This window comes from Zonotrichia leucophrys, chromosome 24, assembly GCF_028769735.1.
Source record: "Zonotrichia leucophrys gambelii isolate GWCS_2022_RI chromosome 24, RI_Zleu_2.0, whole genome shotgun sequence".
In the NCBI taxonomy this organism is placed as follows: Eukaryota; Metazoa; Chordata; class Aves; order Passeriformes; family Passerellidae; genus Zonotrichia; species Zonotrichia leucophrys.
Genome location: NC_088193.1, coordinates 3,601,063 through 3,745,241, shown reverse-complemented (window position 1 = coordinate 3,745,241; position 144,179 = coordinate 3,601,063). Strand labels below are relative to the sequence as shown.

At 42.6% G+C, this 144,179-nt stretch overlaps 1 protein-coding gene across 1 annotated transcript; it reads left to right on the top strand.

Annotated features, from left to right (window-relative positions):
* The first annotated feature begins 44,091 nt into the window (after positions 1–44,091).
* On the top strand, positions 44,092–130,650 carry CLMP (CXADR like membrane protein). Its single transcript, XM_064732112.1, is given in 9 exon segments — positions 44,092–44,172; positions 44,889–45,198; positions 45,200–45,243; positions 115,275–115,432; positions 117,048–117,249; positions 119,803–119,970; positions 120,853–120,975; positions 124,735–124,876; positions 130,034–130,650. Coding segments are annotated over 8 exon segments (1,227 nt in total). The 5' UTR covers positions 44,092–44,172; positions 44,889–45,097; the 3' UTR covers positions 130,323–130,650.
* The last annotated feature ends 13,529 nt before the right edge of the window (positions 130,651–144,179 follow it).

Genomic DNA, 144,179 nt, shown 5'->3' with positions numbered 1-144,179 from the left:
ATATTATATTATATTACATTATATTATATAACATTATATTATATTTATTATATAACATTATATTATATTATCATAAAATAATAAATTAGCCTTCTAAGAACACGGACTCAGATTCACCATTCCCCCCTGCCCTGAAAATCCCACAGCCACCAGCAGCACGCCCATCCCAAAAACCTCGCTCAGGTTGTTCTCTTTGATGTCAATGCAGAAAATTTGCTTAATTAACTTTTTGCTGTGAGTTTGTCTCCTCAGGAGCGCGGCCAGCATGAAGCCCATCACAGCATCCAGTACCAATAACAAACACAGCACAGCTCCATCTCTTGGTGTCTCACTGAGGAAATTCCTGGCCTGGAATTTAAAACATTTAAAAGCTTAAAAAAGCCCAGAACAGGCAGGGGGTGTGGAGCATTTCTCGCTCTCTTCTGCAGGCAAAACAATCAGACCGCGAGAAACCACCCTGAAATTCCACATTTTAATCAGAGTTTTGGGTTATTTCTGCCCAGACTTGAGTAAAAAATGGTGCTGAGGAGCCAGAATTTATCAGGAAAACGCAGCAATTATTCAAGCACAGCCCTCACTCCTTGCTCTGCTGTCCCCATCCCTCTTGCTTTGATGCTCTACAAAAAGCAAATCTGACCCTTGGCACAGCCAAGCCCTTCGTGCATCACCTGAGCTCAGAAAAACATCCTGGGAGGAGCTGTCAATGCAGAGCTTGAAACACCCCCAGGATGGCAGAGTTACACAGGATTCCCACGGGAGGCGACAAACACAGCACCAGCACCAAAAAAATCACATTTCTTGTGCTCCCAGCCAGCGGGAAATCGGCCATCAGGCTCCCACCTGCCTGTTTTCAGGTCTAAATCTCTTCCCTTGGAAAAAAGGAAATAAAATTTGCCCTGTTTTGCCTCCCCCAGGCTCTAATCTGTGTTCTGCAAAGCAGGGAGTCAACACAAAGGCAACCCAGGGCTCCTGAGAAAGGAATTTGGCCTCACAGACTCATGTGGATGTTGATAAGCTGCAAAAGAAAAACGGTTTCACAAGCAGGATTAAAAATGCCCCAAACCTCAAACATTTAACCGAGCCCACCTAGACATGGGATTAAGTCTGTCTGCACAACAGGTTTGTATTTATTCCCCTCAAATATTGAGTTCTCTGCTAAGACTCAGCTCTTAAAACCCAAATATGTGGGTTTTAACAACGGAAAAAACAATAATGGTGAAAAAATCAGTCAAAGCTGCCTTATCACTACACAACCAGAGTATTCTTTATTTTCTGAGCAGAATCAGCACTAAATTGTCTCCAAATGCTGCAGTTTCAGCCCTTCAAGGCAGGATCCCATAAAGGCAGAAACCAAACTGGGATCAGAATTTAGGAGCAGCCCCTGGCCGGGCTGGAGAATTCCCAATTTTCCCATTGCTTTGCTCTCCACACATCATTTTTAGGGCCGCACGTTCATTTCTGTCCTGGAGCAAGCAGGGAACGCAGCTGGGAGCTCAGCCCTGCAAGAACAACTCCAAAATTATAAATTATACATGATCCTAAATTCCAGCCAGCCAGGAACTGCTGCTGGGGTTCACTCCACAATTCGAGGGAAAAACCAAAATAAATAAAAAGGTCTCATTCTTCACTTGTGATTCTTCAGGGAGATCTGGCACAAAGTGAAATTTGTCCCTCTGGTTCCAGCTGCAAAGAGAGCTCTGGGGATTTTGGAAGGAGTTTTGAATGAGTTAGAGATCAAATTTCAGAGGTTTGATGTGATGTGGTTTATTTTCCTTATTTTTTATATAGGTAAAACAAGTGAGTTTGGTTTACATCTTCACTATATGGTTTAGAAGGTCACAGGTCTCCTAGTTATAAAATTTTTTAAAGGATTTATTGATTAATAAAATATTGTCAACAAGGTATGGTTTTGACTTCATTCTTAAATATTTCATTTTTAAAATATTTCATTTTTAAATATTTCATTTTTAAATATGAAAATATGTATTAAAATATGAAAATATGTAATATGTAATATGAAAATATGAAAATATGTATGAAAATATGTATTTAAATATGAAAAATATGTATTTTAGGACTTACAGTGTAAGGTTTTTTTTAGCTAGTCATATTATGACACACAAACTTATAGCACTGCCTTTTAAACTTCTTGTTTATTTTTGTAACTACTTCTATTTTTTTTATATCTTAAACTCTAAAACTCTAAATTTTCTTCTACTTGTCATATTTCCGCTTTAAATTATAAATTTACATTCTCGCTTTTAACGCTTAAGTTTAGAAATCTTTTCTAAGATCTCAAATTAAATGTTGTGTTTAAGCTTTACCTTATAGACCCAAAATTCTGAGAATTCCCTTTATTTCAGATTCCTATAGAAAGCAGAGGGATTTATCTCCCCTCCCACCACCCATAAATTGGAATTTGAGGATTGGAGCAGGGAAAAAGGAAACTCAAGAAGAAATTGAGCAGATTCTGGTGGTTGGGATGGGGATCCAAGAGATTTTAAATTATTTAAGAAGTCATTGGGCATCAACTCAATCCCCTTGGGCAGAATTCTGAATTCTCGGGCAGAATCCTCTGAAAAGGATTTTTTCTCTTCCATAATTCTATGGAATTCTATTCAGTAACACTCAGATTTTTAGGTGAATGACCTCATCCCTGCTGGGGATGGGTGGAAAATGCAATTCCAGTGTCCAGGAGAGTCTGGCTGTGCTCTCACACAAAAAAATGGATTTATCTCCTCTCCTGGGAATCCACATTGCACCCACACCCTGCTCATAGAAAATGTCACCCCAAAAACTTTATTGTCTGCTGGCCCCTATTGTACAAGTTAAACTGCCCAAACAGCTGCACAGAAAAATAAAAAGCTGCTTCAGCTGCTCACAAGGTTGAATTCACAATCTGTCAGCTCATAATTGCTGCACAAACATAAAAGGAGTTCCTCAGAAATGGGATTTTTTCCTGAGACCCAGTGCTTCTATTAAAAATCCAGCTCTCAAGCTTTGTTCCCATTTCCTTCTGTATTTTATTTTTTTGCCACGGGACCAAATTTAGTTTCAGATAAATCAGAAGTCAAATTTGTCTGCGAGTGCTGAAAATGAGAAATTAAAGCACAATTAGGCTGTGGAGAACTTGACCACACAAACATTGATTTTCCCCCTGAACCATTTCCGTGCAGCATTCTTGGTTTAGATGGTTTGGATTATTGGTTGGTTTAGATAGTTTAGATTTTTGTTTTAACATTTTCCACAGAAGAACTGAACATTCCTCAGGTTGTGGAGGTCAGGACAGATTTGAAGGAAACTTTGAACAGATTTCTATTTTCTACAGTTCAAAACTCTTTTCAGAAACATTCAGAATTTCTCCAGTGAACCATTCCACCCTGCTCTGAACCCATTTTTACTGCAGGCTGCCCACTTAAAACAAGGAAAATAAAATCACAGATGGGTAATTGGAAGCAAAAAGGGATTTTTTTTTTCTCAGACCCAGTGCTTCTATTAAAAATCCAGCTCTCAAGCTTTGTTCCCATTTCCTTCTGTATTTTTTTTTTTGCCACGGGACCAAATTGAGTTTCAGATAAATCAGAGGACAAAATTTGTCTCAGTACCTGCGAGTGCTGAAAATGAGAAATTAAAGCACAATTAGGCTGTGGAGAACTTGACCACACAAACATTGATTTTCCCCCTGAACCATTTCCGTGCAGCATTCTTGGTTTAGATGGTTTGGATTATTGGTTTAACATTTTCCACAGAAAAACTGAACATTCCTCAGGTTGTGGAGGTCAGGACAGATTTGAAGGAAACTTTGAACAGATTTCTATTTTCTCCAGTTCAAAACTCTTTGTAGAAACATTCAGAATTTCTCCAGTGAACCATTCCACCCTGCTCTGACCAAATCAAATATTTTTCCTCAATATGCCTCTGAAAAGGATTTTTTTCTCTCCCTATGAATAGTAGCACTCTGATTTTTAGGTGAATTAGGTGCATTGTTGAGGAACCTCTTCACTCTCCCATTTCCTGAGAAACTGGGCTCAGCATTGAAGATCAAGCCTGGTTTATAATCAGGGCCTTCCAAGATTTCCAGCAATAAAAAGAATTGCAAAAAACACACCTGAGGAAAAAGGGCCCCATCTCCCTTTTGAGTTTGAGCTGTTTGGATTTATCCAAGAGGATGACAAAAATCTGCTCTCCAATTTTCAATCTCACCTCAGCATTTGGCAGCTCTAGGTCTGCACTTCCAACCCTTCATCCTCAAATTTTACTTTTTTCCTTTCAAAATCCTCAAATTGTACCTTTTTTTTTTTTTTTTTTTTTTTTTTTTTTTTGGTGAGAAAAACTAGAGCTTTGTGCCAAGTTCTGCACCAATAAAAGCCTGGTGAAACTCCAGATTTAACCTTGGTGCACAAAAAGTTGATTCTGCTTAGTTGTGCTTTGGGGAGGGAAAATAAATCCCAGCTCAGGGCAGAATTAGGAGCTGCCCTCTTGAGCCAGAATTCAAGTTATTTTTCAGAGTAATGGCTTGAGGAAAAAGGGCCCCATCTCCCTTTTGAGCTGTCTGGATTTATCCAAGAGGATGACAAAAATCTGCTCTCTAATTTTCAATCACACCTCAGCATTTGGCAGCTTTAGGTCTGCACCTACAACCCTTCATCCTCAAATTTTACATTTTTCCCTTCATCCTCAAATTTTACCTTTTTTGTGTGAGAAAAGGCAGAGTTTTGTGCACCAATAAAAGCCTGGTGAAACTCCAGATTTAACCTGGGTGCACAAAAAGTTGATTCTGCTTAGCTGTGCATTAAGGAGAGAAAATAAATCCCAGCTCAGGGCAGAATTAGGAGCTGCCCTCTTGAGCCAGAATTCAAGTTATTTTTCAGAGTAATGGCTTGAGGAAAAAGGGCCCCATCTCCCTTTTGAGCTGTTTGGATTTATCCAAGAGGATGACAAAAATCTGCTCTCTAATTTTCAATCACACCTCAGCCTTTGGCAGCTCTAGGTCTGCACTTTCAACCCTTCATCCTCAAATTTTACATTTTTTGGTCAGAAAAGGCTGAACTTTGTGCCAAGTTCTGCCCCAATAAAAACCTGGTGAAACTCCAGATTTAACCTGGGTGCACAAAAAGTTGATTCTGCTTAGCTGTGCATTAAGGAGAGAAAATAAATCCCAGCTCAGGGCAGAATTAGGAGCTGCCCTCTTGAGCCAGAATTCAAGTTATTTTTCAGTGTAATGGCTTGAGGAAAAAGGGCCCCATCTCCCTTTTGAGCTGTTTGGATTTATCCAAGATGATGACAAAAATCTGCTCACTAATTTTCAATCTCACCTCAGCCTTTGGCAGCTCTAGGCCTCCAACCCTTCATCCTCAAATTTTACCCTTTTTTGGTCAGAAAAGGCTGAACTTCGTGCCAAGTTCTGCACCAATAAAAGCCTGGTGAAACTCCAGATTTAACCTGGGTGCACAAAAAGTTGATTCTGCTTAGTTGTGCATTGGGGAGGGAAAATAAATCCCAGCTCAGGGCAGAATTAGGAGCTGCCCTCTTGAGCCAGAATTCAAGTTATTTTTCAGAGTAATGGCTTGAGGAAAAAGGGCCCCATCTCCCTTTTGAGCTGTTTGGATTTATCCAAGATGATGACAAAAATCTGCTCTCTAATTTTCAATCACACCTCAGCATTTGGAGATTTAGATCTGCACTTACAACCATTCATCCTCAAATTTTACCTTTTTCCCTTCATCCTCAAATTTTACCTTTTTTTGTGTGAGAAAAGGCAGAGTTTTGTGCACCAATAAAAGCCTGGTGAGGCTCCAGATTTAACCTTGGTGCACAAAAAGTTTGTTCTGCTTAGCTGTGCATTGGGGAGGGAAAATAAATCCCAGCTCAGGGCAGAATTAGGAGCTGCCCTCTTGAACCAGAATTCAAGTTATTTTTCAGAGTAATGGCCAAAATTGAGGACTTTTGCTCTAAAGTCAGGCAGAGAAAAGAATCACAACATCTCCACCGTGTCCCTGTGGTCATTGCCACCAAGGCCAGGAAAAGCAGAAATCTGAAATTCTTCAATTCCATCAGAGCCAGGCAGGCAGCAGCAAACAATAAATACCAGAGATGGAAAAGTTCACCAGGCCTCAAGGCTTCTTCTTCTTCTTCTTCTTCTTTCGAGGGCTGGGGTGTTAAATAATAAATGTGAGATTAATCCAGCTCTCCATCAGCAGGGCAGGCCCTGGGGGAGAGCTCAGGGATGGAGGCTGATTTTATTGGAGCCATTTATTTGGAATATTCCCAGCGTCTGCTCCGCCCCACACGGATAAACACAGCACCCAAATTTCCCTCTCTGGTTTCCCCCCTCTTCCCAGCACTCCCACAAACAAAACCTTGGTTCAAAAAAAAAAAAAAAAAAAAAAAGATTTTTTGCGGCAGCAAAGAGAACAAAGGGAGTGGAAAACCAGCAGGGTGTCAAGGGTGCTGCTCCTGCTAAGCAGCAAAATTTCTCTTCAAAATGAGATGAGAAAATTCCAGTGTGAGAGGGGGGATTGCGTGGGGCATTTGGGGAGAGCAGCTCTTGGTTTGGGGTTTTTTTTAACTTTTTCTGCCACATTTTTGCCTAAAGTCCCCTTGAGCACCACCCAAGGCTGCTTTACCCCATCTCCCCTCCAAGCACATCCCAAACCCCCCTGCAGGATTAGCAAACAGAGATATTCCCATTATCAAGCACAGAAATTCCCATTATCAAACACAGAAATTCCCATTATCAAACTCAGATATTCCTATTATCAAACACAGAAATTCCCATTATCAAACACAGATATTCCCATTATTAAGCAGAGATATTGCCATTATCAATCACAGATATTCCCATTATCCAAAATAGATATTCCCATTATCAAACACAGAAATTCCCATCATCGAACACAGATATTCCCATTATCAAACACAGAAATTCCCATTATCCAACACAGAAATTCCCATTATCAAACACAGAAATTCCCATTATCCAACACAGATATTCCCATTATCAAACACAAAAATTCCCATTATCAAACACAGAAATTCCCATTATTAAACACAGAAATTCCCATTATCAAACACAGAAATTCCCATTATCAAACACAGAAATTCCCATTATCCAAAATAGATATTCCCATTATCAAACACAGATATTCCCATTATCAAACACAAAAAATTCCCTTTATCAAACCCAGAAATTCCCATTATCACACACAAAAATACCCATTAGCAAACCCAGAAATTCCCATTATCCAACACAGAAATTCCCATTATCGAACAGAGATATTGCCATTATCAAACACAGAAATTCCCATTATCAAACACAGATATTCCCACTATTAAACACAGATATTCCCATTATCACACACAAAAAAATCCCATTATCAAACACAAAAATCCCCATTATTAAACGCAGAAATTCCCATTATCAAACACAGAAATTCCCATTAAAATGCTCCCTATTCCAGCCAGATCTGCTGCTGCCCTGGGAAGGCTCCGGGGGAGGAATCCTTTTTGGGTTTAACCGAAGTGACTTTGTGTGTGTCACCTGGGGAGCCCTGCCAGAGGCACAGATGGAGCTCAGCTGAGTTCCTGCTGCCTCCTTTAACTCCTGACCATCAAATTTTATTTTCTTGCAATTCATTGCAGAGCTGTGTCCAGCCAAGGACTAAAATAGAGTTAATAGACCACTGTTTCTTTTTTATTATCCCTTTGGAAAGGAAAATCTCAGCCCAAAACCCCAAAAATCAAAGTTCCTTTGCCGTGGCTTCCTCCCATTGCTGCAGGGAGAATGAAGGATTGATAAAATGATAAAAAGCTGAACAAATAAATGTGATTTTAGTCCTGGAAGGCAAACCCGCCCCAATTCCTCAGGTATTCAAGGTACAGGCACTAAATTGTGTGGCTGGAACAAAAATTCTGTTTTATCCAAGGGAGAAACCTCCCTGTCCTCTCTCTTCCGTCTCCCCACAGGATTATTGCACATTCTGATTATTCCAGTGGGCTCCAACCACCCTGCTTCCATCAGGAAAGGGAAATTCCTCGTTCCACAGGAATTGAACAGTTCCTTGTTTCAGTAAATCCAGGATTTGCTGGCACCTGGAGCAGCCGCCAGTCCCACTCAGGAGCATCAGTGAGGTGTAAATCAGCTGAAATCCAGGATGGGAATTTCCTTCCTGACCCTCATTTCCTCATGGATTGGCTTTCCCTCTTTTCCCTCTTTTCCCTCATTTCCCTCATTTCTCTCATTTCCCACATTTCCTTCTGGATTGGTTTTCCCTCATTTTCCTCATTTCCATCATTTCCTCGTGGATTGGTTTTCCCTCATTTCCCTCATTTCCTCATGGATTGGCTTTCCCTCATTTCCTTTTGGATTGGCTTTTCCTCATTTCCCTCATTTCCCTCATTTCCCTCATTTCCTTTTGGATTGGTTTTCCCTCATTTTCCTCATTTCCTCATGGATTGGCTTTCCCTCATTTCCCTCATTTCCCTCATTTCCCTCATTTCCTTTTGGATTGGTTTTCCCTCATTTCCCTCATTTCCTCGTGGATTGGTTTTCCCTCATTTCCCTCATTTCCCTCATTTCCTCATGGATTGGCTTTCCCTCATTTCCCTCATTTCCCTCATTTCCTTTTGGATTGGTTTTCCCTCATTTCCCTCATTTCCCTAATTTCCTCATGGATTGGCTTTCCCTCATTTCCCTCATTTCCTTCATTTCCTTTTGGATTGGCTTTCCCTCATTTCCCTCATTTCCCTCATTTCCCTCATTTCCCTCATTTCCTCATGGATTGGCTTTCCCTCATTTCCCTCATTTCCCTCATTTCCCTCATTTCCTGCTGGATTGGTTTTCCTTCATTTCCCTCATTTCCTTCTGGATTGGCTTTCCCTCATTTCCCTCATTTCCCTCATTTCCTCGTGGATTGGCTTTCCCTCATTTCCCTCATTTCCCTCATTTCCTTCATTTCCTCGTGGATTGGTTCTCCCTCAGTTCCCTCATTTCCTCGTGGATTGGCTTTCCCTCATTTCTCTAATTTCCAACATTTCCTCATGGATTGGTTTTCCCTCATTTCCCTCATTTCCTCGTGGATTGGTTTTCCCTCACTTCCCTCATTTCCCTCATTTCCTTTTGGATTGGTTTTCCCTCATTTCCCTCATTTCCCTCATTTCCCTCATTTCCTCGTGGATTGGTTTTCCCTCATTTCCCTCATTTCCCTCATTTCCTCGTGGATTGGCTTTTCCTTGCACACACAGAGGCAAAAAATATTGTCCCTCTTGCAAACATCCAAAATTATTCTTCAAACAAACCTTTAAACCTGATAACTGACAAAAAAAAAAAACCAACGAGAAGGGCACGCCAGGCTTAGCTGTGTCAAGCCAAAGGAATCCTTTCCTTAACACAACACACCTGGCACAAATAATCCAGTGCAGCAGCAAATTCGCTTCTTGTGGAGATAAAGATTGGATTACTTCAGTGGGAGGCAGAGAAAACTCGATGTTTAATCTGAGGATTGTGCTAATCCAATGCAAGAGAAAAGCCCTCACATGGCAGAATTGAGGGAGAAAAGCACTTGCCTGTCTCAATAAAAAAACTGGAGAAACCTGGCAGGAAAAATTCCCTTCAGTTCCTCCAGGATGAAGTGCAGGATTTGAATTTTAAGCTTTCCAGTACAAGAGATTTCCATGCAAATTCTTTATTCTGTTGTCTAGATCCAGGCTAGCTGAGGTGGGATTATTTATTCGTTGTTCAGCCAATGGAAAGTGTTAATGTTGCACAGGTTCCTGGGGTAACAGCATTTCAGTCTGTTGAGCAGCAAAATAAAATATTCACAGCAATTAGTCTGTGAGGAATTATCAGCAAAATAAAATATTCACAGCAATCACTCTGGATGTATCAGCAAAGCAAAATATTCTCAGCAATCATTCTGGGAGGATTTACCAGCAAAATAAAATATTCACAGCAATCAATCTGGATCTATCAGCAAAATAAAATATTCACAGCAATCAATCTGGATCTATCACAAAATAAAATATTCGCAGCAATCAATCTGTGAGGATTTATCACAAAGTAAAATATTCATAGCAATCACTCTGGAGGATCTACCAGAAAAATAAGATATCACAGCAATCAATCTGGGAAGATCTATCAGCAAAATAAAATATTCACAGCAATCAATCTGGATCTATCAGCAAAATAAAATATTCACAGCAATCAATCTGGATCTATCAGCAAAATAAAATATTCACAGCAATCACTCTGGGAAGATTTATCAGCAAAATAAGATATTCACAGCAAACAATCTGGGAGGATCTATCAGCAAAATAAAACATTTACAGCAATCACTCTGTGAGGATCTATCTATCAGCAAAATAAAATATTCACAGCAATCACTCTGGGGAGGTCTACCAGAAAAGTAAAATATTCACAGCAAACAATCTGGGATGAACTCTCAGCAAAGTGAAATATTCACAGCAATCAGTCTGGGATGATCTATCAGCAAAATAAAATATTCACAGTAATCAATCTGTGGGGATCTATCAGCAAAGTAAAATATTCACAGCAATCACTCTGGGAAGATTTATCAGCAAAATAAGATATTCACAGCAAACAATCTGGGAGGATCTACCAGCGAAATAAAATATTCACAGCAATCAATCTGGATCTATCACAAAGTAAAATATTCACAGCAATCACTCTGGATCTATCAACAAAATAAAATATTCACAGCAATCAATCTGTGAGGATCTATCACAAAGTAAAATATTCACAGCAATCACTCTGGGAGGATCTACCAGAAAAATAAGATATCACAGCAATCAATCTGGGAAGATCTATCAGCAAAATAAAATATTCACAGCAATCACTCTGGGAGGATTTACCAGCAAAATAAAATATTCACAGCAATCAATCTGGATCTATCACAAAGTAAAATATTCACAGCAATCACTCTGGGAAGATTTATCAGCAAAATAAGATATTCACAGCAAACAATCTGGGAGGATCTACCAGCAAAATAAAATATTCACAGCAATCACTCTGGATGTATCAGCAAAGCAAAATATTCTCAGCAATCATTCTGGGAGGATTTACCAGCAAAATAAAATATTCACAGCAATCAATCTGGATCTATCAGCAAAATAAAATATTCACAGCAATCAATCTGTGAGGATCTATCACAAAGTAAAATATTCATAGCAATCACTCTGGGAGGATCTACCAGAAAAATAAGATATCACAGCAATCAATCTGGGAAGATCTATCAGCAAAATAAAATATTCACAGCAATCACTCTGGGAAGATTTATCAGCAAAATAAGATATTCACAGCAAACAATCTGGGAGGATCTATCAGCAAAATAAAACATTTTCAGCAATCACTCTGTGAGGATCTATCTATCCGCAAAATAAAATATTCACAGCAATCACTCTGGGGAGGTCTACCAGAAAAGTAAAATATTCACAGCAAACAATCTGGGATGAACTCTCAGCAAAGTGAAATATTCACAGCAATCAGTCTGGGATGATCTATCAGCAAAATAAAATATTCACAGTAATCAATCTGTGGGGATCTATCAGCAAAATAAAATATTCACAGCAATCAATCTGTGAGGATCTATCACAAAGTAAAATATTCACAGCAATCAATCTGTGAGGATCTATCACAAAGTAAAATATTCACAGCAATCAATCTGGATCTATCAGCAAAATAAAATATTCACAGCAATCAATCTGTGAGGATCTATCACAAAGTAAAATATTCACAGCAATCACTCTGGGAAGATTTATCAGCAAAATAAGATATTCACAGCAAACAATCTGGGAGGATCTACCAGCAAAATAAAATATTCACAGCAATCAATCTGGATCTATCACAAAGTAAAACATTCACGGCAATCAATCTGTGAGGATCTATCAGCAAAGTAAAATATTCACAGCAATCAATCTGGATCTATCAGCAAAATAAAATATTCACAGCAATCAATCTGTGAGGATCTATCAGCAAAATAAAATATTCACAGCAATCAATCTGTGAGGATCTGTCAGCAAAATAAAATATTCACAGTAATCAATCTGTGGGGATCTATCAGCAAAATAAAATATTCACAGCAATCACTCTGGGAAGGTTTATCAGCAAACAGCCTCAGGGGGGAAGAAAGATGTGGTGGCATTTGCCAATATTCCCCTTCAGTGTGACAAATTCAAAAATACACCCTAAACCAGGACACCACAGAGGCCTTGCCACAAGTTTTTATTTACCCCCTGCTTTCTGTTGTGTTTTTTGGCTGCATTGCCACGATTTTGTGCACACTCAGGTCACACTGATCTCTCCCCAAGGCCATTTTCTGGGTGAAATTCTCCAAAGAACGGGAGTGTGAGCTGTCTGTAGGGACAGAGTTGAAACCTCTCTTGTGGGTCCCCCTGATGGGGAGAACCCCAAAAAGTTCTGCGCCAGGAATGAGAGACAGGTGGGATTTTTGGTTTTTTGGCCTTCAGGTTGTTTAATTTTCTCTTATTGAAGTTCAGCACTCTGCCTACATCTCAGACAGTGTAAAAAGAGAAGGCACCAAAAGCCACCAGACACACAGGCTCAAGGTGTTTTAAAGCTATTTTGTCCAATTAACTCTTAAAACGTACTTTATTTCTACCAATAACTAATTATTTGTCTGTCAACACAACCTCTTTCTAACCAATCACTCTGTGCCCCAACAGTGCAGAAAATGGAGCAGATGAAGAGCAAGAAGGAGATCAGACAATGCTCAAAATCCTTCATTTTGTCTCCTCACCACCTCTGTGGAAACCCAGAGCACACAGGGAATATTTCTGTGTCTGCTCTGGGGTGCCCTGACCCCCAGGGGAACTCTGACCCTCATCCATGCAGAAAGTTTCCTAAAGACTTCAAGATAAACTGGAATCCACAAAAGTGTGAAATAGATTATACACAGCAATGTAGGTGCGTCACTGGGTGAGAAATTGAGGATTTGGGATTTTTAGTGTGTTGTGGATGGCAGCGAGATGGAGGGCACAGGGTTTGTCCTGGGTTTTTCTTCTTCCTTTTTCTTGGGTTTGGGTGGCATTTTGTAATTGGGCAGGAAAGTCCACATTGGGATCAGTTATTGGGTTAAAAGAGGAAATAATCCAGGTATCAGCTCTTAATTGGATGGTTTAGTCTTGAAAGACTTTGGAACAAGAGATTGTTGCCATTTTGTGCCTTGCTGCAGAACTCAGAGAAGTGAGACATTTATACTGATAAGAAATAATAAACACCTGAGTCTGAACATGAATTACTGTCTCAAATGCCTTCAATCCAGACCTGACTCATTCTCCCATTTGAGGGTTTGGGATTTTTAGTGTGTTGTGAATGGAGGGCACAGGGTTTGTCCTGGGTTTCTTCTTCTTGGGTTTGGTGGCATTTTGTAATTGGGCAGGAAATCCACACTGGGGGCTCTTGGGGATCAGTTATTGGGTTAAAAGGGTGTCATTTCTTAATTGGATGGTTTAATCTTAAAAGACCTTGTACCAAGAGATTGTTGCCATTTTGTGCCTTGCTCTAGAACTCATGGTTGTGAGGCTGTTTCACTGATAAGAAATAATAAACACCTGAGTCTGAACATGAATTACTGTCTCAAATGCCTTCAATCCAGACCTGACTCATTCTCCCAGTTTGAGGGTTTGGGATTTTTAGTGTGTTGTGGATGGGAGCAAGATGGAGGGCACAGGGTTTGTCCTGGGTTTCTTCTTCATGATTCTTCTTGGGTTTGGTGGCATTTTGTAATTGGGTGGAAAGTCTGCGCTGGGGGCTCTGTGGGATCAGTTATTGGGTTATTATAAGGGGAAATAATCCAGGTGTCAGTTCTTAATTGAATAGTTTAGTCTAAAAAAGATCTTGTTAGTCTTAAAAGACCTTGGAACAAGAGATTGCTGCCATTTTGTGCCTCGTTAATGAAAAGCTGCAGAACTCATGGTTGTGAGACTGTTTCACTGATGAGAAATAATAAATAAATACCTGAGTGTGAACATGAGCTACTGTCCCAAGTGCCTTCAGTCCAGACCCAGAGAAACCAACATTCCCCAGCCTGGCTCATTCTCCCAATTTAGGGTTTGGGATTTTTAGTGTGTTGTGGATGGAAGCAAAATGGAGGGCACAGGGTTTGTCCTGGGTTTCTTCTTCGTGCTTCTTCATCCTCCTTCTTCTCCATGGATTTGGGTGGCATTTTGTAATTGGGCAGAAAAGTCAGTTCCTAATTGGATGGTTTATTCTTAAAAGACATTGGAACAAGAGATTGTTGCTATTTTGTGCCTTGCTGTGGAACTCATGGCTGTGAGGCTGTTTCACTGATAAGAAATAATAAATAAATACCTGAGTGTGAACATGAGCTACTGTCCCAAGTGCCTTCAGTCCAGACCCAGAGAAACCAACAATTCCCCAGCCTGACTCATTCTCCCAGTTTGAGGGTTTGGGATTTTTAGTGCGTTGTGGATGGCAGCGAGATGGAGGGCACAGGGTTTGTCCTGGGGTTCTTCTCCATGGGTTTGGTGGCATTTTGTAATTGGGCAGAAAGTCCACATTGGGATCAGTTATTGGATCAGATATGGGAAATAATCCAGGTGTCAGTTCTTAATTGGTCTCTTAAAAGACCTTGGAACAAGAGATTGTTGCCATTTTGTGCCTTGTTGCAGAACTCATGGTTGTGAGATTGTTTCACTGATAAGAAATAATAAACACCTGAGTCTGAACATGAAATATCATCTCAAGTGCTTTCAATCCAGACCCAGAGAAACCAACATTCCCCAGCCTGACTCATTCTCCCAGTTGAGGGTTTGGGATTTTTAGTGCGTTGTGGATGGGAGCGAGATGGAGGGCACAGGGTTTGTCCTGGGTTTCTTCTTCTTCCTTCTTCTCCATGACTTTGGGTGGCATTTTGTAATTGGGCAGAAAATCCACACCGGGAGCTCTGTGGGATCAGTTCTTGGGTTAAAAGGGAAAATAATCCAGGTGTCAGCTCTTAACTGCATAGTTTAGTCTTAAAAGATCTTATAACAAGAGATTGTTGCCATTTTGTGCCTTGTTAATTAAAGCTGCCAAACTCGTTGTTGTGAGGCTGTTTCACTGGTAAGAAATGACAAACGCCTGAGTGTGAACGTGAGCTACTGTCCCAAGCGCCTTTAATCCAGACCCAGAGAAATGGATACGCCTCCATACTTATTGAAGTTTACCATATATTGAAGTTGGAGGGGAGACGACCCACCTTGCGTTGGTCAGCCATCGACTCCAATTTATTAATCAATCAATCACCTTTTATAACAGTTTTAATCAAGTTCATGCATATTGCAAAATCTGAGCTCACAATAGGTCAGAGATTACACACCAACTCCTCCTTATGTTTCCAATACCAAGATTTGGGTTCTCAAAATTATTCTTGCTTTCCCAAAACAGCCAAAGATAGAACATCCACTTGTTATGAGAAAGCTGCCTGAGAACTCTGATGTGCAAGGCTCTCAAGGCCTTCATGTTTGCCACTTTTACCTGTAGTTAAAAATAACCTGAGAACCTCTGCTGTTCACAGAAGCAGGCTGTGAGAACCTGCTCCTCACAGCTGCCTTCTAGGCCATCCCTGAAAAAATCTCCAACACATACTAAAACCCCAAACTCCAAGTTGTTCACCCTGTGACAAACTCCATCTATTTCCCACACTCACAGATCCCAATTCATCCCAAAGCCACGGCAGCTCTCCCCATGGATGAAGGTTCAAAGCAGAGCTCTCCTGGGGCACAGGACACCTCAGGACAGGCAGAGCAATATCCCCTGTGCCCTGGCTTCCAACAGGGCAGAATCACCCTGAGATTTCTGCCATAATTCCCTTTTTCACCATCCTTCCTTCGGGATTTGGGAGATCCAGAGCAGCCTCCTGGCTGATGGGAATTTGGGTGGCAAGAAGCATAAAGACGTGTCTGCTGCAATCAGAGAGTGTTCAGCCATTCTCCAGAGAGCAGAAGGAAAATCAGGATGAGGTTGGGAGCCCTGAGGGGGCAGAATTGTGGCTTGCTTTGACTGCTAAAGGTTGTGGCAGCAGCAGGTCTGCCAGCCTGCAACAATCCCAATTATTTCCAGTGCTGTGGCAAATTGTGGCCCTTCCAAGGAAGGATCCGTGCCAAACCATCTTTTCATAGCTACGGGGGATGCAGCAAATGTGGAAGGATGAAATTCTTGTTGCTGGTGTTACCCAGACTTGTGTTTCTGCTGCAGCTGTGCCCTGCTAGGCTCTGTTACATAAGCACAGCCAGTGCTTTGCCAGAGGCTGAATTTCTCTTTTTATAGAAAAAAAAAAAAGTTGAATTTCCCTTTTTATAGAAAAAAAAAAGCAGGCAGATGCACTCGCCAGGCTGAGCAGGGGGGAAATGAAGCTCTATCACATCAGAGTAGGGAGAATCTGCTTTACCTTGACAATTTTCTGTCACAGGCTCCAGCCCTTCCAGCCTCCTTCAGCAGATCTGAGTTTATTTATCTGAACTGGAAAAGGGAATGAGCTTTGCTTCATTTTGCTCTGAAAAGAAACTGGGAGCAGGAGAGAAGCTTTGAATAAAAATAATCCATGGGGCCCGACCCAGCCACTGAAAAATAAGGAGGAATTTTGAGGCAGATGATGTTAAATGTGGATTCAAACAGATCTTGTCCCCCAAAACATTTTGTAGAAGCATCTTAATTTTCAATCAGGTTCTGAAAGCAGGGTGGTGTTGATGTCTTATGAAGGCTGGCCTAGAACAGAGGATGGACAGAGTTACAGAATAAAGCAGGGATTTATTAAAAGGATCTCCTCAATGGATGCACCTTGGGCAGCACAAGAGCCCAGCCAGGGCTGCACCAAAGATGAACCAAAATGGTCCCAAAATGAACCCAAAATGGTCCCAAAATGAACCCAAGATGACCCAAAATGGCCCCAAAATGCACGAGCGCTCCCGGGGTCTCTCCCTGGGATCAGTTCTGCTCCATTTGCACCTTGCAGTTCATTGTCCCATTCCAGCTTTAGCCCCTGCAGTCCCACCCTGCTTGTTTTTCTCTCTCCAGCCCACGGGGTTTGTGCTCCCGGGCTGAGATTTGGATCATTTGTCCTTGGTGCCCAGCTGGAGCAGGAATTGTTTTGTCTCCCTGCTCTGTGCACAGAGCTCACCATCCCCTGATGTGAACCCAGACCCACACACTAAAGCAGCACAGAATGTGAAAAATAGAAAAGCTCCAACCTGAGGTATCACTGTGACACCTGGCAGCTCAGGGTGGGGAATTCTGTGTCCCCCTGGGAAAGTCCTGGTGGGGATCTCTGGCTCAGGCCCAGCTTTAATTTTAACATTTTGGGGTGCAGATTTCAGCTCTTCCCCCATTTTTCATTCACACCCACGGCAGCTCCTCATCACCACCTTCCAGCTCAAATTTGCTTTTCTCTCATGCTCACACCCTTCCCCGCCACCAACACCAACCATCAGGACCTTGTTCCTCCACACCACAAACGCATCTCACGCTCACCCAGAGCCATGAAGAAGAAATCCAACATAAATAATCCATCCTCAGACTTTCCGGGGTCCATTTAAAAGTCTTTATTCACTTGTTAACCCAGCCTGGCCTTGCTTAACTTCCACTTCCAGATAAAAATCATGACCTAGAAAAAAATTTTTGCTGTGGGAAGCAGCAACGTTGGTAATTGAAGTGCAGGGGAAGGAAAGATAAAAGCGCTGGGGAAAGGCATTAAGTTCCTTTGGAGGCCTGGGGAGGAGCATATTTCAGCTTTAATGTGGGATGACATGTGCAGACTTAATAACGAGATGTTCGATCATGATCCGGCTCCCTGCATCCTCTCCCCTGAATTCCAGGCCCTGGTCAGAAACACTTCTGCTTTCTCTTTAGGGGCACTGGGTTTGTTTGCCAGGACATTTTGGGTTTTTTAATCTCTGTTCATCCCGTGCAGCAATTCCGTTATCTCCTGGATCAGCTCCTGCAAAGAAATCAGCTGTAATTCCTGCCCTTTCCTCCCTGGCCCTTGTGAAAAATGTGCATTTTGTGATTGTTTTTTTGCAAATATTCAAATTATTATTATATGTGCATTATGTCAGAAAGTGATGCTGTGTTAATTTTCTTAAGTAGTGTGTTAAATATAGTTTTAGGTTATAACAAAATGTTAAAATAGAAACTATGCTATGTAAGATACTTTTTTTTAAAGAAAGGACTTGCACTGAGACAGCAGCCACAGGACACCTCAATCTTTCAGAGAAAGAGAATTTATTGCTCCATTATCAGAAGAAATTAATTTCTTCCTGCCTTGCTCAGCCATGAGGAGCTGTCAGGATTCAGAGGAAGAAGCTGGCACTGCCCAGACAGAATCCTGTTTTTCAATGGAATTTATGCATCATGGATGAGGTGTATGAATATGCAACAGGCTGTTGCTTTTAAGGGTTAATCCTCTGTTAACGTGGGTCCTTTTTTGGGCTTATTTTGCCCAGAAAGAGACACCCGGCCTGTCCACAACTCTTTGTTTTTATTGTCTCGTGTTGTCCTAATCCAAACTGTCCAAAATTATTATTACTCCAATTATATTACTATTTTTATAACCATTTTATTACTATTAAACTTTTAAAATTTTAAAGACAAGTGATTGGCGTTTTTCACAGCCCTTCCCAGACTTTTTCCTTCAAACCCTTCCGAGATTTTTTGCTTGCCAGGGTGTGTTGGGCAGGACTGGAAAAGTTACCTGCTACATTTCAGAGCTCATTATGAGAGAATTGAACCACTCCAGGAAAACCTCACATTTCCTTGGTGTCTTCCCTTTTATTTCCTTGGTGTCTTTCAGTGACCGCGCTCACAGGGGTCTGAGGATGAGGGGAGAGAGGAGGATCTGACTCCATGTTTCAGAAGGCTGATTTATTATTTTATGATATATATTACATTAAAACTATACTAAAAGAATAGAAGAAAGGATTTCATCAGAAGGCTGGCTAAGAATAGAATAATAAAGAATGATAACAAAGGTTTGTGGCCCGGACAGAGTCTGGACAGCTCACTCTGATTGGCCATTAATTAGAAAACAACCACATGAGACCAATCCCAGATGCACCTGTTGCATTCCACAGCAGCAGATAACCATTGTTTGCATTTTGTTCCTCCCAGCTTCTCAGGAGGAAAAATCCTAAGGAAAGGATTTTCCATAAAATGCGTTTGTGACATCTTTCCTGTCATTTCCTTGGTGCCTTTGCTTGCTTTTCTCCGGAGCTTTCAGAAGCAGCCCGATGGAAACAGCGTTAAAGCCAAGAGTCTGTTGCGTGTAAGAAAAAAATAAAAGTTTAGAATTCCCTGTAACATCCATGAGATATAAAATTAAAATTAAAATTAAAAATACTTGTATGGGTGGTGAATGTTTTCGTTATTTGGGGTTAGGGTGAGCTGTAAGCTCCGCTTTGCAGGAGGTGCAGAGGTTCCAGCTCGGCTGGGGCTCCACCTGCTGGGACCCGGGACAGCCTCGGGCTGTGGACGAGAATGAAAAATACACAATGAAAAATGATTGTATTTTTGAGAGCAATGAGGGATTTGTCTTTCCGAACAAGCTGTGGGGCTGCTGGGGGATAAAAGCAGCACTGGGAGAGAAAAAAAAACAATGGGAAGGATCCCACTGAGTGATGAATGGAAAAAGAGATTTGCCTTTACAAATAAACTTTAGGTTTGCTGATAAATGAAATTGGACATTGAAAGGTGAAAGAAACAATGGGGAAACCCCCTAAATTCCATAATGATTAAAAATTAAAAGGGAGGGTTGTACATTAGAGGGGAATCTCTGGGATCAGATGTTCTGGGGAGTCTGAACCTCTCAAGTACCTCAGAAATGGGGAAAAACCCCTAAATTCCATAAGAAATAAAAATTAAAAGGGAGGGTTATACATTAGAGGGGAATCTTTGGGATCAGGGAGTCTGAAGCTCTCAAGTGCCTCAGAAATGGGGAAAGAGAGAAGGGAAATGGTGCTGGAAATTGGGATTAAAAGGAGGCTGAGTCCTCCAAAAATTGGAGAGACCCCAGGGGATGCCCCATGGCCTCTGCCTTGATTGGAATAAAGTTCCAGGACTGCTCTGTCTCCTTTTTGGACACCAACCTCTGGTGTTTGTGGATTGATTTCCCTGACAATTTTCACAAGGATGAAGAAATATATATTCATTCTTGTTATATTTATTTTTTTTAACAAGCGCACAGAAAAATCAAATTATTTCATTTTTCAAAGGCATCTCATCAATCGTGGGGAGTGGAAGCTTTTCAGGCCAGACCCAGTTGTTGGGAATATCAAGGAGCTCCTTCTCCATGCCTTGTTTTTTGTACATTTTTGAACTAAGTTGATTAAAGTAGTTAAAAAGCGCTTTGAAATCTTCAGCACAGCCCCAACACCCAGAGTGTGTGTGATTAAAATTTCCAACTAACGAGCTGCGCTTGGCGCTGCTTTCCTTTGATATGGATTTGCTGGAATCGCCCAGAAACTCCTTTGAAAAATGCGAATTAAAATCGACCAAATAACCCTTGTCTGGCTACAGCAGAAAGAAGAGTAAAAAAAAATAATTGTTAATGAGAAAATTGTTGTAAGGTGAGGCTGAAAAATGGGAATTAAAGGGTTGGGAGCATCCCCTGCTCGCTGGATTTCAGCTCTTCCTCCCTTCTGAGCCCACGAGGTGGCGCCGTTACTAAAAGAATAAAAACAAGAATTAATTATTTCATAATCCATTAACAACTCCCGAGTTTGGAGAAGTTGGGAGCTGGGTTTTCACCTAAAAAAACAGCTTTAAATTCCAATTTTTCCTTTAAACCGATGCTGAGAAAGAAAGAAAAAGTTGGATTAAAAAGAAATAAAAAGTCAGAAAAAAAATTTTATGCATTGAATAAAGCACTGATTAAAATAATAAAAAATAAATAAAAGCATTGAATAAAAATATTAAGAAGAAATAAAAAATATAAATGAGAAAATTAAAATTATGAAAGAAAAATAAAAATAAAGATTTTAATGAAATAAAAATAATAAAAGAGAAAGAAAGAAAGAAAGAAAGAAAGAAAGAAAGAAAGAAAGAAAAAAGAAAGAAAGAAAGAAAGAAAGAAAGAAAGAAAGAAAGAAAGAAAGAAAGAAAGAAAGAAAGAAGAATATTATAAAGAAATAAAAAATAGAAATGTAGAAAAAAAATATAAAATTATACAAGAAAAATAAAAAGTAAATATTTTCCTGAAATAAAAATGAAAATAAATAAAAGTAAAGAAAAAATATTATTAAAAAAAATTAGAAATGATAAAAAATTAAAAATATAAATTTATAAAAATATTTTAATTAAAAATAAAAATAAAGAAAAAGAAAGAAATGAATAAAAATGTTACGAAGAAATAAAAATAATAAATGAGAGAAAATTAAAATGATAAAATTATGAAAGAAAACTAAAAAATAAATCTTTTTAATGAAATAAAAGTAAAAATAAAGAAAGAAAAATATTATCAAGAAAGAACAATTATAAATGAGAAAAAATTAAAATTAGAAATTTATTATTAAAATTATTATATTATATTATATTATATTATATTATATTATATTATATTATATTATATTATATTATATTATATTATATTATATTATATTATATTATATATAGAATATATATAATATAGAATATATTATTATATATTACATATAATATATATTATTATATATTATTATTAAAGTTATTATTATATAATTATTATTTAAAATATTATTATTAAGAAAAATAAAAAATAACTATTTAATGAAAAATAAAAATAAAGCAAAATAAATAAATAAATAAATAAATAATAAAGAAATAAAAATTATGAAAGAGGAAAAAAAATTAAAATTATAAAATGATAAAGAAAGGAAAAGTCTATTCAGCATTTGCAGAGCAGAGCAGGGAGCTCATTCCCACAGCAAAGCCACCAACACGGGCGCCCCCATCAGCTCCATTGCTTGTGACATCCCCTCAATATTTCATGCTGGAACAGCCCCTGCCTTCATCTTCCCAGCCCTCGCTCCCATCCTCACGTTTTTACCCATTTCCATCCCCAAATGATAAAAATTCTCCCGTTTTTTCTGCTCAAGTGCTGAGGAATGTTGAGTTTCCATTCAGCGAAATAATCCTGATTTTCCCCTCTCCCAGGAGCGGTTTGGCGATGTCAGTGCTCACACAACATTTCCTGCAGGGTCTAATGAAAATTAAATTGTCCCCACCACAGATGAACAGAGAAGGAGGGAATTGAAAAGCCTGATTTAAGTACATTGAATTAACACGTCCTAATTCCTGAAATTCCAACCGTGGTGATGCCACCCTGGAATTCCGCTCATCCTCACAACCTTCAGCTGACACAAAGCTGAGACCAAAGTTAAAATCAGTCCTGGCCTTCAGCTCGTTCTTCTGAGCTCAAGGGACAAGTGCTGCTCATTTGGGTGATTTATCCATCAATATTGCAATGACAGGAAGAGAGAATTTATCCTTAATTAACAAAATTAATCATAAAAATAAATAAAAATTAAATAAAAATTAAATAAATAAAAATTAAATATAAATAAATAAATATTAAATATAAATAAATTAAATATAAATAAATAAATAAAAATTAAAATAAGTAAAAAAATTAAATAAAAATAACAAGGAATTGTTTTTTATAATAGTAATAAATTAAATTAAACTGTTTAAATTTATATTTAAAATCATAATAACAATAAATTAAAATAATAAATTATAATAATGAAGATAAGTTAAAAATAATGAATAATATAATAATAAATTAAATTGATAATAAAGTAATAATGAAATAAATAAAAACTAAAAAAATAAATAACAATAGTAAATTAAAATAATAATAAATTATAATAATAATAAATTAAAATAATAATGAATTAAAATAATTACATAAATAAAAATTAAAATTAAAATAAATTAAAAATAAAATAATAATAAATAATATAAATAAAATTAAGAATAAATAAAAATAATAATGAAATAAATAGACAAAAATCGTAGTAACTAGAATTAATTATAATAAATAATGTATTAAATTAATAAAAAATAAAATAATATTAGAATAAAATAGTAATGAAATTACAATGATTAATAAATAATATAAATTGTTTATAAAATAAATAATGAGTGGTCTTGTTTTATTTCAACTCCACTGGATATTCCCAGCCAGGCTGAAGAATCCCAAGGGTTTCCTGCAGAGCATGAAAGCTGCAGGAGCCCTGAGCTTGTGCTGTTAAAGATCACCCTGCCCTTCTCCAGGCCGGCTGTAATCGATGTGACAGAGGAGAAGCTGAAACAAGGTGACATTTTCTACCTCACTGTGCAAAACACCAGCCAGGAGTGGGTTTGCATTCCCAAAGCACCACGAGCACCTTCCCAGCCCCGGGGAAACATCTCCAGAGCTAACCCAGAACATCCCCAGAGCTCCTCCTAGAATATTCCCAGAACACCCCCAGAACTTTCCCAGAAATCCCCCCAGAACTCTCCCAGAACATCCCCAGAGCTCCCCCTAGAATATCCCCAGAAATCCCCTCAGAACATCCCCAGAACATCCCCAGAACATCCCCAGAACATCCCCAGAACATCCCCAGAACTCCTCCCAGAACATCCCCAGAACTCCCCCAGAACACCCCCAAAACACCCCCAGATCATCCTCAGACCTCCCCCAGAACATCCCCAGAACATCCCCAAAACTCCCCCAGAACTCCCCCAGAACATCCCCAGAAATCCCCTCAGAACATCCCCAAAACTCCCCCAGAACATCCCCAGAACATCCCCAGAACATCCCCAGAACTCCCCCCAGAGGTGTTCCCCAGAAATCCCCTCAGAACATCCCCAAAGCTCCCCCTGAACATCCCCAGAACATCCCCAGAACTCTCCCCAGAACATCCCCAGAAATCCCCTCAGAACACCCCCAGAACATCCCCAAAACTCCCCCAGAACTCTCCCCAGAACATCACCCGAAATCCCCCAGAACTCCCCCCAGGACATCCCCAGAACATCACCTGAACTCCCCCAGAACTCCCCCCAGGACATCCCCAGAACATCCCCAGAACTCCCCTAGAACATTCCCAGAAATCCCCTGAGAACTCCCCTCAAAACATCCCCAGAACCCCCCCCAGAACTCTCCCAGAACATCCCCAGAACATCCCCAGAAATCCCCTCAGAACATCCCCAGATCATCCCCAGAACATCCCCAAAACTCCCCCAGAACATCCCCAGAACATCCCCAGAACTCCCCTCAGAACATCCCCAGAAATCCCCTCAGAACGTCCCCAGAACTCCCCCAGAACTCCCCCAGAACATCCCCAGTGCTCCCCCTAGAATATCCCCAGAGCTCCCCCAGAACACCCCCAGGTCATCCCAGAACACCCCAGAACTCCCCCAGAACTCCCCAGAACATTCCCAGAACATCCCAGAAATCCTCAGAACATCCCCAGAGCTCCCCTCAGAACATCCCCAGAGCATCCCCAGAACTCCCCCCAGAGGTGTTCCCCAGAAATCCCCCCAGAACATCCCCAAAACTCCCCCTGAACATCCCCAGAACTCCCCCCAGAACATCCCCAGATCATCCCAGAAATCTTCTCAGAACATCCCCAGAACTTCCCCAGAATATCCCCAGGAATCCCCTCAGAACATCCCCAAAACATCCCCAGAACATCCCAGAGCTCCTCCCAGAACTTCCCCAGAACATCCCAAAACTCCCCCAGAACTTCCCCAGAACATCCCCAGAACATCCCCAGAACACCCCCAGAACATCCCCAGAGCTCCCCCAGCTGCTGGGGCCCACTCAGGGATGGCAGAGCCCTGCAAAGCTGCAGGCTGAGGTTCCCTCCACAGCAATGACAAAATCAGGCCCAAATCCTGCTCAGGTTTTCCCCATCCATGCCAAATTCCTGTTTTCAACCACTAAAATCTTCCCTCACCTCATGCCCTTCCCCTGACAGCCGGGCAGGCTGTGGCCATCTCCTCATTTCTCCTCCCCATCATTTTCCAGCAGCTTTTCCCTGAGCTCCTGGGGAAAGGAGTCCCCAGACAGGCCAAAAAATGTCTGGCTACACCTTCTCCCAAAAATTCCCTTTCCTTTCCAAGAGAGGGCCATCCCATCTCCCAAAATTCCCTGTCCTTTCCAAAGGACATCCCTTCTCCCAATATTCCCTGTCCTTTCCAAGAGAGGGCCATCCCATCTCCCAAAATTCCCTGTCCTTTCCAAAGGCCATCCCTTCTCCCAATATTCCCTGTCCTTTCTCCTCAGCAGAATGAGTAAATCCCAAGACCCAGCTGGATAAAGCAGCTTGGAGTTCTGTTCTCATGCCAGACTGAGGGCAATGAAATAAAACAGGAGAAGACTTTTCCCTTTGGTCAGAATTGGGGGATTGAGTTGTAAAAACTGGGAGCTCTAATTAACACAAGGAGCAGAATCTAACAATGTTCACAGAATCACAGGATCAGAGAATCACAAGATCACAGGATCAGAGAATCACAGAATCAGAGAATTACAAGATCACAGGATCAGAGAATAACAGGATCAGAGAATCACAGAATTAGACAATTACAGGATCAGAGAATCACAGAATCACGGGATCAGAGAATCACAAGATCACAGGATCAGAGAATCACAGAATCAGAGAATTACACTATCACGGAACCATAGGATGAGAGGATCGGAGAATAACAGGACCACAGAATCAGAGAATCGTAGAATCAAAGGATCACAGAATCACAGGATCGCAGAATTACAGGATCAATCAGAGAATCACAGAATCACAGGATCAATCACAGAATCACAGAATTGCAGGATCAGAGAATCACAGAATTACAGGATCACAGAATCACAGAATTACAGGATCACAGAATCACAGAATCACAGAATCACAGAATCACAGAATCACAGAATCACAGAATCACAGAATCACAGAATCAAAGAATCAGAGAATCACAGAATCACAGGATCAATCACAGAATCACAGAATCAGAGCATCACAGAATCACAGGATCAATCACAGAATCACAAAATTGCAGGATCAGAGAATCACAGAATCACAGAATCACAGAATTACAGGATCACAGAATCACAGAATCACAGAATCACAGAATCACAGAATCACAGAATCACAGAATTACAGGATCAGAGAATCACAGAATCACAGGATCAATCACAGAATCACAGAATCACAGGATCACAGAATTACAGAATCAGAGAATCACAGAATCACAGGATCAATCACAGAATCACAAAATTGCAGGATCAGAGGATCACAGAATTACAGAATCACAGAAACACAGAATTACAGGATCACAGAATCACAGAATCACAGAATCAAAGAATCAGAGAATCAAAGAATCAGAGAATCACAGAATCACAGGATCAATCACAGAATCACAGAATTGCAGGATCAGAGGATCACAGAATCACAGAATCACAGAATCACAGAATCAAAGAATCAGAGAATCAGAGGATCAGAGGATCACAGCATCACAGAACGAACTAGCTCAGAAGAGATCTTGGAGATCACCAAGCCAAAGCCATTTTCAGGTGTTACAGCACTGAGCTGATGCTGCTCTAATGGGTGGTTTCCATCCAATTCTCAAATCCATGATGTGCTCATCAGAATTTCTGGAAGATAAACGAATTTTCTCCCTTTTATCTTTCACCAGATGAACTCAGCTCCTTCAGAGCTGTGACTGTTCTTGCACTTCTCCTCCATCTGACCCTGAAACTTATAAAAATTAACATCCAGGAACCACGATTGCAACAGAGGAAACAGCAATGCTGACACTCAGTTAGGGGCACGAATCCCAGCGGAGCACAAGCTGTGAATTATTCACCAAGCCACATTTTCCTCTCCTTTTTGTGGCCAGGCTCTGAAAAAGGATGCGGCAAATGGTCTGTAACAATCTCCATATCTGGCTGGAACGCTTTTTCCTTTTTAACAGGCTTTTAGTTCTGTTCAGTGGAGTGAGGAGCTTTATTCAGACACCAAGGGACAGCTCCCAAAAAGTCCAAATGTCCCACAGAGAAAGCAAATTTTTAATGTGCACATCCAGCTTTAAATTCATGTTCAGCAGAGGGAGGAGCTTTATTCAGACACCAAGGGACAGCTCCCAAAAAAAAGCAGCTTTGAGTTCTGTTCTCATCCCCATTTATGAGGGCAATTAAATAAAATGGGAGAAGATTGTTCCAAGTCCAGAATCCACAACATGGAGAAACCGAAATTTTGAGAAATTGCAAATTCTTAAAGGACATTCAGCATCCAAATTCATGTTCACAAAAAGAACTATTAAATGAAAAAATGAAAGATTGTTCCAGTCAGAAGTCCACCAACATGGAGAAACACAAATTTTGAGGTGCACATCCAGCTTTAAATTCATGCTCAGTAGAAGGAGAAGCTTTATTCAGACACCAAGGGACAGCTCCCAAAAAAAAGCAGCTTTGAGTTCTGTTCTCATGCCCGTTTATGAGGGCAATGAAATAAAATGGGAGAGGATTGTTCCAAGTCCAGAAATACCACCAAGCATGGAGAAACCCAAATTTTGAGATGCACATCCAGCTTTAAATTCATGTTCACTAGAGGGAGGAGCTTTATTCAGACACCAAGGGACAGCTCCCAGAAAAAGCAGCTTTGAGTTCTGTTCTCATGCCCATTTATGAGGGAAATGAAATGAAATGAAAAGAATATTGAATGAATAAAATAAATGGGTCGAAATTTTTACCCGGGTTTCCAGAAGGCCCACCAAATGGGGAGAGAAACTTGAAATGATGCAATTGTTTAAATTCATTTTCTGGGCAAGCTTGATTAGAACCAGGGCAGAGCACCCAAATGCAGCTATTCCATCCTGGGCAACTTAATAAAATGGGAGAGATGTTCCAGTCCAAATACACAAGCATGGAGTAATTTCCAATATTTTGAGAGCTAAAAATTCAATTTAAATTCAGTTCAATACAGGGAAGGCCAGACCCAAGGGCCCCTTTCAAAAAGCACTTTTCAAGTTCCTTGTCATCATGACATTTTATGGAAAATACTTCAATTGAATTTTTCCTCCTGAGAAGCTGAAAGCCTCAGGAACAAAATGAAACAATGGTTATCTGCTGCTGTGGAATGCAACAGTGCATCTGGATTGGTCCATGTGGTTGTTTCTAATTAATGGCCAATCACAGTCAGCTGGCTCGGACTCTGTTCCAGTCACAAACCTTTGTTATCTATTCCTTCTTTTTCTATTCTTAGCCAGCCTTCTGATGAAACCTTCTCTTCTATGCTTTTAGTATAGTTTTAATGTAATATATATCACAAAATAATAAATCAGCCTTCTGAAACATGGAGTCAGATCCTCGTCTTTCCCTCATCCTCAGACCCCTGTGAACACGGTCACAATCCTGTGTCCCTCTGTCCCAGAAAATGAGTTTCTGGTGAGTTTTCTGTGCCAGAAAATGAACTTTGGTGAGTTTTCTGTCCCCAAAAATGAACTTTGCTGAGTTTTCTCCCCGTTCCCCTCTCCCCGTGAGGGCTGGGAGGCAGCAGCAGGGCAAGGCTCCATCTGCACACTCTGCAGCGCCAGCTCCCGCCCAGCATCCCCCTGCTCGCACACAGCAGGGCACAACTTCCTACAATTTATCTCCCCAGGAGCTTTTCTGCTTCATCATCTCCCAGACATGTTATTTTGTCTTCAGCTCCAAAGGGACACACCATGTTCTAGGGAAAGATATTTGCATTTTGAAAGCATTTCCATTAACTGGCTTTTCCTCTTTTTTTTTTTTTTTATATTTATTTTTTTTTCCCTTTGCTTTTTTGAAGGTCACATAAATAATTCAGAGCTACATGCTGCAAGAACATGCAAAGCTCAACTTTGGACATGGACTGGAGCTAAAGGAGAGATTTCCATGAGCAGAGGATCACAGCTCATCTGAGAGCTGCTGCACTCAGCATGGGAAGCTGTGAAAAATGCCAATCACTTGGTTTTGAAAATTTTAAAAGTTTAATAGTAATAAAATGGTTATAAAAATAGCGATATAATTAAAGTAATAATCATTTGGGCAATTTGGATTAGGACAATATGAGACAATAAAAACAAAGAGTTATGGACAGTCCAGGTGGGAGATAAAAAATGAAGCTATGAATAGAGCAGATCAAAATAATTTGGTTTATCTTTTATTCCCCCACCTCTATTGAGTGAAAATTGTTTGGTTTTTTGTCCAATCTCTTAAGGCCGTGTACAGAAATTAGCTGTAAACTCTGCTGGTTATTAAACAAAGCTGCTTCCTCAAAAAAATCATTACACAGGAGCCCTCCAAAAAAATCAATACACAGGAGTTCTCCAAAGATATCGATACACAGGAGTGCTCCAAAAAATAAAATACACAGGAGCCCTCCAAAAAAATATCAATACACAGGAGTTGTCCTTCATCTGGAGCCAGAAAAATTCCAGGTTGAATTTACACACTCCTTGTAGGAATTTACACACTCCTAGCAGGAATTGACACACTCCTTGCAAGAATTTACACACTCCTTGCAAGAATTGACACGCTACTTGCAGGAATTTACACACTTCTTGCAAGAATTTACACACTCCTCACAGGAATTTACACACTCCTTGTAGGAATTTACACACTCCTTGCAAGTGACTGCCTGAAAGCAGCTGATGGGGAGATTCCCCTGGGACTGGGGCTCCCATTTTTGGGATTTTCAGGCAACCCCAACAAGGGAAGAGATGAGAATTTTGACTCCACGTTTCAGAAGGCTGATTTATTATTTTATTATGTATATTGTATTAAAAAGGCTCTACCAAAACTACGCTGAAAGAATACAAGAAAGGATTTCATCAGAATGCCAGCAAAGAAAGGAATCAATAATAAAATCTTGTGACTGCTCACAGCCTTGACACAGCTGGGCTGTGATTGGCCATTAATTAGAAACAATCACATGAGCCCAATCCCAGATGCACCTGTTGCATTCCACAGCAGCAGATAATCAGTGTTTACATTTTGTTCCTGAGGCCTTTCAGCTTCTCAGGAGGAAAAGCCTAGGAAAAGGATTTTGATAAAATAAAATTCACACCCCAAACTCTTCAGCCACAGCACAGTCACTCAGTCCATGGTTCAGCACAGCCTCAAGCCCTAAAAGGCTCCATCTCACCCCAGCCACGCTTTGCAGCTTGATTAATTCCCTGAAACTCATTGCCATGACAAAAGACACGAGCGCTGCCCAGGCCAGAGCCGTCGGGTTTCTGTTGGGAGCAGGAAATGAGTCACTGAAGCCGGGATCCGCTTTGCTGCAGCATCTGTTCCTGGCGTGGGGGCAGAGCGGCGGCTCCGAGCATCGTCTCACGCTCGGGATACACGGGCTGGATGCGGCCAACACGGCAGGTGCAGCTGGTACCCCGAGGGCTGAGCCAAGGGCTGCTGCTGAGCCGCTTGCTCCGCTGCCAGCACAAGGAAAATCCGGCTCCGCTGCCAGCAGAATGGAGATCCTGCTCCTGGAGAAGGAAAATCCCTGCTCCTGCCAAAGGCAGAGTGTTCTGAGTGAAAGGAATGGGATGAGGATGAAGAAAAGGAGATTATTTCATGCACAACCTCCCTTTCCACCCCTCCACACCCCAGCCCTGTGGGGTGTGAATTTATTTTTCTAGAGGAAACTCCCTTAGAGGGGGTTCCCCTTGGAGAGCAATGAGGGATTTGTCTTTCCAAACAAGCTGTGGGAGATAAAACCAGCACTGGGAGAGAAAAGAAACAATGGGAAGGATTCCACTGATGGATGAATGGAAAAAGAGATTTGCTTTTACAAATAAACTTTAGGTTTGCTGATAAATGAAATTGGACATTGAAAGGTGAAAGAAACAATGGGGGAAAACCCTAAATTCCGTAAGAATTAAAAATTAAAAGGGAGGGTTGTACATTAGAGGGGAATCTTTTGCATCAGATGTTCTGGGGAGTCTGAACCTCTCAAGTGCCTCAGAAATGGGGAAAGAGAGAAGGGAAATGTGGCTGGAAATTGGGATAAAAAGGAGGCTGAGTCCTCCAAAAATTGGGGAGACCCCAGGGGATGCCCCATGGCCTCTGCCTTGATTGGAATAAAGTTCCAGGACTGCTCTGTCTCCTTTTTGGACACCAACCTCTGGTGTTTGTGGATTGATTTTCCTGACATGAACGACTGTGCTGCAGTGTACAAAGCACATTTCTCCCCCACGCTGAACCATTTCCATTCCTGACCTCTCTGTCCTTTCCCCTCCCCTCCACCTTTTAAAAATATTTTGCATTTTAAGTCGCCGGCGACAAAAATGTTTGCGTTTGGAGCTTTTCCAGGTTGGAGCCTTCACGTCCCTGTCAGCAGAAGCCTCTGAGTTAAGAGAAAGAAATTTGCAAAAATCTGACACCTGCCACTTTCCATTGAGCTTTGGGTGGAAAATGTCCCTGGCCTCTTCCATTTTTAACGTCAGAGCCAGCCTGGCGGAAAAGATTACCTCAGGTAAAGTCATTGGGAGCAGGAGCTGCTGCCAAAGCCCTCCCTGCACGCAGCTCCTCCTTCTGCAGGGATGATCCTCCACCCTGGGGAGCTGCACCCACAGCCAGGGCCTCTGCTCTCAGGGGGGATTTGGGAGCACAGGGACCAATTTTCATGGGATTCTCCTCACCAGGAATGGGGCAGGGTGTCCTCTTTGAAATCCTTCACAAGAAAAACCAGCCAATTTCGGGAGAGAGAACAGAAGGGGATTTCTGCTCTTGGGGGTTATTTGGAAGCCCAGGAATCCTGGCAGGATTCTCCTGGGCAGGAATGGGGCAGGGTCTTTTTGAAACTCCTTCACAAGATAAAACAGCCTATTTCAGGATCTGGATGAGAACAGAATAGGATTTCTGGTCTCAGCGGGTAACTGGGAGCCCAGGACCCAATCCTGACAGGATTCTCCTCCCCAGGAATGGGGCAGTGTGTCCTCTTTGAAATTCCTTCACAAAAAAACCCAGCCCATTTCAGGAGCTGGAAGGGAACAGAACAGGATTTCTTCCCCTCCTGGTGTATTTGTGTGGCCAGAACCCAATCCTGATGGGATTCTTCTCACCAGGAATGAGGCAGAGTGTCTTTGAAATTCCTCCACAAGAAAAACCAGCGAATTTCAGGATCTGGAAGAGAACAGAACAGGATTTCTGCTCTCAGGGGGTATTTGGGAGCACAGGAACCAATTTTGATGGGATTCTCCTCACCAGGAATGGGGCAGGGTGTCCTCTTTGAAATCCTTCACAAGAAAAACCAGCCAATTTCAGGAGAGAGAACAGAAGGGGATTTCTGCTCTTGGGGGTTATTTGGAAGCCCAGGAATCCTGGCGGGATTCTCCTGGGCAGGAATGGGGCAGGGTCTTTTTGAAATTCCTTCACAAACAAAAACAACCAGTTTCAGGAGCTGGAAGGGAACAGAACAGGATTTCTTCCCCTCCTGGTGTATTTGTGTGGCCAGAACCCAATCCTGATGGGATTCTCCTCACCAGGAATGAGGCAGAGTGTCTTTGAAATTCCTCCACAACAAAACCAGCGAATTTCAGGATCTGGAAGAGAACAGAATAGGATTTCTGCTCTCAGGGGGTATTTGGGAGCAGAGCACCCAATTTTGATGGGATTCTCCTCGTTAGGAATGGGGCAGAGTGTCCTCTTTGAAATCCTTCACAAGAAAAACCAGCCAATTTCGGGAGAGAGAACAGAAGAGGATTTCTGCTCTCCTGGTGTGTTTGTGAGCCCAGGAATGAATCATGGTGGGATTCTCCTCACCAGGAATGGGGCAGGGTGTTTTTAAAATTCCTTCACAAAAAAAAACAACCAGTTTCAGGAGTTGGATGAGAACAGAATAGGATTTCTGCTCTCAGTTGGTGTTTGTGAGGCCAGAACCCAATCCTGATGGGTTTCTCCTCACTAGGAACAAGACAGAATGTCTTTGAAACTCCTCCACAAGATAAAACAGCCTATTTCAGGATCTGGATGAGAACAGAACAGGATTTCTGCTCTCAGGGGGTATTTGGGAGCACAGGACCCAATTTTGATGGGATTCTCCTCGTTAGGAATGGGGCAGTGTGTCCTCTTTGAAATTCCTTCAGAAGGAAAAACATCTCATTTCTGGAGCTGGAAGAGAACAGAAGAGGATTTGTGCTCTCCTGGTGTATTTGGGAGTGCAGGACCCAATCCTGATGGGATTCTCCTGGGCAGAAACGGGGCAGGGTGTTTTTGAAATTCCTTCACAAAAAAAAACAACCAGTTTCAGGAGCTGGAGGAGAACAGAATAGGATTTTTGCTCTCAGTTGGTGTTTGTGAGGCCAGAACCCAATCCTGATGGGATTCTTCTCACCAGGAATGGGGCAGAGTGTCTTTGAAATTCCTCCACAAGATAAAACAGCCTATTTCAGGATCTGGATGAGAACAGAACAGGATTTCTGGTCTCAGCGGGTAACTGGGAGCCCAGGACCCAATCCTGACAGGATTCTCCTCCCCAGGAATGGGGCAGTGTGTCCTCTTTGAAATCCTTCACAAGAAAAACCAGCCAATTTCAGGAGAGAGAACAGAAGGGGATTTCTGCTCTTGGGGGTTATTTGGAAGCCCAGGAATCCTGGGGGGATTCTCCTGGGCAGGAATGGGGCAGTGTTTTCTTTGAAATTCCTTCACAAAAAAACCCAGCCCATTTCAGGAGCTGGAAGGGAACAGAACAGGATTTCTTCCCCTCCTGGTGTATTTGTGTGGCCAGAACCCAATCCTGATGGGATTCTTCTCACCAGGAATGGGGCAGGGTGTTTTTGAAATTCCTTCACAAGAAAAAGCAGCCCACTTCAGGATCTGGATGAGAACAGAACAGGATTTCTGCTTTCAGGGGGTATTTGGGAGCCCAGGACCCAATCCTGATGGGATTCTCCTGTGCCCTCTGCAATTCCTTCAGAAGAAAAACCAGCTCATGTCAGGAGCTGGAAGAGAACAGAAGAGGATTTGTGCTCTCCTGGCGAGCCCAGGAATGAATCCTGACAGGATTCTCCTCCCAGGAATGGAGCAGTGTCCTCTTTGAAGTCTTTCGGATGAAAAACCAGCTCATGTCAGGAGCTGGAAAAGAGTAGAACAGGATTTCTGCTCTCAGGGGATATTTGGGAGGCGAGAACCCAATCCTGATGGGTTTCTCCTCACTAGGAATGGGCAGGGTGTCTTTGAAATTCCTTCACAAAAAAAAAAAAAAAAAAAAACCCAGCCCATTTTAGGATCTGGAAGAGAACAGAAGAGGATTTCTGCTCTCAGTGGGTATTTGTGAGGCCAGAACCCAACCCCGATGGGATTCTGCTGGGCAGAAATGGGGCAGAGTGTCTTTGAAATTCCTTCAGAATTAAAACCAGTTCATTTCAGTAGTTAGAAGAGAACAGAAGAGGATTTCTGCTCTCAGTTGGTGTTTGTGAGGCCAGAACCCAATCCTGATGGGATTCTCCTCACCAGGAATGGGCAGAGTGTCTTTGAAATCCTTCTCAAGAAAAACCAGCTCATGTCAGGATCTGGATGAGAACAGAAGAGGATTTCTTCCTCTCCTGGTGTATTTGTGAGGCCAGCACTCAATCCTGGTGGGATTCTCCTCTCCAGGGATGGGGCAGGCTCTGTGGCCTCCCTGAAATTCCCTCCCAATAAAAACCATCTCATTTCAGGAGCTGGAAGAGATGCCAATGCAGGAACCTCCACTTCACAGGCATTTAACAGCTCTCAAATGCCCTTTGTAGTCTTCAAGGGGAGAATCTCCTTAGGAAAAAGTTTGGTTTGATCCCAAATCTGTAGGATTGAGTATTTTAGCCCTCCCCAGCCTGGGGTCCAGTAATAATTAATGAACATCCTCCTGCTCTTCTACATATCAGCACTTCCAGAGCTGTTTCTGATGCTCAACCTGGGGAGGAAAAAAAGCATCTAAGAATCTATCAGAGCTTCCTAGAGCCGTAAAATGATTTGGTATATTCCACATTTGTATAGAGGCTGCTCAGGTTCAGGTTTAAATCCATTTGGATTAGAAGTGAATCCCATGGAAACCCTTGGATTCCACCTCAGGTCCCTGGAGAGACCAAGATCTCCATCCCAGCAGAGACTGGAGACCTGGCAGGACAGAATTCCTCCTCAGGAAGGAGCTCCAGAACCATCAGGGCTGTGCCACCAAGCTACAAGGAAAACAGGTAATTCCAAATTAAAATAATGCTGCCTTGGAGGGGATGCATTTCTGATCAGGGCTCAGCCCAAAGCCTGAAGGATGCCTAAATCTTACTAGGCAACAAGCAGGTCACTCAGACATGGAAACCTGGAAGAAACAAGGAATTCCTGAAGGAAACTCAGTAACAGAATAGCTGAAAAATGATTCCCTTGTTATCTGTACAAGATAGAGGAGTTGTGGCACGACTAGAGCAAGATTTTACCAGGTAGCACAGTAAATACAGCTCATCTAATTAGTACTGGACTAATTGCATTTAAAAAAACCTTGATACTTCTGGAAAAAACAGGATTTCAGTTCTGCCACTCAGACATGGAAACCTGGAAGGAGCAAGGAATTCCTGAAGGAAACTCAGTAACAGAATAGCTGAAAAATGGTTCCCTCATTATCTGTACAAGACAGAAGAGTGGTGGAATGACTAGAGCAAGATGTTACCAGGTAGCACAGTAAATACAGCTCATCTAATTAGTACTGGGCTAATTGCTTTAAAAAAACTTTGATCCTTCTGAAAAATATCAGATTTCAGTTCTGCCAGAGCTCCCATTCCTGCCAGCACATGGAGAATCCATCTCTGCTGTCGCAGACATCTTTTATGAAAAATCCTTTTTTTGGGATTTTTCCTCCTGAGAAGCTGGGAGGCCTCAGGAACAAAATGTAAACAATGGTTATCTGCTGCTGTGGAATGCAACAGGTGCATCTGGGATTGGTCTCATGTGGTTGTTTCTAATTAATGGCCAATCACAGCCCAGCTGGCTCGGACAGAGAGTTCGAGCCACAAGCCTTTGTTATCATTCTTTCTTTTTCTATTCTTAGCCAGCCTTCTGATGAAATCCTTTCTTCTATTCTTTAGTATAGTTTTAATGTAATTTATATCATAAAATAATAAATCAGCTTTCTGAAGCATGGAGTCAGCTCCTCGTCTCTTCCCTCACCCTGGGACCCCTGTGAGCGCCACCATCACTCTGCTGCCTTCCCTGCATGGGCTCTTTGGGTGTTCCTGCATTCCTGCTCCCCCAGGACTCTCCAGCCCGGACTGAGCTCCTGGCAGGGCTGGACTCTCTGGCTCAGGCAGGAGGAGCCCATGGAGAGGGTTCAGGGCAGGCTCACACAGCCCCCTCTCAGCTTAATGGATTCCTTTAGCACAACACAAATTGCCTTTTTTAATCCAGCCCTCAGAACCGCGCTCCAAGTGCCACTTGGAGCTGAATATTATAACTTGAATGCTCCAAAATAGAAGGAAATAAAAGCAAAAGAGATGTCATTCTTTCCTCTTTAATGCCAAGAGATACTGATGCTCTTTATTTATTGATGGAGCGCTCTCACTCCAGCCTAGCAATCTCAACATCCTCATGAATATTTCTGTGCACAGGGGAAGGAGATCCTTCTGCTTCTTGCCTTTCTGCTGGGACCATGAGAAAAAAAATTGGTTTTCCTTTGAGATGCTGGGCTATTGTCATTTGGCTGCCAGGAACAGGAGCAAACTCTGAGGCAGCACTCTTGCTTATTGCTCGTATCTGGTTGTCTCTCGGTTATCTTGGTTATCTGCTCCGGTTACTGGTTATCTTGTTGTGTTATCTTGGTATTGCCTGGCTATCTTGGTTATCTTGCTTATCTGCTCTGGTTATCGTGGTTATCTTGGTTATCTGCTCTGGTTATCTTGGTTGTCTTGCTTATCTGCTCTGGTTATCTTGGTTATCTGCTCTGGTTATCTTGGTTATCTTGGTTATCTGCTCTGGTTATCTTGGTTATCTTGGTTATCTGCTCTGGTTGTCTTGGTTATCTTGGTTATCTGCTCTGGTTGTCTTGGTTATCTGCTCTGGTTATCTTGGTTATCTTGGTTATCTGCTCTGTTTGTCTTGGTTATCTGCTCTGGTTATCTTGGTTGTCTGCTCTGGTTATCTTGGTTATCTTGGTTGTCTGCTCTGGTTATCTTGGTTATCTTGGTTATCTTGCTTATCTGCTCTGGTTATCTTGGTTATCTGCTCTGGTTATCTTGGTTATCTGCTCTGGTTATCTTGGTTATCTTGGTTGTCTGCTCTGCCCAAACTCCTTGTAATCCACAGAAATCCAGGCAACCAGTAGCCAGGAAGATCTTGGAGAAATATTCATTTAATAATTAATCATTCCCGGCACGGCAGGGGCTGTTCCAAACCCTTGAACCAGCAATGGTGACAGGAGGAGGAGAGGAACAGAACAGGAAATTCCTGAGGGTGATTTATCAGCCCCATGTGAAGGAAAAAAGGGGAATGGGATTGCCTCATGAATGGCACTGGATGGGTCAGTCCAGTTAAATTAAATATTAATTTAAATAATTATTGAATAATGATTCATTCCCAAGTCAAGGGAGGAAAAAGCAGCTCCTGCTGCCTGGCCTGAGCAGCTATCCAAATATTCCCAATATTCCAAATATTCCCATTGTTCCCTGTGGTATTTTATGGGTCTCTCATGGCAGGAAGGAAAGATGAATCTGACTCCATGTTCTCAGAAGGCTAATTTATTATTTTATGATATTATATCAAAGAATACTATACTAAACTATACTAAATAATACAGAAAGGATGCAGACAGAAGGCTAAAAAATAATAATGAAAAATTTGTGGCTCTCTCCTCAGAATCTGACACAGCTTGACAGTGATTTGTCATTAAGTAAAAGCAATTTACATGAAACCAATCAAACAGTGACCAGTTGGTAAACAATCTCCAAACACATTCCAAAGCAGCAAAACACAGGAGAAGCAAATGAGAGAATTATTGTTTTCATTTTTCTCTGCAGCTTCTCAGCTTCCCAGGAGAAGAAGTTCTGGCAAAGGGATTTTTCAGAAAATATGACAGCGACAATCCCCATTATTCCCACTCCTGCCTCTTCCACGCTGCCCCAATGCCCAAACAATTTGCTCAGAGAAGAACAGGGGAGCGTGAGGGAGGGGGTGAGACATTTCCTGCTGTGTTCCTGCCTTTTTATTCCACTGCTCCAGCTCTTTGAGGGCTGAATTTCACCCACTCCAAACACAGACAGGGAAACCTCTAAATTGTACTAAACTATACAAAAGAATAGAGAAAGGATGCAGAGAGAAGGCTAAAATATAATAATGAAAAATCTGTGACTCTCTCAGAGTTCCACACAGCTTTGCAGGGATTGGTCATTAAGTTAAAACAATTCACATGAAACCAATCAAACAATGACCAGTTGATAAACAATGTCCAAACACATTCCAAAGCAGCAAAACACAGGAGAAGCAAATGAGATAATTATTGTTTTAATTTTTCTCTGAGGCTTCTCAGCTTCCCAGGAGAAGAAGTTCTGGCAAAGGATTTTTCAGAAAATATGACAGCGACAATCCCCATTATTCCCACTCCTGCCCCAATGCCCAAACAATTTGCTCAGAGAAGAACAGGGGAGCGTGAGGGGGGAGGTGAGACATTTCCTGCTGTGTTCCTGCCTTTTTATTCCACTGCTCCAGCTCTTTGAGGGCTGAATTTCATCCACTCCAAACACAGACAGGGAAACCTCCACGAGCAGAGCTCGTTCAAGATTTCTCCTCTCCCGTGTCCTCTGGGTTTAAATGGCTCTGATTGGTGCACCTGGGGCTGTCAGGAGAGGTTCAGGGAATGAAATGCTAATTTATATAATTATTAGTTGTGGGATCTCAGGATCTGAGTCCTGAGATGCCGAGCCACCGAGACCACCCTTGGGGGGCCCGGGAGTCCTGGAATGTTCCAGAAGTGTCTGGTGGCTGGACTTTGACCCTACACGGGAGACGACACCTGTATGAGGGTTTCACCGGGGTGAATGGTGAAGGGATTGGTTAATTAGAGAGTGAGACACAGGGTTTAGGATTTCTGTACAGGGGGGTTTAGAGAAGTAAGATGGAGGAATTGGGGCGTGTCCTGTCCTTCTTCTTCTTCTTCTTCTCCTCCATCTTCTGTGGTGATGGTGGCACTTTTGGATTGGTCATTACTGAAAGTGCACCGAGTAATAAGAATAAATGGTATTGGGGAAAAATGATAAATATTGTACACGTAACAATGGGTATAAAGATAGGTGGCTTTACGGAGGGCGGACACAGTGTGCTCATGGCTGGCTGCTGAGCAGAGCTCTGTCAGGCTGAAAGAACATCTTTTAGATAAACAATTAATAAACATAAAAACCGAAAGAAGAACTGAAGCCTCTTCTCGTCCTTCGATACGCGGGCTGCCCCAAGGCCACTCCGGGCCTTTCCAGGCCCTTCAAACAGCTGAGAAAAACCCGACAATTAGTGAGCGGGAAAGTTCCCAGGTGTCCTTCAGTCAGTGTCACCAGGGCAGTGACCATGCCGGAGTCCTGATGGGAGCTGAGGGAGCAGCTCTGGGAGCCCTCACTGCTGGCACTTCACATTAAATTAGTAATACCCGTTAAATGGTGATCTTAGCTGGCATTATTTAAACATAACCTCGCAGGACATTGGCCTGGAGCAGCTGCAGCACGGAGCTGGGGGATGATGCAGCTCAGCTATGCATGAGTGTGCAGCAGCTCCTCCGCACGTGGGGCTGGGGCAGGAGCTCCAGCAGCTTCCCAAGGAAAAGTGAAAATCAGGATTTTGTAATGGATAAAGTCATTTTTTAATGGATTTGGAGTTTTATTTGCATTTGGAGTTTTATTTGCATTACCCCCAGACGAAGGAAGGAATGATGAATCTGACTCCATGTTCTCAGAAGGCTAATTTATTATTATATTATATTATATTATATTATATTATATTATATTATATTAAGAATACTAAACTATACTAAAGGATACAGAAAGGATACAGACAGAAGGCTGAAAAGATAATAATGAAAACCCGAGACTCTGGAAAGGGTCCTGACACAGCTGGGCTGTAATTGGCCAAAGAGTGAAAACAATTGACATGAAACCAATGGAACAATCACCTGTGGATAAACAATCTCCAAACACATCCCAGCTATGCAGGAGTGTGCACCACTGCTGTGGCCAGGCCCTGCAGGAGCTCCAGCAGCTTCTCAAGCATATGGACACCCAAACTCATTAAACCAGGCTGAAAATCAGGATTTTGTAATGAATAAAGTATTTTTTTGACATATTTGATATTGTATTTACATTGCCCCCAGACAGAGGAAGGAATGATGAATCTGACTCCATGTTCTCAGAAGGCTAATTTATTATTTTATGATGTTATATTAAGAATACTAAACTATACTAAAGAATACAGAAAGAATACTTACAGAATGTTAAGAAGATAATAATGAAAACTTGTGAATCTTTCCAGAGTCCTGATGCAGCTTGGCTGTGATTGGCCAAAGAGTGAAAACAATTCACATGAAACCAATGAAACAATCTCCTGTTGGATAAAGAATGTCCAAACACATCCCGGCTATGCCTGAGTGTGCAGCAGCTCCTCTGCACGCGGGGCTGGGGCAGGAGCTCCAGCAGCTTCTCAAGCATATGGACACCTAAACTCATTAAAACCAGGCTGAAAATGAGGATTTTGTAATTGATAAAGTCATTTTTAACAGATTTGATATTGTGTTTACATTGCCCCCAGACGAAGGAAGGAATGATGAATCTGACTCCATGTTCTCAGAAGGCTAATTTATTATTTTATTATATTATATTATATTAAGAATACTAAACTATACTAAAGGATACAGAAAGGATACAGACAGAAGGCTGAAAAGATAATAATGAAAACCTGAGACCCTGGAAAGAGTCCTGACACAGCTTGGCTGTAATTGGCCAAAGAGTGAAAACAATTGACATGAAACCAATGGAACAATCACCTGTGGATAAAGAATGTCCAAACACATCCCGGCTATGCCTGAGTGTGCACCACTGCTGTGGCCAGGCCCTGCAGGAGCTCCAGCAGCTTCTCAAGCATATGGACACCCAAACTCATTAAACCAGGCTGAAAATCAGGATTTTGTAATGAATGAAGTAATTTTTAACAGATTTGATATTGTATTTACATTGCCCCCAGACAAAGGAAGGAATGATGAATCTGACTCCATGTTCTCAGAAGGCTAATTTATTATTTTATTATGTTATATTAAGAATACTAAACTATACTAAAGAATACAGAAAGAATACTTACAGAATGTTAAGAAGATAATCATGAAAACTTGTGAATCTTTCCAGAGTCCTGATGCAGCTTGGCTGTGATTGGCCAAAGAGTGAAAACAATTGACATGAAACCAATGAAACAATCTCCTGTTGGGTAAAGAATGTCCAAACACATCCCGGCTATGCCTGAGTGTGCAGCAGCTCCTCTGCACGCGGGGCTGGGGCAGGAGCTCCAGCAGCTTCTCAAGCATATGGACACCTAAACTCATTAAAACCAGGCTGAAAATGAGGATTTTGTAATTGATAAAGTCATTTTTAACAGATTTGATATTGTGTTTACATTGCCCCCAGACGAAGGAAGGAATGATGAATCTGACTCCATGTTTTCAGAAGGCTAATTTATTATTTTGTGATACTATATTATATTAAAGAATGCTATACTACATTGAAGAATACAGAAAGAATACTTACAGACTATATTATATTAAAGATATACTAATCTATACTAGAGGATACAGAAAGGAGACTTATAGAATGTTAAAAGGATAATAATGAAAACTCGTGACTCTTTCCAGAATCCTGACTCAACTTGTCACTGATTGACCAAAGAGTCAAAACAATTCACACTAGAAACCAATAAACCAATCTCCAAACACATTCACATGAACACAACACAGGAGAAGCAAATGAGATAAAAATTGTTTTCCTTTTTCTCTGAGGCTTCTCAGCTTCCCAGGAGAAAAATCCTGGGTGAAGGGATTTTTTCTGAAAATGTAAATGTGGCAATTTGAGGCTTTCCATTTGAAGGCACCTTCCTTAAATATCAAGAATCTGAGATTAGGCACTCAAAAATCTCAGGTATTTTAGGGAATCTTAAAATAAATAGAAGGAATATGGAAGGAAATAGAAGGAAAATGGAAGGAAATAGAAGGAAACTGGAAGGAAATAGAAGGAATGGAGAAGGAAATAGAAGGAATATGGAAAAAATAGAAGGAATAAAAAAAATAGAAGGACTATAGAAGGAAATAGAAGGAATATGGAAGGAAATAAAAGGAATATGGAAGGAAATGGAAGGAAATAGAAGGAATATAGAAGGAAATAGAAGGAATATGGAATGAAATAAAAGGAATATGGAAGGAAATGGAAGGAATAGGGAAAGAAACAGTGAGTGCTGAACCTCACTGAAGGGATATTTTCCTGCTGATACCAAATGACTAATTGTGCTTTTATAATCAATTATTGAAGCCTGGATGAGAGAGGAGAGCTCCTTCAACAGCCACTGCTTTACAAATCAGGCTCTGGCTGCCACAAAACACAAATCAGCCTTTCCTCCAGTGGCTGGTTGTGAAAAGAAATCTGTGTGAAGGGTTTTATTTCTCCCCTAGCATTTTTTTTTGTTTTTTTTTTTTTTTTTGTTTGTGTCATTGGTGATTTTTTCCCTGTGTGTTCTTGGTGTTTTATTTGAGTTGCAGCCCCAAAAATGGAACAGAAATGGGTTTTTGCTCAAGGGATTCAAAGTGATGAATGAATTTTGTTCTTTTAGTGATTTTATCAAGAGGCTGCTCAGATCATTTAAACTGAGTGAGGGAACATAGAAGGAAATAGAAGGAAATCTTGAAATATGGGGAAATAGGAGGGAATCTTGGACAAGGGACCAAAAGGAATCAGCACCGGTGGGGAGTCAGCAGAAATAGAGGGAGTTTTGGGGAAAAAATGCAGGTTTTTGATAAGTTTTGGGTGATGGGGACATTAAAACACCACTGAGAAGAGAATTATTAGCTCTGCAGCACTGGGGGACAGCTCAGGCTCAAGGAGGTGTTTCCTTGGAGGAGGAAGAGCAAACTGAAAGGAATAAATTGTCAGGGGGGCAAAAAAAAACTTTTTTAAAATAAAGTTTAAAAATTTTAAGCCTTATTTAAAAATGAAGTTTTGTTTGGGGGAGGTGCCAGCACTCCTCTGCCTCTCCCCGGGGAGGAATTGATCCCATTAAATCCATCAGGGAATTCACAGCAGAGCCAGGGACATCTTCTGTCACACCCCTAATGCACAGAGACAGGCTCAGTGCTGCCTGGCCTGCAGAAAAAACGAATTTTTCTCCATTGATTCGTGTCCTGCTCTGAGAATCAAGGGGGGTTTAGGTGCATTCGTTAAGGAAATCAGGTTTGGTCAAGCGTGTGGGGGAAAGTTCTGGAGGAACCTTGGGATTGGGTTATGTGGGAACTGTGACATCCACCTAATCTAGATTGGATTTGGATAATCAGTCTAGATTAGATAAAAATGCTGTTTAAAATGTTGTGATACAGAGAGAAAATCTGTTCTGGGGAGGAGGAGCCAAAATGCTGCTCCTGTGTCCATCTGAGGCTGGGAGGGGCAAACAGAACTTGGATGAAACTGGGTGCAAAAAGATGATTTTTGTTCCTTTTATTCTCTCTGGATCTTTTCAGATTTTGGTTCCAGGATTCAAAGATGTAGGTTTTGATCTTTGTTGTCTTGCCATAAATACCTGCAGAGCTCTGCCATCAACACCAAATTCCTTCAGAGCTTCCAAGAGTTGTGGCCCTCACTGAGGGCTTCATAAATATTTCTGTATTTCATAAAAAATACAATATCCTGAACTGAAGGTGACCAAAAGAATCCCTGAGCCCAGCTCCTGGCTTTGCACAGGGTTTGCTTGTAAAATCAGCATTTTATCCCTGATTTTATTTTTTTTGGGAAAGTACAGGGAAATGGTGTGTGGGTGGAGTAACACAGGGAAAGGAGAGAAAGCTGGGAAAAGCAGAGTGTGATGTCCCAAACCACAGGCTGGCAGCCTTGCCCATGCTTTGCTGCCTTCCTCCAGGCTTTACAAACACTTCCATAACTGTGCTGAGGGGAGGAATTTCTGCTCTGCCCTCCAAGGCACCGAGGTGGGTGAATCCGCTTTATTTCCCTTCTGCTGTGCGGGCTGGCTGTTTCTCTATGGGGTACCTGAGGTAATTTTGAAAATTTGCTCCCCTGCACGAGGGTGAAGCTGAAGCTGGGCTCTAAAGGTGTCTCTGTGTGCCTTAAAGCGCCCTTTGGGAGGGAGTTCAAGCTCACACCCCGTAGCCACCAATTTCTGCTTGATTGAGCTTTGCCCTCATCGGTGAAGCGCGGCTACGACGTGAAATTAAATCAGTTTTTAGGGGATTTCTTTCCCTCCTAAAAACACAAAAAGAAAGCCACGCAGCAGGCAGAGAGAGGGTTCAGCAAGCCTGAAATCTCCAATTTCCAGTGCAGAAAAGAGCCCAAAGCTAATGAATCCATGGGAGTGTGTTTGTCCTCCTGAGGAGCTTTTTCCAAGAGTCTCCCTCCAACCCCTGAGTGTCGAATCTGATTTTTTTTTTCCATGCTGGATTTTTTCCCCCTTTTTTTTTTTTTTTTTTTTTTTTTGCTGCCTCCAAACTTAACTGTTTTGCCACTGGAGAAACCCTCTTGTTTTCTCTGTTAAATATCCGTGTTCTTGCTGGAAATCTACCTCACCCACATGACTGGTCCTCACTATTAATCCCAGCTGATGGCAGGGAGGGGCTCCAGTGGGAGGCAGCCATGTGGTGAACATTGAGCTCAGTGTTTCCCCCCTGCTTCTCTCCTCTCCACACAGGCAAAATTGTTCTGTGCTGCCGTGGATGTGAAGAACTCTCCGTGCTGCTTCTCCCCCAGAAACTCCCAGGGCCTTGAATTTGCAGCCCTCAAAAAAAAAACCAAAAAACAAATAAAAATAAATCCATCAGGATCTGGATGGAAGATGGAGCAGGGGGTGGATAGCAGGAGGGAAGAAAGAGTGAAGTTGGTGATTTTTCTGGCACATGGATGCAATTACACTCGGTGCATTCCAGAGGCGTTCCTGTGAACGCTCCGCAGGTCTGCCTGCCGTCCTTGGGAGAGAGGAAGAAAAAGGGAGGACAAGTCCCTCGTGCTGCGAGACGGAATGTCTGCATTTCCAATCCTCTTCTTAGGTAGGCTGGCTTTTTTTTTGGTGTTGTTCGCTTTTTATTTAATCAAACTTCCACCGGTCTGCTCCGTGTGTGTCTGAAATTCGTCGCTGGCGAGTTGGAGAAAAGGGGTTTGTAAGGAGGAAACTTTTGTGCAAAACTGTAATTTTCAGTGGTGTTGGAGTTCTTATCCTTTTCTGGTCACTTTATGAGCAGGTTGACAGCCAGAGATCTCTGATTAATCCAGATTAATTTTAAAAAGTGCTGCTCAAAGAGACTCATTTGTGTTTGTTGTTTGAAGAGAGCAGCGCTTTTCAGGGATAAAGGAGAGAAAGGCTTGCAGCTCTTGGGCAAAACAAGGTTGAATAAAATGTCTTTGTTTCAGGCAGAGTGTCAAATTTGTGTAACTGTGTGGAATTGCTGGGCGCTGAGCGTTCAGATGTTGAAAAGAAAAAGGAGTTATTGTCTGCAAGGGGCGGCTGAGATTAGAAACAGATGTGCTGGAGTGCAGCAGGGGGAGAAAGGGATGAGGGAAGGGGGAAGGAGGGAGAGAAAAAGGGGGAGAGAAAAGCGAGAGAGGCTGATTTGGTGAGGAGGAGAGAGTGGAAAAAGAGGAAGGAGGAAAAGGAGAGTGAAGGGAAGCTGGAGGGAAGAGAGTTGGCAGCCCTGAGGGCTCCTGTGCCTCCCTCCTGCTCACCCCGCGCTGCTGACAGTGCCAGCCCTGCCTGGGCAATGCCTGGGCAGTGCCAGCCCCTTCCAGGAGCCGTGGGCGCTGGCACCTGGCACAGGTGTGACAGCGGGGCTGGCTCTGCCTCCCTGGGAGGGGCTGAGGGCAGAAATGGCATTTTTGAACGGCTCTAAAGGATTGTGGCGGGGAAAACCCAGTTTAGGGCTCCCAGGTGTGGGATGTGGACTGGGGAGGGAGGTTTGGTGGTCAAATTCAACATTTGTGCAGCTGCTGATAAATGGGGAAGTGGCTTTGGACCTGGGGATTGGGAAGGTTTTTCTCTGTGGGGCTCTGGGGTTTGTAGGGCTCCAAGGTTTCCTCTGTGGGGCTCTGAGGTTTGTCCTCTGTGGGGCTCTGGGGTTTTTCCTCTGTGGGGCTCTGAGGTTTTTCCTTGTAGGGCTTTAAGGTTTTCTTTGTGGGGATCTGAGCTTTTTCCCTGTAGGGTTCTGGGGTTTTCCTCTGTGGGGCTCTGAGATTTTTTTCCCTGAGGTTTTTCCTTGTAGGGCTTTAAGGTTTTCTCTGTGGGGCTCTGAGGTTTGTCCTCTGTGGGGCTCTGGGGTTTTTCCTCTGTGGGGCTCTGGGGTTTTTCCTCTGTGGGGTTCCAAGATTTTCTCTGTAGGGCTTTAAGGTTTTCTCTGTGGGGCTCCAAGGTTTTCTCTGTGGGACTCTGAGATTTTTTTCCCAGAGGTTTTTCCTTGTAGGGCTTTAAGGTTTTCTCTGTAGGGCTCTGGGGTTTTCCACTGTGGGGCTCTGGGGTTTTTCCCTGTAGGTCTTTAAGGTTTTTCCTCTGTGGGTCTCTGAGGTTTTTCCTTGTAGGGCTCCAAGGTTTTCTCTGTGGGGCTCTGAGGTTTTTCCTCTGTGGGGTTCCAAGATTTTCTCTGTAGGGCTTTAAGGTTTTCTCTGTGGGGCTCCAAGGTTTTCTCTGTGGGACTCTGAGATTTTTTTCCCCTGAGGTTTTTCCTTGTAGGGCTTTAAGGTTTTCTCTGTAGGGCTCTGGGGTTTTCCACTGTGGGGCTCTGGGGTTTTTCCCTGTAGGTCTTTAAGGTTTTCTCTGTGGGGCTCTGAGATTTTTTTCCCAGAGGTTTTTCCTTGTAGGGCTTTAAGGTTTTTCCCTGTGGGTCTCTGAGGTTTTTCCTTGTAGGGCTCCAAGGTTTTCTCTGTGGGGCTCTGAGGTTTTTCCTCTGTGGGGTTCCAAGATTTTCTCTGTAGGGCTTTAAGGTTTTCTCTGTGGGGCTCTGGGGTTTTTCCCTGTAGGTCTTTAAGGTTTTTCCTTGTAGGGCTTTAAGGTTTTTCCTTGTGGGTCTCTGAGGTTTTTCCTTGTAGGGCTCCAAGGTTTTCTCTGTAGGGCTCCGAGGTTTTCTCTGTGGGAATTTAAGGTTTTCTCTGTTTTCTCTGTGCTGATGGATGTGGGCACTGCAGGCAGCACTTTGTGCCCGGCACATCTGCCCGTTTGTGCCTCTCTGTGGTGGGCAGTGCTTGGGAGAGTGCTCAGCCCTTCAGGAAGTGGCTCTGTGGAAATTTGGGATACAGAATTGTGGGTTGCTCACCTCGCTGGTGGAGACAATGGGGATTTCAATCTGTGATCCCATTCAGCTGCTGAATGTTCCCATTTGTGGAAGGTTTGGAGAGAAAAGAACAAACTGCTGCTGCAGAAAAGGTGGGTTTGTCTGTGATATAACAGCAACTCACCTTTGCTGCTTTTATCTATAAAACACCAGTGGCTTTATCAATTTTCTTGGTTTACAGGGCAGCTGTTTGCTGGGGAAGGCAGAAAGCCTTGCTGGGATGGAGAATTTAAATTTTCAATGTTTTCACAGTGATAGGAACACAGGAATGACCAACAAAATACACTTTGCCCTCACCTGCAGCCAGCTTTCTCAGCCTCTCCTCTCCAGGCACTGCTCAGGGGAGAATTGTCCTCAAAACTCAGAGCAAAACCTGGAATTTTTGTTTCCTGGCCCTGCAGTGGGCACTGAACTTCACCTGAGCTTTACCTGCCCTTTACCTGCTCCTTCTGCTCCTTGTCCAGCTTCGTTCACCAATATTAGGAGCAAGTCCAGGGAAAAGGAAGGAAATGTTGTGGTTCCCTGTTCCTGGATCCTCTTGAACACAGGGAGGCCGGGGAGTCTGATTCTGCCCAAAGCCTGGATTTTCTGCAGTAAAAATCTACAAAACTGCCAGGGATGTCTTGCTCTTTGGGTTTTTGGGTTTTTTGGGTTTTTTTCTGATAAAGTGAAGACTAATGTGGAAAAACCCAGGTTTTAGAGAAGCCTGGAGAGGAAGGTTTGTGTTTTCATCATTAAACATCCCAAAAACGTGGCTAATGTACACAAGTCTTGCCTTTTCCACTGTTTACCTCTCTGGGGCACACGAGCAGCTGCGTGAGGAGACAGGAAACAGGGGCCAAGCTGCTTGAAGGAGACTTTATTAAAACAGGACAAGATGAAAGGCTTGGCTGAGTGTGGACAAGAGCTCACTTTGCCAGGGAGTGTGAGGAGGGGAAGGTGGGCCTGTGGGTTCTGTGTGATTGTGACCGGCTGGGCAGTGAGAATCAGGTGCCACAAACTCCCTTTGTGCCACTGCACCCTCGAAAAGCAGAATTTTCAAGTGGTTCTTCACTTCAGAGTGGAAAAAGTTCGTGATAGGATGTTGCATTTTTCACCCAATAAAGAAGTAGCCGGTTCTTTCATTGAAATGTGTTCCTGAAGTGGTTTAAATTTTATGGGGTGGGAAATCTCTGCCTTTCCCCCACTCCAAGTCAATCATGAGTGTGAGCGTGTTCACAGGGATCTCAGGTTGAGGGAAGAGACGAGGATCTGACTCCATGTTTCAGAAGGTTTGATTTATTATTTTATGATATATATTATTAAAACTATGCTAAAAGAATAGAAGAAAGGATTTCATCAGAAGGCTGGCTAAGAATAGAAAAAGAAAGAATGATAACAAAGGTTTGTGGCTCGGACTCTCTGTCTGAGCCAGCTGACTGTGATTGGCCATTAATTAGAAACAACCACATGAGACCAATCCCAGATGCACCTGTTGCATTCCACAGCAGCAGATAACCATTGTTTACATTTTGTTCCTGAGGCCTCCCAGCTTCTCAGGAGGAAAAATCCTAAAGAAAGGATTTTCCACAAAACACGTCTGTGACACATGAATGTTTTTAATGATTGACAATGAAGGAAACAATGAAGGAAAAAGATGATTTTCTTGTGATCAGAACGGCTTGGAGGGGTGATTATTTGTATGCCTGGCTCTGTCATTGGTTCCCTGTGCTCTGTCGCTGGTCTCTTGTGCTTTACTGGTTCCATGTGTTCTGTCACAGGTTCCATGTGCTTTTCCTGCCTTTTCCTTGGCTGTGAGTGCTCTGCCCTGCAGGAGCTGTGCCAGCCCCTGCCCCTCACCCACCTCTGCCATCCTGCTGTGGGCACTGACCCTTCCACACCTCACCAGTGACAGGAACAGTGGATTTGTCTTTCCAAACAAGCTGTGGGAGATAAAAGAAACAATGGGAAGGATTCCACTGAGTGATGAATGGAAAAAGAGATTTGCTTTTACAAATAAACTTTAGGTTTGCTGATAAATGAAATTAGACATTGAGAGATGAAAGAAACAATGGGGAAAGCCCTAAATTCCATAAGAATTAAAAATTAAAAGGGAGGGTTGTACATTAGAGGGGAATCTCTGGTATCAGGTGTTCTGGGGAGTCTGAACCTCTCAAGTGCCTCAGAAATGGGGAAAGAGAGAAGGGAAATGTGGCTGGAAATTGGGATTAAAAGGAGGCTGCATCCTCCAAAAATCGGAGAGACCCCAGGGGATGCCCCATGGCCTCTGCCTTGATTGGAATAAAGTTCCAGGACTGCTCTGTCTCCTGTTTGGACACCAACCTCTGGTGTTTGTGGGTGAATTTTCCTGACACCAGTGACTCTGTGGGAGCCCTGTGGGAGCTGGGGGTCACTCTGGGGTGCTGCTGAGGGTGAGGGTCCCTGCAGAGCCGCTCAGCCCTGCCCTGCACACTCTGAGCTCAGGGATCTCTTTCAGCGCCATCCCAGGGCTCTGACCCCGCCGTGCTGAGCCCCAGCTCCTCCTGTCTCACTGCTCAGCCAAAAAGGTTCTGGAGCAGCTCCTGGCAGGGCCTGCTGGCGTGAGGAATTGCCTCTGACAGCCGGCATTTGCCCAGGTATCCACGGCTGGTAGCTGGGAAATGCGAGCTGATGCAGAGCTGGGGCTGCCCGGGGCTGTGCTCTGCTGGGAACGGCTCCAGTTCCTGCTGGGAGAGCAGAGCAAACAGCAACTCATGGCCTTGGCATCCTGCTCCCCAAACCCTCCTAATCCTGCTGGGAGAGAACAGCCAACCCTGGCCTTGGCATCCTGCTCCCCATACCTTCCTGTTCCCCAAACCTTCCCATTCCTGTTCCCCAAACCTTCCCGTTCCTGCTCCCCAAACCTTCCCCTTCCTGCTCCCATACCTTCCTGTTCCCAAACCTGCCCGTTCCTGTCCCCAAACCTTCCGCTTCCTGTTCCCCAAACCTTCCCATTCTTGCCCCCCAAACCTTCCCGTTCCTGCTCCCCAAACCTTCCCGTTCCTGCTCCCCAAACCTTCCCGTTCCTGTTCCCCAAACCTTCCCATTCCTGCCCCCAAACCTTCCCGTTCCTGCTCCCCAAACCTTCCTGTTCCTGCTCCCCAAACCTTCCCGTTCCTGCTCCCCAAACCTTCCCGTTCCTGCTCCCCAAACCCTCCCGTTCCTGCCCCCCAACTTCCTGCTCCTGCTCCCCAAACCTTCCCTTCCTGTTCCCAACCTTCCCATTCTTGCCCCCAAACCTTCCCGTTCCTGTTCCCCAAACCTTCCCGTTCCTGCTCCCCAAACCTTCCCGTTCCTGCTCCCCAAACCTTCCCCTTCCTGTTCCCCAAACCTTCCCCTTCCTGTTCCCCAAACCTTCCTGTTCCTGCTCCCCAAACCCTCCTGATCCTGCTGTGAAATAACAGCCAACCCTGGCCTTGGCATTCTGCTCCCCATACCTCCTGTTCCCAAACCTTCCCGTTCCTGCCCCCCAAACCTTCCCGTTCTTGCCCCCCAAACCTTCCCGTTCCTGTTCCCCAAACCTTCCCGTTCCTGTTCCCCAAACCTTCCCGTTCCTGCTCCCCAAACCTTCCCGTTCCTGCTCCCCAAACCCGTTTGTTCCTGCTGTGAGAGCACAGCAAACATGTGAGGTGTCCTGGCCTTGGAATCCTTCCCAAACCGCCCTGTTCCTCCTCCCCAAAGCCTCCCATTCCTGCAGTGAGAGCACAGCAAACAGCAACCCGTGCCCTTGGCATCCTGCTCCCCAAACCCCCCTGTTCCTGCTGGGAGAGCACAGAGTGCCCTGGCCTTGGCATCCTGCTCCCCAACCCCTGGCCTGGGCATCCTGCTCCCCCAAACCACCCTGTCCCTGCTCCATAAACTCCCCTGTTCCTGCTGGGAGAGCACAGTGTGCCCTGCCCTTGGCATCCTTCCTCCCAAATCTTCCCATTCCTGCTCCCCAAACCCTCCTGTCCCTGCTGTGAGAGCACAGCAAACATGTGGGGTGCTGGTCTTGGAATCCTCCTTCCCAAACTCTCCTGTTCCTGCTCTGAGAGCACAGAGTGCCCTGCCCTTGGCATCCTGATCCCCAAACTGAGAGTGCACAGCCAATCTGTGGGATGCCCTGACCTTGGCATCCTCCTCCCCAGTCCCTGGCCTGGACATCCTGCTGCCCAAACCGTGAGAGCACAGCCAACCCTTTCCTTGGCATCCTGTCCCCCAAACCTTTTTCCTGCTCCCCAAACCCCCCTGTTCCTGCTGGGAGAGCTCAGCAAACAGCAACCCCTGACCTTGGCATCCTCCTCCCCAAACTGTGAGGGCACAGCCAACCTGTGGGGTGCTGGCCTTGGAATCCTCCTCCCCAAACTTCCTGTTCTGCTCCTCAAACCTCCTGATCTGCCCCAAACCCCTCTGTTCCTGCCCCCCAAACCTTCCCGTTCCTGCCCCAAACCCTCTGTTCCTGCCCCCAACCTTCCGTTCCTGCCCCCAACCCCTCTGTTCCTGCCCCCAAACCTTCCGTTCCTGCCCCCAAACCTTCCCGTTCCTGCCCCCAAACCCTCTGTTCCTGCCCCCAAACCTTCGTTCCTGCCCCCAAACCCTCTGTTCCTGCCCCCAAACCTTCCCGTTCCTGCCCCAAACTTCTGTTCCTGCCCCTAAACCTCCTGTTCCTGCCCCCAAACCCTCCGTTCTGCACTGAGAGCACAGCAAACGTGGGATGCCCTGACCTTGGCATCCTCCTCCCCAATCCCTGGCCTGGACATCCTGCTGCCCAAACCGTGAGAGCACAGCAAACCCTGACCTTGGCATCCTGGTCCCCAAAACCCTCTTTTTCCTGCTCCCCAAACCCCCCTGTTCCTGCTGGGAGACCACAGCCAACAGCAACCCCTGGCCATGGCACCCTCCTTCCCAGCCCCTGGCATCCTGCTCCCCAAACCCTCCTGTTCCTGCGGGGAGAGCACAGTGTGCCCTGCCCTTGACATCCTTCCTCCCAAACCCTCCCGTTCCCGCTCCCCAAACCCTCCTGTTCCTGCTCTGAGAGCACAGTGTGCCCTGGCCTTGGCATCCTGCTCCCCAAACTGTGAGGGCACAGCCAACTTGTGGGGTGCTGGCCTTGGAATCCTCCTCCCCAAACCCTCCTGATCCTGCTCTAAGCACGCAAACCTGTGGTCTGACTTGGATTGCTACAAAGCCCTGCCCGAAACATCCTGTTCCCCGGAGAGCATAACCACCTGTGGTCTGCCCCTGCAAACCTGCCCCCAAACCCCATCCTGCTGGTGGCTCGCACACAAACCCTGCCTTGGATCCTGCCCCCACAAACACCACCTGTGGTCGGGCCTGAATCCTGTCCCAAACCCTCCTGATCCTGTCCCCAAACCCCTCTGTTTCCTGCCCTCAAACCCTGCTGTTCCTGCCGCCGCAAACCCTCCTGATCTGCCCCCCAAACCTCCTGTTCCTGCCCCCAAACCTTCCTGTTCCTGCCCCCAAACCCTCCTATTCCTGCCCCCCAAACCTTCCTGTTCTGCCCCCAAACCCTCCTTTCCTGCCCCCCAAACCCTCCGTTCCTGCCCCCCAAACCCTCCTGTTCCTGCTCCCCAAACCTTCCCATTCCTGCCCCCCAAACCCCTCTGTTCCTGCCCCCCAAACCTTCCTGTTCCTGCCCCCCAAACCTTCCGTTCTGCCCCCCAAACCTCCTGTTCCTGCTCCTCAAACCTTCCTGTTCCTGCTCCTCAAACCCTCTGTTCCTGCCCCCAAACCTTCCTTCTGCCCCCAAACCTCCTGTTCCTGCCCCCAAACCTCCTGATCTGCCCCCCAAACCCTTCCTGTTCTGCCCCCAAACCTTCCTGTTCCTTCCCCCCAACCCTCTGTTCCTGCCCCCAAACCTCTGTTCCTGCCCCAAACCCTCCTGTCCTGCCCCCAACCCTTCTGTTCCTGCCCCCAAACCTTCCCGTTCCTGCCCCCAAACCTCCTTCCTGCCCCCCAAACCTCTGTTCCTGCCCCCAAACCTTCCTGTTCCTGCCCCCCAAACCCTCCTGTTCCTGCCCCCCAAACCCTCCTGTTCCTGCCCCCCAAACCTTCCTGTTCCTGCCCCCAAACCTTCCTGATCCTGCTCCCCAAACCCTCCTGATCCTGCTCCCCAAACCCTCCTGTTCCTGCCCCCCAAACCCTCCTGTTCCTGCCCCCAAACCTTCCTTTCCTGCCCCCAAACCTTCCGTTCCTGCCCCCCAAACCTCTGTTCCTTCCCCCAAACCTTCCTGTTCCTGCCCCAAACCCTCCTGTTCCTGCTCCCCAAACCCCCTGTTCCTGCCCCCAAACCTTCCCATTCCTGCCCCCCAACCCTCTGTTCCTGCCCCCAAACCTTCCTGTTCCTGCCCCCAAACCCTCCTGTTCCTGCCCCCAAACCTTTCCTGATTCTGCCCCCCAAACCCCCCTGTTCCTGCCCCCCAAACCTTCCTGTTCCTGCCCCCCAACCCCTGTTCCTGCCCCCCAAACCTCCTGTTCCTGCCCCCCAACCCCCTCTGTTCCTGCCCCCCAAACCTTCCTGTTCCTGCCCCCCAAACCCTCCTGATCCTGCCCCCCAACTTCCCTCCTGTTTCCTAGCCCCCCAAACCCTCCTGTTCCTGCCCCCCAAACCCTCCCGTTCCTGCCCCCCAAACCCTCCTGTTCCTGCCCCCCAAACCCTCCTGTTCCTGCCCCCAAACCCTCTGTTCCTGTCCCCCAAACCTCTTCCCCAATCCTGTCCCCCCAAACCTCCTGTTCCTGCCCCCAAACCCTCCTGTTCCTGCCCCCAAACTCCCGTTCCTGCCCCCAAACCCTCTGTTCCTGCCCCCAAACCCCTCTGTTCCTGCCCCCCAAACCTTCCTGTTCCTGCCCCCCAAAACCTCCTTTCCTGTACACAGCAAAGCAAAACCCCTGGGTCAGTTGGTTTTTCAAGAAGTGCCCCTCTCTCAGTGAGAATTCGAAATTTCCTGGGTGCTGCTGCCTAGGAGTGGTGGAAACCAAAGGAGACAGAATCCAGGGTGCTTAAAACAAAGCCTATGAACCTTTATTTCCCAAAAAATCAACGGAGAGCTTGCAGGTTCCTTAAAACAAACTTTATGGATTTTTATTTCCCAAAAAACCCAAAGAGAGAGGTTTCAGGTTCCTTAAAACAAAGCTTATGGATCTTTATTCCTGCTGGTTTTCCAGAAGTGGTGAAAAACAAAAGGAGAGTTTTTAGGTTCCTTAAAACAAAGCTTGTGGACCTTAATTGCTGTTAATTTAAAATTTAAATAATAAAAATCCAAAGGAGTGTTTTCAGGTTGCTTAAAACAAAGTTTGTGGACCTTTATTTCCCAAAAAACAAAGGAGACAGATTTCAGGGGGCTTAAAACAAACTGTGTGGATTTTTATTTCCTAAAAACCAAAGGAGAGTTTTCAGGTTCCTTAAAACAAAGCCTATGAATCTTTATTTCCCAAAAAACCAAAGGAGCATTTGCGGGTTCCTTAAAACAAAGTTTATGAACCTTTATTTCCCAAAAACCAAAGGAGACAGATTTCAGATTCCTTAAAAGAAACCTTATGGATTTGTATTTCCCAAAAACCAAAGGAGAATTTTCAGGTTGCTTAAAACAAACTTTGTGGTTCTCTATTCCTGCTGATTTCCCAGGAGTAAAAACCAAAGGAGAAAGTTTTTAGGTTGTTTAAAACAAAGCTTGTGGACTTTTATTCCTGCTGATTTCCCAGAAGTAGCAGGAAGCAAAGGAGATTGTATTCTTTTCAAAACCAAAGTTTAGGGGCCTCTATTTCTGCTGATTTCCCAGGTATTTCCAGAATTTCTCAGTGACAACTGGAAAATAGCAAATATATTATATATTTTTTGTTTTCTTTGCCCTTTCTCTTGCCTTTAACTGTTCCATGGCGTTGCAGGTTGGTGGTACAAGAGCTTTGCCTCACTTTTTTCTAACATTTAAGCACAAAGCTTGGCTCAGAATTGGTGTAAAAAAACAAAAAAAAGGGAAAAAAAAGCTGGGAAAAGGAGTTCTGTGTGTGATTTTGTGTCTTGATTTCACCTCCCCTTTGGCTCCTGAAGGAATGCAGGGAATTTGGTGCTGTATTTAACTTTTTAAAAAAGGGTTTAAAGCCCAGTGCAGCTTCGTGGAATTGATCATAATTCTCTCAGAGCAGGCAACAAAACACCAACTGTGAGATGTTCAGACTGTTAGAGGAATGAAATTTGGGTTTAATTCCAAGTTTTTATGAGAGCACAGCTCTGGGAATACCTGAGGAAAGGGAATAAAGGAGAGGGAATTAAAATGAGCCAGATGTAAGTGAGTTGTTCTCTCAGAATATCAGGGTTAACTCCAGTTCTTCCAAAGCCAGGGATGGTTTGCATCAAATATTTGCTGTCGAGACACTTGATGATAAATTGCCTGTTTTTCCTCCAGTGCTGCTTTGTTTTGTATGAAATAGTTGGGATTTTTAACATCTAACACCAAATAAACTTGATTTTGGAGAGGTGTTTTTTAATCCAGAAAGGATATTTTACCATGAGGAGGAAAAGGGAGAAAAGATTAACCAAAAGCAGCCAGATTTGTGGAGAAAAATTCATTTTTATGGGAAGTAGAGGCAGAGGGAAGGCAACTTTTCTGAATTTCCCATGGAAAATAAATAGTATTTTGCTTTTGTACCCACCAGGGCTTTGTCTCCTCCATGCAGAATTAATGGTTTGGTTTTGAAAAGATGAATGGGTCTGGTTTGGTTGTTTTTGTGTTTGGGATTTTTGGTTTTGTTTTGTTTTCTGGGGTTGGTTTTTTGTTTTTTTTTTTTTTATTATTGTCATTATTTGTGGGTTTTTTTCTTTTTTTTGTTTGTTTGGTTTTTGTTGATTGTTTTGTTGTTGTTGTAGGGTTTTTTTGGGGTTAGTTTTTTGGTTTTTTTTTTTGGTTGGCGTGTTTTGTTTTGGGTTTTTTGGGGGTTTTTTTGGGGTTTTTTTGTGGGTTTTTTTGGTTTTTTTTGGTTGGGGTGTTTTGGGTTTTTTTGGAGTTATTTGTGGGGTTTCTTTGGGGTTGTTTTTTTTGGTTGGGTTGTTTTGTTTTGGGTTTTTTTTGGGTTTTTTGGGGGGTTTTTTTGTTTGGTTGGTTTTTTTGGGTTTTTTGGGGTTTTTTTTTGTGGGGTTTTTTTGTTTGGTTGGGTTTTTTTGGTTGGGTTTCTTTGAGTTTTTTTTGGTTTTTTGGGGGGATTTTTGTTGTTTTTTTTTTTTTTTTTTTGTGGGTTGTTTTGTTTTGGGTTTTTTTTTTGTTGTTTTTTGGGGGTTTTTGGGGTGTTTTGTGGGTTTTTTGGGGGCGTTGCTTTTTTGGTTGGGGTGTTTCATTTTGGGGTTTTTTGGGTTTTTTGGGGGTTTTTTTGGGGGTTGTTTTTTGGTTGGGTTGTTCTGTTTTGTTTTGGGTTTTTTGGGGTTGGTTTTTTTATTGGGATTTTTTTGGTTTTTTGGGGGGTTTTTTGTGGGGTTTTTTGGTTTGGGTTTTTTTTGGTTGGGTTGGTTTTTGTTGGTTTTTTTTTTTTGAGTTTCTGAGCAGCAATGGAGCTGCTCCTCCTTGCCAGAAACACCCTGGAAAAGCAGGATGGGCACCAGGCCAGGCTCTCCTAAACCTCACCTTGGCACTTTCCATTGTTTATCCGAGCTCTGGCTCACGTTTGCACCAAGTTGTAAAGAGAACGGAGCAGCTCTGAGGCACTGATGTGCCAGAAAGCCACAAAACCCATCCTGCCCTCATCTGCTCCTCGCCTTCCTCCAGGAAATCATTTTGGGGAGGCCCTGGCCCATTTCAAAAGGAGATTTTGGGTGGGAGCAGCGCAATTTTCTGCCCAGAAATGCCCCTGCACAATTGGCATTGGGAAAGATCCTGGTGTTTGTCCTGAGGAGCACGAGCAGCTCTGCTGTTCCTCCAGGCAAACACAGGCTTGAAGGGGATTCAGCAGCTTTGCAGCCTGGGATTTGTTTCCAGAACCAAAAATCACCGGGTTTGTAGGGGATTCAGCAGCTTTGCAGCTGAAAAAAAAAGGCAAATATTTAACAGAGAACTTCCCAGCCCCAGGGTATCAGAATTGCTGACACAATGATCAATACCCATCACAGCCTCTCTGGAGCTGCCAGGTTTGGGGTTTTTTGGTTTTTTTTTTGTGGCAGAAAAACTGTTGGGATCTTTTGCTTGTCAGAGTGACCCTGAGAAGGGTTCCAAAGTCTCTTTTCCCAGCCTGGTGCTTGAAGAAGGAGTCAGGGCTGTTTGCCCCAGCCCATTTCAAAAGGAGATTTTGGGTGGGAGCAGCGCAATTTTCTGCCCAGAAATGCCCCTGCACAATTGGCATTGGGAAAGATCCTGGTGTTTGTCCTGAGGAGCACGAGCAGCTCTGCTGTTCCTCCAGGCAAACACAGGGTTTGTAGGGGATTCAGCAGCTTTGCAGCCTGGGATTTGTTTCCAGAACCAAAAATCACAGGGGATTCAGCAGCTTTGCAGCTGAAAAAAAAAGGCAAATATTTAACAGAGAACAGGATTGCTGACACAATGATCAATACCCATCACAGCCTCTCTCTCCTCTCTGGAGCTGCCAGGTTTGGGGTTTTTTGGTTTTTTTTTGTGGCAGGAAAACTGTTGGGATCTTTTGCTTGTCAGAGTGACCCTGAGATGAGTTCCAAAGTCTCTTTTCCCAGCTAGGTGCTTGAAGAAGGAGTCAGGGCTGTTTGCCCCAGCCCATTTCAAAAGGAGATTTTGGGTGGGAGCAGCGCAATTTTCTGCCCAGAAATGCCCCTGCACAATTGGCATTGGGAAAGATCCTGGTGTTTGTCCTGAGGAGCACGAGCAGCTCTGCTGTTCCTCCAGGCAAACACAGAGTTTGCAGGGGATTCAGCAGCTTTGCAGCCTGGGATTTGTTTCCAGAACCAAAAAACACCGGGTTTGCAGGGGATTCAGCAGCTTTGCAGCTGAAAAAAAAGGCAAATATTTAACAGAGAACTTCCCAGCCCCAGCGTGTCAGGATTGCTGACACAATGATCAATACCCATCACAGCCTCTCTGGAGCTGCCAGGTTTGGGGTTTTTTGGTTTTTTTTTGTGGCAGGAAAACTGTTGGGATCTCTTGCTTGTCAGAGTGACCCTGAGATGAGTTCCAAAGTCTCTTTTCCCAGCCTGGTGCTTGAAGAAGGAGTCAGAGCTCTTCATTTCTCTGTCTAAAAGTTGTTTATTGTTCCTTATCTATAAAATTCTTTCTCCTGCCCTGCTGAGGTCCATCCAGCAGGACAGTTCCAGGCACTCTGCCTGCACCCAGGGCAGTGTTATGGCTTCATAGTAAAAATTCATGTACAATATTTACAATTCCTTCCCAATACCTATCACCTGTGTTAGACAGTGAGCTTCTACTCTAGACCAATCCCAAAGTGCCACCATCACAGCAGAAGATGGAGGCCAAGAAAAAGAAGGAGAAAGGCTGGACATGCCCAAATTCTTCCATCTTGCCTTCCTGAACCTCCATTCTAAAAACCCCAAAATCTACTTTTTTACCCCGTGATAACTTCATTATTACTCTGTCTAAACTGTTGTGGCTTGCTGATCTTCATCTAAAGTTGGTAATTTGCTCATAATCAAACCCACAGGGGCATTTTGGGCTCTGTTTCAGGGTCTCTGAGCCTCTGGCAGGGTCTTGGACAGAGGGATGCTCTGGGTTCCCACACCCAGGATTTCATCTGTGTTAGACAGGGAGCTTCTGCTCTAAACCAATCCCAAAATGCCAAAATCACAGCAAAGAAGAAGAAGGAGAAATGCAGGACATGCCCAAATTCTTCCATCTTGGCCCTGAACCCGCATTCTAAAAACTCCAAAATCTTTTTCACCTTGTGATAAATTCACTATCATTCTAGTTAATTTGTCATGGCTTGCAGGTCTTCATCTAAAGTTCGTAATTTGCTCATAATCAAACCCAGAGGTGTTCTGGGCTCTGTTTCAGGGTCTCTGAGCCCCTGGCAGGGTCTGGGATGCTCAGGACAGACAGAGGGATGCTCTGGGTTCCCACACCCAGGATTTCACCTGTGTTTGACAATGAGCTTCTGCTCTAACCCAATCCCAAAATGCCAAAATCACAGCAAAGAAGAAGGAGAAACGCAGGACATGCCCAAATTCTTCCATCTTGGCCCTGAACCCGCATTCTAAAAACCCCAAAATCTTTTTCACCTTGTGATAAATTCACTATCATTCTAGTTAATTTGTCATGGCTTGCAGATCTTCATCTAAGGTTCGTAATTTACTCATAATCAAACCCACAGGGGCATTCTGGGCTCTGTGCCAGGGTCTCTGAGCCCCTGGCAGGGTCTGGGCTGCTCAGGACAGACAGAGGGATGCTCTGGGTTCCCACAGCCAGGATTTCACCCATGTTAGACAGGGAGCTTCTACTCTAACCCAATCCCAAAATGCCAAAATCACAGCAAAGAAGAAGAAGGAGAAACGCAGGACATGCCCAAATTCTTCCATCTTGGCCCTGAGCCCCCATTCTAAAAACTCCAAAATCTACTTTTTCACCCCATAATATATTCACCATCATTCTAGTTAATTTGTCATGGCTTGCAGATCTTCATCTAAGGTTGGTAATTTGCTCATAATCAAACCCAGAGGTGTTCTGGGCTCTGTTTCAGGGTCTCTGAGCCCCTGGCAGGGTCTGGGCTGCTCAGGACACACAGAGGGATGCTCTGGGTTCCCACAGAGAGCCAGGGCTGGGTGGAAAGGTTGGAGCTCAGGTTTGTGCCTGCAGCCGAGGGAAAAGGTCACTGAGGATGGGGCTGGGTTGGTGACACTGCCTGGCAGCCGGGAGGCTGCGCTGAAATGGAGCGTGCAGGGTTGGAGGCAAGGGATGACCACGGCTTGGTCACTCCGAGAGAGAGATTTTATTCCCTTTTTATTCACCCCACGTTGCACAGAGAACATTTAAAGCACATCTGAGACAGGGGGAAGCTCACACACAGGTGGGTGCACGCTGCTGGTGGTGCTGGAGCAATTGGAACACATCTAACTTATCCACATTTTAATTTAAAGGCGTTTTCCTCCTGACCCATCCCCAGTTGTGGGCACAGCAGTGATGTGCAGATCATTAACAAACAGCTGAAATCCTTCACCTGCCACCTGGAGGGACTTGGCTTTATTTTCTAAAAAATTTCTGATATTTATCACCTGTTAATGGATTTTTTGGTACCACTGTGCTGATGTTAAAAGCAGGACCACACTCCTGGTACTGCATCTCTTATAACTCCTCTTTTAACTCCTTTAAAAATAACCAAACTAACAGGGTATTCTTAACAATTATCAACTATTTTACCACTATTTTACGTTTCTAAGCCATTTTTAACACTGAGGAGCTCCACTGGTGGTGTGAAGGGCTGCTGTGCTCTCAGAAAGGAAATCCTGGGCTCTGAATTGCTTCACGCTGCTGATGAAAAAAGGAAAATGAGATTTTCACAAAAATGCACGGAGTGTATTGTGGCTGCGAGGTCTTTTGAACAGATTCCTTCCCTAAGTGCCTGGATGGGCTGTTAGGAGCCCTTTTCAGAAATGTAAAACAAAAAGAGAATTACTCCATTCCGCTCCCTTTGTGCTTCAGCAAAATATTGGAATTAGGTGGAGTTCCTAATTGCAGTATTTGGAATATTTGAGATGGGTGCTGGTGAGTGTCACAGATTACTCAGGCTGTGGTTTTCCTTGCAGATGTGACAGAATTTCAAAGCTCACAGCAATGTTTAATAAGAGATTTGGAGTTTTATTGCCCAGGTAGGGCCAGAAATCACAGGGTGCCTTTGTGTGTGTTTGTGCTTCCATCCAACACAGCCAGCCCAGAATATTGAACTGAACCAGAGCCAGGCACTTCTTTTTTTTAAAAAAAAAAAAAATATTGCAGGGTTTTCAACCTTGAAGGCAAATCACTTTATGACTTCATTGTTTAAATTTAGGTTTTGTTTTGCGGGGGGATCGTTAGACTTGAAGCAAAAGCCTCGTAGCCCAGGGACTGTCACTTCTGATTACTTCCAGTGACACTTCCAATTATTTCCAATCACAATTCCAGGGACAAGAGGGAAAAAAAAAAGGAGCCACGTTCTCCAACATCAGGGCTTTATTTTCCCCTTTTATTTTCATTTTCCTTTTCCCTGCACAGCGTTTCTGGGAGCTGTGCAGAGGCAGATTGGGAGCTGGAATTCCAGGCTGGATCTGCAGCACTGAGGGGGTGCTGGGGATGCTGCTCTGGGTCCTGCCTTGCTGAGCAATGGTGAGGAAATCACTCTGCGCTCCCCAGGCACTGCTGGCACCGGCGCTGCCCCCAGAGCAGCAGCAGCAGCAGGATAATCAACATCCCTGCCCCTCCTGGGAGCGGCACTGGAGCTGCTCCTGCAGAGCAGGACACAGAAAAATCTGCTGGGAGAGCTTGGGTGGCTCCGAGAGATGCAAAATCCAGGATTTGGTGCAGTGAGTTTGGCCCAGGGACAAAAGAATCTCCTAGAACAGCTTGGGTGGCTCCTGGGGACACCAAACCATGGATTTGGTGCAGTGACTTTGGCCCAGGGACACAGGAATCGGCTTGGGGAGCTTGAGGGACTTCCAGGGACGCCAAACACAGGATATGGTGCAGTGAGTTTGGCCCAGGGACACAAACATCTCTGGGAGAGCTTGAGAAGCTCCCAGGGACCCAAACCCAGGATTTGGTGCAGTGACTTTGGCCCAGGGACACAGGAATAGGCTGGGAGAGCTTGACTGACTTCTAAGGACACAAACCCCAGGATTTGGTGCAGTGACTTTGGCCCAGGGACACAAGAATCAGCTGGGAGAGCTTGGGTGACTCCCAGGGACACAAAACCCAGAATTTGGTGCAGTGAGTTCTGCCCAGGGACACAAAAATTCTGCTGAGGGAGCTTGAGGAATCCCAAGGATACCAAACCAGGATTTGGTACAGGGAGTTTGGCCCAGGGACAAAAGAATCTCCTGGGACAGCTTGGGTGACTCCTGGGGACACCAAACCATGGATTTGGTTCAGTGACTTTGGCCCAGAGACACAGGAATAGGCTGGGAGAGCTTGGGTGACTCCCAGGGACACAAAACCCAGAATTTGGTGCAGTGAGTTCTGCCCAGGGACACAAAAATCTCTGGGAGAGCTTGAGAAGTTCCCAGGGACACAAAATCCAGGATTTGGTGCAGTGAGTTTGGCCCAGGGACAAAAGAATCTCCTAGAACAGCTTGGGTGGCTCCTGGGGACACCAAACCATGGATTTAGTGCAGTGACTTTGGCCCAGGGACACAGGAATAGGCTGGGAGAGCTTGACTGACTTCTAAGGACACAAACCCCAGGATTTGATGCAGTGAGTTTGGCCCAGAGACACAGGAATCTTCTTGGGGAACTCGAGGAATTCCAAGGACACCAAACACAGGATATAGTGCAAGGAGTTTGGCCCAGGGACCCAAAAAGTCTCTGGGAGAGCTTGGAAGTTCCCAGGGACACCAAACCCAAGATTTAATGCAGTGAGTTTGGCCCAGGGACAAAAGAATCTCCTAGAACAGCTTGGGTGACTCCTGGGGACACCAAACCATGGATTTGGTTCAGTGACTTTGGCCCAGGGACTCAGGAATCTTCTTGGGGAGCTTGAGGGACTTCCAGGGACACCAAACACAGGATATGGTGCAGGGAGTTTGGCCCAGGGACTCAAAAAGTCTCTGGGAGAGCTTGAGAAGTTCCCAGGGACACCAAACCCAGGATTTTGTGCAGTGACTTTGGCCCAGGGACACAGGAATAGCCTGGGAGAGCTTGACTGACTTCTAAGGACCCAAACCCCAGGATTTGGTGCAGTGACTTTGGCCCAGGGACACAAAAAATCTCTGTGAGAGCTTGAGGAACTTCCAGGGACACCAAACCCAGGATTTGGGGCAGTGAGTCTGGCCCAGGGACAAAAGACTCAAGCTTGGGTGACTCCCAGGGACACAAAACCCAGAATTTGGTGCAGGGAGTTTTGTCCAGAGACACAAAAATTCTGCTGAGGGAGCTTGAGGGACTCCCAAGGATACCAAACCCAGGATTTGGTACAGGGAGTTTGGCGCAGGGACAAAAGAATCTCCTGGGACAGCTTGGGTGACTCCTGGGGACACCAAACTATGGATTTGGTGCAGTGAGTTTGACTCAGGGACATGAGAATCTTCTGGGGGATCTCAAGTGACTTCCAAGGACACCAAACCCAGGATTTGGTGGAGAGTGTTTGGCCCAGGGACCTGGGAGAGCTTGAGGGACACAGGAATCTCCTGGAGGGCTCAAGTGATTTCCAGAGACACAAAAACTCAGGATTTGGTGCAGAGTGTTTGGCCCAGGGACAGAGAAATCTTCCAGGATAGCTTGTGTGACTCCTGGGGACACCAAACACAGAATTTGGTGCAGTGAGTTTGGCCCAGAGACACAGAAAAATATGCTGGGGGATCTTGAGGGACAAAAGAATCTCCTGGGGGAGCTCAAGTGACTTCCAGAGACACAAAGCCCAGGATTTGATGCAGAGTGTTTGGCTCAGCGACAAAAGAATCTCCTGGGACAGCTTGGGTGACTCCTGGGGACACCAAACTATGGATTTGGTGCAGTGAGTTTGACTCAGGGACATGAGAATCTTCTGGGGGATCTCAAGTGACTTCCAGGGACACAAAGCCCAGGATTTGATGCAGAGTGTTTGGCTCAGCGACAAAAGAATCTCCTGGGAAACCTTGGGTGACTCCTGGGGACGCCAAACACAAAATTTGGTTTGGCCCAGGGACACAAAAAATCTCAGGAAGAGCTTGAGGAGCTCCCAAGGACCCAAACACAGGATTTGGTGCAGTGACTTTGGCCCAGGGACACAAAAATTCTGCTGAGGGAGCTTGAGGGACACAGGAATCTACTGAGGGAGCTCGTGTGACTTCCAGGGACACCAAACCCAGGATTTGGTGCAGTAATTTTGGCTGAGTGACACAAAGAGGACCTTGGGACACTGAGCACATCCAGAGGGGTTTGGAACACAAACCCTGAGAGGAACCCTGAGGGAGCTGGGGGTGCTCAGCCTGGAGAAAAGGAGACTCAGGAGACTCGGCCTGGTTGAGCCTGCAGACACCCCTGGGTGATGGGGGCTGTTCACAGGGCTGAGATGAATGGGTGAGGGGCACCTCAGTGGTTCTCCACGTGTGAAGAGCAATATTTGTGTTTCCTGGGCCACACTGAGCTCAGTGGGTAGGGCACACCAGAGTGTGTGGCCCAGCTCTGGGCCCTCAGCCTGGGCAGGACCTTGGGACACTGAGACTTCCAGAGGGGCTGGGAACAAACCCTGAGAGGAACCCTGAGGGAGCTGGGGGTGCTCAGCCTGGAGAAAAGGAGACTCAGGGCTGCCCCCATCACTCTCACAGCTCCTGAAAGGTGCCTGTGCTCAGCTGGGGCTGGGCTCTTTCTCCAGAGCACACAGCCTCCAGCTGCACCAAGGGAAATACAGGCTGGATATCAGGAAAGAGTTTTTTACAGAAAGGGTGATAAAGTTCTGGAATGTTCTGCCCAGGGAGGTGGTGGAGTCGCCATCCCTGGGTGTGTTTAACAAAGCCTGGATGTGGCACTGGGTTTGGTTGAGGTGTTGGGGCTGGTCTGGACTCGATGATCTTGGAGGTCCCATCCAACCTGGGGATTCTGTGATTTTGTGAATTCTGGGAATTCTGTGCTTGTGTGAAAGGAGCTGTTGGGATCCATCCAATGCCATGGAGATGTTCCCACAGTGCAGCTTTGTCTGTGGTCTCTGCTCTGGGCAAGTCCTCTCCTGTTTCCATTGTTTCAAGCTCTTGCTTGGAGACAAAGGGAATTTTAGCCACACAATGCAGAGCTTTTTGTGTTGACAAATACCACGATTTTTTTGGGGTTTTTTTTTCTATTCAAGGGGGACTATGAAACAATGGTGAGTGTCTTCTGACCAAAGAAGCATTCAGGATGTTGAGGTTCCAGCCTGGATTTTGCCAGTGATTCATGATTTAGTGGTTCAGGACTCATTTTAAAATGCCTGCTCATTTTGAGTGTCTCCATTTCACTGGAAATTGAATATACGCTGGAATTTGTGAGTGTTCCTTCTCTGTGACCGTGTTCACAGGGGTCTGAGGGTGAGGGAAGAGACGAGGATCTGACTCCATGTTTCAGAAGGCTTGATTTATTATTTTATGGTACATATTATATTAAAACTATACTAAAAGAATAGAAGAAAGGATTTCATCAGAAGGCTGGCTAAGAATAGAAAAAGAAGAAATGATAACAAAGGTTTGTGGCTTGGACAGAGAGTCTGAGCCAGCTGGGCTGTGATTGGCCATTAATTAGAAACAACCACATGAGACCAATCCCAGATGCACCTGTTGCATTCCACAGCAGCAGATAACCATTGTTTGCATTTTGTTCCTGAGGCCTCTCAGGAGAAAAAATCCTCAGGAAATGATTTTTCATAAAAGATGTCTGTGACACTTCTCTCCCCATCTGGGGAACCTTTGTGTTGAGTACCAGAATCTGTGATTTGTGATTATTTGGGGGTGCACTGGAGCTCTGGAAGTGCTGTTGGACACTTTGCGAGCTCTCAGCCCGTGCCAGCCTTTCCCTCCCGAGCTGCAGAGAGCTCTGGATCCCTGCACAAACGGGGCTGGAGAGCGCTGCCAGCCTGTCCCACCTGCTCTGATGGTTGGAGACGCTTCCCATGCTGCTCCAAACGCATCCCTGCCTTTGTCAGCTCCTTCCTGCCAGCCCCAGGCTGCCCTGGAGCCAACAAACCCTGCGCGGGGGCGACCACGGCCCTGGAATCCGGCTGTCTGGTGAGGGGCGAAGGCCAGGGCCCCTGTGCATCAGAAAACAGCCCCCCTCGGCGGCTTTGGCCTCGGGCTGAGCTGGGGGATAGCTCGGAGCAGCGCGGTGAGAGACGAATTAGGAGGCGACCACTTGCTGGGGGTAAACTGTCGGTTTATTACAGAAGAACCAACAAGGAGGGGAAACACCCAGCAAATGGCCCCGAACAAGGGGCAGGAGAGGGTTTTAAGGGAAAAGGGGGGAAGAAGGCAGGGAAACCCGGCTATCCAATAGAAATACATATTTGGAGGTACGAAACATAACTGATATACCAAAGTAACCAACTGTTATAAATCATAGGAGGGGCTCCGGGGCTACAGCCAACCATAACTCCCAGAGAAAAGAAAATTCTCGAAACCTGGGAGGAGAAAAGGAGTGATTGACTGACCCCAAGGAGGAAACAACTTTCACTTTATAAGAGAAACCAAGGGAGGAGCAGTTTCATTTCCATAGCAACCTAACTGGCAGGGTAGCAGCAGGAAGTAATACAGAAAATGGGGGGAGCAAACTAACGAACTTAAGAACACACCACAGCAAAACCCCACAATTCTGCAGCTGTCACCGCACTCAGGAGGGAGGATCCGAGCTCTGCTCTGCACATTTCCACGCTGAATTACAGCAGGCTCCTCTGCAGTGCCCTGGGCTCGCGTTTCCCTCATCGAGCAGCGCCCTGGGCCTGCTGCTCCCATTGTGGGGCAGCCAGGAATGATTTTGTCCCATTAGGAACAGGCTGCAAAGGCACTGGGGGCTGTCACAGCCATCCTCCCTCTCCACATCCTACACAGGGGAAGCCAAAACCGGGATGTCAATGGAGGAAACTTGGCCTTATTGCATCTTTTTCTGGCTATATTGATTTATTTTCTGGATATATTGATATTTTTCTGGATATACTGATTTTTTTTTCAGGCTATATTGAGTTTTTTTTCCAGCATATATTGATTTTTTAAAAAATGTATTGATATTTTTTCTGGCTATATTGATTTTTCTGGGCTATATTTATATTTTGTATGGCTATACTTAAATTTTATCTGGCTATGTAGATATTTTTCTGGATATATTGATATTTTTCTGTGTACCCTGATATTTTTTCCTGGCTATATTGATTTTTTAAAGATATTGATATTTTTTCTGGCTATATTGATTTTACCTGGCTATGTTGATATTTTTCTGGATATATTGATATTTTTCTGTGTACCTTGATATTTTTCCTGGCTATATTGATTTTTTAAATATATTGATATTTTTCTGGCTATATTGATTTTTTCTGCCTATATTTATATTTTTTCTGGCTATATTTATATTTTTTCTGGCTATTTATATTTTATCTGGCTATGTTGATATTTTTCTGGATATATTGATATTTTTCAGTGTATCTTGATATTTTTCCTGGCTATATTGATTTTTTAATATATAGATACTTTTCTGGCTATATTTATATTTTATACAGCCATATTGATTTTTTTTAATATATTGATATTTTTCTGACTATATTTATATTTTATATGGCTATATTGATATTTTTTCCTGGATATATTGATTTTTTCTGGCTATATTTATATTTTCCTGGTTATGTTTATATTTTCTGGCTATTCATATTTATATTTTCTGGCTATATTTATATTTTATATGGCTATATTGATACTTTTCTCGATATATTGATATTTTATCCTGCATATATTGATTTTTTAAATATATTGATATTTTTCTGGCTCTGTTGATTTTTTCTGGCTATATTTATATTTTATATGGCTATATTGATATTTTTCTGGATATATTGATTTTTCTGGCTCTATTTATCTTTTATCTGGCTATATTGATATTTTTCTGGATATCTTGATATTTTCTGATTATATTTATATTTTTCTGGCTATATTGATATTTTATATGGCTATATTGATATTTTTCTAGATATCTTGATATTTTTTCTGGATATATTTATCATTTTTCTGGATTTCGGGTAGTCTGAGGCAGGGATTGTTTCTTTTCCTGTTTGCACTGTTCCTCAAACCCATCAGCAATAAATGTCTGTATGGAAATCCTAAATTTTAACCAAGTTTAAACCTGGTTTTGTCCCTACCAGGCACCTGGTTAGCAGCTCTCTGTGCCATTCCAGAGCACAAATCCCTGCACAAAAACTGGACACTGAAGAAATTCAGCTTAAATGAACCCTTTACTTTCTCCTGACAAACACCTTTAAGCAAAAACCACGCAGGGGGATAAAACAGAGCTGACAACAAAAGCTGATTATTCATGCATGCAGAATGATTTTAACCAACCACTTAGGCAATATTGACATTTTTGTGCCTCGTTAGTGGGTTCTGAGCTCTGCTGGAGTCTGGTTTATGTTCACAATGCCCTGATAAATCACAACCTGCTGGGTTTTTGGGGTTCTGTCCCACCTCAGAAATTGTGGGAATGTGCTCGCTGTTGATGGAGTCACCAAACCATCCTTTGTCTCCTTAAAAAGGAAAAAAAGCCCAAAAGTTTCTCTCCTCAGTTGGGTAAAAAGACACCTCATAAGCCATGGGGACTTCACCTCAAACTTAAACATAAAATTGGACAAATTTTAGCCAAAAGGTCCCAGTGGGGCAATTTACTAGAAAGATAAGAGAAACCAAAAAAAAAAACGAATCACTTTTGTGAGGTGTTTACGAGGAACAAGAACCTCTGACCCTAACCCAGTTTTCTCTGTGAAGAGTTTTGCTATTTTGCCTCTTATTAAAACTTTTCTGTTTCCGACACTGCCCCAGAAGCCATCCTGCTGATTTTGTGCCGTCTGAGGTGGCTGAGCTATCTCAGATATGACACAGATCTCCAGGAGCTTGTGAGACCTGGCTGGGAGAGACCCTGATGTCAGGAAAATTCACCCACAAACACCAGAGGTTGGTGTCCAAAAAGGAGACAGAGCAGTCCTGGAACTTTATTCCAATCAAGGCAGAGCCCATGGGGCATCCCCTGGGGTCTCTCACATTTTTGGAGGACTCAGCCTCCTTTTTATCCCAATTTCCAGCCACATTTCCCTTCTCTCTTTCCCCATTTCTGAGGGACTTGAGAGGTTCAGATTCCCTGATCCCAAAGATCCCACTCCAATGTACAACCCTCCCTTTTAATTTTTAATTCTTACGGAATTTAGGGGTTTCTGTTCCCCATTGTTTCTTTCATCTTTCAATGTCCAATTTCGTTCATCAGCAAACCTAAGGTTTATTTGTAACAGCAAATCTCTTTTTCCATTCACCAATCAGTGGGATCCTTCCCATTGTTTCTTTTCTCTCCCAGGGCTGGTTTTATCTCCCACAGCTTGTTTGGAAAGACAAATCCCTCATTCCTCTCACTTATATCAAGAGAATGTTAAATGAATTAAAAACCTAAGTGATTTACCACTGTGCCTCCCCACCCTTTTTTACCAGGCTGTGCTGTGCAGAACGTTGTCCTTTATTTTAACCAATAAATTCACTTTCCCCGAGGAGAACCCTTGGAACGCAACCCCTTTTCCTCACTTTGCAGTGGCACATGGCATATGCGGGAGCCTTTGCCCTTCCAGAGCAGCCTCTGCCTCCCCGTGATGCAAACCCGAGTGTGCACATCCCTCTGCTGCTGCTGCCGGCAGCCCTTCCTGCCATTCCTGCCCTCGGGGCTCTCCTCTCACTATTTCCTTTTCTGCAGAGTGGATTTATGGATTTTCCTCTCACTATTTCCTTTTCTGCAGAGTGGGTTATCCTCTCAATATTTCCTTTTCTCATTGTGGATTGTCCCCTCAATATTTCCTTTTCTGCACAGTGGATTGTCCTCTCAGTATTTCCTTTTCTCATTGTGGATTGTCCTCTCAATATTTCCTTTTCTGCAGAGTGGATTTTCCTCTCAATATTTCCTTTTCTCATTGTGGCTTCTCCTCTCAATATTTCCTTTCCTGCCCTCAGGGTTGTCCTATCAATATTTCCTTTTCTGCAGAGTGGATTGTCCTCTCAATATTTCCTTTTCTCATTGTGGATTCTCCTCTCATTATTTCCTTTTCTTATCGTGGATTCTCCACTCAATATTTCCTTTTCTTATTGTGGATTGTCCCCTCAATATTTCCTTTTCTGCAGAGGGGATTTTCCTCTCAGTATTTCCTTTTCTGCACAGTGGATTCTCCTCTTAGTATTTCCTTCTCTGCACAGTGAATTGTCTCTCAATATTTCCTTTTCTGCAGAGTGGATTCTCCTCTCAATATTTCCTTTTCTCATTGTGGCTTCTCCTCTCAATATTTCCTTTCCTGCCCTCAGGGTTGTCCTATCAATATTTCCTTTTCTGCAGAGTGGATTGTCCTCTCAATATTTCCTTTTCTGCAGAGTGGGTTGTCCCCTCAATATTTCCTTTTCTCATCGTGGATTGTCCCCTCAATATTTCCTTTTCTGCAGAGTGGGTTATCCTCTCAGTATTTCCTTTTCTGCAGAGTGGATTCTCCTCTCAATATTTCCTTTTCTCATCATGGATTGTCCCCTCAATATTTCCTTCTCTGCAGTGTGGGTTATCCTCTTAGTATTTCCTTTTCTGAACAGTGGATTTTCCTCTCAATACTTCCTTTTCTGCAGAATGGATTGTTCTGTCAATATTTCCTTTTCTGCACAGTGGATTGTCCTCTCAATATTTCCTTTTCTCATCATGGATTGTCCCCTCAATATTTCCTTTTCTCATCGAGGATTGTCCTCTCAATATTTCCTTCTCTGCAGAGTGGATTGCCCTCTCAATATTTCCTTTTCTCATTGTGGCTTCTCCTCTCAATATTTCCTTTCCTGCCCTCAGGGTTGTCCTCTCAATATTTCCTTTTCTGCAGAGTGGATTCTCCTCTCATTATTTCCTTTTCTCACAGTGGATTGTCCCCTCAATATTTCCTTTTCTGCAGAATGGATTGTCCTCTCAAAATTTCCTTTTCTGCAGAGCAGATTGTCCTCTCAATATTTCTTTTTCTGCAGAGTGGTTGTCCCCTCAATATTTCCTTTTCTCATCATGGATTGTCCCCTCAATATTTCCTTTTCTGCAGAGGGGATTTTCCTCTCAGTATTTCCTTTTCTGCACAGTGGATTGTCCCCTCAATATCTCCTTTTCTGATCGTGATTCCCACTCAATATTTCCTTTTCTCATTGTGGATTGTCCCCTCAATATTTCCTTTTCTGCACAGTGGATTCTCCTCTCAGTATTTCCTTCTCTGCACAGTGGATTGTCCCCTCAATATTTCCTTTTCTGCAGAGTGGATTTTCCTCTCAATATTTCCTTTTCTGCACAGTGGGTTATCCTCTCAGTATTTCCTTTTCTGCACAGTGGATTCTCCTCTCAATATTTCCTTTTCTCATTGTGGATTGTCCCCTCAATATTTCCTTTTCTGCAGAGTGGATTGTCCCCTCAATATTTCCTTTTCTCATCATGGATTGTCCCCTCAATATTTCCTTTTCTCATTGTGGATTGTCCCCTCAATATTTCCTTTTCTGCAGAGTGGATTGTCCCCTCAACATTTCCTTCTCTGCAGAATGGATTTATGGATTTTCCTCTCAATATTTCCTTTTCTGCAGAGTGGATTCTCCCCTCAATATTTCCTTTTCTTCCAGCCTGCCCAGCAGAACCAGCAGCTCCAGCAGCTCCTGGAGGCCTCAGTGCTGGGGCTCTTTTAACTCTGTGTGTTCATCTTCTCTTGGGGGTTTGGGGCTCTTCGGAGCTTTTATGGGGTCTGGGGTTCTCTGTTTCTGTTATCTCTCCCTCCTGGTTTATCAAGTTGAGCTCAGGAGCAGCTTCAGCCCATGGAAAGCAAATTAATTTCCAGTTCCTGCAAGGCTGGAGCTGATTCAGGCAGGAATGAGCGCTGCTCCTCCACCCTTGCTGCTGATTTAAATGCTGCTTCATTTTTTATGATCATCTCGTAAAAGCACAACAGAGAGGGGGGGGAAACTCCAAAGCCTAAAAAGCAAATAAATTGTGGGTTTTTCTAAAATATCTGTGTGGGGATTGGAACAGAGCTCACCCAATGCTCTCTCCTGGGAAAGATGGAATAGGATCTGCCTGGCAGGGAGAGTTTTTTGCCTCAAAACTCCTGGATTTAGGAGTCTGGGGAGATCCAGTTCTCTTGGCCCCTCGCTGATTTGAAGTCCCAGCTCTGTTGTGATTTCTGCTGAGCCTCTGGAAGCTTTAACTCACGCAGGGGACTGTGTGTGGTCTCCTTGTTAGCAGCACTGATAATCTTATCAGCAAGGGAGGGAGAGGCTGTCAGAGCTCCGGGTGAGGAGGAAGAGCTGGGTTTGGGTTTGGGCTGGGCCTGTGAGGAAAGGGCAGGAGCAGCTCTGAATTCCTGCTCTGCTCATGGTTTGAAACCACTCAGGGCTTTTATTTTTCTGTGTCAGCACTGTCAGAGCCGATCATCCTCAAGCAAAAGAGGCCAACCCAGCCCAGCAAGGGAAGGACTCGGTGAGGAATCCCCTTCAGCAAGGATGTGACAAGCAGACTGACAATGTAGAAGAAAGGGGGAAAAAATATCCTGAGCCAATATGCACAAAATTAGGGCCTGATTATGAGGCAGAATTAAAAATAAACCGGGGAGAATTCCCCTGGTGGAGGGAGCTGGTGGAGCAGCAGCACGGGCAGCTCTGGTGCCAAGAGCAGGAATTGAGCAGGTGATGGTGATGGTGAGGATGAGGATGAGGGTGACCAGGCAGGAAGGGCTGGATGGAGCAGAGAATGGAATTATTTTTAAAAAGCCACTTTAAACAGCAGCCACTGCTCATCTCCTCCTGCCCTCCCTGGTCCTGCATTATGGATGAACGTGATGGGAGATGCCAGGGAAATGTCCTGGGAGCTGAGGGGGGATCAAAAACCCTGGGGCAAAAAATATCCTGAGCCAATATGCACAAAATTAGGGCCTGGTTATGAGGCAGAATTAACAATAAACTGGGGAGAGTTCCCCTGGTGGAGCAGCAGCACGGGCAGCTCTGGTGCCAAGAGCAGGAATTGAGCAGGTGATGGTGATGATGAGGATGAGGATGAGGATGAGGGTGCTCAGGCAGGCAGGGCAGAATTATTTTAGAATTATTTTAGAATTATTTTAGAATTATTTTCAGGCAGGCAGAGAATTGAATTATTTTAAAAAAACAATTTAAACAGCAGCCACTGCTCGTCTCCTCCTGCCCTCCCTGGTCCTGCAGTTGTGCATTATGGATGAACGTGATGGGAGATGCCAGGGAAAAGTCCTGGGAGCTGAGGGGGGATCAAAAACCCTGGGGCAAAAAATATCCTGAGCCAATATGCACAAAATTAGGGCCTGGTTATGAGGCAGAATTAACAATAAACCGGGGAGAATTCCCCTGGTGGAGCAGCAGCACGGGCAGCTCCGGTGCCAAGAGCAGGAATTGAGCAGATGATGGTGATGATGAGGATGAGGATGATGAGGATGATGATGATGAGGGTGCCCAGGCAGGCAGGGCTGGATGGAGCAGAGAATTGAATTATTTTAAAAAAAACAATTTAAACAGCAGTCACTGCTCATCTCCTCCTGCCCTCCCTGGTCCTGCAGTTGTGCATTATGGATGAACGTGATGGGAGATGCAGGGAAAATGTCCTGGAAGCTGAGGAGGAATCAAAAACTCTGGGGCAAAAAATATCCTGAGCCAATATGCACAAAATTAGGGCCTGGTTATGAGGCAGAATTAACAATAAACCGGGGAGAATTCCCCTGGTGGAGCAGCAGCACGGGCAGCTCTGGTGCCAAGAGCAGGAATTGAGCAGGTGATGGTGATGGTGAGGATGAGGATGAGAATAACCAGGCAGGAAGGGCTGGAGGGAGCAGAGAAATGGAATTATTTTTAAAAGCCACTTTAAACAGCAGCCACTGCTCATCTCCTCCTGCCCTCCCTGGTCCTGCAGTTGTGCATTATGGATGAATGCTCAGGGAGAGGCCAGAATATCCTGGGCATGTGGGGGGGATCAAAAACCCTGGGGCAAAAAATATCCTGACAATAAACCTGGGAGGATTCCCCTGGTGGAGCAGCAGCACGGGCAGCTCTGGTGCCAAGAGCAGGAATTGAGCAGGTGATGGTGATGGTGAGGATGAGGATGAGGATGAGGGTGACCAGGCAGGCAGGGCTGGAGGGAGCAGATAAATGGAATTATTTTAAAAAAAAACAATTTAAACAGCAGCCACTGCTCGTCTCCTCCTGCCCTCCCTGGTCCTGCAGTTGTGCATTATGGATGAACGTGATGGGAGATGCCAGGGAAAACGTTCTGGGAGCTGAAGGAGATGAAAATCCCCGGAACATCAGGGCTGGGCTGTGCTCTGGGGTTCAGAAGCTTCTCCTGGTGGGCAGAGGGGCTCTGAGCTGGATCTGCCCTTCGGGGGTCCTGGGACACTGAGCAGGAGAGCAGGACACCGCCCGTGAGCTCCAGATGGAGCTGGAGACTCCCTGCAGGAGCAGCCGGGACTAAAGCACAGAAAATGACATTTAAAATGTGGTTTTATAGCAAAAAAAAAGTCAGAATTCTTTGTAAAGAGATGAGATGGGAAGACAGAATTTTGTGGGGTTTTTTTCAGTTCCAGTGGTGACTGTGTCATCTACTGGAATGAAAATTTTACTGCTCAAATTCTGTTCTGTCATTGATGAACTCATCTCCTCTCTTCCTGTTGCTAATTAACTCATCTCGCCTCACCTCCAGCCCCACAAGCTGCTTTTAACAAATCCTTTTGGAGCCTCAGCTGTAAAAATTTTTTAAAAAGGGGAAATATCTCGTTATGTAATGGAATTTCTGGTCCTGAGACAAAATGGGGAGTATTGGTAAATAATTTGATGATGGTTTTTTATCAGGCTGCCCTCCCCACAGAGCTCACAGCTGCTGTCTGCTCGCATTTGCATTTGGTGTCACCGGGATGGAGCTGTGCCCTGACAGAGGCAGCTCTGGCAGCTTTTAGGGAAGAAAGCTTTGAAATCTTAAGGAGCCACACAAGCCCTCGCCTGAATTCTTTATAAATTTTGTAGGAAACACAACCCAACCGTGCTTCCTAAAAGAGGAAATGCTTGAGCCCTGTCTCCTGTGTTTGGAATAAACAGAGTCCAGATAATTGAATCTAAAAGGAAAATGCTCTTTTGGGGATAAACAGCCTGAATAAAACATTTCTGAGCAAAGCCACGGTCACATCCTCCCCCAGTCTGGATCCTGCAGGAGCAGCTCTGGGCAGGGAATTGTTCTCAGCACACCCCAAATCCTGCTCAGGACACCCCAAATCCTGCTCAGGACACTCCAAAACCCCCCTGCATCCATCAGGAGCCACAGCTGGGCACATCTGGCTGGCTGCTCCTCAGAAATGTCCAATATTCCCAGCAGACACTTTGGGGCTGGTTCTGGGTGTTAACGAGGGCCAGATGGACACTGGGGCAGGCTGGGCTGCTCCAATCTGCAGCCATTGGATTGTTTGGGTTTTATTTCATTTTTATTTTTCTTTATCCCTTCTCTGCTAAGCAAAAATAACAAACAATTTCCAGTGGCTGCTTTCTGCTGAGCTGGCTGGGCTGGAGGAGCCCAGGAGGGCAAATCCAGGCTGGAAAGGGGGAAATGAGGGATTCCTGTCACTCCATAAAATAAAAACTCCTTATTTTATTTTATTATTTTATTTTATTTTATTTTATCCCCTCTCTATTAAGCAAAAAATAACAATTTCCAGTGGGATGAATCTGTTGAATTTGCTGAGCTGGCTGGGCTGGAGCAGCCCAAGAGGGCAAATCCAGGCTGGAAAGGAGGAAATGAGGGATTCCTGTCACTCCATAAAATAAAAACTCCTGGTTTTATTTTATTTTATTTTATTTTATTTTATTTTATTTTATTCATTTTATTTCTTCTCTACTAAGCAAAAATAGCAATTTCCAGTGGGATGAGGCTGTGGCTGCTTTCTGCTGAGCTGGCTGGGCTGGAAGAGCCCAGGAGGGCAAATCCAGGCTGGAAAGGAGGAAATGAGGGATTCCTGTCACTCCATAAAATAAAAACTCCTGATTTTATTTTATTTTATTTTATTTTATTTTATTTTATTTTATTTTATTTTATTTTATTTTATCCCCTCTCTATTAAGCAAAAATAACAATTTCCAGTGGGATGAATCTGTTGAATTTGCTGAGCTGGCTGGGCTGGAGCAGCTCAAGAGGGCAAATCCAGGAAATTAGGGATTCCTGTCACTCCATAAAATAAAAACTCCTGATTTTATTTTATTTTATTTTATTTTATTTTATTTTATTTTATTTTATTTTATTTTATTTTATTTAAATCCCTTCTCTACAAAGCAAAAATAACAATCAATCTGTTGAATTTGCTGAGCTGGCTGGGCTGGAGGAGCCCAGGAGGGCAAATCCAGGTTGGAAAAGGGAGAAATGAGGGATTCCTGTCACTCCATTAAATAAAAACCTCTTTATTTTATTTTATTTTATTTTATTTTATTTTATTTTATTTTATTTTATTTGAGCAAATAGGGATGGGAATTGTCAGTGCAAGAGTCACACATGGAAGTGTCCTGGGTTCCAAGATGTGGAACAGAAAAATAGGAACAGTCAGGGCTGGGATGCTGCTGGCTTCCAATTATTTCAAATATATTACATTTAAAATATATATAATATATAAAAAAATATAGATATATAAAATTATTTAAATATTAAATATTTAGAAGAATGGGAATCCAGACATTTTAAATATTCCTTAGCATAAGGAAAGCATCCAGTTAAAAGCCAGTTATTTAAAATATTCAATCTTTTTAATAACTGGAAACCAGATAACAGGCACTTGAACTTTGCCTTTTATCTTGTTTCGAATTTTTAAAATATTCACTCCACCAGTCAGCTGGTTTCGGGTTATTTTAAATATTCTCTGAACTTGTTAGTTTGTTTCTAGTTACTTAAAATATTCACTTTGCCTGTTTGCTTGTTTCCAGTTATTTTAAATATTTACTTAACCTGTTAACTTGTTTCTAGTTATTTTAAATATTCCTTTGCCTGTTAGCTTGTTTCCAGATATTTAAAATATTCCTTTACCTGTTATTTTGTTTCCAGTCATTCCCAGCAGCAGGTTTGAGGTCAATAACACCCAAATTAAATAAATAAATACAATTTAAATAAATAAATCAAATCTGCAGCTCTGCCTTTTCCTGGGCTGCTTTTTCCCCATCCAATTCCCTCCTTTACCCTGGATTGCTCCTCCTGAGTCTCTGGATCAGCCCAGCAAGGAAAATATTTCAAATTTTGCTGATATTGTTTTATTTCACATTTATTCACCGTTTCATTTAATTTATTTTTTTTATTTATTTTAGTATTTTGCTGATACTCTTTTATTAAACTGTTTTATTAAACCCCAAACCTGTCTTCTGAAGGATTTTAGGGAGTGAGTGCTCAGAATAAAAATTCAGATTCTGTTTAGCCTTGATGGGGTGGGCCCAGCTTGCAATGGGAAAAAGGGAACCCAAACTGGGATTTTTTTATATTTCATGGCCAAAATCTGAGTGAAAATAAAAATTACAGGCAGTTTATGGATCTGAAGTGCTGAATTTGAAGGGAATCTGATGTTGAGCTGAGATTTTTTTATGTTTCATGTTAAACATCTGAGTGAAAATAAAAACTGCAGACACTGGCTGAGAGTTTATGGATCTGAATTGTTGAATTTGAGTGTGTTGAGCTGAGATTTTTCATGTTTTGTGGCCAAAATCTGAGTGAAAATAAAAATTACAGACAGTTTGTGGATCTGAACTGCGGAACTTGAGTGGATCTGAGATTTTTAATGTTTCGTAAAACATAAAAATTCTCAACTCAACATCTGAGTGAAAATAAAAACTGCAGACACTGGCTGATTTTATGGATCTGAATTGTTGAATTTGAGTGGATCTGGTGTTGAGCTGAGATTTTTCACATTTTGTGGCCAAAATCTGAGTGAAAATAAAAATTACAGGCAGTTTATGGATCTGAATTGTTGAATTTGAGTGGATCTGGTGTTGAGCTGAGATTTTTCACATTTTGTGGCCAAAATCTGAATGAAAATAGAAATTGCAGACAAGTTTAAGGATCTGAACTGATTAATTTGAAGGGGATCTGATGTTGAGCTGAGATTTTTAATGTTTCATGAAACATAAAACATCTCAGCTCAGCACCTGAGTGAAAATAAAAACTACAGACACAGGCTGAGCTTATGGATCTGAACTGCTCAATTGGAATGAATCTGATGGTTTAGAATTATATTTGTTCAGAACGGGAATTTATTTATAATAATATTTATTATTATTTATCCATGATGTTTTATTTATTGTTGTGGCGGTTTGACAGGAAATGGATCTTCTGAGATGCCAAACCAGGCACCAATATTAAAATCTGAGCATATTAATATTAAAATTGGCCTGACCTCAGCATCCCAGAAGAGCCATTTCCTGTCAAACCACCACCATTATTATTATTTTTACTACGTTTTTATTATTTTTTATTTTGTTTTATTTTAATCCTTCCTCTACTAAGCAAAAATAACAAATTTGCGGAATTTGTAGGCGATTCCCGATAAGGGAAGAGATGAGAATCTTGACCCTGTGTTTCAGAAGGCTGATTTATTATTTATGATTTATATTATATTATATTATATTATATTATATTATATTATATTATATTACATTACATTACATTACATTACATTACATTACATTACATTACATTACATTATATTGCATTGCACTACATTACATTATATTATATTATATTATATATTATGTTATATTACACATATATTAATTTACTAATAATTATATTATGTAAATTATTATATTTACATAATTATATTACATTACATTACATTAATCTATTAAAACTCTACTAAAAGAGTAGAGAAAGGAGACATCAGGAAGTTAACAAAGAAAGGAATAACAAATGTAATAAAATCTTGTGGCTGACGCAGGGTCTGTCACAGCTTGGCTGTCATTGGTCATTAATTAAAAACAATTCACACACAACCAATCAGAGATGCACCTGTTGTTAAACCATCCCCAGACTAATATCCCACAGCTACCAGATCATTTTTGTTTATATTTTCTTTTCATCTAGTGCCAAATCAGTTCATTTTTGCAGTTTGGTTATTGCTTGAGATTTAAATTGTGCTTTTAGAAGGCCCCATTGAACTGTTATGGGCCTAAAATCCCTTAAAATTCTGCTTCTGCACCACCATTAAATGCAAATATAGGTAGAGAGATTTGTTTTAATGGCTAACACAAGACATTTCTTGGACTCTAAAAAATATCTCTGCTGCACTAAACCTGCTGAAACTCCATCAAAATCACTTTTTTTGGACACATCTATTGCCAAATGGTGCAGTTCATTTTTGCAGTTTGATTACTGGTTAAGATTTAAATTAAGAAGGCCCCATTGAACTGTTATGGGCCTAAAATCCCTTAAAATTCTGAGCTAAAGCTGCTTCTGCACCACCATTAAATGCAAATATGGGCACAGAGATTTGTTTTAGTGACCAAGTCAGTCCTTGGGCTATAAACGTGCTGAAACTCCACCAAAATCACCAATTCTGCCTTGACAGATCTATTGCCAAATGGTGCCTTTAATTTTTGCAGTTTGATTACTGGTTAAGATTTAAATTGTGCTCTTAGAGGGCTCCATTGAACTGTTATGGGCCTAAAATCCCTTAAAATTCTGCTTCTGCACCACCATTAATTGCAAATATGGGCACAGAAATTTGTTTTAGTGACTGCACCAAGACATTTCTTGGACTCTAAAAAATATCTGTGCTGCACTAAAATCTGCTGAAACTCCATCAAAATCACCAATTCTGTCTTGACAGCTCTATTACTAAACAGTGCAGTTCATTTTTGCAGTTTGATTATTGGTTAAGATTTAAATTGTGCTCTTAGAAGGTTCCATTGAACTGTTATGGGCTTAAAATCCTTAAAATTCTGCTGCTGCATCACCATTAAATGCAAATATGGGCACAGAAATTTGTTTTAATGGCTAACACAAGACATTTCTTGGACTCTAAAAAATATCTGTGCTGCACTAAAACCTGCTGAAACTCCATCAAAATCACTTTTTTTGGACACATCTATTGCCAAATGGTGCATTTAATTTTTGCAGTTTGATTATTGGTTAAGATTTAAATTGTGCACTTAGAAGGCCCCATTGAACTGTTATGGGCCTAAAATCCCTTAAAATTCTGCTTCTGCACCACCATTAATTGCAAATATGGGCACAGAAATTTGTTTTCATGACTGCACCAAGTCAGTTCTGGGACTCTAAAAAATATCTCTGCTGCACTAAACCTGCTGAAACTCCATCAAAATCACTTTTTCTGGACACATCTATTGCCAAATGGTGCCTTTAATTTTTGCAGTTTGATTACTGGTTAAGATTTAAATTAAGAAGGCCCCATTGAACTGTTATGGACCTAAAATCCCTTAAAATTCTGCTTCTGCACCACCATTAAATGCAAATATAGGTAGAGAGATTTGTTTTAGTGACTGCACCAAGTCAGTTCTTGGACTCTAAACCTGCTGAAATTCCATCAAAATCACCAATTCTGCCTTGACAGATCTATGGCCAAATGGTGCAGTTCATTTTTGCAGTTTGATTATTGGTTAAGATTTAAACTGTGCACTTAGAAGGCCCCATTGAACTGTTATGGGCTTAAAATCCTTAAAATTCTGAACTAAAGCTGCTTCTGCATCACCATTAAATGCAAATACGGGCACAGAAATTTGTTTTCGTGACTGCACCAAGTCAGTTCTGGGACTCTAAAAATATCTGTGCTGCACTAAAACCTGCTGAAACTCCATCAAAATCACTTTTTTTGGACACATCTATTGCCAAATGGTGAATTTAATTTTTGCACTTTGATTACTGGTTAAGATTTAAATTAAGAAGGCCCCATTGAACTGTTATGGGCCTAAAATCCCTTAAAATTCTGCTTCTGCACCACCATTAAATGCAAATATAGGTAGAGAGATTTGTTTTAATGCCTACCCCAAGACATTTCTTGGACTCTAAAAATGTCTCTGCTGCACTAAAATCTGATGAAACTCCATCAAAATCACTTTTTTTGGACACATCTATTGCCAAATGGTGCAGTTCATTTTTGCACTTTGATTACTGGTTAAGATTTAAATTAAGAAGGCCCCATTGAACTGTTATGGGCCTAAAATCCCTTAAAATTCTGCTTCTGCATCACCATTAAATGCAAATATGGGCACAGAAATTTGTTTTAGTGACCGCACCAAGTCCGTTTTTGGACCATAAACGTGCTGAAACTCCATCAAAATCACCAATTCTGCCTTGACAGATCTATTGCCAAATGGTGCATTTGATTTTTGCAGTTTGATTATTGGTTAAGATTTAAATTGTGCTCTTAGAAGGCCCCATTGAACTCTTATGGGCTTAAAATCCCTTAAAATTCTGCTGCTGCACCACCATTAAATGCGAATATAGGCACAGAAATTTGTTTTAGTGACTGCACCAAGACATTTCTTGGACTCTAAAAAATATCTCTGCTGCACTAAAATCTGCTAAAACTCCACCAAAATCACTTTTTTTGGACACATCTATGGCCAAATGGTGCAGTTCATTTTTGCAGTTTGATTATTGGTTAAGATTTAAATTAAGAAGGCCCCATTGAACTGTTATGGGCTTAAAATCCCTTAAAATTCTGCTTCTGCACCACCATTAATTGCAAATATGGGCACAGAAATTTGTTTTAGTGACTGCACCAAGTCAGTCCTTGGACTATAAACCTGCTGAAACTCCACCAAAATCACTTTTTTTGGACACATCTATTGCCAAATGGTGCATTTAATTTTTGCAGTTTGATTACTGGTTAAGATTTAAATTAAGAAGGCCCCATTGAACTGTTATGGGCCTAAAATCCCTTAAAATTCTGCTGCTGCACCACCATTAAATGCAAATATGGGCACAGAAATTTGTTTTAATGACTGCACCAAGACATTTCTTGGACTCTAAAAAATATCTGTGCTGCACTAAAACCTGCTGAAACTCCATCAAAATCACCAATTCTGTCTTGACAGATCTATTGCCAAATGGTGCATTTAATCTTTGCACTTTGATTATTGGTTAAGATTTAAATTGTGCTCTTAGAAGGTTCCATTGAACTGTTATGGGCTTAAAATCCTTAAAATTCTGCTGCTGCATCACCATTAAATGCAAATATGGGCACAGAAATTTGTTTCAGTGACTGCACCAAGTCCGTTTTTGGACCATAAACCTGCTGAAACTCCACCAAAATCACCAATTCTGCCTTGACAGATCTATTGCCAAATGGTGCATTTAATTTTTGCAGTTTGATTACTGGTTAAGATTTAAATTAAGAAGGCCCCATTGAACTGTTATGGGCCTAAAATCCCTTAAAATTCTGCTTCTGCACCACCATTAAATGCAAATATGGGCACAGAAATTTGTTTTCATGACTGCACCAAGCCATTTCTTGCACTCTAAAAAGGCCACGCAGGTGCCTGACTCACTTTCCTGTTTTATTTCAGTTTGTCTCCTCAAATATCTCTGGTGCCCCATCTGGGTTTCATATGAGAGGTTTGCCTTCTCCCCAGCCCTGTAATTTGTTTTAAAGACACCCACAGGGCTGCTTTTGTTCTCCTGAGAAACCCCGGCGAGTTTGAGGCTTTGTCATCCTCGCCAGCTCTTTAAAATAACATTTACCAAACGCAAGGTCAGGAAAAATAAAAAAGCCGGAGGGACTGGAATGCAAAAGGGGTGGCATTTAAATGGGTTTGAAATTGTGAAATTTATTGCACTGCAAAAAAAATCCCTTCAGCTCTTTGGTTTTCCCCCAGCTATTTGATAACATAAAGATTTTAGGTCTCAAATTCTCTTTTTAGAAGTTTCTTCATCAGTCTTAACTTGCCTGGTGTCTCTTTTTGTAAACATTTTGAGATGCAATAATCACAACTTTAATATTCTTTATGCAGCACCTAAATAAACGATATCCTTAGACTGCAAAAAATCCTTCAGCTGTTTGGTTTTCTCCCAGCCACTTGATAACCTAAATATTTTAAGTCCCAAATTCTCTTTTATGAGTTCCTTCATCAGTCTTAACTTGCCTTGTGTCTCTTTTTGCACAGAAATTTAAAGATGCCACCATTACAATTTGGTTATTCTTTATGCAGCACCTAAATAAAAGATATCTTTGGCACTGCAAAAAACTTTCAGGTTTTTTGATTTTTCCCCCAGCCACTCAATAACCTAAAGATTTCAAGTCTCAAATTCTCTTTTATGAGATTCTTCATCAGCCTTCATTTGCTTGGTGTCCCCTTTTGCACAAACATTTTAAGAAGCAATAACCACAAGTTTAATGTTCTTATATCTAAATAAAAGATATCCTTAGTGCTGCAAAAAATCCTTCAGCTGTTTAATTTTTCCCCCAGCCACTTGATAACATAAAGATTTCAAGTCCCAAAATTCTCTTTTATGAGTTCCTTCATCAGTCTTAACTTGTCTGGTGTCTCCTTTTGAGCACAAATTTAAAGATGCCACCATTACAATTTGGTTATTTTTTATGCAGCACCTAAATAAAAGATATCTTTGGCACTGCAGAAAACTTTCAGGTTTTTTGATTTTTCCCCCAGCCACTCAATAACCTGAAGATTTTACATCTCAAATTCTCTTTTATGAGTTTTTTCAACAGTCTTAACTTGCTCGGTGTCCCCTTTTGCACACAAATTTTAAGATACCACAATCACAAATTTGTTATTTTTTATTCAGCACCTAAATAAAAGATATCCTTAGACTGCAAAAAATCCTTCAGCTATTTCTTTTTTCCCCAGTTATTCAATAACTTAAAGATTTGAAGTCCCAAATTCTCTTTTATGAGTTTCTTCATCAGCCTTAACTTGCCTGGTGACTTTTTGCGCAGAAATTTTAAGATTCCACAATCACAACTGGGTTATTTTTTATGCAGAACCCAAATAAAAGATATCTTTGGCAAAAAGCCCAAAAGATATTTTGCAAAATAAAAGATATTCTGCAAAATAAACCCAAAAAACTTCAGCTGTTTGATTTTTCAGCTGTTTGGTTTTCTCCCAGCCACTTGATAACCTAAATATTTTAAGTCCCAAATTCTCTTTTATGAGTTCCTTCATCAGTCTTAACTTGCCTGGTGACTCTTTTTGCACACAAATTTTAAGATACCACAATCACAAGTTTGTTATTTTTTATTCAACACCTAAATAAAAGGTATCCTTAGACTGCAAAAAAAACCTTCAGCTATTTCTTTTTTCCCCAGTTATTCAATAACTTAAAGATTTTACATCTCAAATTCTCTCTTATGAGTTTCTTCATCAGTCTTAACTTTTCTGGTGACTTTTTGCACAGAAATTTTAAGATTCCACAATCACAACTGGGTTATTTTTTATGCAGTACCCAAATAAAAGATATCCTTGGCTAATGCAAATAACACCAAGCCACATCTCCAGCTGGCATCAGGAATTTGCCCAATTTTTAGCCAGAAAAAGAGCAGAATTGAATTTTTACTCCGTATTAATTTGGCCTTCAAATGCTTCAGATGTTCTATTTTTCAGCGCCTTTGGAATGAACTCCCCACACCCTCCCAAAAGCAGAGTGCCTTGTTTGTAGCGTTTATCCCGAATTTTTTATTTATTTCATCCTAAAAGTTCTTTTGGGGGAACCTCTGATCAGCTGCGGCTGTGGCAGCAAACAGGGAGCTGTGACATTAAAAGTAATTGACATTAAAATGTTGTGACATTAAAATTAATCACGTTTGATGGATGTTGGAGGCTGAATCCCCAGAGCTCCCGGGTTCGTGTCGAGCAGGCTCTGACATTCACTCTCCCCCTCAATTCTTATGTAATCTCCCCTCTGGATTTGGGAGCTCCTGGAGGGGCTGGGTGGGCGAGGAGAAGGAATTTCCTTGGAATTCTCCACCTGGGAATGGGAGGTGGAAAAGTTCTTTCGGTCCCCAGCCAGGGAATCTGAGTCAGATGTTCAGGACTGGCAATGTTGGGGTCTGGATCAGCATGAGATGAGGATGAAAAGGATCATTTTGGGGTCTTCATCACACGAGACAAAGAAAAAAATGATCATTTTGGGGTCTTAACACCGTGAGATGTAGGAGAGATTATTTGAGGTTTTAGTCAGCACCATGAGATGAGGATAAAAAGGATCATTTTGGGGTCTTCATCACACGAGACAAAGAAAAAAATTATCATTTTGGGGTCTTAACACCGTGAGATGTAGAAGAGATTTTTGAGGTTTTAGTCAGCACCATGAGATGAAGATAAAAAGGGTAATTTTGGGTTCTTAATCACCATGAGACAAAGAAAAAAATGGATCATTTTGGGGTCTTAGCACCATAAGATGAAGATGAAAAGGGTCATTTGGGGTTCTGAATCACCATGAGACAAAGAGAGAAAAAATAAGAAAAAATGATCATTTTGTCATCTTAATCACCATGAGACAAAGAAAAAAATGGATCATTTTGGGGTCTTAGCACCATAAAATGAAGATAAAAAGGATCATTTGGGGTTCTGAATCACCATGAGACAAAGAAAAAAATTATCATTTTGAGGTCTTAATCAGCACCACAATATGAGGATAAAAAGGATAATTTTGGGGTCTTAAACAGCACCATAAAATGAAGATAAAAAGGGTCATTTGGGGCTCTGAATCACCATGAGACAAAGAGAGAAAAGGTCATTTTGGGTTTTTAATCAGCAGAAGATAGAGGGGATCATTTTGGGTTCTTAATTAACACCATAAGATGAAGATAAAAAGTATGATTTTGGGTTCTTAATCACCATGAGACAAAGAAAAAAAATGGATCATTTTGGGTTCTTATCAGCACCAAGACATGAAAATGGAAGGGATCTTTTTGGGTTCCTAATCAGCACCATGAGATGGAGATAAAAAGGATAATTTTGGGATCTTAATCAGCACGAAACAAGATGATAGAAGCGATCATTTGGATTCTTAATCAGTTCCATGAGAAAAAGATAGAGGGGATCATTTTGGGTTCTTAATCACCATGAGACAAAGAAAAGAATTTATCATTTTGGGGTCTTAGTCACCATAAAACAAAGAAAAACAGGATCATTTTGGGGTCTTAGCATGATAAAAATAAGAAAAAATGATCATTTTGTCATCTTAATTACCATGAGACAAAGAAAAACATTATCATTTTGAGGTCTTAATGAGCATCACAATATGAGGATTAAAAGGTTAATTTTGGGGTCTTAATAGATATCTATTCCATATCTATATCCATAAGATGAAGATAAAAAGTATGATTTTTGGTTTTAATTACCATGAGACAAAGAAAAACAGGATCATTTGGGGGTCTTAGCATCATAAAAATAAGAAAAAAGGATAATTTTGGCATCTCAATCCCCATGAGACAAGGAAAAAGAGGCTGAATTAATCCAATTTCAGCAGGATGGAGGCTGAATTCATGGAATTTCAGCAGGACAGAGGTTGAATTCATGGAATTTCAGCAGGACAGAGGTTGAATTCCCCCCATTCTGAGCTCGGCTGTCCCAGGACCAGCCAGGCTGGTTTGGAGCTCTCGGGGAGCCCCCTCCTCCCTGCTGGGGACACTGTGGTGACACCAATGGGGCATCCAGGGGCTCCTCTGCACTGGGAAGAGCTCTGGGTGATTTTGGGGCAGTTTGGGGGTTTCAGGGAAAGCTGGAGGTTTAAAGGGTGGGATTTGGCTCTCAGGGATCTGGCTCTGGCTCCAGGCTCGGAGCTTGGCACAGAGCGGTGGGAATTGGAAGGGATTTCTGAGGGTTTCTGGCTCAAAGCAAGGACAAGTTCACCCAGCTCAGCCGGTCCAGCCTGGAACAGCCCCAAGGATGCTGATCCCAAAATCTGTGAGGTCTTATCCATGATCCCACAACCTGTGATCCCTTATTCTGATCCCACAACCTGTGATCCCCCATTCCATGATCCCACATCTGTGAGCCCCCATTCCATGATCCCACAACCTGTGATCCCTTATTCCTGATCCCACAATCTGTGAGCCCTTATCCATGATTCTGAGCCCTATTCCATGATCCCACAATCTGTGCAATGTTATTCTGATCCCACAACCTGTGATCCCTAATTCCATGATCCCACATCTGTGATCCCTAATTCCATGATCCCATAATCTCTGAGCCCTCATTCCATGATCCCACAACCTGTGAGCTCTTATTCTGATCCCACAACCTGTGATCCCTTATTCCATGATCCCACAACCTGTGATCCCTTACTCCTGATCCCACAATCTGTGAGCTCTTATCCATGATTCTGTGAGTTCTCATTTCATGATCCCACAATCTGTGAGCTCTTATTCTGATCCCACAACCTGTGATCCCTTTTTCCATGATCCCATAACCTGTGAATACCCATTCCATGATCCCACAACCTATAAGCTCTTGTTCTGATCCCCCATTCCGTGATTCTGTGAGCCCCTATTCCGTGATCTCACATCTGTGAGCCCCCATTCCATGATTCTGTGAGCCCTATTCCATGATCCCACATCTGTGCAATGTTATTCTGATCCCACATCTGTGAGCCCCCATTCCATGATCCCATAACCTGTGAGCTCTTATTCTGATCCCATAATCTGTGATCCCTTATTCCATGATCCCACAACCTCTAAGCCCCCATTCCATGATTCCACAATCTGTGAGCCCTGATTCCATAATCCCAAAACCTGTGAGCTGTTACTCTGATCCCACAACTGTGATTATTCCATTCCATGGTCTCACCACCTGTGAGCTCTCATTCCATGATCCCAAAACTGTGTGAGCCTTCATTCCATGATCCCACAACCTGTGAGCCCCCATTCCATGTTTCTGTGAGCCCCCATTCCATGATCCCACATCTGTGAGCCCCCATTCCATGATTCTGTGAGCCCTATTCCATGATCCCACATCTGTGAGCCCCATTCCATGTTTCTGTGAGCCCCCATTCCATGTTTCTGAGTCCCCATCCCAGTGCCTGACTGCTCTCACTGTGATTTCTCCCCCTAAAATCTGTCTGGGATTCCCCTGTTTAGGATTTCTCTCTCCACCTCTGGGAAGCCTGGCTCTGATTCCTTGGATGTTCTTGTTCCCTCTGTCAGCTTTACACATTCCCCCCGAGGCACTGCAGCTTTTCTCGCTCGGATTGGGAAGGACAGGAGTGAGGTCAGAGAAGCTGCAGCTTGTCCATGGAACCCAGCAGGGTTCAGGCTCTCCTCTAGCTCCAGATGAAATGTGGAGAGAAAGGAGAATTTTATTCCAATCAAGGCAGAGGCCATGGGGCATCCCCTGAGGTCTCTCACATTTTTGGAGGATGCAGCCTCCTTTTTATCCCAATTTCCAGCCACATTTCCCTTCTCTCTTTCCCAATTTCTGAGGGACTTGAGAGGTTCAGACTTCCCAGGAAGGGTTCTCTTTGAATCCTCCTTTAATTTCAATTCTTTGTGTTCCCATTCGAGGACTGAGAGTTCAGACTTCCCAGGAAAGTTGTTTGTGAGAGACAGTTTTCATTGTGCGAGATAAACACTGCAATGAGCCCAGGTAAAGGGACTGAGGGTCTGCTTGGAGCAGGAATTTGGAGTGGAGTTTCTTGGGAATTTTTTGAAATAATATAATATAGTATAGTATAGTATAGTATAGTATAGTATAGTATAATATGGTATAGTATGGTATAATATAGTATAGTATAGTATAGTATAGTATAGTATGGTATGGTATGGTATGGTATAGTATAATATAGTATAATATAATATAATACAATATAGTATAGTATGTATAGTATATATAGTATAGTATAGTATAGTATAGTATAGTATGGTATGGTATGGTATGGTATAGTATAATATAGTATAATATAATACAATACAATATAGTATAGTATGGTATAATATAATATAATACAATATAATATAATATAATATAATATAATATAATATAATATAATATAATATAATATAATATAATATAATATAATATAATATAATATAATATAATATAATATAATATAATATAATATAATATAATATAATACAATACAATACAATACAATATAATACAATACAATACAATACAATACAATATAATATAATATATTTATATTGCACCCAGGCCCTTTGCAATAAATCTCAAATTCCAAGCCCTGGCTGCAGAGATCTCTCATCTCCATCCGTCCCCAGCCCGTGATGTTCCAACGCCAGCGTTTCCCCAAAGGTGCCTGACCTTTTCACATCCCATCAGCACAACGCTTCAGCTGCTGCCTGAATCCCATTTTCACCTCCTCCTCCTCCTCCTCCTCCTGCTCGCTCTGTGCTCCCCTGACGTGCTGTAGCTCTCAGCCAGGCGTTTTTCAGGCTGATCCCCAATTCCTGCCCTTCCAAAGGGCTCTGCAGCCTCACTCGGGGCATCCCTGGCTGCAGGGATGCTGTGCCAAGGAGCTGCTTTGCTCTTTTTTACAGCAAAGGTCACAGGAACGCTTGGCAGGAGCCGTGCTCGACATCTTCTGCTTGGGGTGGCCCCCAGCCATGGCCCTGGGCTCGCACAGATCCTCTGCCTCTGCAGGACCCTTGGTATTTGCAAACAGGAAAAATGCCTGCAACAGCTCAGCTGCTGGCAGGGCAGCATCTGATTCCTTCCCAAGCTCAGCCCTGACAACTTTCAGGAAAATTCACCCACAAACACCAGAGGTTGATGTGCAAAAAGGAGACAGAGCAGTCCTGGAACTTTATTCCAATCAAGGCAGAGGCCATGGGGCATCCCCTGGGATCTCTCCAATTTTTGGAGGACTCAGCCTCCATTTTATCCCAATTTCCAGCCACATTTCCCTTCTCTCTTTCCCCATTTCTGAGGCACTTGAGAGCTTCAGCCTTCCCAGAACACCTGATACCAGAGATTCCCCTCTATTGTATAACCCTGCCTTTTAATTTTTGAATTCTTATGAAATTTAGGGGGTTTTTCCCCATTTCTGAGGAACGTGAGAGGTTCAGACTTCCCAGAACACCTGATCCCAAAAATTTCCCTCTAATGCATACCCCTCCCTTTTAATTATTAATTCTTATGGAATTTAGGGTGTTTTCTTCCTCATTGTTTCTTTCATCTCTCAATGTCCAATTTCATTGATCAGCAAGCCTAAAGTTCATTTGTAAAAGCAAATCTCTTTTTCCATTCATCAGTCAGTGGAATCCTTCATCAGAAATGGGTTTTTTCAGGACATGGGGATGTATTCAGGTTACCTTGAAAATACTTTGGTGTAACAAAAAGGCAGCCTGGAAAAGTGAAGAGGAAGTACTTAGGGTAGTCTAAGAAGAAAGGAGAAATTTTTGTTTCTTTTCTCTCCCAGAGCTGGTTTTACCTCCCAGCAGCCCCACAGCTTGTTTGGAAAGAAAAATCTGCCATTCCTGTCACACTGGATGTGACATCAGAGTGCTGGGCTGAGCTCCCTCCTCTGGAACATCATCCCTCTCTGGCCTTTCCAGCAGTTTCCAGGTTTGTTTTTACCTCCAGGAATGCCAAAACTTTATTTTCAGTCTTCCCCCCTGGTTTTTTGACAGGCTGCTAAAAATGGAACTGGAAAGTTGTAATTTGAGCGTCTTCCTGAGAGAGAGGAAATGGAGCTGCTTTCTGTTTAGTCCTTCTGCCTTTTCCAAACATCCCACTTGGTGACTTAACTCGTGCTGTGAACTTTTAAAGATCAGGATTTTGGCACATCTACACTAAAACTGAAGAGGTTTCTAAGTAAATAAACAAAAAAACCCCAAACTCAACCAATAAACATGATTTGAAAAAAAACAACTAACACAATTTCCCAGAAGTTTTTAAATCTCCCAAAGTTTTGATGGAAGCAAGAAAATATTCCAATATTTCTTCATTTTCTGAGGTTGTTCCTTAGGCTGAAAATATTGCTGCACTTTTTATTGTGTATGGTCTTGCCCTTTTTAGGTTTGTGGGTTGTTGTCAAGTGGAACGGATCCAGAATGGGAATTTGGCATCCTCAGCTCCCAGGCTGGAACCCTGTGGGAGCAGAATCCCCCTCGGGCTTTTTTCAGTACAGGAGAACACCTTGGGTCAGGAAAACAAAACTAGAAATATAAATATAATTATAAATATATATGTAAATATATAGAAATATAGAGATATAGAGAAATAGATATATAGAGATATAGAAATAAAGAGGTATAGAAATATAGAAATATATAAAATATAGAAATACAGAGATAGTATAGAAGTATAGAAGTATAGAAGTATAGAAGTATAGAAGTATAGAAGTATAGAAGTATAGAAGTATAGAAATATAGAAATATAGAAATATAGAAATATATAGAAATATAGAAATACAGAGATATAGAAGTATAGAAGTATAGAAGTATAGAAGTATAGAAATATAGAAATATAGAAATATAGAAATATAGAAATATAGAGATAGAGATATAGAAGTATAGAAATATAGAAATATAGAAATATAGAAATATAGAAATATAGAGATAGAGATATAGAGATATGGAAATAGAGAAATACAGAGATATAGAGATATAGAAATATAGAAATATAGAAATGTAGAGATATAGAGATATAGAGATATAGAAATATAGAAATATAGAAATATGAAATATAGAAATATAGATGTATGTGCAGGAATCAATCATACTTTGTGTTAAACACCATTTCCTTGTTTCCTGTGCCTGAGTTTCCCCGAATTTCAGGATTTTGGGATCACTTGCAGCAGCTGTGCTGTTCTGTCAGTTTAAAGAGCTGCTGCGCTCCCCTTTGGAGAGGGAGAATTCTTTCCAAGTTGTGTTTTGTCTCATTTAGGGGTTGTTCAGTCCAATCCTTGGCTTGCTGGGCAGGAATTTGGGATATTTGGGGCCAGGTGAGGCCGTGCTCAGTGCAGTGGGAGCTCTCACAGGGTGAGCAGTGAATAATTCCCTGTGAATTCCAGCCCCCTGATATTGGAATAGGAATCCCATTATTACCAGTTAGATGGTGCCTGGGCCAGTCTGACCCTCGCTGCTGGGCCAAAGGCAGCAGCTGTGGTGCATCACCCCAGAGATGCCTTTAGCTGGCTGGAGATTGCAGTGGGGCACTGAAACAACTCCAGGCTTGGTAGGAACTCCGTTTACCTCAGGAGGAAAGCTTCAGGCGATGGTGAAGAGGAAAAGGAGATGGATTCTGCCGGAGGGTTTATATCCAGAGGCTTATTCCATTGTTGTGGTGTGTTTTTAGCTTCCGGGTCCCTTCCTCAGGTGTGCCAATATTCCCTTCTCCCTTCCCTCTCACCCCTCGCTGAGTGTGCCCTGTCAATCAGGCTAACATACCAGCAAGGCGTCGTGTGGTTGGTCCCTCAGGCCTGGGGGACATTGGATAGGTGTCCCTAGTCCCTTGAGACCCTGCCCCTTTCACCTGGTTGGTAGCTCACCTGTCCCCTCCCCTTCCCCTGTCCCGGAGCTTAAAAGGTTAATCAGACCATGCGGCCGCATTCTGGTGGAGCAGTTGCCCCGGTTCAGACCTCAGTAACCATGGAATAAACATCTGGATATAACCCTCCAGCAGAATCCTCTCCTTTTCTCTCTTCACCATCGCCAGAAGCTCTCTCTCCTGAGGTAAACGGAGTTCCTGACAAGCCTGGACTTGCTCAGTGCCCTGCTGCAATCTCCGGCAGCCAAGGTATCTCTGGGGTAAAGCACCACAGAAGCCGCCTTTGGCTCAGCAGCGAGGGTCACACTGACCCAGGCACAATCTAACTGGTTATATTGGGATTCGTATTCCAATATTCCATGGTCACAGAGGTCTGAATAGCAGTAACAGCTCCAACAGAATCCCGACCGCATGGTCTGATTGGGCTTTTAAGCTCAGGGACAGGGGGAGGGGAGGGACAGGTGAGGCACCAACCAGGTGGGAGGGGCGGGGTCTCAGGGGAGGATGACCCCCAGACAGGCCAATGACCTCTGGGCACAGGGGCATCTTTTGAACTTGACCACACGATTGACAAAGTGAAGGGAGACGACCCATCTTAATTGATCGGCATCGAACTCCGATTTATTGATCCCACTTACACACTTTTATAGTGGTGTTAATTAAGCTCATACATATGACAAAACCCGAGCTCATCATTGGTCACAGATTACGCACCAACCCCTCCTTTTGTTTTCAATACCTGTGGTTTGTTATTGAAACCAAGATTTGTGTTCTCGCCCTGATATGAAAGTTCTCAAGGCCTTCATGTTTGTCACTTTTGCTTTCCCATACCTTATCCAAGGACAAGATATTTACTTGTTATTAAAAACAACCTGAGAACTTCTGCTGTTTACATAAACGTGCTGGAGAACCTTGTTGTTTACAGAAACGGGCTTTGAGAATTTGCTCCTCACAGCTGCCTTTTACTTTTCCATCAGCTGTATATTTTCATGGCCTTTTTTCCTTCAAGCCATATCTGAGCAAAATTCTCCAACACACGATGACCTTCCTGGAATGTTAAAACTGATTGACAGGACTCACATAGCAAGGGGGCGAGGGGGAAGGGAGAGAGGTGTGGGCACACCTGGGGAAGGGGCCTGGAAGTTTAAAACAGGCTATTACAACACCCTGCAACGCCCTGAAATGCAGCTGGATCCCTCCCAGCCCTTCCATGGCGTTTGCATTCCTCAGCAATCCCCCTGGCTGTGCTGATTCACAAACTGCAGCTGAGCTCCACCTCCCAGCTCAGTGCCGTGTCCAGATGCCTCAAAGCCTGCCAGGAGTGGAAAAAGTGAGAGCAGAGCTGCTCGTGTTCTCAGGGCCTGCTGCAGCTGGCACGGGGCTCGGCCAAACTGCAGGGGAAGCGCGGGGAGGGAGCTCCAACCAGCCAGGAGAACCAAAAAGCTGAATTTCTGGGTCATGCTAAAGGGAGTGAAAAATGAGGGTTAAACAACGAGGTTCCTTTCAGTTTCTTACCGCTGGATTAGGAATGTTTTAAATAACTGGAAACAAGCTAACAAAGGAATATTTAAAATAACTGGAAACAATCTAACAGGTAAAGGAATATTTAAAATAACTAGAAATAAGCTAACAGGTAAAGGAATATTTTAAAATAACTAGAAACAAGCTAACAGAAAGGAATATTTTATATATCTGGAAACAAGCTAACAGGTAAAGGAATATTTAAAATAACTAGAAACAAGCTAACAGGTTAAGTAAATATTTAAAATAACTGGAAACAAGCTAACAGGTAAAGGAATATTTAAAATAACTGGAAACAAGCTTACAGCCAAAGGAATATTTTAAAATAACTGGAAACAAGCAAACAGGCAAAGGAGTACTTAAAATAACTAGAAATAAGCTAACAGGTTAAGTAAATATTTAAAATAACTGGAAACAAGCTAACAGGTAAAGGAATATTTTAAAATAACTAGAAACAAGCTAACAGAAAGGAATATTTTATATATCAGGAAACAATCTAACAGGTAAAGGAATATTTTGAATAACTAGGAACAAGCTAACAAGTTAATCAAATATTTTAAATAACTGGAAACCAGCTAACAGCTTATGTGAATATTTAAAATAATTGGACAAAATAATTGGCTCTGCTTACAACAGAATTGAGGAGAAGGAGGGTGCAAGCAGTGGATTGACAGTGTTGATGCCTCAAGATTTTAGATTTTATATTTCTGTTTATTTGCAACCCTGCAGTTCTTTAGTGTGTAAGTCTAAACTCCACACACAGTGGGAGCTGCTGCTTCCCCATTTGGGGCAGACACAACAATTCCTCTCCAGGATTTCAGCTTTTCTGTTTTCCATCTACTTGAAATAGATGATATGATATTTAACACTTGTGCTACTGCTACTACTACTACTGCTACTACTACTACTACTACCAATGATAAAAATTATATTTTATAATAGTATATTATTATATTTTTCACATATTTGTAACCTGCAGATCTTTAGTGCAGAACTCCAAACCCCACACACAGTGGGAGCTGCTGCTTCCCCATTTGGGGCAGACACAGCAATTCCTCTCCAGGCCTGGCAGTCAAGGACACCTCACTGCCTCAGGGCCCAGAGATGGAAACAAAAGGGAGTTGGGGGCAGCAAACTTGGGGTCAATGACTTCATTAGCTGAAGCTGGAATTGGCAGATTCACCCCCAAAATGCAAATGGACCAAACTTATAAAAGTGCGAAAATCAGTGAGTCCATTTTTGGGTGCAGGCCCTGAAGGGCTTCATCTGCCCTAAACACCCCAAAAACCTGAAGGAATAACAAATTTTTACTCTCATAATTTTGCCTGCTGCTGTTTTTAGGTATCCCAAAAAGCATCAGCGTGGCCACCAGCACTCTGGTGCCGCTCAGCCCCTGCAGTGGCCCCTTGGCTCCATCTCCGGAGCCTGCAGAGTCCAACATCTCCCTCCCAAGACTTGTGGGGGTGATGGGGAGGAGCTGCTGCTGCTCACTTGGAGCCTTGGGGCAGCCGTGGCCGGGCTTTGAGGCTGAGTGGAGATGAAAAGTGACAGAGTGTTAATACATTAGGCATTCATTTTGTATCATATTAGTGCTGCTTGTAGTGGGTAAGTGAGATGTCAGAGCCGGTTATGTGCAATTAGGAGCCCACAACTGAACATCCCATGGAGGAGGTAGCAGGGATGTGAGAGGAGTGAGGGATTTGTCTTTCCAAACCAGCTGGGAGATAAAACCAGCACTGGGAGATAAAAGAAACGATGGGAAGGGTTCCACTGAGTGATGAATGGAATAAGAGATTTGCTTTTACAAATAGGCTTGCTGATAAACAAAATTAGACATTGAAAGATGAAAGGAACAATGGGTAAGAAAAACCCCTCAATTCCATAAGAATTTAAAAATTAAAAGGGATTCCCCTCTATACATTAGAGGGGAATCTTTGGTGTCAGGTGTTCTGGGAGGTCTGAACCTCTCAAGTACCTCAGAAATGGGGGAAAACCCCTAAATTGCATAAGAAATAAAAATTAAAAGGCAGGGTTATACATTAGAGGGGAATCTTTGGTATCAGGCATATCAGGGAATCTGAATTTCTCAAGTACCTCAGAAATGGGGAAAAACCCCTAAATTCCATAAGAAATAAAAATTAAAAGGCAGGGTTATACATTAGAGGGGAATCTTTGGGATCAGGGAATCTGAACCTCTCAAGTAGCTCAGAAATGGGGAAGAGAGAGGGAAATGTGTGAATGTAAAAACCTTGAATTTCCTGGGCCCTTTTTGGGCAAATTCAGAACAAGCTGAATTTCCAGGACACCAAGCACAAGTTCACTGCCTTCTGATTAAAATCTTGATGTAAAGGGATAAAAAAGGGAGAATGAATCCTCAGCACAACAACATTTTTAATGGGAATCCTTATCAATCTCTCAAGTCTTTTCCAATCTCCTCAGTTTTCAGAGTTAGCTGATGCAACCTTCTCCTTGGATTTCAAAACGGGTGAGGGAAGATCTGATGGACAAATACTGCTTTGAAAACAGTTTTGTTGCTGTCTCTTTGGGTTTGTATTCTGGATTCTGCTCCGTGTCTGCCTTGGGCACAGAACTTCATTTCTGTGTGCCTTCATTTGTGTGTCCCTGAACTGACAGCAACAAGAGATTCCCTGCGAGACTGAGGCCTAAGAATATTCCCCAGACAAAAGAAATCCTAGAAATTATCACTGAAACCATCTTCCTCCTCTTAACCCTTTTGAAACCAGGTGAAAGAGTGAAATTTCTGATGTTTAGGGATGGGATTTTTAGGTTTTCTTGACTTCAGATCTTTAAGGTACACAAAGTAACCCAAAAATGCCTGGGGAAAAAAGGGAATATCAGAGAGCTATGGAAAGGGAAAGAAACCCTAGAAATTATCACTGAAACCATCTTCATTCTCTTTGAAATCAGGTGAAAGGAGTGAAATTTCTGATGTTTAGGGGTGGAATTTTTAGGTTTTCTTGACTTCAGATCTTTAAGGTACTGTCCTGGTGCAGCCACCCCACATCCCCTCCCTGGCACATCCAGGATTTCCCAATGAAGGATTACTGGGCACTGCTGATATTTCTGCTGGTAAAACACCACCAGCCCAATTCCAGCCCCTCTCCTGTTGCAAACCTCTAAAAAGCAGAGTTTGCTTGCTTTCATTGGTTTTTCTGATGAATCACCTCTTTAGACTCCAGGAAAGTGAATTCGAAAGGATTGACTATGCTGTCGTCAGCACCCAATCCCTCCAGCTATCCAGATTTCCCAATGAAGGATTGCTGGGCACTGCTGATATTTCTGCTGGTAAAACACCACCAGCCCAATTCCAGCCCCTCTCCTGTTGCAAACCTCTAAAAAGCAGAAGTTTTGCTCTGCTTTTGTTGGTTTTTCTGATGAATCACCTCATTTAGACTCTAGGAAAAGTGGATTTATTCACATAGGATGTGCACTAATGCTGTTCCGGTACAGACACCCCAAATCCCCTCCCTGGCTCATCCAGGATTTCCCAATGAAGGATTGCTGGGCACTGTTGATATTTCTGCTGGTAAAACACCACCAGCCCAATTCCAGCCCCTCTCCTGTTGCAAACCTCTAAAAAGCAGATGTTTTGCTCTGCTTTTGTTGGTGTTTCTGCTCTCCCTGGCCTTGCTCCCTCCTCTGCAGTCCCAATTCCAAACTCTTCACGTCACCGCTTGGAAGCCGGGCCGCGCGCAGGCCTGCGCTGTGTTTGCTCAGCTCCCCCGGCCTCAGCACATGTGGCTCCAATTCCAGAGGCTCTGCAGGGCTGTGGGGATGGGGATGGGGCTGGCCTGACCCCTCTCCTTCACCTCAGGGAGGGAAAGTCACGCTTTATGCAGCATCTTTCCCATTTGGGATGCTTTTGTGTGGCGGAGGGGCCTGTGCTCTGCACAGCTCCCCCGGCCTCAGCACATGTGGCTCCAATTCCAGAGGCTCTGCAGGGCTGTGGGGATGGGGATGGGGATGGCCTGACCCCTCTCCTTCACCTCAGGGGGAGCCACCCTTTATGCAGCATCTTTCCCATTTAGGATGCTTTTGTGTGCGCAGGGGCTGGCTGTGTCTGCACAGCTCCCCAGCCTCAGCACATGTGGCTCCAATTCCAGGGCTCTGCAGGGCTGTGGGGATGGGGTGGGATGGCCTGACCCCTCTCCTTCACCTCAGGAGGGAAAGCACGCTTTATGCAGCATCTTCCCATTTGGTGTGTGCGGCGGGGAGGGCTGGCTCTGTGAGTCCCGCGCCCAGCACGTGGCTCCATCCAGGGACTGCACTGGGGGTCTGGAGGAGCTGACCCTCTCCTTCCTGGCCAGCCAATGATCACAGCTGCAGTGTGCCGGAGGGCAGTCAGGCACGTGTGGGCGCCCTTATGGGCCTGGGGACTCTGGAGACACCAGCCCTTGCCTGGCGCTTCAGGCAATGCACACGCGGCGTGCCAGGGACGCTGTGCCCCTTTGTGACTTTGCGCCTGAAACGCGCAAGGATGAACGAGAGCGCTGCTGGTTTATTTGGCTCTGCTGAGGCGTGTAGTGGGGCTGCCGACCTTTTTGGGTTCTGCTCATAACTCTGGGATGAAACAACCCAGCTTTGCCTCGTCCTGCTCTACCCACAGCAAAAACTGGGGGAGGAACCCAAGGGGACGTGAAACCCTTTGTGTGCCTGTGTCTGAACAGCACAGCGGGGAAAGAAGAGGTTTTGTTTCTCCAGAGTTTGATTTTGAGGCCCTCTGAGCCTTAAATGCTGGAGTGTGGAACTCACAGCTGGTCACGCCAGCAGCCCTGCAAAGTCTGACTGCACACGGAATTCCTTGGCCATAAAAGTCGTGTTCAGCCTCCTCCTCCAGCAGCTGAAATCCTGAATCTGCTGATTGCAAAACGCTCAGGGCTTTTCTCGTCAGCACGGGATGGGGGGCAAGCTCTTGTTGTCAGAGAAACTCAGTAAATCATTTCCTATAAGACTCCAACAGATGTGAAACATCCAAAATTCCTGCCGTGAGGGAGTGGTTCAGAGCTGCAACATGGCAGGCTGTCCTTTTTGTTTTGAACTCCCAAATACATTATTCCTGACCCCTAATTTAGACACATCCTGTTCTCAGACACTTTGATTTTAGCACAAAACTGTGAGGCAAATGAGGGATTATCCAGCTGAAGGAACACCCTGGTGTAGTTCTGTGCATGTTTATTCTCTCTGGGCTGACTTAAGGAGGAAGTTTTTGTTTATTTGGGTTGTTTTTACTAAAATGAAGTATTTCAGCAGTTCAGGTCTGGCTGAGAGCAGCTATAGCAGGGGATTTTTGTGGTTTTTATCCAACAGCCTGGATTTTGGGAAGAGTGGGTGAGTCAGGACCACAGGGAATTCATAAAATCACAGAATGACCAGGTTGGAAGAGTCTTTTAAAATCATCGAGTCCAATCCAGCTCCAACCCCTCAACTCAACCCTGGCACCCAGAGCCACATCCAGGCTTTGTTAAACACACCCACCACCTCCCCAGGCAGAATATTCCAGAACTTTATCACCCTTTCTCTAAAAAACTTTTTCCTAATAACCAACTTTCCTTCCTGTGAGACATAAACTTTGAGGAATTTATGGATTTTAGAGGAGCTGAGAGATAAGCTTTATTGGAGTTAATCAAAATCAATGGGTGGGCCTTTATGAAGTTAAGAGTAAATAATTAACTAATAATTGATTGCTTGTCAACACAATGTTGGGTTAGCTGGGTTTATAATGAAGAATACAGAAACTGATAAAGAGCTTTTAGGAACATCAGACAATTGTGGCCTCCTCTGCTCTAAAACCAATTGAAGATGGGAATGGGAGTTGTACCAAGGGTTCATTTGTCAGATTTGCATTGAAAAGGTAGAAAGGGCAGAACGAGGAAGACTTCATTGACTTCCTCATTTTGGGACCCCTCCCCATGAAAGGGACCACGGACCCATTTCAAGGAACAAACTGTGCATGCTTAATGGCTTTAGACCTAATTACTATAGGAGAGGGGACTGGGATGTACCAAAGTCATGAATATGCATTTGTATTTTGGGTATTCAATACTTGTATAGATAAAAGGGCTCTGTAATCACCTGTAAATTGTGGTGTGCATTTGGGAGCTATCCCACAATAAACACACACTTTTTAACTTTCAACTTTTAGTTAGAGAGTTTTTGGCTATTGGTACTAGATCAATACCCGTATTGGGAATGGGATGTACCAAAGTTATGAACATGCATTTGTACTTTGGGTATTCAATACCCAAATAGATACAAGGACTCTGTAATCACCTCTAAATTGCAGTGTGCATTTGGGAGTTATCCCACAATAAACACACACTTTCTAACTTTCTAACTCAAAACTGTTTTTGGATATCGGTACTAGATCAATATCCATATTGGGAATGGGATGTACCAAAGTTATGAACATGTATTTGTATTTCGGATATTCAATACTTGTATAGATAAAAGGTCTCTGTGATCACCTCTAAATTGTGGTGTGTATTTGGGAGCTATCCCACAATAAACAAACACTTTCTAACTTAAAGCTGTTAGAGAGTTTTTGCCTGTCACAGTTGGATATCAGTACCAGATCAATATCCATATTGGCAATGGGATGTACCAAAGTCATTAACATGTATTTGTATTTTGGATATTCAATACTTTTATAGATAAAAGGATGCTGGAATCACCTGTAATCACCTGTAAATTGTGGTGTGTTTTTGGGAGCTATCCCACAACAAACAAACACTTTCTAACTCTAAACTGTTGAACAGTTTTTGTCACAATTGGCTATCGGTACTAGATCAATACCCATATTTTCAATAAATCACTGGGAAATCTCCCATTTTCCCTCATGGCGAGGGTGACTTTTCGGAGGGCGCCAGGGAAGGAAGCCGTGCCTGCAGGGACAGCGCTGTGCAGGAGGATGATGTGCCCTGGCACCGGGGCTGCTCCTGTCACACCTGCACCCAGCCCCGCTGTGATCCTAACCAGCACAAGCAGGCAGGGCACCCATCACGGGTGAGCTGGGAATTGCTCAGACAGGGCACAAACTCTCTGTGTGAGCGTGTGCGTGGATAAGTTTTCCTCAGCAGCAGATTCCTGAGTCACCTCCCCGCCTCTGGAGCTGCAGGAAAATCACAGGTTGCATTTCTGCTCCTCCCCTGAGCATCAGGAATATTCTGGTGCAAACCTCAGCTTTGATAAAATAACCAAAATAAATCATGAAAAGCGTTGCTGAAGGACAAACTGCACAGATGTTCCTGAAGAAGCTGAAATTTTTCAAAACCTGTTCTGGATATTCACGTTTTAAGTGAGCTTGGCTTGGCCTTGGGTGTGGCTTGGGCTAAGCTTACAAAGCTTTATTGTGCATTTCTTTTGTCCTGATTCTCTGAATCTTTTCTAGGCTGTTCCTCCTAATTCCAGCAGTTAAGTGATACAGCACAACCTATTACTTTTTAAATAGCAGAACCTATTTTTAGCATTGCTCCCTAATTCAAACCTTCTGAACCTAATGAAAGATTTAAGTCTGGAAGCTCTTTAGCTTTTAGGACGGGAATTTGCCCACAAATAAAAACGTCAGCAAAGCATTTATTTCCCCTTTGATTCTGCTTGTCTGGCGATGTATATTTGATGTTGGGGTACGTGGGGGGTGTGTACATACATTTATTTGTGACGGGTATGGAAACTCTCTGGGCTTCAGCATGGAAATGTGGGATCCTGGAAGGATTCAGGCAGGAAAACTCTGCTTTGGGGGGGACAGAATTTGTGATAAGGCCAAACACAGCCTGGGTTCAGTCAGCATTTGCTGCTTGCTGTGCTGCACAGGCTCCTTCCCTCTGCTCCATTTCAAAGGGCTGATGCTGCTGAAATTCAACCCCTTTTATGACATTCACTCACAATGAGGAGTCCTTAAAACGTTGTTGAAACGAGTTCTGAGGAATTCCTCAAGCCTGACATCTTTGCTGAGGGATCCAGCCTGTTGTCCATATTCATTTCTTTTTAATTTATTCAAACTCTGCAAGGCAGAAGGGGCTGAGAGGGCTGAAAACCCCTTGGAATCCTTCCCCTGATCAATCTGGGCGCTGCGGGGATGGTTTTGGGCTTGATTAAAATCTTTGTTGCTGTGTTTTCCTTGGAGATTTCAACGCGGGGAGGGACGAGAGGATGGCTGTGGTTGTCTGCAGGGTGTGGGGTGAGTTATTGTAGTTATTGTCCCGGGAACAATGCAGGGAACAATGCAGGGAACAGTCACACAGGGTCACTGCTGTGCCACCCAAAGCCAACGCTTCCAAAAGCATTTAAAAGCAAAGAAAAAAAGAGTTGGATAAGCAGGAAAAGCAATGGCACCTCCTCCTGGAGTCATGGGATGGGAGCTGAGTTGTGGCAGTTCCAGGTGTGGGTTTCTCTGGGATTGAAAGCACTTGAGGTGATAGTTCATGTTCAGACTCGGGTGTTTATTTATTATTTCTTATCAGTGAAACAATCTCACTACTGTGAGTTCTGCAGCAAGGCACAAAATGACAAAAATTTCATTTCAAGGTCTTTTAACACTAAACTATCCAATCAAGAGCTGACACCTGGATTATTTCCCCTTTTAACCCAATAACTGATCCCAAAGAGCCCCAATGTGGACTTTTCTGCCCCATTACAAAATGCCACCAAACCCATGGAGAAGAACCCCAGGACAAACCCTGTGCCCTCCATCTTGCTCCCATCCACAACGCTCTAAAAATCCCAAACCCTCAACTGGGAGAATGAGTCAGGCTGGGGAATTGTTGGTTTCTCTGGGTCTGGACTGAAGGCACTTGAGATGATATTTCATGTTCACACTCAGGTATTTATTTATTATTTCTTATCAGTGAAGCAGTCTCTCAACCATGAGTTCTGCAACAAGGCACAAAATGGCAACAATCTCTTGTTCCAAGGTCTTTTAAGACTGAACCATCCAATTAAGAGCTGACACCTGGATTATTTCCCCCTTTTTAACCCAATAACTGATCCCAATGTGGACTTTTCTGCCCAATTACAAAATGCCACCAAACCCAAGAAGAAGAAACCCAGGACAAACCCTGTGCCCTCCATCTTGCTCCCATCCACAGCTCACTAAAAATCCCAAACCCTCAACTGGGAGAATGAGTCAGGCTGGGGAATTGTTGGTTTCTCTTGGTCTGGATTGAAACCACTTGAGATGATATTTCATGTTCACACTCAGGTATTTATTCATTATTTCTTATCACTAAAACAGCCTCAAAACCATGAGTTCCGCAGCAAGGCACAAAATGGCAACAATCTCTTGTTCCAAGGCCTTTCAAGACTAAACCATCCAATTAGGAACTGACTTTTCTGCCCAATTACAAAATGCCACGCAAATCCATGGAGAAGAAGGAGGATGAAGAATCATGAAGAAGAAACTCAGGACAAACCCTGTGCCCTCCATCTCGCTTCCATCCACACCACACTAAAAATCCCAAACCCTAAACTGGGAGAATGAGTCAGGCTGGGGAATTGTTGGTTTCTCTTGGTCTGGACTGAAGGCACTTGGGACAGTAGCTCATGTTGGGACTCAGGTATTTATTTATTATTTCTCATCAGTGAAACAGTCTCACAACCATGAGTTCTGCAGCTTTTCATTAACGAGGCACAAAATGGCAGCAATCTCTTGTTCCAAGGTCTTTTAAGACTAACAAGATCTTTTTTAGACTAAACTATCCAATTAAGAACTGACACCTGGATTATTTCCCCTTATAACAACCCAATAACTGATCCCACAGAGCCCCCAGTGCAGACTTTCCACCCAATTACAAAATGCCACCAAACCCAAGAAGAATCATGAAGAAGAAACCCAGGACAAACCCTGTGCCCTCCATCTCGCTCCCATCCACAACACACTAAAAATCCCAAACCCTCAAACTGGGAGAATGAGTCAGGTCTGGATTGAAGGCACTTGAGACAGTAATTCATGTTCAGACTCAGGTGTTTATTATTTCTTATCAGTATAAATGTCTCACTTCTCTGAGTTCTGCAGCAAGGCACAAAATGGCAACAATCTCTTGTTCCAAAGTCTTTCAAGACTAAACCATCCAGTTAAGAGCTGATACCTGGATTATTTCCTCTTTTAACCCAATAACTCATCCCAATGTGGACTTTCCTGCCCAATTACAAAATGCCACCCAAACCCAAGAAAAAGGAAGAAGAAAAACCCAGGACAAACCCTGTGCCCTCCATCTCGCTGCCATCCACAACGCACTAAAAATCCCAAACCCTCAAACTGGGAGAATGAGTCAGGCTGGGGAATTGTTGGTTTCTCTGGGTCTGGACTGAAGGCACTTGAGATGAGAGTTCATGTTCACACTCCGGTATTTATTTATTATTTCTTATCAGTGAAACAGCCTCACAGCCATGAGTTCCACAGCAAGGCACAAAATAGCAACAATCTCTTGGTACGAGGTCTTTTAAGAGACCAATTAAGAACTGACACCTGGATTATTTCCCCTTTTAACCCAATAACTGATCCCAATGTGGACTTTCCTGCCCCATTACAAAATGCCACCAAACCCATGGAGAAGAACCCCAGGACAAACCCTGTGCCCTCCATCTTGCTCCCATCCACAACGCTCTAAAAATCCCAAACCCTCAACTGGGAGAATGAGTCAGGCTGGGGAATGTTGGTTTCTCTGGGTCTGGATTGAAGGCACTTGGGACAGTAGCTCATGTTCACACTCAGGTATTTATTTATTATTTCTCATCAGTGAAACAGCCTCACAGCCATGAGTTCTGCAGCTTTTCATTAACGAGGCACAAAATGGCAACAATCTCTTGTTCCAAGGTCTTTTAAGACTAACAAGATCTTTTTTAGACTAAACTATCCAATTAAGAACTGACACCTGGATTATTTCCCCTTATAACAACCCAATAACTGATCCCACCGAGCCCCCAGTACAGACTTTCCACCCAATTACAAAATGCCACCCAAACCCAAGAAGAATCATGAAGAAGAAACCCAGGACAAACCCTGTGCCCTCCATCTCGTTCCCATCCACAACACACTAAAAATCCCAAACCCTCAAACTGGGAGGATGAGCCAGGTCTGGATTGAAGGCATTTGAGACAGTAATTCATGTTCAGACTCAGGTGTTTATTATTTCTTATCAGTAGAAATGTCTCACTTCTCTGAGTTCTGCAGCAAGGCACAAAATGGCAACAACCTCTTGTTCCAAAGTCTTTCAAGACTAAACCGTCCAATTAAGAGCTGACACCTGGATTATTTCCTCTTTTAACCCAATAACTCATCCCAATGTGGACTTTCCTGCCCAATTACAAAATGCCACCCAAACCCAAGAAAAAGGAAGAAGAAAAACCCAGGACAAGCCCTGTGCCCTCCATCTTGCTCCCATCCACAACACCCTAAAATCCCAAATCCTCAAACTGGGAGAATGTGTCAGGCTGGGGAATTGTTGGTTTCTCTGGTCTGGATTGAAGGCACTTGGGACAGTAGCTCATGTTCAGACTCAGGTATTTATTTATTATTTCTTATCAGTGAAACAATCTCACAGCCATGAGTTCTGCAGCAAGGCACAAAATGGCAACAATCTCTTGGTACAAGGTCTTTTAAGAGACCATTTAAGAACTGGCACCTGGATTATTTCCCCTTTTAACCCAATAACTGATCCCAATGTGGACTTTTCTGCCCAATTACAAAATGCCACCAAACCCATGGAGAAGAAACCCAGGACAAACCCTGTGCCCTCCATCTCGCTTCCATCCACAGCTCACTAAAAATCCCAAATCCTCAATTTCTCACCCAGTGACGCACCTCCATTGCTCTCTATAATCTATTTCACACTTTTGTGGATTCCAGTTTATCTTGAAGCCTTTAGGAACATTTCTGCATGGATGAGGGTCAGAGTCAGAGTTCCCCTGGGGGCCAGGGCACCCCAGAGCAGACACAGAAATATTCCCTGTGTGCTCTGGCTTTCTGAGCGAAGCCAAAGGCAGCAATTCCCGAATTCCTGCGAGCACCAAGGGCTGCCCACAGGATGTGGAAGGGGAGCAGAGGCTTTGTTGGGCAAGAACTGCGGAGCCTGCAGAAATGTGGCATCGCTCTTGGACGTGATTTTTCTGGGAAAATCAGCCCTTTTTCCATCCCTTGTGTGCAGCATCCAGCCCTTGAGGCCACCCAGGGCTGGGGAGCTTTGGGAGGGGAGGTTTGGAACAGCTCAGGGAGAAATAAATCCATTTGCAGCCCTGCTCTGTGTCCTGGGCAGTGCTGCTGGAAGGGGCAGACACTCCTCTGGTAGCCTTTTAAATTAAACCTCAATTTTTAATCATGAAAATGGTCAAAACCTTATTTATCTATTAAATATCTCATTTGCTTCAACTTTTAACCATGAAAGTTGTTGAAATCTCATTTATTTATTTAGTAAAAATCTCATTTGCTTCAACTTTTAACCATGAAAATGGTTACATCTCATTTACTTCAACTTTCAACCATGAAAATGGTTAAAACCTTATTTATTAAACATCTTGTTTACTTCAACTTTTAACCATGAAAATGGTTAAAACATTATTTATTTATTAAACATCTCGTTTACTTCAACTTTTAACCATGAAAATGGTTAAAACCTTATTTATCTATTAAATATCTCATTTACTTCAACTTTTAACCATGAAAGTTGTTGAAATCTCATTTATTTATTTAGTAAAAATCTCATTTGCTTCAACTTTTAACCATGAAAATGGTTAAAACATTATTTATTTATTAAACATCTCGTTTACTTCAACTTTCAACCATGAAAATGGTTAAAATCTTATTTATCTATTAAAAATCTCATTTACTCCAAGTTTTAATCGTGAAAATGGTTAAAACCTTATTTATCTATTGAATATCTCATTTCCTTCAACTTTTAACCATGAAAATGGTTAAAATCTTATTTATTTATTAAACATCTCGTTTACTTCAACTTTCAACCATGAAAATGGTTAAAATCTTATTTATCTATTAAAAATCTCATTTACTCCAAGTTTTAATCGTGAAAATGGTTAAAACCTTATTTATCTATTAAATATCTCATTTGCTCCAACTTCTAACCATGAAAATGGTTAAAACATTATTTATTTATTAAACATCTCGTTTACTTCAACTTTCAACATAAACAGGTTACAAACTTTATTTTTATTCAAACACTACTATCATTTACTCAATTTTAACCATGAAAATTGTTGAAATCTTTTCACTTTTATCTTATCTTGAATTAAAATTCGATTACTTCAACTTTTAACCATGAAAAGGGTTAAAATCCTTTTTGCTTCTAGAAAAATCTCATTTACTCCAAGTTTAATGTGAAATGGTTTAAAACTTATTTATCTATTGAATTTCTCATTTGCCTTCAACTTTTAACCATGAAAGTTGTTGAAATCTCATTTATGTTTAGTAAGAAATTCCATTTGCTCCAACTTTAACCATGGAAGTTGTGAAGCAACATTTATTATTTATTAAAAATCTCATTTTCAACTTTTAACCATGAAAATGGTTAAAACTTATTATCTATTAAAATCTATTTACTTCAACTTTTAACCATGAAAATGGTTAAATCTTATTTATTTATTAAAAATCTCGTTTCTTCAACTTTAACCATGAAATGTTAAATCTTATTTATTATTAAAAATCTATTCTCAATTTAACATAAAATGGTTAAAACATTATTTATTTATTAAACATCTCGTTTACTTCAACTTCTAACCATGAAAATGGTTAAAACATTATTTATTTATTAAACATCTCGTTTACTTCAACTTTCAACCATGAAAATGGTTAAAATCTTATTTATCTATTAAAAATCTCATTTACTCCAAGTTTTAATAGTGAAAATGGTTAAAACCTTATTTATCTATTGAATATCTCATTTACTTCAACTTTTAACCATGGAAGTGGTTGGAACCTTATATATCTATTACAAATCTCATTTGCTTCAACTTTTAACCATGCAAGTGGTTACAACCTTATTTATTTATTAAAAATCTCATTTATTTGGACTTTTAACCATGCAAATGGTTAAAGCCTTACTTATTAATTAAAAAATCCCATTTATTTCAACTTTTAACTACGAAAATGGTTAAAAACTTATTTATTTATTTATTAAAAATCTCATTTACTTCAACTTTTACCCATAAAATGGTTAAAACCTTATTTATCTATTAAAAATCTGATTTATTTGGGCTTTCCTTGCAAGGTCTCACCTACACAAATTTCAGGGAGTGTTTGTTCTTCTTTGGATAATTAAACCTAGAAGGGTCCTGCATCTGTTTCTGGCTCCTTTATCTCTCCTGTGCCATAAATTCCTGCACATTTCTACACCTAAATCACCATTTCATCCCTGTTTGATGCAGTAAAACCTCACCCAAACTGTGGAAAATATGAAATTTTTTCATGTTGAGGTCTTTTGGGATTTTTTGTGGGTAATTTCTCTACCTGGCTCTTATAAGAGTTTGTTTTATTTTCCTTTCAGCATATGGAACTGGAGGGAAATAAGTGAATAGTCGCTCCTGTCTAGAAACCTGAAAAATTTAAATCCTGTGGGAGTTTAAAGCATTAATAAGGATTAAAGAGACAAATCAGGGGAGTTAAAATAAGATTTTTTTTTTCCTTAATAATGTTATGGAAAAGTTTGCACAATGTGTGAGTTTGATTATTGGGTCAGTGATGAATCAGCTCCACATAATTTCTGATTTCTTTGAAAAAATAAAGGGGTGAGGAATTTGTCACTATTCCACTGATGTTTCATGGTTTCTCCTTGTTTAGATAATGATTTATAGATTCAACATAAACTTCCTCAAAGCCACATTTCTACACCTAAATCACCATTTCATCCTGTTTGATGCAGTAAACCTCACCCAAATTGTGGAAAATATGAAATTTTTTCATCTTGAGGTCTTTTGGGATTTTTTGTGGGTAATTTCTCTACCTGGCTCTTATAAGAGTTTGTTTTATTTTCCTTTCAGCATATGGAACTGGAGGGAAATAAAGTGAGTTCTCCTGTCTAGAGAATCTGCAAAATTTAAATTCCTGTGGGAGTTTAAAGCATTAATATGGATTAAAGAGACAAATCAGGGGAGTTAAAATAAAAATTTTTTTTCCTTAATAATGTTATGGAAAAGTTTGCACAATGTGTGAGTTTGGTTATTGGGTCAGTGATGAATCAGCTCCAAATAATTTCTGATTTCTTTGAAAAAATAAAGGGTGATGTAGGAATTTGTCACTATTCCACTGGATGTTTCCTTGGGTTTTCTCCTTGTTTAGATAATAAGTTTATAGATTCAACATAAACTTCCTCAAAGCCACATTTCTACACCTAAATCACCATTTCATCCCTGTTTGATGCAGTAAAACCTCACCCAAACTGTGGAAAATATGAAATTTTTTCATGTTGAGGTCTTTTGGGATTTTTTGTGGGTAATTTCTCTACCTGGCTCTTATAAGAGTTTGTTTTATTTTCCTTTCAGCATATGGAACTGGAGGGAAATAAAGTGAAATAAAGTCTCTCTCCTGTCTAGAGAATCTGCAAAATTTAAACTCCTGTGGGAGTTTAAAGCATTAATAAGGATTAAAGAGACAAATCAGGGGAGTTAAAATAAGATTTTTTTTTTCCTTAATAATGTTATGGAAAAGTTTGCACAATGTGTGAGTTTGGTTATTGGGTCAGTGATGAATCAGCTCCACATAATTTCTGATTTCTTTGAAAAAATAAAGGGTGATGTAGGAATTTGTCACTATTCCACTGGATGTTCCCATGGGTTTTCTCCTTGTTTAGATAATAAGTTTATAGATTCAACATAAACTTCCTCAAACCCACAGATATTTCCTGGGAGCAGCAAAAATCCCTCCAAGGTGTGAGCTCTGCTAAACCCAGCAGGTTTAAACCAGAAAAGAATGAAAATAAATGAAAATTTCTGCCATCATCTCGCAGAAAATGATAATTTTTTACGGAAAACGTTGAGCAGGACTAAGTTTAAAAACACAAAACACCTGCGAGGTTGTGCAGGAACCCTCAGAGCTCCACAGGGCTCGGGAAAAGTTGCGAATGTCGCGGTTGTGGCGCCGAAATTCAGATTATTGATCAGCGATGTGGCAGCGGGGCGCTAATGAGGGCAGCAAGGGGAGCTCCAGGGAAAAGCTGGATCCATCCTGGGCAGGAATTCTAATTGTGTTTGGCAGATGCAGCTCGGAGAGCAGCGAATCCAGCCATAAACCGGATTAATTTTCCCTTTAAAGCAAGGAGATAATGCGGCTGGGCAGGAGCTTTCACTGAGGGAGAGCTGAACTGGCCTAAAATTCTGGATATTTAATGTAGGGGGTGATAATTCTTGATAAAGGGGTTGGGAAGGAGAAATTAAATCTCCAAATCTCTGAGGGATGGTTGTGGTAACTCAAGGCAGAGCTGAGAATGGGAGCAGAAAGGAATTTTCTAAAAGTTGGTCCTGAAGAAATGGGAAAAATGAGGGAGAGTCGTGTTGGGCGTCAATTTTCTGTCTGGTTTTCATTTGAAGGTTCGCTCTTTAAATACCATAAAAGTATATAAATAGTATAAAATAATGTTAAAATTAGCAATAAATCCAGCCTGAGTAATTGGAACCTCTCATGCTGTTGCTCTGTCCTCTCAAGTATATCAAAAGTATATCATAAGTATAATATGAAAAATATAGGAATAAATAATATGAAAAAATATAGGGAAAATATTAATAATATAATAATAGTAAAATAATAATATTAAAAATATAGGAGTAAATCCAGCCTGAGAAATTGGAACCTCTTGTGCTGCTGCTCTGTCCTCCCAAGTATATCAAAAGTTATTAAAAATATTAATATATTTTTAATTAAAATATAGGAAGAAATCCATTATTATATTAATAATATTAAAATATTGGAATATTAAAACAATAGGAATAAATACTAATAATATAATATTATTAAAATAATAATATGAAAAATATAGGAATAAATCCAGCCTGAGCAATTGGAACCTCTTGTGCTGCTGCTCTGTCCTCCCAAGTATATCAAAAGTATATCATAAGTATAATATTAAAAATATAGGAATAAATAATATGAAAAATATAGGAATAAATATTAATAATATAATATTATTAAAATAATAATATTAAAAATATAGGAATAAATCCAGCCTGAGTAATTGGAACCTCTCGTGCTGTTGCTCTGTCCTCTCAAGTATATCAAAAGTATATCATAAGTATAATATGAAAAAGCATATCAAAAGTATATCAATAGTATATAATAATATTAAAAATATAGGAGTAAATCCAGCCTGAGCAATTGGAACCTCTTGTGCTGCTGCTCTGTCCTCCCAAGTATATAAAAGTATATCAAAAGTATAATATTAAAAATATAGGAATAAATAATATGAGAAATATAGGAATATTAAAAATATAATATTATTGCAATAATAATACTAAAAATATAGGAATAAATCCAGCCTGAGTAACTGGAACCTCTTGTGCTGCTGCTCTGTCCTCCCAAGTATATCAAAAGTATAATATTAAAAATATAGGAATAAATAATATGAAAAAATATAGGGAAAATATTAATAATATAATAATAGTAAAATAATAATATGAAAAATATAGGAATAAATCCAGCCTGAGTAACTGGACCCTCCTGTGCCCTGCTCTGTCCTCCAGGATTGTGTGGGACTTCCCAGCGCTCTGAACTTCCCCAATTTTCAGCACTTTCGCAATATTTGGCCCAGGAAGCAAAATATTTCCTCCCACTTCATTTCACAGGGGGAAAAAAAGCTGGTTTAGGGTTTTGTTTTGAACAGCAAAACTGCAGAACAACTCAAGATTCAAACCCCAAGAATCTCCTGAAGATTTGCACCCCACAAACAGCAGTGGGGAAATTTGGGTGGGGAATTTTGGATTTTGACCCCAATGCCTGGAACCTTCCCTCCCTCTGATATTTTGGGTCACTTTTAACAGAAAATTTAAACAATTTAAACCCCAAGAATCTCCCACAGATTTGCACCCCACAAACGGCAGTGGGGAAATTTGGGTGGGGAATTTTGGATTTTGACCCCAATGCCTTTACCCTTCCCTCCTTCTGATATTTTGGGTCACTTTTAACAGAAAATTTAAACCCCAAGAATCTCCCACAGATTTGCACCCCACAAACGGCAGTGGGGAATTTTTGATTTTGACCCCAATGCCTTTAACCTTCCCTCCCTCTGATATTTTGGGTCACTTTTAACAGAAAATTTAAACCCCAAGAATCTCCTGAAGATTTGTACCCTACAAAGAGCAGTGGGGAAATTTGGGTGGGGAATTTTGGATTCTGACCCCAAGGTCTGGAACCTTCCCTCCCTCTGATATTTTGGGTCACTTTTAACAGAAAATTTAAACAATTTAAACCTCAAGAATCTCCCACAGATTTGCACCCCACAAATGGCAGTGGGGAATTTTTGATTTTGACCCCAATGCCTTAAACCTTCCCTCCCTGTGATCTTTTGGGTCACTTTTAACAGAAAATTTAAAAAATTTAAACCCCAAGAATCTCCCACAGATTTGCACCCCACAAACAGCAGTGGGGAAATTTGGGTGGGGAATTTTGGATTTTGACCCCAAGGTCTGGAACCTTCCCTCCCTCTGATATTTTGGGTCACTTTTAACAGAAAATTTAAACAATTTAAACCCCAAGAATCTCCCACAGATTTGCACCCCACAAACGGCAGTGGGGAAATTTGGGTGGGGAATTTTTGATTCTGACCCCAAGGTCTGGAACCTTCCCTCCCTCTGATATTTTGGGTCACTTTTAACAGAAAATTTAAACCCCAAGAATCTCCTGAAGATTTGCACCCCACAAACGGCAGTGGGGAAATTTGGGTGGGGAATTTTGGATTTTGACCCCAAGGTCTGGAACCTTCCCTCCTTCTGATATTTTGGGTCACTTTTAACAGAAAATTTAAACCCCAAGAATCTCCTGAAGATTTGTACCCTACAAAGAGCAGTGGGGAAATTTGGGTGGGGAATTTTGGATTTTGACCCCAATGCCTTTACCCTTCCCTCCCTCTGATCTTTTGGGTCACTTTTAACCGAGTTTGAACTCCCCCTGCTGAGTCCACGTTTACAAGTCGGAGATGGGCAAAGCCAGGAATTTCTGTTGGATTTTTGCGCAGATTTCAGTGGATGCAGGACAAAATCTCCATCAGGCAGTGCCCGAGGCAGGGCTGGCTGAAAATCCCATTTCCCAGCAGCTTTTAGGGCCTCCAGGGCCCTTTTGGGGGATTTATCTCACATTCCACGGGCTCTGCTTCCCTCTAGCGGGCTCGCCCGGAGCTTCCCTTTTTATTTCTTTTTTACATCCTGACAGACCAAAAAACTCACTGAGTTTGGTTTTGGCGCTGCTATTCAAAGTTACTTCCCAATCCTATTTATTCCACATTTTTCTTAAGTTTATCCCTCTTCTTGCCAGGCTGGTTTCTTATTTCTGATATATATCTATTTCTGATATAAATAATATTTCTGATGCAGACATCTTTCTGAATACATAATATTTCTGATATAGATATCTTTCTGATATACATAATATTTCTGATATACATAATATCTCTTATATATATTTCTGACATATATGTCTTTCTGATATATGTATTTCTGATATACATAATATTTCTGATATATATATTTCTGACATATATCTTTCTGATAAATATATTTCTGATATGCATAATATTTCTGATATAGATACCTTTCTGATATACAAAATATTTCTAATAAATATATTTCTGATATGCATATTTCCGATATACATAATATTTCTTATCTATATTTCTGACTTATATATTTTTCTGATACATGTATTTCTGATATAGATACTATTTCTGATATATATATTTCTGATATACACAATATTTCTGATAAACATAATATTTCTGACATATATATCTTTCTGATATGTACAATATTTCTGATATATATATTTCTGATATAAATAATATTTCTGATATAGATATCTCTCTGAAGACATAATATTTCTAATGAATATCTTTCTGATATACATAATACTTCTGGTATATATATTTCTGATATGAATAATATTTCTGACATATATATATTTCTGACAGACATAATATTTCTAATAAATAATTTTCTTATATACATAATATTTCTGATATACATAAGATTTCTGATATATATTCCTGACAAACTTAATATTTCTGACAAATACGGTATTTCTGACATCTTGATATTTCTAATATGCATAATAATTCTGATAAATTTATTTCTGATATATATATTTCTGATATACATAATGTTTCTGACATATATATGTTTCTGATGTACATAACATTTCTGATAAACATAATATTTCTGACATATATATCTTTCTGATATATATATTTCTGATATACACAATATTTCTGATAAACATAATATTTCTGACATATATATCTTTCTGATATGTATAAAATTTCTGATATATATATTTCTGATATACATAACATTTCTGATAAACATAATATTTCTGACATATATATTTCTGATATGTACAATATTTCTGATATATATATATATATATATATGATATACATAATATTTCTGATATATATATGGTATTTTGATGCATTTCCATATTCTTTTATGGTGTTAAATTGAGGCTGCTTGTCCCAAGCCCCCATTCTAAAAACGCCAAAAAATCTATTTATCACCCCGTGACAAACTAATTATTATTCTACTTAAATTTCTTGACTTGTAATTCTCCATATAAAGGTTGATAATTGTTTTTTTCCAAGGGCTGAATCAAAGGGGGCTTGGGTTTCATGCCAAGGTCTTGGAGCCCCTTGGCTGGTCTTGAGTCCTCTGGGGCAGCCAGAGGAATTCCCTGGGTTCCACCATCTGACCATTGAAATTTGAGATAATTTGAAATGATTTGAAATTTGAAATAATTTCTCTTCCAGCTTCCTGCTCCGTTTGGCTCGGCGAGGCTCAGACCGAGTTCAAGAGGGTGGCGGAGGAGAACGTGACCCTGCCGTGCCACCACCGCCTGGGGCTGCTGGAGCAGGGCGGCCTGGACATCGAGTGGCTGCTGCACATCTCCGAGACCGTGCAGAAAGCAGTGAGTCTGCTCAGAAAATCACTTTATTCCTGCCCAATGTAAACCTTCAGCAGAAATAAATGCACTTTTTGCACCTTTCTCAGGGTAGAAAGCGGTGGGTTTGCTGGGAAAATCACTTTATTTCTGCCCTCACGCCACCAGGCCTCCATTTCCCAGCATGGCTGTGGTGATCTCTGCAGCTTGTTCTGAGGATGTTTGGAACATGGATCAGGCTGGGTTACAATGGATTTTTTTTTTAAATATAGTCAGTCTACTTTAGATCAGCCCTTCAGGCTTTCAAAATAACCTTGGCTTTTGCAGGCCCAGTTTTTGAATCCTTGGTTTAGTACAACACACAGGAGTTTAGTCCCTATAAAAATGAGATCTGCAGGGACTTCAATCAGCACAGCCAAACCTCCAGACTGCTTTGATGCACTGTGGCACAAACTGAAGCCTGTTTCCACACTTGTACAGTGCCCAATATAAAACTTCAGCAGAAATAAATGCACTTTTTGCACCTTTCTCAGGGTAGAAAGCGGTGGGTTTGCTGGGAAAATCACTTTATTTGTGCCCTCACGCCACCAGGCCTCCATTTCCCAGCATGGCTGTGGTGATCTCTGCAGCTTGTTCTGATGATATTTGGAACATGGTCAGGTGGTTACAATGGTTTTTTTTTTAATATAGTCAGTCTCATTTAGATCAGCCCTTCAGGCTTTCAAAATAACCTTGGCTTTTGCAGGCCCAGTTTTTGAATCCTTGGTTCAGTACAACACACAAGGAGTTTAGTCCTATAAAAATGAGATCTGCAGGGACTTCAATCAGCCAGCCAAACCTTCAGATCTGCTTTGATGCATTGTGCACAAACTGAAGCCTGTTTCCACTTTGTAAAGTGCCCAATAGAAACTCCAGCAGAAATAAACACTTTTTGCACCTTCTCAGGGTAGAAAGCCCATGTAACTCAGCAGAAATAAACGCACTTTTTGCACCATTCTCAGGGTAGAAAGCGGTGGGTTTGCTGGGAAAATCACTTTATTTGTGCCCTCACGCCACCAGGCCTCCATTTCCCAGCATGGCTGTGGTGATCTCTGCAGCTTGTTCTGAGGATGTTTGGAAAACAGAGCTGATTTAGAATGTGGAAAAGTTATTTGATCTCTAACATGGTTCAGGTTGGGTTACAATGGATTTTTTTTTGTTGTTTAAATGTAGTCAGTCCTCATTAAATCAGGTTCAGAAGTGCCCTTCAGGCTTTTCAAATAACCTTGGCTTTTGCAGGCCCAGCTTTTGAATCCTTGGTTTAGTACAACACACAGGAGTTTAGTCCCTATAAAAATGAGAAAAATGAGGTTGTGCAGGGACTTCAATCAGCGCAGCCAAACCTCCAGACTGCTTTGATGCATTGTGGCACAAACTGAAGCCTGTTTCCACACTTGTACAGTGCCCAGTATAAACCTTCAGCAGAAATAAATGCACTTTTTGCACCATTCTCAAGGTGGAAACCCAGGTTTGCTTCCCCACGCTGCCTCATGCCTCCTGTGTGATTCCTGACAAGCCATGGGATGCGCAGCTCCTGGAAATGCTCAGATTTGTTATTCCACGTGAAAATAAACCAACAACTCGGTGTCTGCTCTGCTCCCAGGTGATCACCTACTCCGGGGGCCGGGTTTACGATGACCTGAACGAGGAGCAGAAGGGCCGTGTGTCCTTCACCTCCAACTTCCTTGCTGGAGATGCATCCCTGCAAATCATCTCCCTGCAGTCCAGTGATGCGGGGAAATACATCTGCAAGGTCAAGAACGCCGGCCAGTACGAGTGGGCTCGCATCACCCTCAAGGTCGTGGGTAAGGACAGCTCCTTGTGCTCCCAAAGGGAAAAAAAAAGAAATCCAGACTCAATTCCTGGGGAGAGATTGGTTTCAGCAGGGTAGAAATACACAGAGACACCTCAAGGTTGGGTTTCAGTGCCCAACTTTAAATCTGCCTTTTCGTTTTTTGGCTACAGGAAGAGCCTAAGGAATTTGAGGTTGGTGTGATGGTACTGAAGTGTGATATCTCAAAAAATTCCTAAGATCATCTCATGCACAATGGCTCCACCATGAAAATATCAAGGTTCCCATCTGATTATCTAGTAGGTTTCCGCCTAGCACAGATGCCTCAAGATCAGGTTTTAGTGCCCAACTTTAAATCTGCATTTGTGGTTCTGGTCACAGGAAGAGCCTAAAGGACTGGTCTGAGGCTGGTGTGATAGTACTGAACCCTAAAACAAATTCATAAGGATCAGCTCATGCACAATGGTTCCATCATGAAATTATCAAGGTTCCCATCTGATTACATCTCTAGTAGGTTTCTCCCTAGCATTTGCTGGCTCTCATCACCCTCAAGGTCGTGGGTAAGGACAGCTCCTTGTGCTCCCAAAGGGAAAAAAAAAGAAATCCAGACTCGGTTCCTGGGGAGAGATTGGTTTCAGCAGGGTAGAAATACACAGAGACACCTCAAGGTTGGGTTTCAGTGCCCAACTTTAAATCTTCCTTCGCATTTTTTGGTCACAGGAAGAGCCTAAGGAATTTGAGGTTGGTGTGATGGTACTGAAGTGTGATACCTCAAAAAATTCCTAAGATCATCTCATGCACAATGGCTCCATCATGAAAATATCAAGATTACCATCTGATTACCTCTCTAGTAGGTTTTTGCCTAGCATAGACAACTCAAGACTGGGTTTTAGTGCTCAATTTTAAATCTTCCTTTGCATTTTTTGGCCACAGGAAGAGCCTAAAGAACTGGTCTAAGGCTGGTGTGATAGTACTGAACTCTAAAACAAATTCATAAGGATCAGCTCATGCACAATGGTTCCATCATGAAATTATCAAGGTTCCCATCTGATTACATCTCTAGTAGGTTTCTCCCTAGCATTTGCTGGCTCTCATCACCCTCAAGGTCGTGGGTAAGGACAGCTCCTTGTGCTCCCAAAGGGAAAAAAAAAAGAAATCCAGACTCAATTCCTGGGGAGAGATTGGTTTCAGCAAGGTAGAAATACACAAAGATATCTCAAGATTTAGTGCCCAGCTTTAAATCTTCCTTCGCATTTTTTGGTCACAGGAAGAGCCTAAGGAATTTGAGGTTGGTGTGATGGTACTGAAGTGTGATACCTCAAAAAATTCCTAAGATCATCTCATGCACAATGGCTCCATCATGAAAATATCAAGATTACCATCTGATTACCTCTCTAGTAGGTTTCTGCCTAGCACAGACGCCTCAAGATCAGGTTTTAGTGCCCAACTTTAAATCTGCATTTGTGGTTCTGGTCACAGGAAGAGCCTAAAGGACTGGTCTGAGGCTGGTGTGATAGCACTGAACCCTAAAACAAATTCATAAGGATCAGCTCATGCACAATGGTTCCATCATGAAATTATCAAGGTTCCCATCTGATTGCATCTCTAGTAGGTTCCTGCCTAGCACAGACACCTCAAGATCGGGTTTTAGCGCTCAACTTTAAATCTTCCTTTGCATTTTTCGGCCACAGGAAGAGCCTAAGGAACTTGAGGTTGGTGTGATAGTACCAAACTGTGATAAGCACTGAACTCTCAAAAAATCCCTAAGATCATCTCATGCACAATGGCTCCACCATGACATTATCAAGGTTCCCACCTGATCACATTTTCAGGTTTCTGCCTAGCACAAAGACACCTCAACACTGGGTTCTAGAGCTCAGCTTTAAATCTGCCTTTGTGTTTTTGGCCACAGGAAGAGCCTAAAGAACTGGTCTGAGGTGTGATAGTACTGAACTCTAACACAGTTTCATAAGGATCAGCTCATGCACAATGGCTCCACCATGAAATTATCAAGGTTCCCACCTGATTAGGTCTCTAGAAGGTTCTTGCCTAGCTCAAGGACATCTCAAGATTGGGTTTTATTGCTCAGCTTTATATCTGCCTGTGCATTTTTCGGCCACAGGAATACCCTAAGGGACTAGAGGTTGGTGTGATAGTACCAAACTGTGATAAGCACTGAACTCTCAAAAAATTCCTAAGATCAGCTCATGCACAATGGCTCCACCATGACATTATCAAGGTTCCCACCTGATCACATTTTCAGGTTTCTGCCTAGCCATAGACACCTCAAGACTGGGTTTTAGAGCTCAGCTTTAAATCTGCCTTTGTGTTTTTGGCCACAGGAAGAGCCTAAAGAACTGGTCTGAGGTGTGATAGTACTGAACTAAGTACTGAACTCTAAAACAGTTTCATAAGGATCAGCTCATGCACAATGGCTCCACCATGACATTATCAAGGTTCCCACCTGATCACATTTTCAGGTTTCTGCCTAGCCATAGACACCTCAAGACTGGGTTTCCAGCGAGCAGACTCTGCTGCGATGCCATGACCTGTGTTCTCCCTGCAGAGAAGCCCTCCAAGCCCAAGTGCTGGCTGGAGGGGGAGCTGCTGGAGGGGAAGGAGCTGTCGCTGCAGTGCCGCTCGGCCTCGGGCACGGCCCCCATCTCGTACCGCTGGCAGCGCCTCAGCGAGGAGGACGAGAGAGCCGAGCCGCTGCCGCCCAGCTCCAGAGTCAGTGAGTGCGGGCCGGGCTTGGCTCGGGCTCGGGGAACGCGGGGGGGATGCTCCAGCACTGCTGCGGCTGTGCCTCGGGGCTGCCACACCGCTCCTCCTGCTTTTCCCCTTCTTTCTCCTTTCTTTTTCCATTATTTCTCCCTTCTTTCCTCTTTCTTTCCTCCTTCTTTTTTCCGTAGTTCCTCCCTCCTTTCTTTCTTCCTTCTTTTCTCCTTCTTTCTTTTTACTTCCTTCTTTCCCTCTCCTTTCTCCTTTCTTTCCCCCTTATTTCTCCCTTCTTTCCCTTTCCTTTCTCCCTTATTTCTCCTTTCTTTCCTCCCTTCTTTCCCTTTTCTTTCTCCGTTCTTTCTTTCTTGTTTTCCCCTTATTTCCTCCTTCCTTCCTTCCTTCCTTCCTTCCTTCCTTCCTTCCTTCCTTCCTTCCTTCCTTCCTTCCTTCCTTCCTTCCTTCCTTCCTTCCTTCCTTCCTTCCTTCCTTCCTTTTTTTTTCCCTTCCCTTCCCTTCCCTTCCCTTCCCTTCCCTTCCCTTCCCTTCCCTTCCCTTCCCTTCCCTTCCCTTCCCTTCCCTTCCCTTCCCTTCCCTTCCCTTCCCTTCCCTTCCCTTCCCTTCCCTTCCCTTCCCTTCCCTTCCCTTCCCTTCCCTTCCCTTCCTTCCCTTCCCTTCCCTTCCCTTCCCTTCCCTTCCCTTCCCTTCCCTTCCCTTCCCTTCCCTTCCCTTCCCTTCCCTTCCCTTCCCTTCCCTTCCCTTCCCTTCCCTTCCCTTCCCTTCCCTTCCCTTCCCTTCCCTTCCCTTCCCCCTGGAATTGTTCTGGAGCTGATTTCACCCCACAGATCAATTTGTTCCTCCCTCCATTTGATTAACCCCGGTGCTGTTTCCCCCCCAGACATCTCGAACCCCGGGCAGGTGCTGCTGAAGAACCTGACCCAGATGAGCACGGGGCTCTACCAGTGCGTGGCCACCAACGAGGCGGGGCAGGAGAGCTGCGCGCTGCAGGTGACGGTGCAGCGTAAGTACCGCCCCGGGCAGGGACACCCCCACACACACCCTGCTGGACAGAAAAGGGACACGGGAGCGATTTATCAAAAATAGGGGTATTGATCTAGTGCTGATATACAGCTGGGATGGACAGAAACGCTCGAACAGTTTAGAGTTAGGAGGTGTGTGTTTGTTGTGCGATAGCTCCCAAATGCACACTGCAATTTACAGAGCCCTTTTATCTGTACAAGTATTGAATACCCAAAATATAAATACATATTCATAACTTTGGTACATCCCATTCCCAATATGGATATTGATCTGGTACCAATAGCCAAAAACTCTCGAAGAGTTTAAAGGTAGAAAGTGAATGTTTATTGCAGGATAACTCCCAAATACACATCACAATTTACAGGTGATTACAGAGTCCTTTTATCTATACAGGTATTGAATACCCAAAATACAAATGCATGTTCATGACTTTGGTAAATCCCATTCCCAATATGGACATTGACCTAGTATCAATATCCAAAAACTCTCTAACTAAAAGTTTAAAGTTACAAAGTGTGTGTTTATTGTGGGATGGCTCCCAAATACACACCACAATTTACAGAGTCCTTTATCTATACAAGTATTGAATACCCAAAATACAAATATTCATAACTTTGGTACATCCCACTCCCAACATGGATATTGATGGAGTACCAATATCCAAAAACTCTCTAACAGTTTAGAGTTAGAAAGTGTGTGTTTATTGTGGGATAGCTCCCAAACACACACCACAATTTACAGGTGATTACAGAGCCCTTTTATCTATAGAAATACGGAATACCCAAAATACAAATGCATATTCATCACTTAGGTACATCCCATTCCAAATATGGACATTGACCTAGTATCAATATCCAAAAACTCTCTAACTAAAAGTTTAAAGTTAGAAAGTGTGTGTTTATTGTGGGATAGCTCCCAAATACACACTGCAATTTACTGAGCCGTTTTATCTGTACACTGAATACCCAAAATACAAATACATGTTCATAATTTTGGTACATCCCATTCCCAATATGGATATTGATCAAGTACCAATATCCAAAAACTCTCTAACAGTTTAAAGTTAGAAAGTGTTTGTTTATTGTGGGATAGCTCCCAAATACACACCACAATTTACAGAGCCCTTTATCTATACAAGTATTGAATACCCAAAACACAAATGCATATTCATAACTTTGGTACATCCCATTCCCAATATGGATATTGATCCAGTACCAATATCCAAAAACTCTCTAACTAAAAGTTTAGAGTTACAAAGTGTGTGTTTATTGTGGGATAGCTCCCAAATATACACCACAATTTACAGGTGATTACAGAGCCCTTTTATCTATACAAGTATTGAATACCCAAAATACAAACGCATATTCATGACTTTGGTACATCCCATTCCCAATATGGATATTAATCTAGTGCCAATATCCAAAAATTCTTTAACAGTTTAAAGTTACAAAGTGTGTGTTTATTGTGGGATAGCTCCCAAATACACACCACAATTTACAGAGTCCTTTATCTATACAAGTATTGAATACCCAAAATACAAATGTATATTCATCACTTTGGTACATCCCATTCCCTGCTCCATATGGTAATTAGTTCAAAATCTATTAAGCATGGTAATTAGTTCCAAAGCCATTAAGCATGTGCAGTTTGTTCCATGAAATGGGTCGGTGGTCCCTGTCATGGGGAGGGGTCCCAACATGAGGAAGTCAATGCAGGATAATTTGCAGGACAAAAAGTACCTTTTGACATAATTTAACATAATTTAATCAGGTTTAGAACAGCAGAGGCCGAAATGTCCTGAGGAGCCCCTCCAGGGTGTCCCTGACATCTGCATTCCAGGAAAAGGGTGGAGTTCATCACCCCGGGCCAAACAATGGAGCTCAGCAGCTCCCCAGGCTGGGCCTGCTGAGATAAGGCTCCAACAAAGTCTCCTCCTGCAGATCCCACAGCTTTGGAATTTTTCTGCCTGGCCAAGCCTGAAATAACCGGAATATGGAATAGGGAAAACCGGTTTGCCTCAGGCATGTGGAGTAAAAGCGTCCAGGCAGCTTTTCTGGCAATTGAACTGAACTGGTTGAAAACCTCACTTGGCTTTGCTAAACCCTCCTGAGGGACTGAGCTCAAGGAAAAACCTCTGAGCTTGAGCTGAGCCCAGCCTGACCATTTTTATCCAAAAAGGTTGTCAGGAACCATCAGCAGAGGGCCCATCACCCACGGGAGATGCTCCCTCATCCCTCGGCCGGTTTGGATGAAAAAGGCCCTGCCAGGATGGTTTCCTTTCCTGCTCTGCCTGCCCCAGCCAGGGCACCTCTCCTCCACTGTGAATAATTCATTTCAGAACAGGGCTGCAATCATTCGGGGGGGGACAAAATCCTCATGGGGAAACACTGAGAGATTAAAAACTCCTCTGCTGTGCTGTGCTCCACATGGGGACTGTCCTGTCTTTGTATTTTCTGCATTTTTACACTCTTAGAAGGGGATTTTTCCTCTTTATTTGACTCCAATTTCAGAATAGTGTTGTAATCATTCAAGAGGAGTTGAAGGGAGGAACAAAATCCTCATGAAGACATTAAGAGATTAAACACTCCTCTGCCTTGGGTGCTGCCTGTTGCTCTGTTTCACACAGGGGCTGCCCTGTCTTTGTATTTTATGCATTTTTACTCTTAGAAGGAGATTTTTCCTCCTCATTTTAACTCCAATTTCAGATTATGGCTGTAATCATTCAATAAGAATTGAAGGGGGGAACAAAATCCTCATGGGGAAACATTAAGAAATTAAACATTCCTCTGCCTTGGGTGCTGCCTGGTGCTGTTTCATACAGGGGCTGCCCTGTCTTTGTATTTTTTGTATTTTCTGTATTTTTACATTCTTAGAAGGAGATTTTTCCTCCTTATTTCAGAATAGGGCTGCAATCATTCAAGGGGAGTTGAAGGGAGGAACAAAATCCTCATGGGGAAATTCTAAGAGATTAAACACTCCTCTGCCTTGGGTGCTGCCTGGTGCTGTGTTTCACACAGGGGCTGCCCTGTCTCTGTATTTTCTGTATTTTCACATTCTTAGAAGGGGATTTTTCCTCCTTATTTCAGAATAGGGCTGGAATCATTCAAGGGGAGCTGAAGGGGGGAACAAAATCCTCATGGGGAAACACTGAGAGATTAAACACTCCTCTGCCTTGGGTGCTGCCTGGTGCTGTGTTTCACACAGGGGCTGCCCTGTCTTTGTATTTTCTGTATTTTTACTCTTAGAAGGAGATTTTTCCTCCTTATTTCAGAATAGGGCTGGAATCATTCAAAGGAGTTGAAGGGGGGAAACAAATCCTCATGGGCAAACATTAAGAAATTAAACACTCCTCTGCCTTGGGCGCTGTGCTCCACACGGCAGAGGTGTGTTTAATTTTTGCTGCCCTGTCTTTGTATTTTTTTGTATTTAATTTTTGTGCCCTGTCTTTATATTTTTTTGTATTTTCTGTACTTTTACACTCTCAAAAGGGGATTTTCCCTCCTTATTCCGACTCTGCCCCACAGCTGAAGGCACAGCATCGTGGTGGTTTCACCTTTGCAGAGGCGACAGCCTCGCTCCAGATAAACTGGTTCAACTAAACTGGTTCAACCTCTGTGTGGAGACACGCCTCAAAAATAAACTCCTGAGTTATTCCCAACGCTGGGACTAAAAACTCACCACACCACCAAGGGCTAAGAGATAAATTTGGGGTTTTTTTGGTTTTTTTTTTGGACAACAGATGCACAAAACATCAGCATGATCGCCGGGGCGGTGTGCGGGGTGGCGGTGGGGCTCTCCCTCCTCTTCCTCGTGGTGAGGCTGACCCTCCGCAGGAAAGAAAAGAAGCGATACGAGGAAGAGGAGGCGCCCAATGAAATCAGGTAACGCCTGTTGGTTGCTTCATCCCGCCTCCCACACTCCCTCCCCGCGGGTTCAACTCGCTCTAAGTAGGTTCAAGTCCTCGGAGGTTGCTCTAAAAAGGTTTTTGAGTGGCTGTGAAACGTCGCTGACAAATTTCAGGGCGGTGAGAATCTCTGTGAAGACTTCCCAGAAAATCAGATTAAAGCCGCCCCTCCTCTCGCCCGGCAAATTAGCACAGACCTCAACCAACCGTTTTCTCTCACATTTGTAATTTCGGTATTTTGAAGCATTTGCATGTTCTTTTCTGCTGTTAATTTGAAGCTGCTTGTCCGTTGTGGTTTTGAGAGGGTTTGGAGGTGGTTTCCTTTCCTTCTTTATTTTCTATTTCTTTTTTTCTTTCTTTCTCCTCTTCTTCCCTCGCTTCTTCTCCTCTTTACCCCTCTTCCCACTTTCTTTCTGCCTTTTCCTTCTTTCCACCTTCTTTTCTCCCTTCTTTCCCCCCTTCTTTCCCCCCTTTTCCTCTTCTTTTCCCTCTTTCCCCTTCTTTTCTCCTCTATCCACCTTCTTTCTTTGTTTTTTCTTCCTTCTTTCCACCTCTTCTTCCCTTCTTTCCCCTTTCTTTCCCCACCTTTTTTCCCCCATTTTCCCCTTCTTTTCCCCATTTTTTCCTTCTTCTTCTCCTTCCTTCCTTCTTTTCCCCTTCCTTCCCCCATTTTCCCCTTCTTTTCCCCATTCTTTCCTTCCTTCTTCCTCACTTTTTTCCCCCTTTTTTCCTCTTCTTCCTTCCTTCTTTTCCCCACCTTTTTTCCCCATTTTCTCCATTCTTTCCTCCCTTCTTTCCCCTTTCCCCTTTCATTTCCTTTTTTCCCCACCTTTTTCCCCATTTTCCCCCTTCTTTTCCTCCCCTTCTTTCCCCTTTTCTCCCCATTTTTCCCCCTTCCTTTTTTCCCCATTTTTCCTTCCTTTTTTCCCCTTTTTTCCCTCTTCTTCCTTCCTTCTTTCTCCTTTTTTCCCCTTTTTTCCCCATTTTCTCTTCTTTTCCTTCTTCCTCCTCTTCCCCTTTTTCCCTCTCTTCTTCTTTTCCCCCTTTTCTCCTTTTTTCCCCTCTTCTCTTCTTTCCCCCTTTTTTCCCCACCTTTTTTCCCCATTTTCTCCATTCTTTCCTCCCTTCTTTCCCCCTTCTTCCTCCCTTCTTTTCTCCCTCCCTTCTTTCCCTCTTTTTTCCCCCTTCTTCCTTCCTTCTTTCCCCCTTTTCCCTTTCCTTTCCAGCTCCTGTTTATCCCTCAGTTCAGCCCCACTCGCTGAGCCCTCTCTGAGCCTTTGGAACAGCTGTTCCCCGGATTTAGCTCAGGGTGAGCACGGAGGGGAGCAGGAACACCGGGAACGCCGACTCCTGTTCCCCTGAGCTCCCTAAGCCCAGCCTGGGCTCCAGCCACGCCAGCCTGAACCGCTCAGGAAGGACAGAGCTGGAAAATCCATTTCCAGGAATGATTCTGAGCTGCTGCTGCTGCCTCCAAGGGACAAAGCCCTGATCCATCTTTGGGTCTCTGCGCGGCCTCCTGGCCTCGAGTGACACCTCAGGAGCTCCGTAATCCCCTCAGCTGCTGATCCCTCTCAGCTTCTTCATCTCCTTCGTTTTCCTCTTCTTCCTCCCTTCTTTCCCCTTCTTACCCTCCCATTCTTGTTCATCTTCTTCCCCCGTCTTTTTCCTCTTCTTCCCCTTTCTTTTTCCTCTTCCTTCCCCCTTCTTTTTCTTGCTTTTCTCCCTTCTTTCCCCCTTCTTTTTCCTCTTCTTTCCCCCTTCTTACCCTCCCCTTCTTTTTAATCTTCTCCCTCTTCTTTTTCCTCTTCTTTCTTCTTTCTTTACCCCACTTTTCTCCCTATTTCCCCCTTCTTACCCTCCCTTTCTTTTTCCTCTTCTCTCCCTTCTTTTTCCTTTTCTTTCCCCACTTTTCTCCCTTCTTACCCTCCCCTTATTTTTCATCTTCTTTCTCCCTTTCCCCCCCTGTTTTTATCCCTTCTTTCCCCCTTATACCCTCTCCTTCTTTCTCCTCTGGTTTTCCCCTTCTTTTTCCTCTTTTCCCCTTTCTTTCTGCCACTTTCCTCCCTTCTTTCCCTTCTTACCCTGCCCTTCTTTTTCATCTTCTCCCCCTTCTTTTTCCTCTTCTTCCTCCCTTCTTTTCCCTTCTTACCCTCCCATTCTTGTTCATCTTCTTCCCCGGTCTTTTTCCTCTTCTTCCCCTTTCTTTTTCCGCTTCCTTCCCCCTTCTTTTTCCTCTTCCTTCCCCCTTCTTTTTCTTGCTTTTCTCCCTTCTTTCCCCCTTCTTTTTCCTCTCCTTTCCCCCTTATACCCTCCCTTTCTTTTCCCTCTCCCTTCTTTTTCCTTTTCTTTCCCCACTTTTCTCCCTTCTTACCTCCCCTATTTTTCCCATCTTCTTTCTCCCCTTTCCCCCCTGTTTTTATCCCTTCTTTCCCCTTATCCTCTCCTTCTTTCTCCTCTTTTTTCCCCCTTTTTTTTCCTCTTTTTCCCCTTTCTTTCCCCCATTTCTCCTCCCTTCTTCCCTCCCCTTTTTTTCATTTCTCCCTCTTTTTCCTCTCATTACCTCACTTCCTTAGCCCTCTCTACCTTTAACATCTTTTCCCCGTTTCTTCCACTTCTTTCCCTGCTTTCCTCTCCCTTGCTTACCTCCCCCACTCTCTATCCTCTTCTAATGCAACTCATCCTTTCCAGTATTTCTCCTACCTGTTTCCAGCAAAGCCCTCCCCTTCTGTTTTCACTCTTTCCTTTCCTATCCTCTTTTTTCCTTGTATTTCTTCCTTGGTTTTCCTCTTCTTTCTCCCTTCTTTCCCCCACTTTTCTCCCTTCTTTTTCATCTTCTTCCCCCTTCTTTTCCCTTTTCTTTCCTCCTTCTTTCCCCCACTTTTCTCCCTATTTCCCCCTTCTTACCCTCCCCTTTATTTTTCCTCTTCTTTCTCCCTTTTTCCCCCTTCTTACCCTCCCCTTCTTTCTCCTCTGCTTCCCCCCTTCTTTTTCCTCTTCTTTCTCCCCTACTTCCTTCCTTGTTATCTTTTCCCCTCATATTTCCTCTTCCTTTTTCCTCTTCTTTTCTCCACTTTTCTCCTGATTTCCCCCTTCTTACCATCCACTTTTTTCATCTTCTTCCCCTTCTTTTTCTTCTTCCTTTTTCTCCTTCTTTCCCCTTTTCTCCCTTCTTTCCTCCCTCTTACTCTCCCTTTCTTCTTCCTCTTCTTCCCCCTTCCTTTTCCTCTCCTTTCTCCTTTCTTTCCTCCACTTTTCTCCCCTCTTTCCCCTTCTTATCCTCTCCCTTCTCCTTTTCCTCCCCCTTTTTCCTCTCTTTCGCCCATTTTTTCCTCCTCTTTCCCCCATTTTTTCTCCCTTCTTCTTTCCTTTTCTTTCCCCTTTTTCCCCTTTTTTCATCTTCTTTCCCCTTCTTACCCTCTTCTTCTTTTCCTCTCCTTTCCCCCCTTTTTTTCCCTCTTTTTCCCATTTTTTCTCCCTTTCTTTCCCCTTTTTTCTCTTCTTTCCTCCTTCTTACTCTCCCCTTCTTTTCCTCTTTTCCCCCTTCTTTTTCCTCTTCCTTCTCCCCTTTCCCCCCACTTTTCTCCCTTCTTTCCCCCTTCTTTTTCCTCTTCTTTCCCCATTTTTTCTCCCTTCTTTTTCCTTTTCTTTCCCCCTTTTTTCCTCCCTTTTTCATCTTCTTTCCCCCTTCTTACCCTCCTCTTCTTTCTCCTCTGCTTTCCCCTTTCTTTTTCCTCTTTTTCCTCTTTTTCCCCCTTTTTCCAGAAGGCAATCTCCGCTGAGAACCGGTTCCATTTGTCATTCCGGCTGCGGATTTCAGAGCTCGCAGCTCCGCCTGCGCTGTTTGCTCTCCCAGAGCCGCCTGGGTTTATCCCAAATTCATTTACCAACACTCCGTGGGGCAATGGGGAGTTTAATCCATCGATATTAAATTAATTCCTCCTTTCTTTCCCTGAGCAAATGAGCACCAACTGATTTCTCTCACATTTGTGATGTCAGTGTTTTGAGGAATTTGCATATTATTTCATGGTGTTAAAACTGCTTGTCTGTTGTGGTTCTGAGAGGGTATGGGGGTGGTTTTATTTCCTTCTTTCTTTTTTTTCTTTCCTTTCTTTCCCCCTCTTCTTCCCTTCTTTTTCTTCTTCTTTCTCACTTCTTTTTCATTTTCTTTCTTCCTTTTTCCCCCTTTTATTTCTTTCTCCCTTCTTTTTCCTCTTATTTTCTCTTTCTTTTTCCTCTGCTTTCCCTCTCCTTTTTCTTCTTCTTTCTCCCTCCTTTCCCTCTTTTCTCCCTCCTTTCCCTTCTTACTTCCCTTCTTTTCTCCTTCTCCCCTTGTTTCTCTCTTTCTCCTCTTCTCACTTTCATCCCCCTTCTTTTCCTCTTCTTCTCCTTTCTTCCTCCCTTTTCTCCTCTTCCCCTTCTTTCCCTCCTTTCCCGTCTTTCCTTTCTTTTCTTCCTTTTCCCTTTCTTCCTCTTCTTCCCCTTCTTTTCCCTCTTTCTTCTCCTTTCCCCTTTTCTCCTCTTCCCTCTCCCTCCTTTCCTTCACTTTCTCCCCTCTTTTCCCCTTCTTTTTCCCTTCTTTCCCCTTTTCTCCTTTCCTCCATTTTTTCTTTCTTTCTCCTTTTTCCCTTCTTTCTCCTTTTTTCCCTCTTCTCCTTTCCCCTTCACTTTTTCCTCTTTCTTCTCCTTTTTCCCCCTTTTCTCCCTTCTTACCCTCCACTTCTTTTCCTCTTCTTCCCTTTTTTTCCTCCTTGCTTTTCCCCTCTTTCCCTCCACTTTTTTTCTCTCTTTCCTCTTTTCCCTCTTTCCCTTTTTTCCCTCTTTTCTCCCTTCTTTTTCCTCTTCTTCCGCCTTCTTTTCCCTCTTCTTTCTTCTGTGTTTTCTCCTTTCATTTTCCTCTTCTTTCCCCCTTCTTTCCCCTCTTCTTCCCGTTCTGGGAGGAAGAAGAGGAAAAAGAAAGGGGAGAAGATGAAAGAGAAGGGGAAAAGGGGAGAAAGAAGAGGAAAAAGAAGGGAGGAAAGTGGGGAAAGAAGAGACAAAAGAACTCCCCCCACTCGCGGCCGTTCCCACACCAACCCCCAGCGTTTCCCGCACCATCCCCGCGCTGTTTAACCCTTTGTGCGCCGTTCCCTCGCAGGGAAGACGCCGAGGCACCCAAGGCCCATCTGGTCAAGCCCAGCTCCTCCTCCTCGGGCTCCCGCAGCTCCCGCTCGGGCTCCTCCTCCACCCGCTCCACCGCCAACAGTGCCTCCCGCAGCCAGCGGACTTTGTCCACCGAGGCCACCCCGCACCTGACGCCGCCCCAGTACGGCCAGAGGCAGCCGGACAGGAAAGAGGAGCCCAAAAAAGCCGATTACAACCAGCTGGTGAAGGTGGCGGTGCCAGGGATGGTGCCCGCGCAGAGCCGCGCCTTCCAAACCGTGTGAGCATCCCCGGAGCATCCCCTGCCCCTCGCACAGCACCGGGGACACTCCCGAGCTGTCACAGCACCGGGGACATTCCCGAGCTGTCACAGCACCGGGGACATCCCAAATTGTCACAGCATCGGGGACATCCCAAAAATTGTCACAGCACCGGGGACATCCCAAATTGTCACAGCACCGGGGACACTCCCGAGCTGTCACAGCACCGGGGACATCCCAAAAATTGTCACAGCACCGGGGACATTCCCGAGCTGTCACAGCACCGGGGACATCCCAAAAATCCTCACAGCACCGGGGACATCCCAAATTGTCACAGCACCGGGGACATTCCCGAACTGTCACAGCATCGGGGACATCCCAAATTGTCACAGCATCGGGGACATCCCAAAAATCCTCACAGCACCAGGGAATCGCCAAAAATCCTCACAGCATCCGAGACGTGCCAAAAATTGTCACAGCATCAGGGAATCGCCAAAAATCGTCACAGAATCGGAGACGTGCCAAAAATTGTCACAGCACCAAGGAATCGCCAAAAATCGTCACAGCATCCGAGACGTGCCAAAAATTGTCACAGCACCAGGGAATCGCCAAAAATTGGCACAGCATCGGGAAATGCCAAAAATCCTCACAGCACCAGGGAATCGCCAAAAATCCTCACAGAATCGGAGACGTGCCAAAAATTGTCACAGCACCAGGGAATTGCAAAAATTGTCACAGCACCAAGGAATCGCCAAAAATCCTCACAGCACCCGAGACGTGCCAAAAATCCTCACAGCACCGGGGAAACACCAAAAATTGTCACAGAATCGGAGACGTGCCAAAAATTGTCACAGCATCGGGGACATCCCAAAAATTGTCACAGCACCAGGGAATCGCCAAAAATTGTCACAGCATCGGGGAAATGCCAAAAATTGTCACAGCACCAGGGAAACGCCAAAAATTGTCACAGAATCGGGGAAACGCCAAAAATTGTCACAGCATCCGAGACGTGCCAAAAATTGTCACAGCACCAGGGAATCACCAAAAATTGTCACAGCATCGGGGAAATGCCAAAAATTGTCACAGCACCAGGGAATCGCCAAAAATTGTCACAGCATCGGGGACGTGCCAAAAATCGTCACAGCATCGGGGAAATGCCAAAAATTGTCACAGCACCAGGGAAACGCCAAAAATCCTCACAGAATCGGAGACGTGCCAAAAATTGTCACAGCACCAGGGAAATGCCAAAAATTGTCACAGCACCAGGGAAACGCCAAAAATTGTCACAGAATCGGAGACGTGCCAAAAATTGTCACAGCATCGGGGACATCCCAAAAATCCTCACAGCATCTGAGACGTGCCAAAAATCATCACAGCACCAGGGAATCGCCAAAAATTGTCACAGCATCGGGGACATGCCAAAAATCGTCACAGCACCAGGGAATCGCCAAAAATCGTCACAGCATCGGAGACGTGCCAAAAATTGTCACAGCACCAAGGAATCGCCAAAAATTGTCACAGCACCAAGGAATCGCCAAAAATTGTCACAGCATCGGGGAAATGCCAAAAATTGTCACAGCATCCAGGACGTGCCAAAAATTGTCACAGCACCGGGGAATCACCAAAAATCCTCACAGAATCGGAGACGTGCCAAAAATCCTCACAGCATCTGAGACGTGCCAAAAATTGTCACAGCACCAGGGAATCGCCAAAAATTGTCACAGCACCCAGGAAATTCCGCAATTGTCCCAGCGTCCCCCACTCAGCAGCGCCGGGACAGCCAGATCTCCTCCTGGCCAGCTCCATTGGATCACCCGGGATTGTTCTCACCGCCAGCAGCTCCCGCTCCTGTCTGAGCATCACTGAGTTCAGACCCCTCTGGTTGTGATACAGAAAGATTATTGGAGGGAAAAGGGAGCTTCTTTTTAAATTATCTTTTCATTTTTGTTGGTTTTTCCCTTTGAAAATGGAACACAGAGCATTAAAACCCTATGGCAGCAAAGCTGTGCTGTCGAGTGAAACTCCATGAATGCAAAGAAGCCAAACTTCTGATTCTGATACAGAAAGATTTAAGAAAAAATTATTGGAGGGAAAAGGGAGCTTCTTCTTATTATTATTTTTTTTTTTTTGGTTGGTTTTTCTCCCCTTAAAAATGAGCATGAAAAACCTATGGTAGTAAAACTGTGCTGTCGAGTGAAGCTGTATGAATGAAAAGAAGCCAACCCTCTGATTCTGATACAGAAAGATTTAAGAAAGATATTAAGAAAAAAATATTGAACGGAAAAGGGAGCCTCTTTTTAAATTATCTTTTCATTTTTGTTGGTTTTTCCCTTTGAAAATGGAGCACTGAGCATTAAAACCCTATGGCAGCAAAGCTGTGCTGTCGAGTGAAACTGTGAGAGAAAAAGAAGCCAAACCTCTGATTCTGATACAGAAAGATTTAAGAAAGATCTTATTAAATTATCTTTTTATGTTTGGTTTTTTCCCCTTTGAAAATGGAACACAGAGCATTAAAAACCTACGACAGCAAAGCTGTGCTGTCGAGTGAAACTCCATGAATGCAAAGAAGCCAAACTTCTGATTCTGATACAGAAAGATTTAAGAAAAAATTATTGGAGGGAAAAGGGAGCTTCTTCTTTTTTTTTTTTTTTTTTGGTTGGTTTTCTCCCCTTAAAAATGAGCATTAAAAACCTATGGTAGTAAACTGTGCTGTTGAGTGAAGCTGATGAATGAAAAGAAGCCAAGCCTCTGATTCTGATGCAGAAAGATTTAAGAAAGATATTAAGAAAAAATATTGAACAGAAAAGGAGCCTCTTTTTAATATCTTTTCATTTGTTGGTTTTTTCCCTTTGAAAATGGAACACTGAGCATTAAAACCCTATGGCAGCAAAGCTGTGCTGTCGAGTGAAACTGTGAGAGAAAAGAAGCCAAACCTCTGATTCTGATACAGAAAGATTTAAGAAAATCTAAGAAAGATTATTGGAGGGAAAAGGGAGCTTCTTATTAATTATTTTTTTGGTTGGTTTTTTTCCCCTTTAAAAATGAGCATTAAAACCCATTGTACCAAAGCTGTGCTGTTGAGTGAACCATGAGTGAAAAGAAGCCAAACTTCTGATTCTGATACAGAAAGATTTAAGAAAAAATTATTGGAGGGAAAAGGGAGCTTCTTTTTAAATTATCTTTTAAATTTTGTTGGTTTTTCCCCTTTGAAAATGGAACACTGAGCATTAAAACCCTATGGCAGCAAAGCTGTGCTGTGTGAGCAAAAAGAAGCCAAAGCTCTGATTCTGATACAGAAAGATTTAAGAAAGATCTTAAGAAAGATTTATTGGAGGGGGGAAAGGAGTTTATTTTTAAATTATCTTTTTATTTTTATTTTTTTTTCCCCTTTGAAAATGAGCATTAAAAACCTATGGTACCACAGCTGTGCTGTCGAGTGAAACCCCATGAATGAAAAGAAGCCAAACTTCTGATTCTGATATAGAAAGATTTAAGAAAAAATTATTGGAGGGGGGAAAGGAGTTTTTTTTTAAATTATCTTTTTATTTTTATTTTTTTTCCCTTTGAAAATGAGCATTAAAACCTACGGCAGCACAAGTGAAAGTGTGAGCAAAAAGAAGCCAAACCTCAGGATTTTTTAAAAGGGATCAACACAAAGATGCTCAATATTCCAGAGAGGTTTTGTGGGGAGGGAGAAATCTGGTTTTGGAGAATTTTCTTGAAGATTGTGTTGTTTTGAGGCTGAGGGTGTCCAGCCAGGTGCTCCCCATTTCCTGCATTCAGTGACAGTAACAAAAATGGAAATTAAAGGATCGCTCCCAAAGGACATGAAATGCAGCATTGAGGTGTCAGAACTAAACTCTACTAAAAAAAAGGGAATTTTCCTGCCAGGAAAACAGAGGTGCTTTAATTGCCAGAACAAACCTGGGGCCAGGAGCTGACTCTGAGCCCCAGAGAGGAGATTGGGACACCAAACCAGCACTGCCCACCTGGGCAGGCACCAAAAACAGAGCAAAAATGGGAAGAGCTGCCAGCAATGCCAGCGCAGAACTGGCCAGGCCGGGGCTGGAGAGCCTTCTGGAAAGTTCTTGCCCAAGCTGAGCGAGCAGCAGTGCCCAGCTGTGAGGAAAACTCACCTGGGACAGGTGAGCGGGCACCAAACGCTGCTGCCACCGCCGGGACGTCGTGTGCGAGCTGTGCCAATCCTGCACCAAATGCTGAGGCTCAAACCTGCAGCAAGACTCTTAAAAATGGCAAGAATTGTAAAAAAATATATTTTTGTGAGCAACCAGGTTGAGCATTTCCATGGAATATGAATTTAGGGAAGGATGGATGCAGAATTCTGTCGCTGGTTTTTCCTCTGAAGGACTCGGCTCCGAGCACTGCCACACACCAGGCACTTAAATTATGAAATTTAACAGCTTAAGGTTTAAGGAGCTTGTAGGTTCTGGATTCCTGGTGATTTTCTGTCCCAAAAATGAGAGGGTTTGGGGTTTTTTATTTTTCCCCACTGGAGGGAGGGAAAGGGTTTCTCCAATTTGTGGAAAGAGCCTACAGAAGAACCACAGATCTACGATTATTCCTCCAGAATTGTCACGAATCTCCTCTTCTGAGACCCAGAATTTCGAATTTCTTCACTCGAAATCTTCGCCAACCTGATCAAAGCCAAGCCTTCATTTCCATATGAGAAAGATTTTCCAAACTTGCTTTACACCATGTGAGAACTCCCCTTGCTACACTCAAAATTCCACTTTTTTCACACCTGAGATAGCCCAGCGACCCCAAACAGCACCAAATTGGCAGGGTTGGAAACAGAAAAAAGTTTAATAAAAAAAAGACAAAATAACAAAGTTCCTACAGAGAAAAACCGAGCCAAGGGCAAGAGGTTCTTGCTCCTGCTAAAATCTCCCACAAAATGGGGTTCCCTTCCTTTTCCAGGTATCTTATTTTTCTAATTGTTTTCTTTTTCTAGTTTTCTTCTTTTTCTAATTGTTTTCTTTTTCTACTTTTCTTTCTGTTGTCTTCTTTTCCTACTGAATTACCCAGGCCAGATCTCTCGGCCTCTGTCCACTCAGGGTGCTCAGGCTCTTTCTGTTCTTTTTACAGCATTAAATATTTTATGTGAAAAATTAACACTAAATGTCCTTAAATTTACTATTGGCCCACAATAAAGGGTAAAAAATTAACATAAAATGTCCTTTAATTTACTATTGCCCCACAATCTAAAGGGTGAAAATACACAAGATGTCTTAAATTTATTAGGCCCTTCAAAAAAGGTGAAAAATTAACACAAAATGCCTTAAATTTACTATTGGCCCCAATAAAGAGTGAAAAATTAACACAAAATTTCTTAAATTATTATTGCCCCTAATCTAAAGGGTGAAAAATTAACATAAATCCTTAAATTACTATTGGCCCTCAATCTAAAGGTGAAAAATTAACACAAAATCCCTTAAATCTACTTTGGCCCTCATTGAGCATCCTTAGATTTGGACTTGTTCTTTAAGCATTAAATATTTTATTGACACAAAATTCCCTTAAATTTACTCTTGCCCCCCATCCTAAAAAGTGAAAAATTGACACAAAATGTCCTTAAATCTACTATTGCCCCCAATAAAGAGTGAAAAATTTACATAAAATGCCCTTAAATCTACTATTTGCCCTCAATTTTAGGAGCATCCTTAGGGTGCTCAGGCTCTTTCTGTTCTTTTTACAGCATTAAATATTTTATGTGAAAAATTAACACAAAATTCCCTTAAATCTACTATTGCCCCTCCAATCTAAAGAGTGAAAAATTAACATAAAATGCCCTTAAATTTACTATTGGCCCTCAATTTTAGGAGCATCCTTAGGGTGCTCAGGTTGTTTCTGTTCTTTTTACAGCATAAAATATTTGGTGTGAAAAATTAACACAAAATGTCCTTAAATTTACTATTGGCCCTCAATCTAAAGAGTGAAAAATTAACACAAAATACCCTTAAATTTACTATTGGCCCTCAATCTAAAGGGTGAAAAATTAACACAAAATGCCCTTAAATTTACTATTGCCCCTCAATCTAAAGGGTGAAAAATTAACACAAAATGCCCTTAAATTTACTATTGCCCCACAATCTAAAGGGTGAAAAATTAACACAAAATACCCTTAAATCTACTATTGGCCCTCAATTTTAGGAGCATCCTTAGGATGTTTGGGCTATTTCTGTTCTTTTTATAGCATAAAATATTTGGTGTGAAAAATTAACACAAAATGCCCTTAAATTTACTATTGCCCCTCAATCTAAAGAGTGAAAAATTAACACAAAATGTCCTTAAATTTACTATTGGCCCTCAATCTAAAGGGTGAAAAATTAACACAAAATTTCCTTAAATTTACTATTGGCCCACAATCTAAAGGGTGAAAAATTAACACAAAATTCCCTTAAATTTACTATTGGCCCTCAATAAAGGGTGAAAAATTAACACAAAATGACCTTAAATTTACTATTGGCCCTCAATCTAAAGAGTGAAAGATTTAAACACAAAATGTCCTTAAATCTACTATTGCCCCCCAATTTTAGCAGCATCCTTAGGATGTTTGGGCTACTTCTGTTCTTTTTATAGCATAAAATATTTTATGTGAAAAATTAACACAAAATGTCCTTAAATTTACTATTGCCCCACAATCTAAAGGGTAAAAAATTAACACAAAATATTCTTAAATTTACTATTGGCCCTGAATTTTAGGACCATCCTTAGGGTGCTCAGGCTACTTCTGTTCTTTTTGTAGCATAAAATATTTTATGTGAAAAATTAACACAAAATGTCCTTAAATTTACTATTGGCCCTCAATTTTAGAGCATCCTTAGGATGTTTGGGCTATTTCTGTTCTTTTCATAGCATTAAATATTTTATGTGAAAAATTAACACAAAATGCCCTTAAATCTACTATTGGCCCACAATAAAGGGTGAAAAATTAACTCAAAATGCCCTTAAATCTACTATTGCCCCCCAATCTAAAGGGTGAAAAATTAACATAAAATCCCCTTAAATTTACTATTGCCCCTCAATCTAAAGGGTGAAAAATTAACACAAAATGCCCTTAAATTTACTATTGGCCCTCAATAAAGGGTGAAAAATTGACACAAAATGTCCTTAAATTTACTATTGCCCCCCAATCTACTCAGTGCCCCCAAACTACTCTTGCTTTACTATTTGATTTATTTTTTGCTGTCCAGCCCACCCAGCAGTGACTCACAGGGAAAAGGGAAAAGTTCCTCACAAAGGGATCATTCCAAAGCATTTCAATTTTCCAAGGAGTGGCAAAAAGGGAAGCAAATAAACCAAACCTTGCTTTGTAAAATAGTGTATTAAAGCATTTACTGTCATTTACCAGCTATTAATTAATGAATTAATTGTGTGATTAAATGCCTACCATGCTACGTAGCTTTTTGTTCCTCAGCTATGATTGGTGTACTTGTACTGTGTCTGAACAACTCAGAGGAAAGCAAATATTTATTATTGATTCACTTGGAATCAATGATTTAATAAATTTTTTTTTTTTGGTCGGTTGTTTTATAAATAAACTCGACTCGTTGCATTTCCTGATGGGTTTCATGCTGCCAGGCTGAATCCAAAGGGGGAAAAAAAGAAAGGCTGGAGTTAAAAATATCATTTTTAGGCTAAGCTAAGCACATTTGCATGGGAAGCGTGGGGAATCTTTTCCTGGGTATTTTTCAGCCTTAAATCAGGTGACATTTCACAAATGATGCGAAACCCTGGGTGATGCATGGAGGGAAATGTGGTTTGATTTGGGGATGAATTCCAGATATTTGGGGTGATTTATGGAGGGAAATGTGGTTTTATTTGGGGATAAATCCCAGATATTTGGGGTGATTTATGGAGGGAAATGTGGTTTTATTTGGGGATAAATCCCAGATATTTGGGGTGATGCATGGAGGGAAATGTGGTTTTATTTGGGGATATCTGGGGTGATGCATGAAGGCCAATGTGGTTTTATTTAGGGAATAAATTCCAGATATTTGGGGTGATGCATGCAGGGAAATGTGGTTTTATTTGGGAATAAACCCCAGATATTTGGGGATATCTGGGGTGATGCATGGAGGGAAATGTGTTTTTATTTGGAATAAATTCCAGATATTTTGGGGGATGCATGCAGGCAAGTGTGATTTTATTTGGGGATAAATTCCAGATATTTGGAGATATCGGGGCTGATTTATGGAGGCAAGTGTGGTTTTATTTGGGGATAAATCCCAGATATTTGGGGTGATGCATGAAGGTCAATGTGGTTTTATTTGGGATAAACTCCAGATATTTGGGGATATCTGGGGTGATTTATGGAGGGAAATGTGGTTTTATGTGGGGATAAACCCCAGATATTTGGGGATATCTGGGCTGATTTATAGAGGCAAGTGTGGTTTTATGTGGGGATAAACCCGAAATATTTGGGGATATGTGGGGTGATGCATGCAGGGAAATGTGGTTTTATTTGGAATAAATTCCAGATAATTGGGGTGGTGCATGCAGGGAAATGTGGTTTTATTTGGGGATATCTGGGGTGATGCATGAAGGCCAATGTAGTTTTATTTGGGGATAAACTCTAGATATTTGGGGATATGTGGGGTGATTTATGAAGGAAAATGTGTTTTTATTTGGGGATAAATTCCAGATATTTGGGGTGATGCATGCAGGGAAATGTAGTTTTATTTGGGATAAAGTCCAGATATTTGGGGATATCTGGGCTGATTTATAGAGGCAAGTGTGGTTTTATGTGGGGATAAACCCGAAATATTTGGGGATATCTGGGCTGATGCATGCAGGGAAATGTGGTTTTATTTGGGGATAAACTCCAGATATTTGGGGTGATGCATGGAGGCAAATGTGGTTTTATTTGGGGATAAACCCCAAATATTTGGGGATATCTGGGGTGATTTATAGAGGCAAATGTGGTTTTATGTGGGGATAAATCCTAAATATTTGGGGATATTTGGGGTGATGCATGGAGGCAAATGTGGTTTTATTTGGGGATATCTGGGGTGATGCATGAAGGCCAATGTAGTTTTATTTGGGATAAACTCCAGATATTTGGGGATATCTGGGCTGATTTATAGAGGCAAGTGTGGTTTTATGTGGGGATATCTGGGGTGATTTATGGAGGGAAATGTGGTTTTATGTGGGGATAAACCCCAGATATTTGGGGTGATGCATGGAGGCAAATGTGGTTTTATTTTGGGGATAAATCCCAGATATTTGGGGATATCTGGAGTGATGCATGCAGGGAAATGTGGTTTTATTTGGGGATAAATCCCAGATATTTGGGGTGATGCATGGAGGGAAATGTGGTTTTATTTGGGGATAAACCCCAGATATTTGGGGTGATGCATGCAGGCAAGTGTGATTTTATTTGGGGATAAATCCCAGATATTTGGGGATATCTGGGCTGATTTATGGAGGGAAATGTGGTTTTATTTGGGGATAAATCCCAAATATTTGGGGATATCTGGGGTGATGTATCTATGGTTTATTTTGGGGATAAACTCCCGATATTTGGAGATATCTGGGGTGATACACAGAGGCAAATGTGGGTTTATTTGGGGATATCTGGGGTGATTTATGGAGGGAAATGTGGTTTTATGTGGGGATAAATTCCAGATATTTGGGGATATCTGGGGTGATGCATGGAGGGAAATGTGGTTTTATCTGGGGATAAACCCCAAATATTTGGGGATATCTGGGGTGATGCATGCAGGGAAATGTGGTTTTATTTGGGAATAAACCCCAGATATTTGGGGATATCTGGGGTGATGCATAGATGGTTTATTTTGGGGATAAACTCCTGATATTTGGAGATATCTGGGGTGATACACAGAGGCAAATGTGGGTTTATTTGGGGATATCTGGGGTGATTTATGGAGGGAAATGTGGTTTTATTCAAGGATAAACCCCAGATATTCGGGTACATTTGGGATATTTGAGGCTCTGGGATATTTTTGGCTGGGGATGCAGGTGCTGGAGGCCAAGCTGGTGAATGAATAATTCCAGCAGAACAACCCCTGGTGCTTCACCCTCGCCCTGCTGTGACCTCAGTGCTGGAGCAGCCCACGTGCCCGGATCCTGCAGATAAACCCAAACTGTGCCCGGATCCTGCAGATAAACCCAAACTGTGCCCAAAAACCCAAACTGTGCCCAAATCCTGCAGATAAACCCGAGCTGTGCCCAAATCCTGCAGATAAACCCAAACTGTGCCCAGATCCTGCAGATAAACCCAAACTGTGCCCAGATCCTGCAGATAAACCCAAACTGTGCCCAAAAACCTGAGCTGTGCCCATAAACCTGAACTGTGCCCATAAACCTGAGCTGTGCCCAAATCCTGCAGATAAACCTGAGCTGTGCCCATAAACCTGAGCTGTGCCCAAAAACCTGAGCTGTGCCCATAAACCTGAGCTGTGCCCAAAAACCTGAGCTGTGCCCAAATCCTGCAGATAAACCCGAGCTGTGCCCACAAACCTGAACTGTGCCCAAATCCCTGCCCATAAAACCGAGCTGTGCCCAGATCCTGCAGATAAACCCGAACTGTGCCCATAAACCTGAGCTGTGCCCAAAAACCTGAGCTGTGCCCATAAACCTGAGCTGTGCCCATAAACCCGAGCTGTGCCCATAAACCTGAGCTGTGCCCAGATCCTGCAGATAAACCTGAGCTGTGCCCAAAAACCTGAGCTGTGCCCAAATCCTGCAGATAAACCTGAGCTGTGCCCAAAAACCCGAGCTGTGCCCAAAAACCTGAGCTGTGCCCATAAACCTGAACTGTGCCCAAATCCCTGCAGATAAACCTGAGCTGTGCCCAAAAACCTGAGCTGTGCCCAAAAACCTGAGCTGTGCCCAAAAACCTGAACTGTGCCCATAAACCTGAGCTGTGCCCACAAACCTGAGCTGTGCCCAGATCCCTGCAGATAAACCCGAGCTGTGCCCAGACACCAGCAATCCCCCTGGCTGAAATCCGGGAGCACAAATTGCGACATCAGCGGTGTTTAAAACAGCAGAGGGTGACACCCCAGAGGTCTCACAGGCGGGGCCTGTCTGTCCCTGATCCAAGTGCAAACGCTGCTCCTGCTCCAGGATTGGTGACGTTAAAACCCCTGGTTGGGCTCAGAGAGGAGCTGGGCAATTGCAGAGTTTTGTAGAGGATCAGGAATTTGAGTGTGCAGTTCCAGATTTTTGTACAGGATCAGGAATTTGGGTCTGAAGTTCCAGATTTCTGTACAGGATCAGAAATTGCAGTCGCAGAGTTTTGTAGAGGATCAGGAATTTTGGTGTGCAGTCACAGATTTCTCTACAGGATCAGGAATTTGGGTGTGCAGTTGCAGATTTTTGCACAGGATCAGGAATTTGGGTGTGCAGTTCCAGATTTCTGTACAGGATCAGGAATTTGGGTCTGCAGTTCCAGATTTCTGTACAGGATCAGGAATTTGGGTGTGCAGTTCCAGATTTCTGTACAGGATCAGAAATTGCAGTTGCAGAGTTTTGTACAGGATCAGGAATTTGGGTGTGCAGTTCCAGATTTCTGTACAGGATCAGGAATTTGGGTGTGCAGTTCCAGATTTCTGTACAGGATCAGAAATTGCAGTCACAGAGTTTTGTACAGGATCAGGAATTTGGGTCTGAAGTTCCAGATTTCTGTACAGGATCAGGAATTTGGGTCTGAAGTTCCAGATTTCTGTACAGGATCAGGAATTTGGGTCTGAAGTTCCAGATTTTTGTACAGGATCAGGAATTTGGGTCTGCAGTCACAGATTTCTGTACAGGATCAGAAATTGCAGTCACAGAGTTTTGTAGAGGATCAGGAATTTGGGTGTGCAGTTGCACAGTTTTGCACAGAATCAGGAATTTGGGTGTGCAGTTGCAGATTTCTGTACAGGATCAGGAATTTGGGTGTGCAGTTCCAGATTTCTGTACAGGATCAGGAATTGCAGTTCCAGATTTCTGTACAGGATCAGGAATTTGGGTGTGCAGTCACAGATTTTTGTACAGGATCAGAAATTTGGGGGTGCAGTTCCAGATTTTTGTACAGGATCAGAAATTGCAGTCGCAGAGTTTTGTAGAGGATCAGGAATTTGGGTTTGCAGTTCCAGGTTTCTGTACAGGATCAAGAATTTGGGTCTGAAGTTCCAGATTTTTGTACAGGATCAGGAATTTGGGTCTGCAGTTACAGAGCTTTGTACAGGATCAGAAACTGCAGTCGCAGAGTTTTGTACAGGATCAGGATTTCAGGATTATTTTTAACCCGGAGCAGTTTGTCCTGACATTCTGAGAGGGAGGAACCCCATGGGAAAGGGAAGGGAGGGCCTTGCAAATCTGTGATTTTCAAACTCCAGCGGATCTGAGTGTTATATAAATAAACGCTGCTGTGGTGAGCAGCAGGAATGCCTTTGATAACCTCCCTTCTCCTCCCAATTCTGCTTAAACACCAAAAGGGAAAGCACTGTTAGATCCTTGACACACTAAATTCACTCCCCAAAACAACGTTTCAATCCATACTTAAAAAAAAAACCAACCAAAAAACAACTCCACACTAAATAAATGAAATAGTTAAGCCTGCCAAGCTTTAATTGATGTTTTATCAAGCAAACGAGCTGCTTTTGTCCGGCGGAACAGCCTCTAATTTCTGAGGGATGATTCATTTTTGAAGCGCCCTCCTCCCTGCCCTGACTCACCGCGTGTCGCTGTGCCTGCACATGGAAATGTCGCCGTGGCATCCCCAGCTGCTATTCTTGGGTGCTGCCGTCATTCTGACCGGGCTTTTAAAAAAAATCAACCCCAAAAAAAAACCCAAAAAAAAATCAAAAAAAAAATCAACCCAAAAAAAAAAAAAAATCAACCCCCCCAAAAAAAATCAACCCAAAAAAAATCAACCCCCCAAAAAAATCAACCCCAAAAAAAAAAAACAAAAAAAAAAATCAACCCCCAAAAAAAAAATCAACCCCCCCCAAAAAAAAAATCAACCCCCCAAAAAAAAATCAACCCCAAAAAAAAAAAAAATCAACCCCCCCCAAAAAAATTAACCCCCCCCAAAAAAAAATCAACCCCAAAAAAAAATCAACCCCCAAAAAAAAAATCAACCCCCAAAAAAAAAAAAATCAACCCCCCCAAAAAAATTAACCCCCCCAAAAAAATCAACCCCCCAAAAAAAAAAAACAACCCAAAAAAAAAACAAACCCCCCCAAAAAAATCAACCCCCCCAAAAAAAATCAACCCCCCAAAAAAAATCAACCCCCCAAAAAAAAATCAACCCCCCAAAAAAAATCAACCCAAAAAAAAAAACCCCCCCAAAAAAAAATCAACCCCAAAAAAAAAACCAAAAAAAAAATCAACCCCCAAAAAAAATCAACCCAAAAAAAAAAAAACCAAAAAAAATCAACCCCCCCAAAAAAAAATCAACCCCCCCAAAAAAAATCAACCCCCCCAAAAAAAACCCCAAAAAAAAAATCAACCCCAAAAAAAAAATCAACCCCCCAAAAAAAATCTACCCCCAAAAAAAATCAACCCCAAAAAAAAAAAAAAAATCAACCCCCCCAAAAAAAATCAACCCCAAAAAAAAAAAAAATCAACCCCAAAAAAAAATCAACCCCCCAAAAAAATCAACCCCCCCAAAAAAAATCAACCCCCCCCAAAAAAAATCAACCCCCCAAAAAAAAAAAATCAACCCCAAAAAAAAAAAAATCAACCCCCCCAAAAAAATCAACCCCAAAAAAAAAAAAAAACCAAAAAAAAATCAACCCCAAAAAAAAAATCAACCCCCAAAAAAAAAAAAAAACCCCCAAAAAAAAAACCCCAAAAAAAAAAAAATCAACCCCAAAAAAAAAATCAACCCCCCCAAAAAAAATCAAC